This window comes from Carex rostrata, chromosome 34 (genome assembly GCF_964058835.1).
Source record: "Carex rostrata chromosome 34, lpCarRost1.2, whole genome shotgun sequence".
NCBI lineage: Eukaryota > Viridiplantae > Streptophyta > Magnoliopsida > Poales > Cyperaceae > Carex > Carex rostrata.
The window spans coordinates 4907659-5020000 of record NC_135951.1 but is presented as its reverse complement, the minus strand read 5'-3'; the positions used below and the strand labels follow the sequence as shown (position 1 = coordinate 5020000).

Sequence of the window (112342 nt, the reverse complement as noted above, 5' to 3'; positions counted from 1 at the left end):
GAATATTACTCATATATTTAAGGCCCAATTATATAGGCCCATGTAACAAGATTAATTTAATTTGGTTCATGCATATAATTTCAATTTGGTTCGGCCCATGCAGCAATTCATTTATTTTGCTTCAAGCCGTAACTCATATTTTCATGATTAAACAGATGTGTCTAGTTCTCCATTTCAAACTAGAATGGACACCTCCATTTCTTCTATTTGATTTTCAAAAAAATTCACAACTCCTTAACCATTTGGAGTTAGAATCTGAATCTTATATCAAAATTCATGGTTTTAAATGTAGAATATTACCATGAATTTTAATACATCATTTCCCTTTGTCTCGGGAAGGTTTTAAAACATTTGGCATCTTTCCAAGCATTTAAATTATTACCAATATTTAATTGGCAATATTTTAGGGTACAACAGAAGCGATGACCTTCTGAGGAGGGTGGATCAATAGGTCCCACAATGTCGGTGCCCCATGCATCAAAGGGCCAGGATGCAACCGTAGGGTGTAATGGATTTGGGGGTTTATGGATGAAATCCCCATGTATTTGGCATTGATGACAACGCTTTGCATATTCTTGGCAATCAGCGACCATAGAGGGCCAGTAATAGCCTGTCCGTTTAATCTTTAGACACATTCTTGGTCCTGATTGGTGGGCTTCGCATTCTCCAGAATGAATTTCTTTCATAATCTGGAGGGCTTCTTCTTTGGATACGCACCGAAGCCAAAGGTTTTCATATGACCTTCTGTACAAAGTATCATTATCATAGATATACCGCAGAGCCTGCTTCTTGATTTGTTCGCGTGCGGATTTCTCCTCAGGCAGTATCCCGGATTTGAGAAAGTTCACGAACGGTTGTCGCCAATCTTTTTCCTGGGACACCATGGCGACCTCACTTAGAGTGTCATTGCTACCTGAACCTTGAGGAAGCACCTCCTTTTGATCTTGATTTAGTAAACAAGGAGCGAGGGGTCTCTTGTTCTTGATGGATATGTGAATTTCGTCATCTTCAGGTTCACATAATTCTTTTGCTATTCGTGCCAATGCGTCGGCTTTGCCATTTGACGCTCTGGTTATTTTTCCATAGGTGATATCAGGAATCTCTTGCATGAGCTCGATGACCCTATTGTGATATTTCATCAATTCTGGTTTAAGCACTTTGTAGTCCCCAAGGACTTGGTTTATGATCAATTGTGAATCTCCGAAGATTTTTAACTTCTTGATTTTGGTTCCGACTGCAATTTCGAGTTCCGCGATCAGGGCTTCGTACTCGGCTTCATTGTTTGTACATGGCTCGGTTAATGCGAGGGAATGTCGTATTATTCCTCTTGTGGGAGTTACAAATACCAACCCGATTCCAGCTCGTATTCTAGGTATCTGGTTCCCAGGTACAGGTCGTATGGATGATGCTCCATCAAAGTACAACTCCCAGCCGGGGCTATTCTCTTCAATGCTCATGATCTCCTCATCTGGAAATTCACAAGCCAAGGGGGAATCATCTGATATGGGATGTTCCGCCAAGAAATCGGCTAGCGCCTGTCCCTTAATAGCCTTTTGAGGCACATAAGTTATGTCAAATTCGGTAAGGATGATGGCCCATTTTGCCAATCTTCCAGTAAGCATTGGTCTTGTCATCAAATACCGAATGGGGTCTACCCGAGATACGAGGGTGACTTTATGAGACAGCATGTAATGACGTAGCTTTTTAATTGCGAATACCAGCGCCAGACAATGTTTCTCAATGGGGGTATAGTTGCTTTCGGCTCCGACCAACATACGGCTTAAGTAATACAGGGCATTTTCTTTACCCTCTTTATTTTCCTGGGCTAATAAAGCACCCAGCGATCCTTCTAGAGCCGTAGTGTAAAGGATGAGAGGTTTCCCTGGTATTGGTGCTGCCAAGACAGGCGGCCGTAGCAAGTATTGTTTAACGCGCTCGAAAGCTATTTGACATTCTGAATCCCATTTAAACGGGACATTCTTTTTCGTGAGTCGGGTGAATTGTTGTATTTTGCCCGACAAGTTTGCTATGAAGCGTCTTATGTAGGCCAGGCGTCCTTGAAAGGATCGCAATTGTTTGAGGTTTTGAGGAGGAGGAAGATCCATGATGGCTTTGATTTTACCAGGATCGATTTCTATCCCTCGGTGTCTCACTACAAACCCGAGGAATTTACCGGATGAAACCATAAAGGCACATTTGAGCGGGTTAAGTTTCAGAGCATGCAATCTTAGTCTGTCGAAGACTATTCGGAGATTCTCAAGGTGCTCCTCATAGGTCATGGCTTTGACCACTAGATCATCAACATAACACTCGAAGATCTTATGTATGAGATCGTCAAAGATCTTGGTCATGGCACGCTGATATGTGGCGCCCGCATTCTTTAAACTGAACGGCATAACCATGTAACAATAAACACCAATTGGTGTTCGGAAGGCAGTATGCTTTTGATCTGCCTCATCCATCTTGATTTGATTGTATCCCGCATACCCGTCCATGAATGAAAAGACTTCATAGGACGAAGTGTGATCGACAATGATTTCGGTCACTGGTAAGGGAAAGTCATCTTTGGGACAAGCCTTATTGAGGTCCCGAAAATCCACGCATATACGTATCTGAGTTGATCCAAAAATAAATAAATAAAATCCAACCCGCTACGCGAATGGTCGCATGGAATTAGCCTCACCCTTTTCCTTTCCCACCTTTCTTTCCTCTTCTCTCTTACACGTGGGCCACCCTCTTCCTCTCTCTTTAATACTTCTTGGAGAAGCATTTGGCGAAAGCCAAATTGAAAGATTTGTTCGGGTCCGCCTAGCCTAGGCTTCATCCCCGTCTCTGTCCTCTCTGGTTCACGCAAGAGGGGAGAAAACCCTCCCTGACTCTCTTCTCTCGCTGCCGCCCGACCCCACCTGCACTCTCTCTCTCTCCATTTCCTTTCCTTCAAGGAGAAGCGTCAGTTCGTCTATTCTCCCGCCTCTCTCTTGGTTGCAAATTTCGCCCCTGTCATCTCAGTGCTCAGAAATCCCGTCCTTGTGACGACTTTGCAGAGGGAACCGTTTATCTGCCCTGTACGGTATGGATTGTGTTGTCTTTGATTTTGGGCATATATACCCTCTCCTCTCCCACTGGTTTGGCTGTTCTCTTTTTGCCTTGCTCATGTGTTGAGAATCCTCTCCTCTCTCTATTTATTTGCTGCCATTTTCCCTTGTCTGATCGGTTCTGTGAGTACGAAATTGCTGCGAATTTCATTGATTGTTGCCATCTTGACGGCGCCACTGTTGGCTTTCTTTCATTGTTATCTTGGGACGGTCGAGGGGCAAGCGAGGCTTGGAACCGACTGTTTTCTGGTGTAACTTCTGTCGTGTGTGGCCATCTCTCTATCGGGTAACTTCTGAGTTAGCTCAATTTAATTCAGTTGTTGTTGTTGCCTTGTTTGATTTTTAGTAGCTTAATGGCCTTTGCTCGGGTTGTTGATTTTCCCGGCAAAGTCACTGTTTTGTGCCTCGTTGAGGCTGTTCTGATCTGTTGGGGTGCTGCCTTTGTTCTGACTTGATGCCTTGCTTGTTGTTCGGCATGCCTCTGTTCTGGGTTGTCTTTCCTTGTTGCTGACCTGTGTTGGACTTGTGCTTTTGTATGATGTTGCTTGATGTTTGCCTGGTACATTGTCGAATCTGTGGTATGGTGCTAAGTGCCGAAAGTTGGCATTGTGACTGGTCTGGTTTTGCATGTTTACCAGTATTTGACCTGACAGGGACCTTAATGTAAAATAAATTTATTAGGGGTCTGAATTGTAATTTATAAGGCCTTATGTGATTTGTATAAATATAAGGGGCCAAATTGTGAAATGTGAATTGTGAGGCTATGGCCGGCCATGCATGGGAATTATATGTTTTGGGCCATGAATGAATAGGGCTTGTATTTTCATAAGCCTTAGGAATAAATTAATTGGGCTATGATTTTTGTTGGGCCTATCTTCTAATTTATTAATAAATTAGAACAAGGCTTGGGCCTTGATTTTAATGGGCTTGACAGAATTTTAAAAGATATCAAAATTATGGTATTTGAAATATTTCCAAAAGGCGTAATTGTCGGATTTAAAATGTGGCTTTTAAAGTTTAAGTTTTATGAGGAATCGAATAAAAATCGAATGCTTACGTAAACTTGAACTAGATCGGGAGATGATTATACCGTCCAGGGTCTGATGCCTCGATGATGACTCATAACATAATTTGAGCAGATATTATAATAACCCGATTGGACACCTGTATGATCCCGAAACAAACCAAATTAAAACACCCAACACATTAAATTAAAATAAAGGTTTCATAAAAAGTTTTTAAAGTTAAAATAATTCTTTTAAACATTTTTCGAACTTGTACAAAAATTCGTTGCTAATTAATAAAGGACAATTAATTAGCAACGAAAAATATTCGTTATAACCTTAGATTCGAAACGGCTAAGTAAAAACGTAGGGATTAAATTAGTTATAAAAATAACGAATTGCGCGACTTAGAAATAAATTAATTAGAAAACACGTAAACTAATTAAGGGTTTCGTTTTTAATTTTATAAAACGAATTATACAACTAAAATATAAAATAGACCTAATTGTTAGAATAAATAATCTCAAACTTGAAACGGAATCGTGAATTTTATTCTGGCTCGTTTTATTTAATTAATTGTATTTTTAATCGAAACATGTGAAATTAGTTTAAAAGGGTACGTTTCTAAAATTATAATTAAACTAAAGTTTTGAATAACCAAACGCAACCGTATATGATAAAATACGTAACTAATACGAATTTATATAATAACTATTAAATTAACATATTTTATCGTAATATTACAATTAGGAATTTAAATTATAATTTAGGTTTCGAATATCGAATTTGAACGACTGGATTAAATATAGCGAATTAAATTAGATCAAAAAGAGTAGATAGTAGAATATATTAACTAAGTACAACACATTTAAAACTTACCGTAGCTCTCGAACAATTATTTTAATCACGAATAATTGGACAATTGAATTTCTACAAGCAATATATCTTCAAATTAAATTATTAAAAATATAAGTTAATTTAGAATTTAATTAGATTAATTTAGATCAAAGTGACTGATCAATATCTAACGAACTTATAAGAAATTAAGATTTATGCTAAGCTCAAGGACATGAGAATAAATAATTAATATATGCCTAATCGGATCGCCAGACTGACTGAACCGGTAATTTTATAAACCGAAATAATCGAGGATTTGACTTGCACAATAATTGGGATGAGGGTTAGAATAAAATTAGCGTAGATTTTAATTAGTTTAAATTACGTGATCACAGATCAGTCGACTCCGTACGAGTCCGACCCGTGGGCCGACCCGACGGACCCGCCGTTCGGAGCATACGCGGTGCACGCTGATTTTTAGCGACAGAGACTCCTGCCCCCTCAGGTGTGGGATATCTGAATTATTTTCTTTCGTGGGCGTACTCTTACCAGTCGTTCCATCTGACCTGACATCCGCACTTTATTTTAAGTAGTTGCATTAAAACTGTAGAGCATGTTTATCCTTTTCTGCATTATAGGTAGAATTGCATAAGCCCTGAAAAACCTGAATTTACTGTATTGTAGGAGTAGAGTAATTAAATAATACTATATTTATATTATTAGAATATTAGGATACTAGTTTGTCTTCTTCTCGTGGAGACAATATATTATTATTATATTACGTGCATACGCATGCATTGGTGAGAGCTGAGCAGAGCCGAGTGACTTCGTTCCGTCTTGGTGTCACTTGGCATGGGACGGCCCGATAGCCACTGAGCTGAGGGTCACTTGATCCTTGGATGGCTTTAGGATTATATTATATATATAAACTTGATTATATATCATTTTCGATCATTTTATTATTTGACGTGAGCAGTTCCGATCTCGAGTTCTGTGGCACGATACGATTCGGGAATTTATTCCTTCCCTACATTAGGAGCTACTTTGCCTAGAAAGGAAGTTCCCAAGGCCCAATGCGGGTCTTGAGGAATGAAGTGCAAGTGCATAAGGACGGCGAGCCTTGATGCACGGGGTCGAGCTCGAGTCGAGCCCCTGATTCCTATTGGTCTGGCCGGACGGTAGAGTTCTCTCCTGCTCATGAGGGAAGAGATTAACTTTTTACGACATGCATTGTATGATTTCTCCTATTGGATATGTTTGGGTGATGAATCGTTAGGCGAGATGACACATTGGATTTGATATAACCATCGGCTAGTGTGCTACTATCTTGTGGAGCAATGCTCGATGTCACTAGGCAACGTGTATCATTGCACTCTGATCACAGTCCTTGGATTATATTGTTTGGATCTTTTTGATCCTATTGGCACGGCACGGGGTGATTACTTTGTCCATATTATTATTATTATTATTGTATTTGGGCACACAGTGCAAGGAGTACTGGATTCCGACTTGATTTATATCTGATATTACACTTTGATTTTTATTTTGGGTTTATTTCGCATGTTGGCATAATAGAGTAATCGCATCATGACATCATTCAAAAGTATTGTAAATTCTATTAGCTATTAATATAGGTTCACACATGTGCATATTTTTAATTGTATTCATTTTATAAATAAAAGTGCTTTGACCGTAGAGGATCCCTGAGGGGATAATTCTGGGTCACATACTGGGCGATTCGTCGCTCACCCACAAGTTGTTTCGTGGGTTATAGGTACAGGTTCTGGCGGTCCGCAGCAGGAGATGTCAGGAGCTGTCCCCGAGGGCCACACCACTTGACCTAGTTAGGGTTAGGCTTTTGATTAGGTTTACGAGTCCCGTATTTTCTGTGTTATATATACGGGTTCGATAGATCATGTATCCCCTTCTATAGATGGTGTTATTTGGATCCGAGATGGATCGAATTATATGTTATGTATGTGTATGTTTATTTATTTGCTATGTGACTGATGCTTGATATTTATATTGTTTTGCTTCCGCTGCTGTTTGATTTATTATTTATGATTAGCCTTGCGTGCTTAATGATTAATTAAGCACGAGGCGAGGTTGATCACACCTTAATCCAGAATTCCTGGTTTGGGGTGTGACAATACCAAAAGGGTGACACCCATAATGTCTACTACCAGGAGTACTTCAGTGACTCATAAATGGTTGTATAAGAAAACCGAGCATGCGAAAACCTCTACAATGATGATAATGGGCCGACCCGCCAATGAATGAAACTTGTCGTGAGCGAAATGTAAGGTTCCCCAATTAGCCATAAATTCCATCAAGGCCTTTCGCCACAAAAATGGGCTTTGTTGGTTGTGCCCTTAAACAACCCACACCATGGGCCTTGTTGGTTGTGCCCTTAAACAACCCACACTGGCGTGTCTGCCCGTTCAGTATGTAAAATAGACATACAAGCTTTAAACTTTGTGCTTCTAACAAAGTTGGGCTTTGGTATTGTGCCCACTTGAAACAACTACCACCGGTTTGCCTCTTTCCGGTTTTGAAGAATATAGAGGCAAGGTTTCTCCATTGTCCTTTAAACAATAGGGGTGCCTAGTGAAGATATTTCAAATAAAATTAAAAGATATAGAAAGCGGTCGTAAGACTATTTTAAATCTGAAGGCACCAAACCCCTTTAAAACATGTTTTCAAAACAAATCAATTTGGCAATGCATTTTTCGCCGAGCCATTGTCTAATGATTGACACCGCATAGGTTGTCCAAGAAGACATGAGAGGAGTGATGTAAGGTCTCACCCACAAATCATGTCTACAATACAAAAGTCTCACCATTGATATAAGAGTGGAGAAATGAGAGGTTCATGATTAAAGCCTCACGCACAAAATGGGCTTTGTTGAGTTGTGCCCTTTAAACAACTAACACATGGGCTTTGTCAAGCTTGTGCCCTAAGAAAATTGTCACTGGTACACTCGTCTAGCCAGTCACTTAAAAGACAAGCAAGTTTTATATATTTGTGCTGAACAAAATAAGGCTTCGATATTGTGCCTAGGCCATGTGTGCACTAAAACAATTATCTCCGCCCAATGATTCGCACCGCATAGGTTGCTTGAGAGGGCACAAGAGGAGTGAAGTAAGATTCCACCCCACATATATATATGCACACATACACTAAAGTCCCACCATATGGCGAAGAGTGGAGAGATGTAAGGTCCACATATAAAGCCTCAAGCACAAAATGGGTTTTGTCAAACTTGTGCCCTTAAACAATTGTCACTGATACGCTCGTCTAGCCAGTCATTTAAAAGACGAGCAAGTTTTACATATTTGTGCTGGACAAAATGAGGCTTTGATGTTGTGCTTGATGCCAGGAGGGCCTTAAAACAATTATCACAGCCCACCAGTCTATAACCAAAAAGGAACTCATACTCCCCGTACATGACCATAGACCTTAAATTGTTAAACCTTGAATCATGCTCAGACATTAAACCAAGATTAATTCCTCTAAAAGTCCCACCCGTGCCGCTTATGTGAAGATGCCGCATGAGGTTCGTGATAAAAGGCCGCCTAGGTCAATACCTAGAGTCCTGTCAGGGCTACATGCTGAAAACCAATTATATGGGGAAAATGTCTGAAATGATCTCTCAATGCTTACCTGTCGATGGCCCAGCTTTACGCTAACATGCCTACCAATACCCAAAGTCCCACCAGGGCTGTATACTCTGAGATGCCACATGAGGCTCATGATGAACCCAATGCCACAAGAGGCTTATAAACCCATCCCACCGAGAGTGCGACTACGCCAGAAGGTCAAGAGACCCATGATCAAAGTCCCACCGAGGCCATATCCATACCACGATGCCCATAAGAGGCTCATGAAAACCAGTCCCACCGCGGCTGCATCCATACTATAATGCCCATAAGAGACTCATAGAAAAGTCTCGCCGAGGCCGTGACTATAACAGATGATTGAGAAGCTCTTGTCCTGTGGGGATCCATGAAAACCAGTCCCACTAAGACTGCAAATATACCAGATGCTTGGAAAGCCTTGCTCCCATAACAACCCGTGATGAATAGTATTACCAAAACCTATGCCATCAAGAGGCTAATGAAACCAGCTCCACCGAGACTCTATCTCTGCTGCAACACCCAGCAGTGGTTTTTGAATTAAACCCATGACCGAGGTGATCCCTCGAAAGAAACGCCTGGAGTGCTCCTCCGCGGATTCAAACCACATTCGGGGTGCTCCCCCGCAGACTTAAACCACCTCCGAGGTGATCCCTCGTGACTTATGCAATCTCCGAGGTGATCCCTCGTGAACTGAGACAACATTCGGGGTTCTCCCCCGCAGACTTAAACCACCTCCGAGGTGATCCCTCGTGACTTATGCAATCTCCGAGGTGATCCCTCGTGAACTGAGACAACATTCGGGGTGCTCCCCCACAGACTTGAACCATCTCCGAGGTGATCCCTCGTGACTCATGCAATCTTCGAGGTGATCCCTCGTGAACCCAGACAATATTCGGGGTGTTCCCCCGCAGACTTATGCCATTTCCGGGGTGCTCCCCACGGACTTATACCATCTCTGAGGTGATCCCTCGTGACTTATGCTCGGGGTGCTCCCTCGAAAACTTAGACCATATCTCGCTTCATCGGTAAGACCATTAATGCTTTATGAACTGGTCGGTAAGACCATTCTTCGCAAGATCCCTTGATGCCCATAGGCGAATCTGTGCCAAGTGCGTGATGCCAGACTCAGCATGTAACTGAGTCTGAAGGCGAGCTCTCCTCTCCCAAGTGGGGTGTTCGATCTCCGCTTCATCTGTGAGGTCATTAATGCGTTATGAGCTGGTCGGTACCGAGAATGCGATGCCGGATGACATTGGAACTGTATGGCTCATAAGCGTGTTCTCAATGAAATCTGAAGACGAATTCCATAAGCTCAGGGTCGGAAGACGTTCCACATTCTTTGCAAGATCCCTTGATGCCCATAGGCGGATCTATGCCAAGTGCGTGATGCCAGGCTCAGCATGTAACTGAGTCTGAAGACGAGCCCTCCTCTCCCAGGTGGGGTGTTCGATTCCCATTTTCATCTGCGAGACCTTCATGCACAATGGACTGGTCAACGCCGAGAATATGATGCTAAGATAACACTAAACCCTATGGCCTATAAGCGGGTTCCTAGTGAGATCTGATGATGGATTCCTCAAGCTTAGAGCCGGAATATAATGAACCTATGATACATACGTTTGGGTCAGCCAGAGAATATTTTACCACTTAGAACCTGGTAGAAGAGAGCTCAGAAGGCCCGAACCATAGAAAATGATACTCGCGTTTGAGTCAGCCAGAGACTATTCTATTGTTTAGAACCCGGTGGAAGAAAACTCAGAAGGCTCGAACCATAAAAGGTCAGCGCCTACCCATGAACAGTTGCCAGTCACCCCAACCCAGAAGCAAACATAACAATAGCAATTTGGGTATATTCCAAATTATGATAAGGCGTGAGATATTGCCTACCTGAACTCTCAAATATGCATGTTACTAGCATGGTCACTAGAACACTACAAGATTCCCCTGCTCCACTGTAATAGCCCGGCTGGGATACCTCTATGCCCCTTCGGCAGAGGCATGCCTATCCCTATGCCACCGCGACTAGAGCAACCCTTGGATACATGATTGGAGGACAAGTCCCGGGTCCCACATCATAGTGGTACTTGCCCCGGATAAGCCTGAAGACCATCCAACCACCCACCAGACCCCATGCAAAGTACTACCATAGATGAGAATAAGGAAAGCATACATGTATGCCCTGTCATGATTGAAGAAGAATGACCAAGTCAGCTTCCAAGCGATCAATGCGCAACTTGAAGCTCCAATACCTGCAACAAGGCAGATAACATAACTGAGAAGGAGTTTCATGAAGTATATGAGATACACTGGGGGCACCTGGCTGAGCTGTTCAATCCCTGAGGTCTTCACACCCCACCCAGGTGGGGGGCATTTGTTGTACCCTAAAAAGTTGCCAATTAAATAAATAGAAATTGGTAATAATTTAAAATGCTTGAAAAATGCCAAACATGCATAAAGGCTCTCCAAGATGAATGGGTAATGGCATGCTAGAATACATGAAAATATTCTATATGAGAAAACATGAATTTTGATATATTATACACTTCCTAACTCGAAATGGTTGAAGAGTTATGGATTTTTGAAATATATGCTGAAGTGGCAAATTCTGATTGGTGCCACATGGCATGGTGTGCTCATAGCATTTAATCCGAATAGCTGGGTGCACAAAGTTGGGTATCTTTAACATTGGAGTTTCTTTGAAATAAAAAATGATGAAATGGAGGATTCCAATTGGTTTTGAAATGGAGAGAGCTCAAGATAAAAAAAAAATGAATGAAATGGCGTTGTTGCTCAATTAACCCGCCGTTAATTCAACCAATCAGCAAAAGAAAATAAAAAGGATAGTTTAATGGGCTTCATGGGCCGAAATAGGTGCACTTGAATTCCAAATTGCAGCAGCTCAATTAAACTGATCAAGGGGACCCGCATATTCCCAGCCAATCAGCCACCAGCGACTCAATGCCTCGCGCGTGAGAATGAAATTGAAATCTGCAAGCCTTGCTCAAAAGCTTGGTGCATGAAACACCGTACTGGAGCTCATTGCACGGCTCACAGTGCCAGGTCTATGAGACCTAAAAGCATCTTCTCCCAATGGTGAAATAAGCAAACAAACAAATGGAAGGTGTGAGCTGTCTCTGCCGAAGGCTTTGTGTCTCCAATCTGTTTCAAACAAGACCATTGGATGCAAGCAACACTCAAGATGAAGCCAGCACAGAGGCGCCCCAAAAACCCTAGCCTGAGGCTATTTAAAGACCCGAAGCCTTCTTCTCCAAGGAGGAGACACAGGGAGGATATACACAGCCACCTCAATACCGAATTACACACAAGTTTTCACACAGCCATAAAACACAAGTTCTACACAGCCACATCAATACCTATACTATACACACAGAGAGAGAGCATCTGAGCTGATCTGATTTGAGAGACATATAAACACACACATACAAACACCTTGTTAGGATAGCCATAGTTAAGAGCTTGAAGCTTTCCCTTTTACCTCTCTTCTGCCAAATTAGAAGCATAGGTAGATTTCCATCTTGAAACAATGTAAACGCCATGTGTGGCTTGGTTTAATGTATATACTATATGGATGAATGAACTACAAGCTCACTTGGAGCTTGTTTTAATTGAAATGTTTGTTCTTCTTTTCTTCTTTTCTTTCATTTTTCTTCTTTTGATCTGATCTGCGCTTTTGTTCTTTCTTTCTTTATTTCTTTTTGTTTTCTTCCTTTTCTTTGCTATTTTCAGCACCTTGGTTCAGATCCATGAGCTCAAGGTATTGAGTTGTTCAAATAAAAGCTTCTTATAGCAATTCGTGCTATATTGAGGTATAAAATAAAAATGATAAGAAGATGAGGCAATAACAGCTATATAGCTGATTTTAGAAGCCAATGAATCTGAAAATATAAACATTTGCATTTTATTTCCCTTTTCTTCTTTTTTCTGATTTCTTTTCTATCTTTTTTGATCTTCTTTAAAACAACCCCTTTAATTCCTGTTTAAATGATGAAAATTATGATAATGTTTGGGTTAAGCCAGCTGGCTTCTCTTACATTGGATTAATAGGAGCCATTTAAATCAAAGGAATTAAAGGATGAAACATATAAATATATATATATAAATGAAAAGGTTAAGCCAGCTGGCTTCCTCACTGTTCCCTTGATCAAAATAGACCTATGATGTGCATTAATGAACTTAAGCTCTGATGCAAGGCTAAGGACAAGCCATATGCACCATGTTGCATGAAGCAAAAGAGTAGAAAGTAAATTAATGCACATCTAGTGAAGGATGGAGTTCAAAGAGATTAGTAGACATCAGTATATGCTGAATTAAGTCACTCACATTCTTAGTACCATGATATCCTAATGATAATGTCTAAATTTTAATGGGAGATGTTCAAATCTTGGTGAAAAGAATATGTAAATGCAATTTTCTAAAGGGCAGGGACCTATCTGCAAAAGAACAGATGCTGGTAGCTCACATCCATGTTTAAAATGATATTTGTAATGCTTCCTCATTGTTCGGAGCTTTGGATTTGATCTTCTTCTTTGTCTGGTACCAGAACAGTGGTATTAAAAACCTAAAAGTTGTTATAAACCCAAGTTAGAACTTATGAAATTACCACAACACCTTGTACCAGTCACTGGTACCAGATCAAGTATAAATTCAGCAGCTAAACACATGTATGGCCCAACTGGTACAATGCAATGTATCAAAAAAATGGTAAAATAAACTGTTCTGATAAAATCGCCGATTCTGATAAATACAAGGATCAAATTACAAAATGGACTTCACCATTGGATAGAGAATTTAAAAATACATGAAATGCACCTAAAGTTTGCCTCATTCGGACATTTCTATACAAAGTTATGGCCTGTCAAAATTCATCTTTTAAAAAAAAATATAAAATGCTAAATTTCCTGTCAGATTTACCAGCTATGCCCCTCATGCTATACAAGCCTTTAAACTGAGAAATAATGCTCAGGAAATTCTGAAACTTGACACATAAGTCCCTTGTACATATATTCTTGAATCTGTGAAATAAAAATCACCTCTCATGTACTAAATTCATGAGAAATCAGATCAAAAAGTCTGAAAATATGCATATGACCTGTTCTGGCCGTATTCCCCATTTGGAACCCTTAAAAGGACCAAAAATATAAAATAAACTGCACAGATGGATAGATGATCCCAGGGCAATCAAGATGGACATGTTTTATTTCAATTAGTTATGAATTTTGAAAATCCAGCCTTTGAAATGATAAATACCAGCAAATACCAGAACCAGTTCTGAATCTGCCCCCTATGTTCAACTCCCTGTTTGATACAGCTAGGTAGCTCCAAAGTTCATGAAATTTTACCAGAATATAGATGATTCTGTCCTGATAATTTTCATATAAAAAATATAAAATTTGGATCAGCAGAACTCTTGGAATTAAATTCTGAATTTAGCTACCAGCATGGTAACAGCAGCTATTTACCAGCAAAGCTTCCCTGTACAAAAATACATGTTTTATATATCTCTGGATCGATTTTAATGAAACTGTTTTACATGCATATAGTTCATGACTCAAGGAAGATTTCCATATAAATAACATGAAATTTGGTGTAGCCAATTGATGGGAATTGATCTCCAAAGTTCAGCTGTTCAGGAAATACTGCTGTCAGAAAATGGACATTTGACCCCTAACAGTTGTATTACCAGTTTGAGACCCCTAAAAGGGATGAAATGTCAAATAAATCACATATTCAAAAACTAGACTTCAAATCAATCATGATGGACACCAAATTTGTGCCATTCGGACTCATATTCATCTCTGAATTGAAATTCAAAGTTAAATCAAAATTAAATACAAAAAAAATACTGCTGCACCAATCTTAAAGTAAATCCAGAGATCCTGCATACACTCAAAGGCCCAAGAACCCAAATCTTGATACTACAGCACAAATCTCAAAGCCCATTTAATTAAATAATCTCTGCCCACATCTCAAAGCCCAATGATTCAAATCCAATGGCTTGCACACATCTCAAAGCCCAGAAACCCAAATCTTAATGCTCAGCACAAATCTTAAAGTCCACATGTGACCAGAAGATGTCTTTTTTGGATATAAACCCCTCTGTTTATAAAAATTAACAGAAAAATATAAATATTTTACAAACAAGTCCCTCGAAATATAAAATATTTACAAATAGATCCTTTCAAGTCCTTTTCGACCATAACTTTCTCATACTAAGTCCAAATCGACTCAAATCAGTTCCAAATGAACCCAAATTCAATCCTCTATAATTCTAAACAATGTTTGAACATATCCATGTCCCAACTATAATCTGAAATGACCAAAATACCCCTCTCTTGACATATTTTTATAAATAAAAATATAAAAAATGATATTTAAATGCTCCTTCCAAATTGAAAACACATAAATAATATTTCTCATGTACATTCTCATATTTTAAATATGAAATCCATATTTTCATGCACATATCATGATAACTGACCAAAAAGAAATCCAAAGTCAAATGAGAACCAACCACATGACCAAAAGTAAATCATACATGAGCCCCTTTTAGCCTCATTATTCGGTTCAACCCAAATAGGCACAAATCCCGGAATGCATGAGGTGTTCAGTCTGACCCGAAAGGTCTTTCTGATGTAATTAACGGCGGGGGCTTGCGCCCGTCGGGAGTTTAAACGTCTCCACAATCGGAAATAATAAAACCTCCGACAACTGATCATGAACGTAGGTTGTCACAAGGGGTGAACCAGAAGGAATGCAGAAAGAAATACCCAGTGGATGCCTTCCCCTGAGTTCGGTGACCTGCTCATGAACCAGAGCACTGGACCCAGCTGGGAGCATTTTCACTCACCCATACATGAAATCCGCACCGTTAGCTAACCTGACGCCGTGCAACTTTCTGCGCCCTACACCTTCATAAACATCTTGGACTATATCATGGATTAGGTCATGCATAGAGTAATGACCCCATTCGTCAACTTGAAAGAAAGAGCTATAAATTAACTCCAAAATATACCGATTACCAATATCCTTCGTATGTTCATTACTATTCTCGGTTTTAGTGAAGCCCTCTACAATCCATAAATTAACCAAATGGTCATGCTCAAATACATACCCTTTAGGAAACAAGTTGCAGAATTCAAAGCATTGCTGCAATGCGGGAGGGAGGTGCTGATAGCTCAAAAACAAGGATCCCGTGGTATCATTTAACAAGCTTTTATTTATCATAGATAACCAAAATTACGGGTCTAGTGTTCTACGCAATTGAGCTGCAACAATCTTTGCTGCTAATGGTGATCGACGCAATTTTGTTGCAATGTTATTTCCTATGGAAATTAACCTTCCCTTCATGTGATTGTCATAAATTTTTGCGTCACCTATTGCATTACTGATAAATAGTGACATGAATTGTTCATCATCAAGTTCCCGCAACAGGATTGGATTCATAGCGCCCAAAGCTTTCGCTGCCATTTCTATCCTAGTAGTAAACTAGTAAGCAATATTTTGCTACCTCTCTTACCAGTTCTTAATGGAACAAATAACTACTCTAGTTCCTATTCCCTAACACCTTTATCACACCAAACATTATCTAATACCAGAAAGTACCTTTCTCCTTTTAATTTCTCCTGAAGTGCAGATTGTAGCCCTTCAAGACTACCAAAATTGGGGCAATCCTCTTTAAAAGTGGACTCCCAAATATTTCTCAAAATGGTGTCAACACTATACTTTTGAGAAACATGACCCGACATGACATGGTCGAATTATAAGTACTTAACTTCTTTCTCATAGTTACAAACATACTGTGCTAAGGTCGTCTTTCCCAACCCACCCATGCCCCATATTCCAATAACAGAGTAACACTTAGCATTACTAGACGATTACGAGATATCCTCTCAAAACAATTTTACAATGTAATCCCAATCTTTTTCACGACCAATAACTGTGGAACCTGGCGCAGAAATGGTTTTCCTATACTATTCATTAGAGCTCTTAGTAAAAGTATTGCCACTACTACTTGGTAGGTTCAGCAGGGGAACAAATTCCATTCCTTCATCAACAATTTTTTCCAAATTCTTAAGTATTTTAATGAGATATTTCTTCTCAGATGAAAATTTTGGGAGCTTGACTATTAATTTCTTAAAACTACATTTAGAAGTAGAAGGGAAGACTAGGGAATTGACCTCCTTTTCAAGGCGCTTATACTAGATTAAACCGAGCACATGCTTAGCCTCATAGAAAGCAGACTTGAGCTTCTGAAGCCACTTCTCGAGCTTCGGCCGTTGGGTGCTCTATTGTGCAGCATCTGCCAAGATGAGTAGCTTTGGGAGGAGTGTGGTCTCGAGCTTGACCAAATTGTCAAGGAGGATTTGCTGTCGAGACTGGAACTGTGGATCTATGCTGAGTGCATCAAAGCATTTGTTCAAGAAACGGCTTAGAACAGGGGAGATCAGGAATCTCGCTATATATGTTCCATTAGCTGCCTAATTTGGCTATGTTTTATGTTTTTAAATAAAAGAATAGTTTTATTCTTTGATCATCTTTTTTTTCTTTTGCAGGATGTGTATTGATGTCTGTGATGTGTATTGATGGCTGTGATGTGTATTATATAGCTAAGAGAAAAGGTTTCTATCCACCTCCTATTATCCACATTTTTTCCACAACACCTTATCCACTCCTGTTTAACTGTTTTTAACCGTTCACGGTCCCTACTCCGATATTGTCTTAGATCTCTTCGCTCATTCCTTCCGTTTTTTGAATTCGATTTCATATCTCTTCTCCCAATCAATTTTCAGATCTCTTTTAACGATCTCTCCATTAGAGATTCCTCCAATTTATGTATTTTTCATTCTTTGTCTCTACTCCACTAAATATTAATCGTTGTTTTGTCCCTTTCCCTTTCTCTCAAACAGGAGAACACAAAAATGAATTCAGTCCGAACTTCTAATTAAAAAAAGGTTTCAATCCAAACTGCCAATTTTTTTTATCGATCTCCTGGAAAAACAGACTAAAAGCAACCCCAAGAAAGAGGGGCAACCGATAATGGAGACGATGTGCTCAGAAGAAATGATAAAGTACATATGGAGGTGTCATACCATTTTAGATTCAATTTATACGAAACTGATATCACCTCAAACCCTTCTCCCCTCTCATGATACCTCTTTTTCGAAATGCGTGTGTTTATTTGTTGTACTTCTCAAACTTATTTGAGTGTCTTTTCTAACCTATGACAAGACAGCCCAAAGGTAAATTTTACTAGTGTAAACAACTTACAATTATTATTTTGACAATCGAGATTTTAGTTTCTAATTTCCAAAGTATCAAATGTACGTAGGAAATAATAATTTTGGTCATGGAATAAGCATGTTCCAATTATACCTTTTTTTAATTCATTTTATTCTTATGCAGTAACGGATCTATCATTGTTTTGAATTTTTATTTGAACTTTTATTTGAATTTGTTGTTTGATTTGATGCAGTAACAGATGTCATAATTATTTCTTTATTTCTGTTGAATTTTGATATGGAGGAGATATGAGAAGACGATCTGAGAGAGGTGATATGGATGAGAGATGAAAGCGATGCGATATGGAGTATTGATCTTGTCATTTTACAATATTCACCCTGTTAATTTTTACATTATTCATCTTGTGATTTTACAGTATTCATCTTGTGGAAATTTGGAGAAAAGAGATGATAAAGAAACGATAGGGAGTATTGATCTTGTCATTTTAACAGTATTCAACCGTTAATTTTACAATATTCATCTTGTGATTTTACAGTATTTATCTTATGGAAATATGGAGGAAAGAGATGATAGAGAGGCGATATAGAGTATTGATCTAGTTATTTTACAGTATTTACCGTTACTTTTACATTATTCATCTTGTGATTTTACTGTATTCATATTGTGGAAATCTGAAAGAAAGAGATGATAGAGAGGCAATATAGAGTATTCATCTTGTCATTTTACAGTATTTACCATGTTAATTTTACAGTATTCATCTTGTGATTTTACAGTATTCATCTTGTGAATAGTTACTAATGTTTAACAATGTGGTTGTAAATATTTGATGTATTGATGATGTGGTTGTGAATATTTGATGTATTGATGATTTATAGTTTGCATCATTTTCATATGCTTATTTTACATTATTGAAATTTTATAGTTTTTACGTTTTATTTTTCCAGTTTAAATTCACAATTTTACAGTATTGAAAATTTTATATTTTTTAAATTGTATTTAATCGTTTTCATCTGCTAATTTTACATTATTGTAAATTTATAGTTTTAACTTTTTATTTTCACAGTTTAGGTTTATAATTTTACAGTATTGAAAATTGACATTTTTAAATTTTATTTAATCTGCTAATTTTACAATTTTGTAATTTTATAGTAAAAACCTTTTGATTTCATAGTTTAACTTGATATTTTTATAATATTGAAAATTGACATTTTTCAACATTTTATTTTATCGTTTTCATCTGTGAATTTTGCATGTCTGTAATTTTATAGTTTGTACATTTTATTTTTATAGTTAAAGTGGCCAATTTTACAGTATTCATTATTTTGATGATTTATTTGTGTGTTCATTAAATCGGGAAAAAAAGAATACAAAAAATAATCAGAAAAATTTAATTTTGCCTTTTTATCACATTTTTTTGTCAAAATAACTGCTAATAACTAACACTAACTGCCAATAACTTCCTATAACTGCAATTTTCGAAAGTACAGTTTGAAAGTACAATTTTTTTGTCCTGTTGTGCAAGTTGCAATCTGTTTTTAACTATCATGTGACCACTTCAAATAGTTGTTGGATGTTTTGTGATTAACTGATATACTTTATGTGATATATTGTATAATTATACAGCATGTAGAGGTAGTTTTACAGTATTCGCGTAAGTCAAATATGTGGACAAATGGTGGACAAAAGTATGTGGACAATTAGACGCTTCCTATTGCTAATTATCATCTCTCGCTATGTGCAGGATGTGTGTTGATGTGTTTTAAATACAAGAATATAGTTTTATATGTTTTTGCTTGTCTCCATTTGTTTCCTCCCTTATCAGATTAATTATATCAGCTACCTTTGATAATTATGTTCCTGAATTATCTAGGCATGAGTAATGTTATCACAAGATCATCTACTAAAATATTCCATTAAGTTTCTTATTACAAATACAATGTTTGAATCTTTTAACTCCTAACGACAATTTACCTAATGTGAGCAGGTGATCGCCTATATATATACAAGGGCTTGCTCAATTTGAAAAAAAAAAAAAATTACATTTTTTATTTCAATGGTTTTAGTGCGCTTCTTACTTAACTGATGTTGTCCGAAGATCTAATGGAGCATATTTAAAAGACAAGTTGTCGAAGATCTGATGTTTTTTTGTTATAAATAATACTTAAAATAAGTCAAATATAGCTCAATTATTTCTTTGGTACCTGTGATGAACAAAATGGGCTGTATGAGTTGACTATGGCTAAAATTTCTTGCCGATTGAATAAGAAAGAGTGTTTAGATAAGACATTACAGATGAGCATGTGAAACTAGTTCATAAATGGAACTTCACATCGGTGTAGCTCCCTGGAAAACAGAGTATAATGAGTAATTCAATTGTGCAAGAAAAGTGTGCTTGTGCAATAAAGTGGAGCAAGAACTGAAGCGAAGTACACCTATTAGTACCGTTATTAACGAAAATAATACATTGTCATAGATAACAATTGAAGTTCGGATCAGTTTGGTTCGGTCCGGTTCGGTTCGGTTGAATAAAATTATTATAACACTAATAAAGTTAGAGTCGAACCAATATAAACCGGTCAGTTAGGTTTATTCGGTTTTGAGAAGTCTAAATCGAACTGATCCATTTAAACCGAAATGATTCAAAATTTCAACCGAACCGGTACGTTTAAACCGAAATGTTTTGGTTCGGTTAAAAACCGAACAAATTGAATCATTTGAATACCACTAGCACTCCTAGATTTTGAATTTCAGTGCAAAAATACAGTTCGGTATTACTTTGCCCCTCCCTGGAAATTGTTTTGCCCTTCTTTGAAATGAAAAAGTTTGTCAAACTAGTTCGAAAGCACTGAGAAATTTTGTTGTTTCCATGAAAACTTGTTGAGACCTGAAGAGGGTATTTAGTGTATATCGCAGAGGAGGTGAATAAGAAGAAGAATCTGACCAGTGGGACATAAGACATATGGTTGATCAGTTGAAATTAATAGTAACATGGGCTGTATTTTGTTTAGTTTTGGGCTGTAATAAAACTAGTTGGGACTGGATCAGAATGTACAAGTCAGATGAAAAGAAATTGGCGTCAATTCCATGACCATGTCCATAAGTGCCATGATAGGGAAATAAAATAAATGAAGAGATTTGAAAGAATTGAATTGGCACAGGTGGTCAATCATGCTGAAATTATATCTGTTAAAATTAATCTCGCTAAATAGTTGCTTTCCGATCCATATTGCACTACTAGAATCTGCACTTTTTCTAAGGGTAAGTTTAGATTTTTCTAAGGGTAGGAGAGGCCGTCAGAAATAAAATTGTGTTTTCTGACGCACTTCTGACACACTTAAAATTTTCAACGGTAGGCCGACATAAATTGTTAGGCATGGAAAAGCCCTGTTGTCTGCCCTTGGAAATGTCTCATGTCTGCCCTCAGAAATACTTTTTGATGAGCCATGACCCGCCAAACAAATAAAATACTATTTTTTATTGATAGCCCTTGGAAATAGTTGACCCCATGCCCTTGGAAATGTTTTGGAAGTTGTAACACATATTATTTCCATGAGCTACCCTTGGAAATGTTTTGGTTATTATATTTATATTAGGCCCACAGAAATACTTGGCTACTATACCCTTGGAAATGTTTCATTGATACAGTGAATATTATTTTATAGCTATACTAACTATTTCCGTGAGGCTACCGTTGAAAATGTTTAGCTCCTGGAGACAGAAGCATTTTCATTTATTGAGATCTCCCTTTTAATGTTGAACATTCAATTAACACAGAATTTAATCCCAAAATGAGAGGCAGTAATTAATAAAACAAAATAATTTATATAACACATCCTAATTAATAAGGAAAACACTTACTTAGATGACGTACTTTTGTGATATCATCACTATTGTTAACAAAATAATTGTAGCGTTACTTGACAATAAAGAGTTTTAAAGCAAACAGTATACATCACCAAATTAGTACCAAAAACATAAAATATAGGACATAACCTTAACTCATCTAGATTCCAAAAACCAACTTGGTCAACTATATATATAACATTTGCCTAATCCATCTCCACATCCCTAATTAGAAACCTATTCGTGCCTCACTAATTGTCATGTTTTTTTTTTCTTTTGAGGGAAGTATTTGATTCGCTTCCCTCCATTTTTGTTAGTATTTTCCCATATTCTCTTGCTTCTTCTCAAGCGAACCCAAGCCCGGACATCATCAATATCGTAGAAAGGTCCGTAAGGCTCTTCATCCTCAGAATCAGATTCATCATCCGAGGAAGATAAGACAATGACCGGTGGCGGGGCTACATGTCGCCACTCGATTATCTGAGGGTTTGGATTTATGAGTGGATTGAATCGATTAGGCGGTGGTATAATCTGGAGTGGGGTGGGGGGTCTCGACGGATTGACTCTAATTACCGCACGTTTTTTATTTCCTCGGGTGTTTTGATTTTCCATATCAAGTAATCTCATTTATCCCTGTACCTTAGAAAATAACAGATTTGTAAATAAGGTCAATTAAAACCCTTAAATAAGAGAAATTGTTACACAAGACAAGGGGTTGGATAGGCAATTGGGTTTAATCATAGAATACGAAGGGCAGCAATACTGGTCAGTTGTGATTGGGTTGAACGGGCCAGATATTGAGAAGTTGGGATTTTGGTCAAAATACAGGTCAGTCACAATACTGGTCAGTTGTTGCAGCTCAAAAATTGCAATGGCATTTACTTAAGTGATAATTAAAGGCACTGCCTAGCTAGAAGGTAGAAAATGAAATTTACACCTAATATTCTGAAAAGGTACCCTTTTCAGTACCAGTGATATGCTAATTTCATCTTTAACCACAACAATTACCGATAGGGCTAAATTACCAATTTTCAAGTAGAGCTTACCAAGGTGGTGATTGACCGCTGCCACCTCACTTCCAAACAGTTCTTGGCAACACAAAGAGCTTGAGCGGGTGAGAGGCACAACACAGAGGGCTTGAGCGCGTGGGAGACACAACACAGAGGACTTGAGGGAGTGACTGAGCGAAAGTGGGGAGGAGAGACAGTGGCTGATCGAAAGTGGCGAGAAGAGACAGTGGATGAGGGAGAAAGAGAGGAGGCGGAGAAAATGGGAGGGAAGTGAAGAAAAGTTAGGATTTAGTGGGAAGAGATGTGAAAATGAAGGAGTGCGTATCCTCCGAGATATCTCAACTTTTGCGTGACCGACGTGTCCGGTGACTATTTGGAGTGATGTAGGGGGTCACTCTTTTGTGTGCGTTGAGATTCGTGTAGAACGTCTTCAAACAGTTAGGATTTTCCATAACATCACGCAAAGTTTGAGATATCTCAGAGGATACGAATTCAAAATGAAGGCCCACGCAGTTACAATTATTTTATATTATTATTTATATTTTCGTGAGGCTACCATTGGAAATGTTTAGCTCCTGGAGACAGAAGCAATTCTATTTATTATCTCCATTTTAATGTTGAACATTCAATTAACATAAGATATAATCCCAAAATAACATGCAGTAAGTAATCAACAAAATAATTTCTATAACACATCCTAATTAATTTGAAGAGAACTTGATTTAGACAGTGATTTAGTAATATCATAACTATTGCTAATATATTTAATTTAGATACAAAACATTAGATCAAATGGTGCACTACATAAGATTTTCCTTTGTGTAAACACCTGTTACAAGCAAAATAAGTGAAAAATGTTAATAAAAGATATTTGACCAATTATGTGAGCATAATTTTGAAGTAAATTGAAATGCAAAAAAACAATACATATGTGTATTCCTTTACCAATTAATATTCTTCACCGGAATCATCAAAGTCTTCATCAACTTGCTCTTCCTCACCCTCCTCTTCCTCTATGTTGTCTTCGGTCACTACCTCGAACTCGCCTTCTTGTTGGACCACACCCTCCCAATCAAAGTCTTGTCCAATTGTCGGCTCAATTGGATTTTCTGGTCTTTCCTCTTGATAAAATTCGAGGTTTACATCGTCGCCCTCGGCACGAAACATCGACTTCGGGCTTGCTTTCATTGCCACCCACCAAAGTTTTCTTTCGGCCTTTTGCGATGCATAAGGTAGGTAGCATACTTGGGTTGCCGATCCATATTATTGGTTTACCAATTTCAAAAAAGTTGGATTTGTTTTTTTTTTTTTTAATCTATTCTCTTAGTAACTTTTATACATATTATGCATGTGTAGTGAACTTAAAAGCTTTTACGAGTTCAGATCAACTTTGTTATTTTTTAATATATAAAATAATAATATTTTATTATTTCTTATTAAAGAGTATAATATTTTTTTTCATTACATTATTGTTTTTATCTAGTATCCAATTAGTTAATGGATTTAAACTCAATAAGCTTATTCGAATCCGATTCTTGTCCCTCCCTGCGTCCGCCCCTGGCTACCTTGACCTAACATAGGCTCGACTGGCATAAAATAAACTTAATGGAATCGGGTTATTTTGTGGAATCGTTTTGTGTGATAGTCTGTGTTTTAGCCTAAGAGAGGGATGATGTACAAATGTACAAATTTTCATTTTTTAATATAAAACAATGGAAGGAGAAATTAGTCAAAAATTAAAAGTGATAGATATGGATTTGTTGATTTATAACCGAAATGCATTAATATATATAAAATTCAATCACATCAAGTACTTAGATTATTTTTTTAATGAAAATCTGATTCTATATTACTTAAACTTTTCTCAATTAGAATTTATTCTTTAATACTGTATTTGCGGGAAGAAGATATATCCACACTTTTCACAGAGAATAATTTTTTATCATATCTATTAGAGATTAGACAGCTTCGTAGCAATTCAACAAAATTATTATCATATCTATTATTGTTGTGTTGCATTATTTATAAACTAGTGCAACTATTATGAAAATTGAAAAGACGTATTTATAAATCCCTGTATTTGAATAGGTCATTGACTGTACATGCCGAGAGTGGTCTGGTATTCATATTTCTTTCCTTGTTAGGCTTCATGGTGAATCTAAATTAAAGCAGTCAACCCAATATTCAGTTGCAATTTTTCAAATCAAGTTATAAATCGTGAATACAAATGAAGAGAGATGGGACAACATTAACACTTCCAAATCAAGTTCTAAAAGAAACGGGACAGCGTTCTTCCAGTTTTCGGTAAAAATGTCTCCTTTTCAGGGGCAGGTTTTTCTTTATGACAGTGATCATACTAATTTGTAGTTTTGGAAGGAATTTTTCATCGATTGTAGTTTTGAATTAATTTGTTTATGACAGATATACTCCCCAACAGCAAAATTAGGTAGCCCTGGGAGAGTAGCAAGACAGCACTGATCGATGTTACTTTTCATGTTGATTTGAAAATTGTTTTTTTCATGTGACATAGATTAATACTGGCAGCACTATCCCCTCTATTTAAAGCATAGCAGAGGCCTTGCAAATAACACATCAAAATTGCAGACTGAATCTTTTTGGTGCTGCATTTCTAAGAAGACATTGACAAAATAGATACAATTAATATTTGTGACGTGTGGATCCGTTTCACTTGACAATGTTACCACTACTCTGTTTTGGACAAAGCAACATCGCTCTTTGACATAAAAATGCTTGCCTAGACTTCATTACTCTCATCTTCAGTAGACATCAATGTCTAATAGCATGTCATCACCAAAATGCTTGGCTCAAAAATGTTATGACCAGGAATCTAACTTGTTTAATTTCAATATACCTCAAGATAAAACATACAAGGGAAAGAAAAGTCGACCTATATTTCACTTTAAAATATATTATTTTTTAATAACAAAAACAGAGAAAAAACATCAGCCATTCAAAATTTCTTGACAACATGCATGTCTGGTTACCCTGAAATTTTTAACAAGTGATAAAAAAAAATCTTTTCAAGATCCATATTAAAAATAAAAATGAAATGAAATAAAAATCATGGGTTAACTAACACACTCAAGATTCATCTAGTTGTCCAAAACAAAATATAGTTTCACACACTTCAATAAGGTTTATTACACCATGAGTTCGATAACCATTATTACAATAACACAATAAAACCCAACAAAAGTACAATTTAATAAAGGCAGCAACAATTAATAGCAAAGAAAAGTAGTTGGATACAACAAAAGCAAACTTGAATTTTTCCATTGTTTGAAGCATATCAAAGCGAAGGCACATTTGATAAAAGAAAAGAACTGACTGGAAAAGTGTGGACCTTCTTCTTCAATTTGTAGTAGAGTATGACCACATATAATTGAGGACCTACATGAGATAGGGATAGAACATAGAACTATAGAAGCAAATGGTTTAAGAACATTTAATTGGATATCTAAAAAGAAAGAATTTTATTTTATTGCACCTGAATCGTAGCATCATTGAGACCAAGCTCCATTTTGCCTCCAATCAGACCATTTCGAGAAGACTTCTTTGTTTTATGTTGCCAGGATACAAAAACACTAAAAGCAAATCAGGGTTCCAACGGTTCTCCAATCAAACTTCAGGTTTTTTTTAGGACAAAAAACCAAACCAAGCAAAACACTTACATGACTACAAATACACAAGTTGCCATACAACAACAACAACAGTGATTTTCTTTGGCACACAAAAACATCAACCAATATACTTCTACATACAAAACCAAATACTGTTTTTTTATTTTTTTATTTTTTTATTTTAAAAACAAAACAACAAATACAAGGCAGGAGATTGTACACGAGAGGCTACAGAAAATTCATCAATTATCTTTTTTCCTTTCCTTTTATTTCCCAGCACAATTGAGACTTCATCTTGAATCTGCAAGTAGTTGAATATATAAAATGTTGTTTAATATTTGTAGTAGCACCAAAATAACAATCAACCAAATCAAATTAACTTCATATTTTTAATCAACTGAGATTTTCTGCAAAAGTTGTCTTAATTCTGTCATAATTTGATATATAATTTGGAGACATAATTAATTAATGATCCATAAATCACTTTAAATTAAGTTGTGTTCTACATGACTTATTAATTGCTGTCATTTAGAACTTGGCAAGCATAATAAAAATACATTAATAAGATGCACCATATATAATTGTTATGACAGCCTATTTTTTTTTTATCCTTTATAATAAAAGATGGAAAAGTACCTCTATTAAATATATATCCTGTAATTGTTTTCTAAAACATGACTAATTAACATTTGCTCCAATCAAGGATTCAAAATCATGGATTTGGAAACCATTTCGGGTCAGCACCTGTATAATCATTCGTTCCAATTGACTTATTAATGTTTATTGCACGTTTTCCTAGGGTTTTTTTTTCTCTACCTATTTTATTGCTTCTTTATATGAGGTCAATCAATTGAAGTCATATATTTACTTTCTAACGAAATCTAAAAATAAAAAAATAAAAAACACTTCTTTATATGAGGTCAATTGAGCAGATTTTTGTCTCCAGAATATGAAACTAAGATTCGTGGGCGGAAGCATTTGGTAGGATTGTAAATCACATTAATTATACAAAAGCTGCAAAAATAAAATTCTTCCGCTTGTGCAAAAAGAAATTACCTTTTTAATTATCTCCGTATCTCCTTGTCAGGAATGTGGGAAATCTTATGCCAATTTGGATGATTTGGATCCTTGCAACTCCTTGTGAACTCTTCACCGCATATACAAATTTTAATACGCTGGACTGATGGCGGCACATCTGAGAGAGAACTTAGATTAAAACACGACCAGATCTCCATATTTATGAGAGAATATGGTTGTATTATACGTATCTATGGTTAGCTCAAAACTAGATCTTTCTTCTCTTGGATATCTTTAAGGTATGAACTTACATTCAGCCCAAAATTTGCACGCATAAATCCAACAAATTTCCACGCAGGTGTTTCATGTTTGTATAGTAGATGAGTAACTAACTTAACTCTATGATGTGCTTGTTTCGCCTCTTTGCAGTTTTCTCCTTGCTAAGGCAGGAGCTTTCTTTGGTATGTATACGTTATAACTCACCTGTTATAAATAACATCTAATTTCATTAAATTGCGTAAAATAATTTGCCAAAAGGTATTATACATAGTGCGGATTGGTCTGTACTATGGATCAATATCTCTATTTTTAAAGTCCAAACTGTCGATATGTTGAACCAACATGATCTCCATATGAAAATGTACTTGTAGATCAAATTATACATTTTTTAGAATTTTTTTACTATTTTTAGATAAGTAGAAAATCACTTGATCTAAAAATTTTAGACCATTTCAAAAGTAGAGATTTTCCACCCATCTAAAAAAATAGTAAAAGAACTCTAAAAGATGTAAAATCTAATCTGCAAGTACATTTTCATATGAAGATCAGCTTGTACGGTTCAGATCAGCTTGAATGGTTCAGATCCACCCTATTCATAGTACCATAGATAATCACAAAATATGAGAATAACAAGTCAATGCAAACAACAACAAAACTGGATTTATGTTACCAGTAGATAATGCTTGCTGTGTGGTTTTCAATAAGCAGTAAAGCCCCGTAAATTTAACCAGAGAAATCTAGTTAATAAATTAAAAACATGATCTTTGCTATTACCAAAACTTTCACATTTTATGTAAATATCAGATGCATGCAACACTTCTTTACAAGCAATGTGTGTTTTTATTTTTATTAACTTCCTTCCTAAAATAAAATCAGTAATAAGATTCTTTGATCCCATCGGCCTTCTTCAAAAGAAAACCTAACAAAAGAATTTAATCAGGGATAGGGGACGGTCCGATGGGCATTGGACCAAATTCTTTCCATTGTCCGGTCACAGCCATCCGATCAGCATCAAGATTCGTGCGGACTTTTATCTAGGTGAATCTTAAAACTGTACGCACGAATCTTGACGTGGATTGAACGGCTCCTACCCAGCATCAGACCGAATTTGGTCCAATGCCCATCAGACCAAATTTCAATAAATTGCGTGAACTAATGTGCCAAACAAACAATAAAACAAAAGTTCATAAATCCAATAATACTGTATGTTACCAGTAGATAATTACTAACAGAAGCATTTAATCAGGGAGGAGGGGGCCGACCGATGGGCATTGGACAAAATTCGGTCCGATGCCCGGTCAGAGATGTCCGATCTGCATCAAGATTCATGTGAACTTTATCCGCATGAACCATAAAGCTGCATGCACAAATCTTGATGCGAATTGGACGGCTCTGACCGGGAATCAGACTGAATTTGAATAGCCCCTGATTAATTTAATCAGTGCTACAATTGTTATAACATGAACCAGTCAAATCCAGTAGGTACTGGATACATAATTCGAGCCAACAGATAGCACAATTCGTGCTTGATTTGAAAAGATCATCGGAAGAAACAAATAATTTAGCCTAATTCATCGGAAAAAACTAACCTGGACAGTTTCACCATCATGCATTCTAGAGAAGGTCTTCTTTTTATACTGGGCCCCACCTGTATCTACTCCACCACTGGTAGTCTCCTGTTGCTGCACTGCCTCCACATCCTTTCTCAAACCAGACACAACTGATGAACTAGGGTTAGGCTTTGGGTTCAGTTCAGAACCCTTATTCGATTCATCTTTGGTACCATTGGAAACTTCACCGGTATTATACGTATCTATGGTTGTATTATCGTCAGTACCTTCCCTTTCGGATGGGATAACAATGACAGACCTAAGCTTAGGCCTTTTAACCGAAACGGGAACAATTTTGTCTTTTCCCTTCAACTCTATATCAGTAATTACTTCACCGGGTTCATCCAAAATAGACTCTTCTCTTTCCTTATCAGTATCCACTGTACCAGGAACAGAACCAACTTCTTCAATTGATTCATTTGAAACTGGTACACCTCTTTCTTCACCGATACCGCATTTTTTAACTTTGTGAAACTTTATGAAATTTTCTAGCGCCTTTTGCCGCAATATCATCTCTGCATCCACCACCACCCCAGCTTTTTTCATATCATCATTTTGCACCTTTTCTGGTACAACATTCTCTGATGCCTTTTCTGGTACCACTTTCTCTGACACCTTTTCTGGTACAACTTTCTCTAACGCCTTTTCTGGTACAACTTTCTCTGACACCTCAGCTATTGGTTCACTCTCTTTTTCTCCTCTCGGTATGTAGCTCTCTTTATCCTTTGAAGAAACAATGTCACTATCTTCTCGCCTCGATATCTGTGCGATTGGGCAGCTGAAGGTTGAGATTGGGCAAGGAGTTTGAGGTAAAGGACTTGGGGCGACTTAGATACTTTCTCGGCATTGAGGTGGCCCGTGCCCCCGAATGGATCGTTCTGTCTCAAAGGAAGTATGTGCTAGACCTGCTCACTGAGACAGACATGTTGGGGTGCAAGCCTGCAGTTTCTCCAATTGATGTGAAGGCCAAGATAAGTGCAGAGGCAGGAGAACAGGTTGATCGTGAGAGGTACCAGAGATTGGTAGGCAGATTGATCTATTTGACACATACTCGTCCCGATATCTCAAATCCCTAAAGAAACCCTCCGACGAGGTTTCCTTTCTCTCTTTCTCTTTATCTCTCTTGCAATCAATACTTTTGAGTTTAGTTCAATAATCAAGATTTCTCAATTTGAGACTTCTTTAGTCGTTCGCAAGAACTGACTGCAACTGGGTCCCATTGCGTTTTCTCAATTTGAGACTTCTTTGTTACAGTCTTGAGTTGCTCTCCATCAATTTTATTTAATTTCTTGGTTAATTACTTGCGCTAGAAATCATATTATTCTGTTATTGACGAGACAATATATCTTTCATTATAATTCAGGTAAATAATTTAGCAAAGCAGTTTTGACTACATGCACAGCATAGATAATCAGCAGTATTGTTTTGATTATATTGTCCGTGCACTGCATGAAGCCAAAACCACTCTGTTAAAATCTTTACCCCTATCATTTCTCAAGTAATTACTCAAATAGTAAAACCTAATTGAAATATTGAAGTAATTGAATGTCGGTCCCATTGCATTTTCTCAATTTGGGGTTTCTTGTTACCAGAAATGTCTGATTGAGTTTCTTTAAGTGCCTTATTTGTACCAGAAATTATAAAATTCTAAGTAATTACTAGAATAGTAAAGCCTAATTGAAATATTGGGTAGAGATTTTAACAGAGCAGCTTTGTCTTCATGCAGGGCATGAAATATAGATTCAAAACAGCACTTCAAATGGTCCATGAGCTGCATGAAGCTTAAAATGCTTTGTTAAAATCTTTACCAGAAATATTGAACTATTGATTGCATTGTAGAGACAAAATAACTTCTTATATTATAATTTCTTTATGTAATTATGTCTGATTTCATATCTTGAAGTGCCTTATTTGCACCAGAAATTATGATTTTCTAAGTAATTGCTTGAATAGTAAAACCTAATTGAAATATTGAAATTATGATTTTGGACCTAATTGTAAACCCTAAACCCTAAACCCTAAATACATCAGGAAATCAAACCTGAGACGAATATCATTTCCTCATAGTCTAGTAATTTGTGGCATGATTCATGCTTGGTAACTGTTTGGTGGCTGTATTTATACTCTTTTCAGATTATTCTGTTTTTGTAGTGTAATAATGAGTATTGTTTTTGTCTATGTAATGTTTGAGACATTTTCTTTAATTACGCTTTATTTTTTCCTCATTATGGAATGTGAGTATGATTGATTCAAGTACTAATTATTATGGTGAATCAAATTGGAAAGAAACTTAGCAATGACTGATGTTAAGAGAATTTTTAACAGACTTCTTATTTTTATTGTTTCCTTTATCTGGTTCGAATTCGATTTGTTGTTCTCACCCATCTCAATTCTCTTTATTGGTTAAGTTCTAATCTGATATCTTTTAAACATTTTTAAGTTTTTCTAATGACATTTGTAAACTGTCCTTTTATTTATAAGCTGCTGTCTTTTAAACATTTTTAAGTTACTGAGCTGTCTTTCCATGACGCATTTCATATATTTAGCACTGGTACCGGTCACATCCTTCAACCAGCATAATCTGCATTAATTGCAGTTGTTTTAGGGTACAGATCCAACCCTTCTAAGATTCTTTGACCTCCATCTATTTATGATCCTTCACTCACAACGTCTGGTAATATTCTATTCTTTCGGGAAAAAAAATGCTACAAAGATGTTCTTGCAGATAAATAGAGTTCCTTTTGCAAATTAGACCTGGTGTTTAACAACTCTCTGCTTTAGAGCAGATAGTTTGATACTGTAAGCCCCATAAATTATCTTATTTCAATAGCTGACAATTCTGTCCCTAGCGCTAGAAGCCTCTTGAAAAAAAAAAAAAAAAAATCTGATATTCTCGGATTTATTAATTATTATACTCTCCATACTGACAATGGCACTAGTATTTATCAGGTACATTTTTGAGGGGATTTCTTATATTTTTGTCTGTCTTTGCAAGAGCACAATAAAAAAGGAAATAAAAATACTGTTTTTAATTTTATCTTCTCATTTATTTTTTATTTTTTTCTATTGTGCTGAAATTATCCTCTGTCTTTCATCTTCTTTTCATGATTGTAAAATTATAGTACGGAAATTATGCCAGTGTCTTCTTTTATTCAAATTGTATAAAATTTAGATATCAGCTCTAGACGGCTGCGACAATAATCTCTTAAAGTATACTTCCTAATTTTTTTTATGTTTTTTTATTGTCTATTTCCTAACTTTGTCATACTCTTTCATAATTAAAATATTTAGGGCCTGTTCGGCCGACAAATGGGAATGGGTACGGGCACGGGAATTGAACTGAAAAACACTGTTCCCACGTGAATAGTGATTCGGCCGAACAGACCCTTATATAGTTTCGGCAATAGGAAAACATATATTCCTATGTTTATATGCAAATTTCTAAACTCACAAACTGAGTTAGAATTTAACAAAATGAACACCAAAATAATTCATAGATCACACTCATAAATCAATCAATCAATATGAACGAAACATATGGATAGATAAACATTAGTTTACATCAGCAATAAAATAATTTTTGACTAACATAGACAACCAAAACAGTTAACTAAACAAACAATGTTCAATTTGAAAATAAAAGCCAAACGTCCCTTGAAAAGTCTAAACTTAGAATTCAATCAGTTAGGAATTAAAATATTCCCAATAGTTCTTACATGGGCATAGAAATGTTTGACGAGAAGATCAATAGTTTCAGAAGTAATTTCCCTCTTGCAGCAGTTCACAATAGTGACCATCTCAAGGTGCTCCCATGGGGACAATCATCTTTCCGCTCCTCCAGGTCTGAATTCGGAGATGCATTTTCCCAGAGTAGCAGCTTCATAGTACAAAACTCTTGGCAGTCACTTCCGACCGATCAGTGTCCTCAATGCTATACCCAGTCACATAGTTTATGTAAACAATAAGGTAATAACATTATTGGCTGTAGCATTTCAATTTAGATTATGTATTATCAGCATATGATTGATAATGCATAGAGGAAGTACGTACCTTTATCTCAAATTCCACAATAACATGCAGGCTTGTCACATGTGAAAGGGAACCAAGAAAATTAGGCTCCCTACCGATTACTACATCGTCCATATACCATCCAAACTCGATCGTTGCATCAACAAGGGACGGCATGTTTCTCGCTGAAACATTTTTCAGGCCAATGCATTTTTCAATATCTAGATGCAAGAGACTCGGAGTACAAATTTCCAATTTATCAGTTATCTTCCATGCACAATCAACAATGGTCAATTTCTTTAAAATGTTAAAATCAATCCTATCGAAGTACAGTGCACAATCGCGCAGTGTTAGTTCTTCAAGAACGGGACATCCCAAGTAATCAAGAAATCACTGCCTATAGCTAGCCTTAGGAGTTCTAGCTTCTTCAAGCGTGGAAGGTTGATTGAGTTGGGAGCAAAAAAATTCAAATCATAGTCACAGCTTAGATGCACATCTTCTACCGAGTCACAGGTGAAAATTGAATCTACGTCCAAATTCTCACAATTATTCAGAAGAAACTCAACAGATAAACTCAAGGCTTGAACTTCAATGCATGTGGAATCAATTCTGTGACCGATTTGGGAGTACAACATTGATAATTATCAATACATTCAAACCAATGCAACTTAAATTTATCCAATAGCCGTGCTTCCCGATTTAGCATGATACCTTCAACGAACCGCACATACTTGACCTTATATTCTTTAATTTTTTCAATAGGTTCTTTTATGTTCCCGTCAAGTGCCCTACGATCATGACAGAACTTTTCAAAATCAAATTCTAAAATTGGTATAGCAGTCCATATGTATTTCCATGTTTTGGATAAAATACACGTGTGTATTGCTTCTTCAGTCGATGTGAACTAGAATTGAGTATGGCAGATTACCAATCCGGTCGACTCCAATGGTCATTTCGTTTGTATTCATCTTGTTGGCTCCAACAAGCTTTTTGTCAAACACCTAACATGCACAGATGCGATATTATGATAAAAGGAAAGCAAAAGCTGCATGCAGTTGTAAAATTAAAGGTGGAAATCATACGCTCCTTGGTCAATTCTAAGAAGCCATTTCACAATTAACAAACAAATTATCAAATGTAGATAGTCTCAAGAAGAACTATGCAATTGTAATGATGATAATTTATTTTACGATGTAATATTAGTAAAACTAACTTACAAGTTTGTCTTTGAGAAGGCCGCAATAGCAGACTAGAGGCATTGAGAGAGCCCCACACCCCCCAATATAAAGCTTGAGCTCAGATCCAGTGAAGTAACCCAAAGATTGGGTTTTAAATCTGGACCATACGATTCGAATTCGTGATAATCTATCTGAAGTGGAGTGTACACATCTCGAGAGATGAGTTCGAATCGTGAAGTAATCTTGAGCGAGGGATTCGAATCGGACGATCCCGATCCAAAATCCAAAGATTGGGTTACTTTAGGGGATCCGGGCCCATAAAGCTCAACCTCATCGAAAATTTGTATATGTCGCATTTGAGTGATGAACAAATTTAGAAGCGTCAATTTCTATATTCAGATAAACCTTTTACGATATTATTCAAATAGTTGTCACTGGCTGTTTCCCACCATATACGCCAGCATTTCCTGTGTTCAACAAATACCTGCGCAACATCACAAATGAGGTCCTAATTGCAAAATCCCACTCAGTGCCAAGAAGCACAGGTATTCAGATGCATCAGTCAAGGTATAATCAGTACAGAATTGGGGCGGCCGAGACCAGATGTTTTGTGGATGGATCGTGGGGATCAGGATGGAATGGTGAAATTGGAGTTGTCCTTTTTAAGGAGGGGAAATTACTGGCATATTACTCGGCTAGTTATGTCGCATGCTCCCCCCTCCAATCTGAGGCTGCCGCTCTTCTGGAAGCGGTAAGATATGTCACATCTCCGGAATTCTCCACTTGCACTTTCTTGACTGATTGCCAACCGCTGGCCAACGCATGTCAGGGACACCAGCCGCCAATGGGGGTAGACTGGACAGCTTTTCAGGAGATACTGGAGGTGTGGAAATTCTTCAGGGAAGTGCCGACTTTTGGGTGTTTCTACATTCCGCGATGCCAAAATTCTTTGGCAGATCTACTAGCAAGGAAGGGTACAACTGATAACATGAACTACACAGGGTACACATGCCCTATTTTAAGAGAGTGGAGTTGAAATAGAAGGGTAGACAGGGTAGTTGGAATGTAATGCTAGTGTTTCAATTTTTGCATTTCACCAAGCTTGTAACACTGTCTGATTGCAATGAAAGCCTACGGGCGCGTTTTCCTCAAAAACAAAAGAGTTGTCAATGGAGTTCTTTAGTGGACAATTTGATCTTCCGTACTAATTTTTTTAAGTTGAGAAATATTCTCTACTTAATAATATTTTGTTCTCAAATTGATCGATATATAATAATCCATCCTCAAATAAAATTCTCTCTTAATTATGTACAATGAGCAACTTTAACCACTAGACTAAAGACAAACATTTGATATTCTAAGCCCCCTTTGACACTCCTGCAAATGATTTTCTTCAATATTAGACTTTCTTAATTTTGTTATTCACGCTTTATTTGAAAAATATTTTTCTGGGGATTATAATAAATATTATATACCTTCTGTTTTTTAGGTAACATTAATTATATTTTGTAAAGGAATACCAAGTCACTAATATTAGTGCAATGGCTGAACATAGTGAATCTGTCATAATTTAGCTTCACATCTCCATGAACAATTTGACAAAAACAAGAGGAACAAAAAAATCTCCTTGAACAATCCAAAAGAAGAAGAAAAAAAGAATGAACAGGGGACACTCGGAGTTGGTGAGTCTAAAATATTAGAGGCAATTATGGTAATTAATATTAATATTACACAATGATCTGTGTTATAGATTCATACTGTTGTTATAATGTTCATACAGTCAATCTGAACTATTCAACATATGTTAAAATTTACTCACAAACATAAATTTATATTTTTAAAAAACATTACTCCTTTTTTTATATATAGGTGAAAAATTAGTTGATTTAAAAATTATGTATGGATCATCCAAAGTAGTGATTTTCTATCTATCTAAAAAAAATAAAATAAAAATTCTAAAAATCATAAAATTTGGTCTACGAGTTTATTTTATATGGAATTGATATTTAACAGTTCGGATCAAGTATTTAAATCTTGACATAAATATATAGATCCATATATAGCACGTGGGTTGATATGTAATATGCATATTATCATAACCTCACTTAACAGATTACTGTTGGGACAAATCATATCTTCTATTCAAACATAGTTCTAATAATCAGTTTTGTAATGAGAGATTTGGAACGACATCCGAATTCTCTTGTTGCAGATACGTTAATTAATGATATTTTTAACATTTTCAAAATAAAAAAATGTTATTATTTTTGTACCACGTTTTAGATCGTCAGTGATTTAATTATTTTATTTTATTGATTTATTTATTTTCCATTAGAAGCTTAGAGCTTCTGGGTTTGGTTCTTGAGTATTGTTTGAAGATTTTGGAAATGTGCTAACTGTATGATAGAAATACTGACTTTACGGAGAAGCCACAAAAAAATGTATGTTGTGGTGCTCTGTTAGAGATTAATAGAATCTAGAAATTATGTTTTAATGCAAATCATAAGAGGTGAGAAATGATTTCACCTTTTCTTCTACATCTCTGGGAGTTACAAAATTATATTTAGTTTCTGATCATTTTGAAAAAAAGTAACGGATTATGGTCACACCTCAACTCATCTTCTCTTTCTTTCTATCTGCGTACCGCCTTCTGGAGCACATCCTTAATATTTATACCAAGGTGAGCTTGAATTATTGATCGTGTTCTAGCTGGAGTAATTTGAGCAAATTAATGAGATAATGACTAAGATTTAAGACATAGCTTTGCACGTAAGCTTTGATGTGTTAGATCTAAAAATATAAAATTCATAAAATATTTATTAGGTTTATAGATTTGAAATCAGCACATTACAGAGAGTTGTGTAGGAATGTTTACAGATTTGAATGCTTGGATTTATATAATTTGATGTAGCAGCTAGCATTAGATCTAAAAAAAAAAAAAAAAAAAAAAAAAAAAAAAAATAGATTACTTGTTAGGTTTATAGACTTGAAATTAACACTTTGCAGATACATGGAGTAAGTTTTATAGACTTGAAAGCTTGGATTTAAAGAATTAGATACTGCGTTTAACGCTAAGTTTAAGAAAATAAAAAAATTTAATTACTTTTAGATTTACAGACTTGAAATCAGCCTTTTTACAACGAGGTTTACATATTCATAAGTAGGGGTGGCAACGAGCTGTTAAAGAGCGAGCTAGACCACACTCGTACTCAGCTTGTTAGTGTATCAAGCTGAGCGAGCGAGTTTAGATTTTAGGTCCCGAGCTAAAATTATTGCTCAAAACCGACTCGAGGCTTGTCCGAGCGAGCCGTGCTAGCTCGTTATTAGCTTGGCAAATTTATAAATTTGTATATTTTCTTTCCTGCTATATCTTAAATTTTCATAACACGTCTTATCAATTATGACTAAAACAAAATAATATTTATATGACTAATTACTGAGAAATGCTCTTAATTCAATTGTAATTAAGCAAATCAACTACTATAAATTAAGTTTACAACTAAATTCATACATACAAATATATCAAAATCCTAAATTCATACAAATATATTCGCAGAATAAATTCATGCATACCAAATCAAACAAATTCATGCATATGCATCAAAAGCTCTAGTGCGTTTCTCTTCCTCGAAAGCCCACTGGTTTTCACGGCGAATCTCCTCTTCCTCCTCAGGAGAAATGCAATTTTTGAGGTTAAAAAACTTCCGTATCTCCTTTGCTGACTTCCCCTTTATCATGTCTGCCGCAGCCTGACATGTCAGATCCAACAGCCCCGGGATGTGCAGGTAGTTAGCAGCCTACGAAATACAATTACAGAAAAGTATTAGGCTTCTATATATAATCACCTGAAATCCATGCTCCACAGTTCTCATAAATGAAATCTATTTATCAAGTGATTCACATTAGAGAAATGAAAACAAGGGTGTCAACTTAAACAGACAGTGCATTACAAGATATTGTATACAGCATCTTATTGTACAATCTATGACAAAACTTTTCTAAAATTACTTCAAATATGCTTCAATTTAAGGTAATTTGTATTGCCTGCTTAAGTTCATAATTAAGTGAAACACAAGGAACTAATGCACTTACCTTGTCGATATGTAAATATGTGAACTAAACTTATACCAAATCAACAATACAAATAGGAAGACACGGTAGAAACAATCTACAAATTGTAAATCATATTACAGTTTACACACATAATGCTATGATTATGCTGTTAACCACTACTTTGCCTGAACCTGTTCTTTACTTTAAAAAAAAAAGAACAGGCCAAATATCATTATGAGATCAAATAACCTTCTAAACACAAGAAAACGTTCTTTACTTTAACTGAAATATGATGGAAAGGACAAAATATGATGGTTCCTCCCTTAATAAAACAACCTTCTAAACAAGAAAACGTTGTAAACCAATATTTTTTTTCAATTTTCAGAGAGCACTAGATTTCCATTATACATTATCTAAGTTTTTCTACTACTAAAAACTAAGCTTATACACTTAAAAACAGTAAAAAAGAAAAAGATAGACGTAGATGAAAAAAAAACTATACCAATATGAGATTAAATAACGTGCCCTTATCCACCTTCACAAACTCCGCGTCCCAGGTCTTCAGATCCTCATCGCTTGGCTTGGTCACAGACGCAGCGGCGGCGGTACCCTCCTCCGTCGAAGCCTTAGACGCCGCTGCCTCCGCCGCGGCGACGTGCTTCTTACAGTACTCGATCACCTTGGAGAGAATCTTGGAGTTCACGTTCAGAAGCGGGATAGAGTTCTTCGCACAGACGTCTTCTATCACATGGCGGATCGTCTGAGACTCCATCGCCACCACCTCGGGCACCTCGAACTCCTCTCCATCGGAACTCTTCAGAGTAATCTTCTTGCCACCGTTGTCCGCCATAGATTCGTCGGAGAAGGAAAAGTATTAAAAAATTGGAAGAAAGAGGAATTTGGTATTTCGGTTGAAACCCTAGGTTAGAATACCTCTTTCGACTCGGGGAGAGATATTCGTATCCTCTTTCGACACTGGTGGAGGGTATATATGGTACTTCGGTCTGAAAGAAGGAAAGGAGGCGCGTCGCTTCGGGAATTCGTATACTCTGAGATATCTCAAACTTTGCGTGACTTTATGGAAACTCCCAACCGTTCAAATATGTTCTGCACGAATCTCAAAGCACTCATAATATTGACCCTTACATCACCCCCGAATAGGCACCGGACACGTCGGTCACGCAAAAATTTGAGATATCTCAGTGGATACGGACTCTCGGTTCGGAAGGAGAACGGGCCCCATTGTCAGTGAGAGTACCTCACAAGGAGGGCCCGTATGATGTGTGTAAAAATGAACGAGTGCTATTTTTGAGTGTTTAATTTTTAATATTCAGCTTTATTTATTTCCTGAACAAAAGTTCTAGTTTTCGTTAAAAAATATATAGTTTTTAATTTAGTTAGGAAATTGCTATTGTCAGGTTTTAAAATGTTATTCAGTGCAGAGAAGTCTATTATTTTCTATTTTTCATTGAAGCATATATGCTTACACAGTACTCATAAAATAAAGCAAGGAAAAAAATAGGAGCCATGTTATTTTGAGCATCTAATTTTAGAAAAGATTTCTTTACTCTAAATACCGATTCTTCCATTATAAAATACCTTTTGTATCATTGTAGTTAAGTTAGGAAGTGATATTTTCAGATTTTAAAATGCTATATTATGATTCTAATTATTACATTATACTAACTTTATCTTTATTAAATATCTTATATTTTTTTCTATAAAAAAATATCATCTATATTTGTTTGAAACAGTTATGCATACACCGCCCTTGAGAAATGAAAGAATTAGTGCATTTGATAGATTAATTCTCAGGAAATCAGAAATGCAATTTTGTTTTGTGGCACAGTATGATTAAGAATAGACAATGCATCATCAGAAATAATATATTAGTTTTAATCAAGGACACTATATTAAGGCAAAAAGTTATGTGAATCATCTTTTAACATTCTTTTGGGGAAAACAAATTAGAGAACATCTAAACTAAAAATAGATAATGCATCTTAATAACAGCAGATTTATTTCCGTAAGAAAGAAAGTGTAAAAGGGCAAATGGGCATAAAACGACAAAAAAAATATCTCTCATATCTTCATAATCAAAATCTTGCTTTAATTGAATGACAAAAAAAAAAAATTGCTTTAATTTAACACCCCTAAAAATTTGTGCATTTGATTGGCCGGCGTTGATTTTCTCAGGAAATGAGAAATGTGATTTTTTTTTGTGGTTTCATATGTGCAATATGATTACTGTATGAAATCACATGTTTCCTTAATCTTCATAAATAATATTAACATTAAATCAACGACAACATAATGACATATACAAGTCAAAGAGTTATGTGGATTATATATCTTGTAAAATTCTTATGAAAAAATAAAATCAAGAACAGATTATGCATCCCAAAATGAAAATAATGTAACCAAATCCAATACTAATGTAATAATCTATTTTTATAATTTAATTCTATTTTTATAATTTAATTCTACGTACCAAGACTTACATTTAAACCATATTGACAACAGGCTTCAAAATGGATATAAAAATAAAAATAAAAATAAAAATAAAAACTCAGCTATTTATAATATAAATCTTGTTATGAATATAATACCAAATTTGACTGGTACGTTGTTGGTGTCATATGACACTAACTCCAAAAAATAATGAATAGACTTCAAACAAATAATTTATACCGTTCAAGTCGATTTACTTTACGAGTAATATATTTACATGCAAAACAATTTTTTTTTGATAATAAGGCTAATGCCTACTTCATTGAAGCAAAAAAAATAAATATTGAAAATTTAATTGAATGGCCAGTGAGGAAATCGTGGGAAAAGAGGCATCAAGCAAAGTATCGATAATTTCCATCTGGCCAACCAAATATAGCATATCTTATTGGACATTTTGGTTCTCCAATTCAAAGAGGAGGCTAGAGGATTCACATTTCACATTGAGGAGAGAGTGAGAGAGAGACGCATGCCGACGGGCTTCTCCTAAAATAAAAAGAGAATTATTTTGGGTTTCCGTGTCAAAGTTGTCAACATTCCTCATTATTGAGAAAATCGGTATCGTCTAATCAGAATTCGGAGATTAATTTGAAAATCTACAAAACCTTTATAAGCTTAAATTTTAAATTACTTGGACATGGTTGACCAATGGTTTTGGGAGTAACCTCCGTACCTTGGATAGTAGGATGGCCCCTTGATGAATGAGTCTAATGGCGTATACTAATGCTGCCGCAGTTCTTATTTAGTGGTTGTAGGCGTAGTCACAAAATTCGCGAATTAAACTCCGAATTAAACATGAATAATTCGGTTTTTTTGTGATGCCGAACCGAATGTCGAATTATTCGGATGACCGAATTAAACCTGAATAATTCGCGATTTTTTTCCGAATTTTAGAAATTATTCTCGAATTTTTTTCCAAATTTTTCTCAGAACATATATATATATATATATATATATATATGGACTTGGCTACGGTGCTATGGGTAGCTAAGAGGCCTCCCGTGCTACGGCTCAATATTCGACTTTTCAAAATTCTAACGGTCGATCCGAACCGTTCATCTTGTTCTCCATATTAATACGTGCTTGGAGACCAAATTTTACATTTTTTGGAAATTTTTTATTATTTTTTTAGATTTATTGAAAATCGCTGTTTTTCAGACAAATCTGGACCATAAAAAACAGCGATATTCAATAAATCTAAAAAAATAGTAAAAAATTTCCAAAAACTGTAAAATTTGGTCTCCAAGCACGTATTAATATGGAGAACAAGATGAACGGTTCGGATCGACCATTAGGATTTTGAAAAGTTGAATATTGAGCCGTAGCACGGGAGGCCTCTTAGCTACCCATAGCATATTAGCCAAATCCTATATATATATTTTTTTTTTATTTTTTTTTATTTTTGCTCTCCTGTAGGAATGAGATTTCTGATTCGAATAATTTCGAATAATTTTTGAATTATATCCGAATTATTCCTAAATCATGAATTTTTGACATTGCCGAACCAAACCCGAATAATTCATTTGTCACTATGGTCGTAGGCCTTGTAGGCTTGTATATAGTCGACAGTTCTACACTCTACTTATTCCTTCTCAGTGTAAGTAACACTGATGATAACTCCGTATACACCACACAAAATCCAGCCCACACCAAACGGGGTCAAAGAAAAAATAGAACGCTGGGATGCGACCTATGACTAGGGGTGTCAAGGGTACCTTTTTAGCCGTTTACCCGACCCGTATCGTATTCGATAAGGCGGGTATGAGTAAGGTTTTTTTTCGTTAGCTTATTGGGTATGGGTATGGCCGTATGGGTGAGAATTTTTTTTCGTTAAATAAATGGGTAAGGGTATGGGTAATGACTATTTCGTACCCGTTACCCTATAGGGTAATTATAAAATCCAAATATATATTCAATTCAATTTCCAACCCACTTAAATGTATACTCAATTCAATTTTCAACCCACTTAAATGTATATTCGTGTTTTTGAATTTTTATTCTTTATAAAAAATAATTTAGTTGGAATTGATTGCACATTTATTTTATTTTTTATGAGAAATGCAATTATATATGTGTTAAAATGAATGAGTTTTTGATGTTTAATTTGTAAAATATAATAAAACTAATTATTATACTAGTATTATCCGTTATTCACCCGCTACCGTTTTGTTACCCGATAATATTAACGGGTAAGGGTAGGGTAGGGTAAGATCAATTTTTAATGGGTATGGGTAGGGTATGGGTAAGGTCAATTTTAATGGGTATGGGTATGAAAATGTCTCCACCCGACCCGTACCGTACCCATTGACACCCCTACCTATGACTATGAGCGGATAGTAATTATTTATTAAGAAGTGTACTCCATTTGAAAACTACAATTGCAAATTTGCAATCTTCTCTCTTTAATATTCATTCCTCTATTCCCAGCAAATAAAAAAAAAAAAAAAAAATCTCTACTAAGCGCTTCTTCTCTCAGGAAGGAAGCGTATCACAAAATTGAAATACCTTTTGTATCATTGTAGTTAAGTTAGGAAGTGATATTTTCAGATTTTAAAATGCTATATTATGATTCTAATTATTACATTATACTAACTTTATCTTTATTAAATATCTTATATTTTTTTCTATAAAAAAATATCATCTATATTTGTTTGAAACAGTTATGCATACACCGCCCTTGAGAAATGAAAGAATTAGTGCATTTGATAGATTAATTCTCAGGAAATCAGAAATGCAATTTTGTTTTGTGGCACAGTATGATTAAGAATAGACAATGCATCATCAGAAATAATATATTAGTTTTAATCAAGGACACTATATTAAGGCAAAAAGTTATGTGAATCATCTTTTAACATTCTTTTGGGGAAAACAAATTAGAGAACATCTAAACTAAAAATAGATAATGCATCTTAATAACAGCAGATTTATTTCCGTAAGAAAGAAAGTGTAAAAGGGCAAATGGGCATAAAACGACAAAAAAAATATCTCTCATATCTTCATAATCAAAATCTTGCTTTAATTGAATGACAAAAAAAAAAAATTGCTTTAATTTAACACCCCTAAAAATTTGTGCATTTGATTGGCCGGCGTTGATTTTCTCAGGAAATGAGAAATGTGATTTTTTTTTGTGGTTTCATATGTGCAATATGATTACTGTATGAAATCACATGTTTCCTTAATCTTCATAAATAATATTAACATTAAATCAACGACAACATAATGACATATACAAGTCAAAGAGTTATGTGGATTATATATCTTGTAAAATTCTTATGAAAAAATAAAATCAAGAACAGATTATGCATCCCAAAATGAAAATAATGTAACCAAATCCAATACTAATGTAATAATCTATTTTTATAATTTAATTCTATTTTTATAATTTAATTCTACGTACCAAGACTTACATTTAAACCATATTGACAACAGGCTTCAAAATGGATATAAAAATAAAAATAAAAATAAAAATAAAAACTCAGCTATTTATAATATAAATCTTGTTATGAATATAATACCAAATTTGACTGGTACGTTGTTGGTGTCATATGACACTAACTCCAAAAAATAATGAATAGACTTCAAACAAATAATTTATACCGTTCAAGTCGATTTACTTTACGAGTAATATATTTACATGCAAAACAATTTTTTTTTGATAATAAGGCTAATGCCTACTTCATTGAAGCAAAAAAAATAAATATTGAAAATTTAATTGAATGGCCAGTGAGGAAATCGTGGGAAAAGAGGCATCAAGCAAAGTATCGATAATTTCCATCTGGCCAACCAAATATAGCATATCTTATTGGACATTTTGGTTCTCCAATTCAAAGAGGAGGCTAGAGGATTCACATTTCACATTGAGGAGAGAGTGAGAGAGAGACGCATGCCGACGGGCTTCTCCTAAAATAAAAAGAGAATTATTTTGGGTTTCCGTGTCAAAGTTGTCAACATTCCTCATTATTGAGAAAATCGGTATCGTCTAATCAGAATTCGGAGATTAATTTGAAAATCTACAAAACCTTTATAAGCTTAAATTTTAAATTACTTGGACATGGTTGACCAATGGTTTTGGGAGTAACCTCCGTACCTTGGATAGTAGGATGGCCCCTTGATGAATGAGTCTAATGGCGTATACTAATGCTGCCGCAGTTCTTATTTAGTGGTTGTAGGCGTAGTCACAAAATTCGCGAATTAAACTCCGAATTAAACATGAATAATTCGGTTTTTTTGTGATGCCGAACCGAATGTCGAATTATTCGGATGACCGAATTAAACCTGAATAATTCGCGATTTTTTTCCGAATTTTAGAAATTATTCTCGAATTTTTTTCCAAATTTTTCTCAGAACACATATATATATATATATATATGGACTTGGCTACGGTGCTATGGGTAGCTAAGAGGCCTCCCGTGCTACGGCTCAATATTCGACTTTTCAAAATTCTAACGGTCGATCCGAACCGTTCATCTTGTTCTCCATATTAATACGTGCTTTGAGACCAAATTTTACATTTTTTGGAAATTTTTTATTATTTTTTTAGATTTATTGAAAATCGCTGTTTTTCAGACAAATCTGGACCATAAAAAACAGCGATATTCAATAAATCTAAAAAAATAGTAAAAAATTTCCAAAAAATATAAAATTTGGTCTCCAAGCACGTATTAATATGGAGAACAAGATGAACGGTTCGGATCGACCATTAGGATTTTGAAAAGTTGAATATTGAGCCGTAGCACGGGAGGCCTCTTAGCTACCCATAGCATATTAGCCAAAGGGGAGTGCTATACTGAGGGCAACAATTCAAGTTTTGAGAGCTGAGAGAATAATTTGTTTTTAAATGTCAAATTTACCCTTGCTCTCTTAACGGATGGCTTAAGGAATCGCTGAATCAAAATCCAATTAAACCCGCTTTCCTTACTTTCTCAGTTTCTCGTCTCTCTTGTGTTTGTCCATTTCTCTCCCACTCGCTACAGATACACTTTCTCTCTCACCCGATAATAAAGAATGTTCCTTTCCGTTATATTTCTTTCCTTCTCCTCTCTCTCTCTCTCTCTCTCTCTCTCTCACCTGATAAATAATACCCAATTTCTTTCCTTCATACTAACTCAGAGAATCCAATAGGGAGCCAGTGGAAAATCGTTTCAAAAATTCTGTTCGATTCTTATATCTTTTTCTCCTCCAATTTCTTATAATTTGAAATAGTTTTGTACCCAAGAATGGAAATAAATCAGACTGTAGAATCAATTGACGGAATACTTAGTATGACATCAAATTGTGTGACATACGCTGAAATTCTAGACACAAGCAAGCTTAAAGCCTTGTACTTCGAGCAAGAGAAGCTGATTAAAAACAAGCTTCGTTATTACTCACGAATTCTCAAGCAAAAGTTAAAAGGTAATCTATATTATTGTATTTTTTTTTAATTCAACATAATCCAGTTATGAAAAGGAAAAATTTGGCCTTAGGCAATTCTAGCTATGCACTTGTAGTTCATTCTTAATTAACAAGAATTCACTAACAGTATTGGTAATAAGCATAACAATTTCTGTTATTTAATAACAGTACTGGTAATAACCTTACTAGGGATTAAATTGATTAAATTAAGATGCCATTCTAGAATTAATTAGCACTACTGTAAGGTCTAGTATGGATATATATTAGCACAATTGATACAACTTCTAAAAACTGACCAATATGTTGGATCTTGTGCAACAATTTATTTATAATTCTAAAACACTTTGTACTCTGTTGACAGATGAATTTTAACGAGCCGATCAATAATGATGGCATGGAGAATGAAAAGCTCGAGTTAACCATGTTAAGCTTCGAGACATCTGATGACTTGATCAAGGGAACACGTGCTTTTTTCTCACAAAAAGGTTATGGTTTATCAATTCGTAGCTCGAGAAAAGATAAGTATGTGATTTTGTGATGTGACAGAGGTGGTTGTTATCGAGACCAACGTAATATTTCGATAGAACAAAGAAAAAGAACAACCACAAGTCGTTTAACGGATTGTCAATTTAAGATTAAGGGAAAACGACAAGATAATGGGTTATGGATGATTGAAATAAAGAACTACTTACACAATCATGAAGCTTCGATTGATGTAACCGGACATCCGATATGTCGTAGGCTATCGCAAGAAGAAATAAGAAGTGTTGAACATATGAGTCAATCTAACCCCAAGCTTTCTGCAATCTCAAAAACCATTTACAATGCAAAAGCAAAAATTCGCAAAGATAATCTTGCGGGTCGTTCAGTCATTCAAGCTCTCTTGGAAGAACTTTCCCAAGGTGGTTTCACATACGACATTTTAAGTGAAGAAGACCATCTCACTCATCTATTTTTTGCTCATCCAATGTCGGTGAAGTTAACCCAAAACTTTCCTAATATCTTTATTATGGATTGTACCTACAAAACCAATATGTACAAAATGCCATTACTGGATATTATAGGAATTTCAAGTTTCAACACTTCTTTTTATTCGGGGTTTGCTTTTCTGAAAGGAGAGAGGGAGGAGGATTACATATGGGCATTAAAAAGGTTTAGTAGCATTATGGGTGAGAAACAACCTTGTGTTATCATAACTGACAGAGAGTTTGCATTAATAAATGCAATTAAAATTGTTTTTCCAGAGTGCAAACATTTACTCTGTGTGTGGCATATAGAGAAAAACATACTAACGAAGTGTAAAAAATATTTTGAAACTGAAGAGACTTGGGTAGGTTTTCTGAGTTCTTGGAAAAAGATAGTGTATTCTTCTACTGAGCTTGAATATAATGAACAATGGAAAGAATTTGAATCAACCTACGTGGAGAAAAAGAAAGCATTGGCGTATATTGTAGATGTGTGGCTACCATTGAAAGAGAAGTTTGTCAGTGCATGGACTGATGAATACTTGCACTTCGGCAACCGTGCATCTTCACGAGCAGAATCAGCACATGCCAAACTTAAGATGTATTTACAAGTTTCAACTGGCGATCTTTATGAAGTGCGGAGCAAAATATGTCTCGTAATTGAACATGAATTTAATGAAATTAAGGTACTATAAGCACATATCTTTGGTTCTAATCTCAAATTTTTATTTATGTAACTTTAGAATCACTTAGTTTAATTTGTTGTTGTCTTAAATTTTCTTGTAGGGACAGCTTTCAAGTGAAAAGATTAATCTTCTTCACACTTGCAATACTTCATTTTTTAAAAATGTTGTTTACAATGTGTCTCTTTATGCTCTAAAAGAGCTACAGAAGCAATACATGAAAGCAAAGTTTGGTACTTTGAGTGCGGTTTGCAGTGGGCAATTTACAAAAACTATGGGTCTTCCGTGTGCTCACAAAATGGGTAATTGGAGAAATGAACCGCTAATTCTTGACTCGATACACTCACAATGGCAGATTGTTGGAAGGACCTTGAGTGATTATGCGACTACACACAATGATGACAACGATGATGGCTTTAGTGTCATGCTCGAAGAACTTCGCACTAAGTATCAAGAATGGCCGGCTTCTAAAAAGGAAATTGCTCGTGAAAGGATAAAAGAACTCATAAATCAGTATGATGTTCTATTCGAACCTATTACTCGACCTCCTAAAGGCCGTCCACCAAAGTCAAATAATAAGAGAAAGGCAGTAAGTTCTACGCGACGAGATCCTTCTGGTTTTGAGTTTGTTGAAGCATCCCGTCAATGCGGTTCGAGCAAAAGGACTTGATATGAATATGTAATAGTTGAATTTTGTTGGTTTTAATTTTTTATATGAATATGTTTTATTTTAGTTTGCAGATCATGGATTTTGTCACTTGGCTTTAATTTGTAACTAATGTTGTCACTTTTGAAATATTGTTGGTTTTAATTGGTTTCAGTTTAGAGTAGGTTGTTTGCATGCTGGTACAAGCCTATTTTGTTATTTGCTAGTTTCAGATTTGATAGAATTCTAATGTAAGCAACTAGAACTGATGTGCCAGTGCTCTCATTTTCTGACGCTGTGCTATCATAGCACTGATGTGCCAGTGCTATGGGTTTGTGTTTTGTTGTCTTGTGCTCCAGCTTTGTGCTCTATCATATACCCATGTATAAACTATAATAATTTCATTGATTAAAAAGAATTTTTTTTCAAACAAGATAAACATGCCACTACTAAACAACCAAATTATATAATTCATAAGTAAAAATTAGAACTTTTTTTTTTATTTCAAAGCCCTTGGGCAATTACATCAAGTAACCTTACATCATCAAATTCATAATAGATACGTTACAGCATCTCCACATAGCTACTGGTACTACAAACCAATCAGGTCCTAAAGACTGGAAAAATAAAACCTTTACAATTGCAGGTTAGACCTTGATTTAATCTAAAATGCTTCCAGATCTCAAAACATTCGCTATGCACTCTCCAATCAATATCCAGGGGTGGTTGTGCAGCAGTTGCAACCTCTACCAATTGGGAGCAGTCAGAGAGAAAATTACACATAGCCACACCCCCCCTTCCCCCCACACACACAACATTTGAATTTCCAACAGAGCCTCTTTCATTGCTATTGCTTTAGCCTGCAAAGGTGAACAAGTAAAAATTAAAACTAATGGAAGTCTAAATAACTTTATTATTTTTAAATGGATACAGAGGTTTTCCCGGTCCACCGCGTTCCTCAATTTATCATTATTACACTGCCGAGTCAATGTTCCATCCTAGATTTTCCTTTGACACTAATTATGTTCCTGTATAAAAAAAAGGGAAAGAAAACAAAACAAAAATGTAAATACAATTCATTTATAATCTAGTATAAATGAATAGGTATGCTTTAAGGTAATGAGATACTTAAAGTGTATAGTTCTAAAACTATTATTTAGAGACCACTCACTACAGAAGGATGATTCACTGCCCCGAGGTTACCAGTAGGCCCATCACTTGACACTAAATTCATCAGGGAAGGAACACTTTCTTTGATCCTTCTACACAAGCTTACTACGAGTTTTCACGCAGAAAAATTGATAATTGAAGAAGAATATCAAAATATAGCACATCTGAAATAATATAAAATTAGACAAAAATTTGTAAAGAAAAAGATTAAAAAATCAAAGTCAGTACGTACCAAGATTCTAATTGAAATCGGCATAATGTCATAGAGCTTAGACCAACAATATTGGAAAACTCAAATTAATTCGTACAGAGCAACAGAAGAGGGCGTAAGGGTGGTCGTCGGTACAGATGCTATTGCGGCGGTGGCTGCGGTTAGAGAAGTATGGATCAAAACGGGAAGCATGAAGAGAGCGCAACCGGCGAGTTCGACAACGGCGGTGGTATGGATGCCTTCGACCTTCTTCATTGGTTCTGTAGCGAGTGGGAGAGAAATGGACGAAGACAAGAGAGACGAGAAACTGAGAAAGTAAGGAAAGCGGGTTTAATTTGGATTTTGATTCAGCGATTCATTAAGCCATCCGTTAAGAGAGCAAGGGTAAATTTGACATTTAGAAACAAAGCTCTCAAAACTTGAATTGTTGCCCTCAGTATAGCACTCCCCTTAGCCAAATCCTATATATATATATATATATATTTATTTTTTTTTATTTTTGCTCTCTTGTAGGAATGAGATTTCTGATTCGAATAATTTCGAATAATTTTTGAATTATATCCGAATTATTCCTAAATCATGAATTTTTGACATTGCCGAACCAAACCCGAATAATTCATTTGTCACTATGGTCGTAGGCCTTGTAGGCTTGTATATAGTCGACAGTTCTACACTCTACTTATTCCTTCTCAGTGTAAGTAACACTGATGATAACTCCGTATACACCACACAAAATCCGGCCCACACCAAACGGGGTCAAAGAAAAAATAGAACGCTGGGATGCGACCTATGACTAGGGGTGTCAACGGTACCTTTTTAGCCGTTTATCCGACCCGTATCGTATTCGATAAGGCGGGTATGAGTAAGGTTTTTTTTTCGTTAGCTTATTGGGTATGGGTATGGCCGTATGGGTGAGAATTTTTTTTCGTTAAATAAATGGGTAAGGGTATGGGTAATGACTATTTCGTACCCGTTACCCTATAGGGTAATTATAAAATCCAAATATATATTCAATTCAATTTCCAACCCACTTAAATGTATACTCAATTCAATTTTCAACCCACTTAAATGTATATTCGTGTTTTTGAATTTTTATTCTTTATAAAAAATAATTTAGTTGGAATTGATTGCACATTTATTTTATTTTTTATGAGAAATGCAATTATATATGTGTTAAAATGAATGAGTTTTTGATGTTTAATTTGTAAAATATAATAAAACTAATTATTATACTAGTATTATCCGTTATTCACCCGCTACCGTTTTGTTACCCGATAATATTAACGGGTAAGGGTAGGGTAGGGTAAGATCAATTTTTAATGGGTATGGGTAGGGTATGGGTAAGGTCAATTTTAATGGGTATGGGTATGAAAATGTCTCCACCCGACCCGTACCGTACCCATTGACACCCCTACCTATGACTATGAGCGGATAGTAATTATTTATTAAGAAGTGTACTCCATTTGAAAACTACAATTGCAAATTTGCAATCTTCTCTCTTTAATATTCATTCCTCTATTCCCAGCAAATAAAAAAAAAAAAAAAAAATCTCTACTAAGCGCTTCTTCTCTCAGGAAGGAAGCGTATCACAAAATTGAAATACCTTTTGTATCATTGTAGTTAAGTTAGGAAGTGATATTTTCAGATTTTAAAATGCTATATTATGATTCTAATTATTACATTATACTAACTTTATCTTTATTAAATATCTTATATTTTTTTCTATAAAAAAATATCATCTATATTTGTTTGAAACAGTTATGCATACACCGCCCTTGAGAAATGAAAGAATTAGTGCATTTGATAGATTAATTCTCAGGAAATCAGAAATGCAATTTTGTTTTGTGGCACAGTATGATTAAGAATAGACAATGCATCATCAGAAATAATATATTAGTTTTAATCAAGGACACTATATTAAGGCAAAAAGTTATGTGAATCATCTTTTAACATTCTTTTGGGGAAAACAAATTAGAGAACATCTAAACTAAAAATAGATAATGCATCTTAATAACAGCAGATTTATTTCCGTAAGAAAGAAAGTGTAAAAGGGCAAATGGGCATAAAACGACAAAAAAAATATCTCTCATATCTTCATAATCAAAATCTTGCTTTAATTGAATGACAAAAAAAAAAAATTGCTTTAATTTAACACCCCTAAAAATTTGTGCATTTGATTGGCCGGCGTTGATTTTCTCAGGAAATGAGAAATGTGATTTTTTTTTGTGGTTTCATATGTGCAATATGATTACTGTATGAAATCACATGTTTCCTTAATCTTCATAAATAATATTAACATTAAATCAACGACAACATAATGACATATACAAGTCAAAGAGTTATGTGGATTATATATCTTGTAAAATTCTTATGAAAAAATAAAATCAAGAACAGATTATGCATCCCAAAATGAAAATAATGTAACCAAATCCAATACTAATGTAATAATCTATTTTTATAATTTAATTCTATTTTTATAATTTAATTCTACGTACCAAGACTTACATTTAAACCATATTGACAACAGGCTTCAAAATGGATATAAAAATAAAAATAAAAATAAAAATAAAAACTCAGCTATTTATAATATAAATCTTGTTATGAATATAATACCAAATTTGACTGGTACGTTGTTGGTGTCATATGACACTAACTCCAAAAAATAATGAATAGACTTCAAACAAATAATTTATACCGTTCAAGTCGATTTACTTTACGAGTAATATATTTACATGCAAAACAATTTTTTTTTGATAATAAGGCTAATGCCTACTTCATTGAAGCAAAAAAAATAAATATTGAAAATTTAATTGAATGGCCAGTGAGGAAATCGTGGGAAAAGAGGCATCAAGCAAAGTATCGATAATTTCCATCTGGCCAACCAAATATAGCATATCTTATTGGACATTTTGGTTCTCCAATTCAAAGAGGAGGCTAGAGGATTCACATTTCACATTGAGGAGAGAGTGAGAGAGAGACGCATGCCGACGGGCTTCTCCTAAAATAAAAAGAGAATTATTTTGGGTTTCCGTGTCAAAGTTGTCAACATTCCTCATTATTGAGAAAATCGGTATCGTCTAATCAGAATTCGGAGATTAATTTGAAAATCTACAAAACCTTTATAAGCTTAAATTTTAAATTACTTGGACATGGTTGACCAATGGTTTTGGGAGTAACCTCCGTACCTTGGATAGTAGGATGGCCCCTTGATGAATGAGTCTAATGGCGTATACTAATGCTGCCGCAGTTCTTATTTAGTGGTTGTAGGCGTAGTCACAAAATTCGCGAATTAAACTCCGAATTAAACATGAATAATTCGGTTTTTTTGTGATGCCGAACCGAATGTCGAATTATTCGGATGACCGAATTAAACCTGAATAATTCGCGATTTTTTTCCGAATTTTAGAAATTATTCTCGAATTTTTTTCCAAATTTTTCTCAGAACATATATATATATATATATATATATATATGGACTTGGCTACGGTGCTATGGGTAGCTAAGAGGCCTCCCGTGCTACGGCTCAATATTCGACTTTTCAAAATTCTAACGGTCGATCCGAACCGTTCATCTTGTTCTCCATATTAATACGTGCTTGGAGACCAAATTTTACATTTTTTGGAAATTTTTTATTATTTTTTTAGATTTATTGAAAATCGCTGTTTTTCAGACAAATCTGGACCATAAAAAACAGCGATATTCAATAAATCTAAAAAAATAGTAAAAAATTTCCAAAAAAATATAAAATTTGGTCTCCAAGCACGTATTAATATGGAGAACAAGATGAACGGTTCGGATCGACCATTAGGATTTTGAAAAGTTGAATATTGAGCCGTAGCACGGGAGGCCTCTTAGCTACCCATAGCATATTAGCCAAATCCTATATATATATATATATATATTTTTATTTTTTTATTTTTGCTCTCCTGTAGGAATGAGATTTCTGATTCGAATAATTTCGAATAATTTTTGAATTATATCCGAATTATTCCTAAATCATGAATTTTTGACATTGCCGAACCAAACCCGAATAATTCATTTGTCACTATGGTCGTAGGCCTTGTAGGCTTGTATATAGTCGACAGTTCTACACTCTACTTATTCCTTCTCAGTGTAAGTAACACTGATGATAACTCCGTATACACCACACAAAATCCGGCCCACACCAAACGGGGTCAAAGAAAAAATAGAACGCTGGGATGCGACCTATGACTAGGGGTGTCAACGGTACCTTTTTAGCCGTTTATCCGACCCGTATCGTATTCGATAAGGCGGGTATGAGTAAGGTTTTTTTTTCGTTAGCTTATTGGGTATGGGTATGGCCGTATGGGTGAGAATTTTTTTTCGTTAAATAAATGGGTAAGGGTATGGGTAATGACTATTTCGTACCCGTTACCCTATAGGGTAATTATAAAATCCAAATATATATTCAATTCAATTTCCAACCCACTTAAATGTATACTCAATTCAATTTTCAACCCACTTAAATGTATATTCGTGTTTTTGAATTTTTATTCTTTATAAAAAATAATTTAGTTGGAATTGATTGCACATTTATTTTATTTTTTATGAGAAATGCAATTATATATGTGTTAAAATGAATGAGTTTTTGATGTTTAATTTGTAAAATATAATAAAACTAATTATTATACTAGTATTATCCGTTATTCACCCGCTACCGTTTTGTTACCCGATAATATTAACGGGTAAGGGTAGGGTAGGGTAAGATCAATTTTTAATGGGTATGGGTAGGGTATGGGTAAGGTCAATTTTAATGGGTATGGGTATGAAAATGTCTCCACCCGACCCGTACCGTACCCATTGACACCCCTACCTATGACTATGAGCGGATAGTAATTATTTATTAAGAAGTGTACTCCATTTGAAAACTACAATTGCAAATTTGCAATCTTCTCTCTTTAATATTCATTCCTCTATTCCCAGCAAATAAAAAAAAAAAAAAAAAATCTCTACTAAGCGCTTCTTCTCTCAGGAAGGATGCGTATCACAAAATTGAAATGCCTCCGACTCCAAATAAGTACCGTGGTGTAATGCACCCATTGATTTTCTTGTGAATCCTTCCAATCCTGTTGATTCTCTACACTCTCTCCTTGCTCATTGGCCTTGTTGCGATTGCTGGGTAATCTGAGCAAGATTTGTGCGTGTGTAATTTTGTTAATTTCTTCTTCTTTTTTCTTGGGAGAGTTTAGACTGAGATGATTATTAAATGATTTCAGGGGAGCTTTAACATGCTGCTGCTGTGACAACTGTGTCATGAATGGACTATTGTTTGTTGCCGATTCTCTAAAAAAGGTGGATTTGCTACGAATTTCCTCTAGTTTGCGTTGAATCAGACTTCGTCGTGACTCGAATCGCGTAGGCTGCGATTTGGAGTGCCACACACGGATCGGAGGTTGTTTGACAGCCTCAGAAAATAGTTTAGGCCCATGTTTGACCGCCATTAATGGCCGTAGATGGACCTCTGGGCCTTGATTACGAGCGAGTCTGGCAAATTTTGCCGAAAGACGATCCATCTGCCTTTGAGGAATTGACATGATTGCAATTCAATCTTCAAATTCTCGCGATTTTCTGGATTTTTTCGTTTTCTTTGTTGTTTCTTTTTTCTTTTTTGCTTTCTTTTTTCTTTTCTTTTTTTGCGCCTTTTTTTCTTTTCTTTTTTTCCAGTTTTGTCTAGGAGGGCATATCCCATTAGAAAGGCTAAAATAAATATTAAGTCAGACTATCAAAAATGTTAAAAAATAAATACATTAAGATTAACTTAAATATTAAAACTCTCACATTTGACCGCTTCACTTGATATAAATTTAAAAAATTATAAATTCTGCAAGTAAATGCACAACTAATGAAAATAGATCAGTTTGAACGGTTTGAAATCAATTCAATAAGTATTAGTGTTAGTGATATATAGACTAAAATAACACTAATATGGTACTAACCGGTCTCTGTAATATCCTATAACAATACTTCTATGTTCCCATTAGAAAGGGACCTTTATTTAATTTTTTTTCCGTGCCTCTCGTTTTATAATCTAACCTTCTACTGACTTGAATAAAAGAAAACTATTGCTGACTCCTGGCATGACTAGTTAATTAAACTAATGAAGGAATTTCTTAAGAATTGAAAACGCCATGGAGAAAAAGCAACATTGCATTTACTGAATTACATTGACACATTAATCGACTGATTAATTTCACAAAAAATAGAAACTTTCAAGAAAGTAAAAAAAAAAAGGCCTTGTGGAAGAAGCAAAATTGCATTTATTGATTCCCCATCTAGCTCCTTATAGATCAAGTCTTGTGTGGTTAGGTCAGACTGAGAGGTACATAAATCATAAATGAACAAGTCTACTTCAGATTTTGTGAATCTTTTTTGGAATCTCATATCAATTAATATTTTCACTGTTATCATTAAGGTGAGAGTTTATTTACAATAAATTAATTTGATAATTATGACATTTGTAAAAATTAACTTACATTTTTATAATCCAACTATAGATGTAATTTATAGTTTATACATATTACATACATAAAATGATGAAAAGTTTGACCGTCATCAAGGGAAATAAAATTCTTAACGGTCAAAATTTAATTAAAGTTAATGGAATATCAAATGATATTAAAATTTCATGAAAAATTTGATACATGTCTATAATTATTATATTTTAAAAAAATTATGGCTTGATTTTAGAAGGAATTGTCAAAGTAAGTCGTTCCTTACGAGGTCACCAAATTTGAGTAATTATTAAGTTAGCCTTGAATGGAACAAATTAACAATGAAAGAACCCCCCCCCCCCCCCCCCCCAAAAAAAAAAAAAAAAAAAAAAAAAAATTGCGAATGGGTATTCGACTGATCCAACCGATTTAAACAATATGTACTTCAGACTTCGGCTTAATAAAATGATTAAAATCATGATCTAATTAAATAACTCAAGTATTATATACTTTAAACCAGCATAAAATAAGATGAAGGTCAAAATTTTAAAATGGGCAAGAAGCACCATATATTATAGGTAGTAGGCCTAGTGAGACGAAATATTTTAAGGCTTTGTTTGACTGTTGTCCGTTGAAATACCTCTAACTTATTCAAAATGTTATTTTAAGGCTTTGTTAATTATTTTCATAAAAGCTGGGACTTTTATAAAAAAATATTTAAAATGTTTCCAGACCGCTTCTCCGAAAATGGAATCAAATTTTCAAATAAGAGACGAAAGAAAGAGGTCTAGACATGGACATCTGAACATTCAATTTAATCATAACCAGGAAAATAAAAGGTCTCAAGGTGATGGTTGCGACCAAGTAAAATAATATCAAAGAACCAGCAAATAAATACATAAAAGTTATCAAAAAAAAAAAATACACCAAGAAATAAAGAGAATCACAAGTAGTTGACACTAATCTTTACCTCAGTACATATCAATTAATTATATGATATCATATCATACAAAAGGAGAAATAATTAAGGAACAACAGTATATACCCAGCTGAAGTAAAAACACATGATTGAGGTAATTGACTTTACAATAAACTACACCAAAGAATTAATATTCTATAAGATGGAAATTATGATTCCATGTACTGAGAGGGAGGAGGGCTTACTTTTGTTTTCTCCACACCTGTAAAATTTATTATCATCTCAAACGAACAATAATTCCAGAATGAATGATAAATAATTAGTTCAATGTGAAAAGAAATTACCATATGCACTGCGAATCTCAACCTCGCGCCATTCTTGAACGAGAGCGCAACAGCAACACATGAGATGTGATAGAAAATCATCACAAAACCCTCCCTGTAGGTAAAAACCAGAATAGAATTATATAAACATTTTTGGTTCAGACAAAGGGAAATTTTGTGAAGCAAACTCCAAACTTTCAGCATTTTATGCAAAAATACCCAAGAGAGGTTTAGTGAATTAGAGAACAAATTAAAAGCCCAGTTAATCAGCATGTAAGGTACCTTATGCCTTAATTATGTGACAATTTTGACAAAATGACAACAATAATTATAACAATAGCAACTGACCTCTCATTTGTATTCATTGCAATTATTCTTAGTGACATTAACTGAATTGATCGCATGAACGGGCATTAAATGTCATAACAATCAACCAGTGAAAGAGACCTTTCTTTTTAGTTTCTCCAACATTGTACTAAAGCTTTCTTTAAATCCAAGTGGTCCCAGGGATATGTACAAATATTGGGCATAAGAATCATGTATCCTTGATCAAAACATATACTAATTGCGAAAAATCAAACTTGAGAAGAATTCCTACAGTTATGTTGAGCGTCTGCCGAAGCCTTCTTCTGACGCAACATGTGTACCGAAATTTTTATTAATAGAAAATATATTAAAAAAATATTCAGATTAGAGAACATTTTTGATTTTTTTCGAGATATAGGGAAAACGTTTTGATTTATCATGGTCTCTGGCCGTTATGGCTTATCACGGCCAGGATTAACACTAATTACTGCACTTATTAAAAAAAAAAAAAAAGAAAGAGTTCCTGGCCGTGATTGATAATCACGGCCAGAATTCAAATCCAGTGCAATATCTGACCGTGTAGAATGAACAAGTGTAGAATGAGATCTGAGTTTGTCCATTTTAATATGGCATATATGCTGGCCGTGATTATCAATCACGGCCAGGAAATTTTTTTATTTTTTTTATTTTAATAAGTGCGGTAATTAGTGCTAATTTTGGCCGTGAAAGCCATAACGGCCAAAGGCCATGATAAATCAAAACATTTTCTCTATATCTCGAAAAAAATCAAAAGTGTTCTCTAATCTGGATATTTTTTTATTATATTTCCTATTAATAAAAATTTCGGAACATGTGTAACAGCAGCATGACAGTATGAGGGTATAAGCCATCAAATCATTACATGCCTCGGCCGGAGCTAAAAAAAACTTGCAATTTCAGTCTTGCTATATTCCTTGATTTAATATCATTTATAAAAAAGTAAACAATATATTCTAAGAGGAATGCAAACACCTACTAATAGGCCTCTTCTTCGCAACCGATGCTATTTTGGAGAATGTTCCACAAGGAAAGAAGAATGTCTTCAAGCCTGTCAAGATTTTGAAAAAAAAAATGTATATAAGAAGTAGAATTGGTGATTTTATTACTTGAAAAACTTGTTGAGATTTATGTTTATTGCATTATAGAGAAATTACAGGGTCGTTTTAGTAAGAAGTGAATTATAGTGAATTGTAGGGACCCGTTGATAAGATGTAACGCCTATAAGGCGTGAAGGAAACAAGAAATAAAATAACATTTCACTTTTTATTATTCTTTTTGGTATCAAGAGCTAGGTTTAACAGCTGCTCCATTTTTTCCCGTTTTTTCTATTTTTTTCGAATTTACTGTAGCTACAGTGACCGCGAAGCCCAACCAGAGAGGAGCTCCGTCCGGCCCCGCCTAGGCTCCGCCTGGGTCCGCTCGGCCCCTCTCGGCCCCGCCTGGTCTCGCTGTGGCTGTCACAGATCCGAGCCAAATCAGCTCCGATCTCTTCTATGAGCTAGTTCTGCCCTCTCTCTGCTCCGCCTAAGTCTGATCCGAGCACAGTAGCTCCGCCACCTCCTCCTCTTGTCCGAGCACAAAACCACCACATTTGGCTCCGTTTTTTGCTTAGGTCAGATCTGAACTTGCTCTTCTCCTCTTCTTTGGCCGGTTCTCCTTCTTCTAGGTCGAACCAAAGGTACAAAAGGTTGTTCTTTGCTTGATTTGGCCGGCGTGGGGGGCCTACACCCCACGACACCCGAGATGCTGGTTTAGATCGAGTGTTCGATCGGATTTGGGCTCAAATCTTGATGAGATAGATCAAGATCGGGTTAAGAAGAAGAAGAAGAAAGGGGGAGATGATGTGGATCTCGATCTTAACGGTGTAAGATCGGGTCTAAGAGAGTAATAGAAAGGATTTGAACTTGGATTGATACGTGAGGCGTAGATTTGAGTCGGATCAATGTCAGAGGAGGAGACGGGAAATGCGTTTGCGAAGGCTTGCGCAAAGCTGACCTCTGATGAGATGGCTGTCATGGTGCGACGAGCGTTGGCCGTGTACCAAGCTTCTGTTGAGAGCAAGCCGAAGGTGCAGAAGGTTGAGCTGCCACCTATCGACATGAGACTCGAAGGGAAGGATCTTGAGGGGTACTTAACTGAGGAGACCCGGATTACGCTACAGGCTGGGGCAGTAGGACTTCTAGGGTTGAAGTCAGCACTAGCGGCCTCCAACTCAGGTCATACAGGTAACACAAGGTTCAGAGGCGAGCCTCAATGGTGTTACAGATGCGGTGAGATAGGTCACCTGAAGCAGGCATGTCCTAAGCCACCAAAGGAGAGAGATACAGGTGGGAAGGGGCAGCTTGGGAGTCGTGGCCGCGGCCGTGGAGGTCGAAGAGGCGGAAGAGGAGCCAACCGGACACATCTGATGGTTGCAGTGTTAGTTTGTAATAATCTAGAAGTCAATAATACGATAATTTATCATAAAGCTTTGTTCATGAATTGGATGATTAATATCATTTTGTTGCCTTGAGTATTATTGAATTTATGGATCATTTCGAGTTCATGACTGAAATTGTGAAACTCCATAATATAGATAATATATACTCTTAAAAGGTCACTGACCAAGGTAATTAGCAGGAACACTAATTACCGCTATAAGGTTAGTATGTGGATTAAAAGATGGTTAAGTTTTACAAACCACCTGACACGAGATGTCATTTTAATCACATAGATACATGTTCTAGGAACATGGTATTTGACAGACCCCGAATGAAACACTAAATAGAATTGTGTTCGTATCATTTATGTTTTTCATTCAGTGTCAAAGTTCTACAGTATGAGGTATTTATCGTTCCCAGTAAGAAATATATATGAGTGAGTGTTATCTAACGTTGTCCGTAAAAAGCAGCCATAACGGTAGCATTTCCATATATATAACTTAGCTGAGGAAGTGATAGTCTACCAAGAATACTACTTGTCCCTCGTATCTCTATACGAGCTATAACATCACTGGGCCCCTTGATAGAGTTAGATTATCTGCATGCGGTATAATTACAAGAGTAATTATATTTGATAATCTACTCAAGATCAAGAAAATATACAGTTAACAAGGATGACACATATCTACCTTAAAACTGATCTGATAGCTATGAGACAGAAGAACTGACACAAGTAAATTGTTTACTGGATCGTGATATTGTACAGTACAGCATCATCTGTGTAATTGGACGGTCATGATGTGTTGCCAGATGCCACCCATGACTAACAGAAGTTAAAACAGTTTTAACTCTGTTTACCAACATAACACAGATCCTATTGGGTCACACCATATAGGAGCTACTCGGAGAATCTTACTGATTAATTATAAATTGATTATAATTAATATTAAGATGGTTATAATTAATTATACGTGTTATAATTAAATTATAAATGTTATGTAAAAATAAAAAGCAAAAACACTGGTTAATTTATAAACGTGTGTGACACGTTGTATAAAAGTTAACCGGTTAATTTATAAATGTGCAGGACACGTTGTATAAATTACCGAAACAACAAACCGCAAGAAAAATATATATATAATTGTTCAGAATAATTATACGAATATTATTTGTGTTCGGGCCGAGGGCATTCGGGTCTTTTCAGATTCGTCCTTATCCGCAGACATGTCATCGATCCTATCCAGATGGCATGTCATCAATCCTATCCACAAGGGAAAAATGGTCATTTCACACCTATGCCACCTTGCATGTGTAGAAACATGGAGAAGAGTGTGGAAGAGTGTGGAAGGGGCATTTTGGTCATTTGACATATAAAAGGATGAGGTGTCAATGGAATACCTTGTAAATAGACCGAACTTGGAGGGCATTTTGGTCCTTTGGCATCCGACCCTAAACCCTATAAATAGGGGTGGAGGGGTAGAGAGAAATTCACCAATTCACTCGTACCGTTTCGTGCAGAATCGGATCGGTATTTTCTCTCTTTCTCGGTTTCTCTCCCAAATAGTGTTTCGGTTGAGAAAAGAAAGTTATACGTAGTTGACGTATAATCTTGCGGGTTGTTGTGGAGTATATTTACGGGATCGATGAATAGTGTTTTACCGAATTTCGCGGTATGTCAATTTTGCATATTGATGAAACTGAGCAACCGAAAATTCGTGTTTACGGGTTTTCGTCTTTTCCCCGTGAATAGTGTTTTTGCAGAATTCCGCGGTTTACGGTATTTCTGGCAGAAGAAATAAACCGCTCTCCGGTTAGTCCTGGTGGATAACCGATAGAGGCATCAGACGTCTGATGCTCCGTTTCGAGTCGATTCCTTCCCTGGTGAGGCTCTACTCGCTCGGTCTGCATTCCAACTGTGATTTGGAAACAAGGTATAAATATGTTATATTAATCTATTTAATTTGTAAGTAGATTAAAGTTTTAGAAATCAATCATGGAGTAGATCTGTAAAAGGATTAAATTGGGTTTTGATGCCAAAGGAATACTGAAGGTGGACCGCCTTGGAAAGTTTCCTGACATACCCCGTTTAATCCTGAGCTTAAGTTGGCTGTAGAAATTTTTGTTCTACGGTCATTCCGCACCTTAAGCCTAAAGGGGTTTCGGTCAGCACACCGCGTATAAACCCCAACAGTGGTATCAGAGCACAAGGCTCTCCCGCTGATTGATTTTCTAAAAGTTATAACTTATGCAAATTAGGTGCATATACCGCATATCGGTTTAATTCTTACATTTGCAGCTTAAGTCCAAAACCGATTAGAAATGAGATTTTCTTGGATCGGTTCTACCGACTAAGAAAGTTCAATTAGATTTAAGCTTTCTTTATGCTTTCTTATGAAATGTAAACTTTTACATTTCTTGGATCGGTTTTCCGACCGAGAAAGATAAAATAGGATTTTATGCTTTCTTTATGTTTTCGTTTTCAAAACTTTCAACTGCGTTTGAGTATATCTAAGAATGTGATGAAGCAATAAAGTACCCAAGTAAGAACTGCTAATCTCCACCCGTAAATGACAAGGTTAATGACAAGAAAAGTCTCGGCTTTTCGTCTAACCCTCGTTTACGTGTCCTGATAGCTGGCCCAAAGGGGACTTTGTCACGTTACCAAATTACTCTTACGCTTTTGAAATGGCAAAATTTAGTGTAAGTTTTTCGCCTTTTCGAAAACCTTCGGATAAGTAAAGTTCATCGAAGAATGTGATGAAGCAATAAAGTACCTGAGTAAGAGCTGTCATTTCCACACAAGAAAGAGATGGTTCTGTCTAGGAAAGATTGAGTCTAAAGCGGTCCTTGTGACCCCGATCTTTCCTGGGAGCCCCTTTCACGTGTCCTAATGGCTGGCCCAAAAGGAACTTTGTCACATTACCAAATTGCTTTATGGACCGAAAAGAATATCTGATTTTAAAACATATAAATTGTTTATGTGCTTTAAATGGTATAAATAAGAACTGAGCATAGCTGCAAAATAAAGAATTGATAACTGATAGATTATATACCCGACTTGGTCCTGTATATAAGTAAATTAGATTTACTGCTTTAAAATGAAAAATGAGTAAAATTAGATTTACCGTCTTTCTAAGGAACCGTGAAAGAAAACTTTCTTTGAAGAAAAATATGAATGTGTGATCACATTTGACATTGTTTCTTTCTGACTTCCTTTCCACGACTGCTTACTGAAGCATATGAAAGAGATCTTTTAGGAAAATGTAAATGAGATCATATTCACTATTCTTTCTGTCTGACTTCCTTTCCACGACTGCTTACTGAAGCATATGAAAGAGGTCTTTGAGGAAGATAGGAAGTGGATCACAATCGGTATTTTTTCTGACAAGCAACTTTCACGTGTCCGTAATGCTAACCAAGGTCAACATTACAAACTGAAAGAAATATACGTGACTCGGTCACATATATAGGTAAATCAGATTTACTGCTATCATATAAAAACATATAGATTAGATTTATCATTTTTATAAGAAACCATAAAAACTACCTCTACAAGATAGATGGTAGCTAGAGTCAGTTTCAAGAACTGACTGCTTAACCAAGTCAAAGCATATGAAAAAGGTACTGCTAAGAATAGAAAGTAATGGGGATCATATTCGGTATTCTTTCTAGACTTCCTTTCCACGACTGCTTAATGAAGCATATGAAAGAGGTCTCTTTAAATACGAATAGAATCACATTAGTCGTTCTTTCTGGCGAAATGGTACTGCTAAGGATAGAAAGTAATGGGGATCACATTCGGTATTCTTTCTAGACTTCCTTTCCACGACTGCTTAATGAAGCATATGAAAGAGGTCTCTTTAGATATGAATAAAATCACATTAGTCGTTCTTTCTGGCAAACCTCCTTTTAAATATTGCTGACACTGTTAAGCATAAACACCAACCCATTAAATATTAAGTAGTATGCCCTTCCCACTCTATCCTCCTCAAACCATTGTTCATTGGTTGATGATTAACCTGCTCAGTGGGCATCGCCTTTTATCTTTGGTGGTCGAGGGTTATGTGAGATATAACAAAACAAAATAGAGTGAGGTTACTTACCGATGATTTCTAAAAGAGTTTTAGGCTCGGGGCAAAGTCTTCGTTAAATACACGTGATGTTTTAACGAAACTAATAATCACAAAGAGATGTGATTAGCAAGTTTGCTTACCTAAGATAACTGATAGCCATGATATGCATACACTGCCTTGGTTATTGGTGAAAATATGGATCTTGGTCCTACTGCAAACGGGAATAGAACAAATTTGCAGTGGGAGTTTTATTATTGGAATAAAACATTACATGAACAAAGCTAAAATATTTACATTAAACGTTGTAGAAATATGGCTAAAGAAACGTCTTTCTCTTTACGCTCCCTACTCGAAAAGGTAGACATACATGAGAAAAGGGAATATATCCTAAATACATCGGTCCCTGCTGAAATAGTAGAGAGCAGCTCTTTCAGTACTCACACGCTTCGTATGACAAGCGATGATGAGAAACTGGAGAAGCTTAACTGTCCGTGGAGCCACGAGTTGGCCACAGAAGTTATCCTGAACTCATTTCCTCCCAGCTATTCGGAGTTCATTGTGAACTCCCATAAGCAAGAGTTGGATAAGAGCTTGCAGGAGCCCCAAGGGATGCTGAGGATCACTGATAAAGACATCGATAATAGCTATCATGTCCTCATGATCCAAGAAGGTGGGAGAAAGATCAAGAAAGCAAAAGGGAAAAACGACTATTAAGTACAAAGGCAAAGGGAAGTTGGTTTTAGGAACAAACTCTCCCAAGATAAATGTTTCTGCTAACTCTGACTGCTATTTTAGCAATAGCAAAGGTCACTGGAAGAGAAACTGCCCGGAGTATCTTGGAGATATGAAGTTTGAGAATGTCTCAAAAGTCTTAGTCTCAAGTATCAATGTTATTGAAATTAATGTTGCGACCTCTCTTAATGATTGGCTACTGGATACCGGATCATGTGCTCATATTTGCACAAATATGCACGCACTAAGAGGAAGTTACGCAATAAGGAAGTACAACTCCGAGTTGGAAACGGAGCACAAGTTGCAGTCGTTACAGTCGGTAGGATAGAATTGTACTTGCCTAGCGGGTTTATTCTGGAACTAGAAAATGTCTATTTTGTTCCTACCATTTCTAAAATTATCATATCAATCTCGTGTTTAGAGATGAATGATTTCTCGTTTGTTATAAAGAACAATAGATGTTCTATTTATAAAAATGAGACATATTATGGATCATCTTACTTGTTAAATGGTCTTTATATGCTAGAAATGGAAAACCCCGTGTTTAACATCAATAACAAAAGACTCAAAACGTTTCATGAAAGTATTGACTTACATGAGACATAAGTCTGAATCCTTTGACAAGTTCAAGGAATTTAAGACTAAAGTAGAAAATCAATTGAACAAAAGTATTAAGGCATTACGGTAGGACCGTGGAGGTGAATACTTGAGTTATGGTTTTCAAAACGTACTTAAAGGAATGTGAGATAGTCTCACAACTCACACCTCTAGGAACACCGCAATGTTACAGTGTTGCCAAGAAAATGAAACAAACCATGCTGGACATGATTCGTTCCATGATGAGTAACGCCACCATTCCCAAAATCATTTTGGGGACACGCACTAGATACTGCCACACTAACGATAAATATGGTTCCATCTAAGTTAGTTGAAAAGACTCCATACGAGTTATGGTTTGGAAAATTCTAAATATGTCTTATCTTAAAAATGGGGTTGCGAAGTATTTGTTAAACGTCTGACGTCTGACAAACTTGGTCCCAAATCTGATAAGTGCTTTTTCGTAGGGTATCCTAAGGAAACGAAAGGATATTACTTCTATTACCAGTCCGAGAACAAATTAGTTGTTGCTCGTCATGGTATACTTTTGGAGAACGAGTTTCTCGCAAAAGGAAGTAGTGGGAGTAATGTAATACTTGAAGAAATTCAAGATACATCACACAATAATACATCTGAACTAGATCAGATATACCCACCACTTGATACTTCGGCTGATGAGCATCTGGAAGAACCAAATCCACAAGTAGCTGTGGAAGAGGTTCTAGTCCTGAGCTCAAGTACTTCAACGCAAGTTGAAGAAGAACTAAATCCGCACACTATTGTGGATGAAGTTCAACAGCCCGAAGAACAAGTGCTACGTAGGTCAACAATGATAGTCCATGCACCCAAGAGGTACATGAGACTGCACGAGATCTCAGTTTTTGACACTGAAGATCCTCTGACCTATGCGGAAGCAATGGATAGGCCTGACTCTAATAAATGGCTGGAGGCCATGAGATCCAAAATACAATCCATGTATGACAACACGGTCTGGAACCTAGTTGTACCACTTAATGGGGTGAAACCCATAGCTAACAAGTGGGTTTTCAAAAGAAAACAGACATGGATGACAATAGACTATTTACAAAGCACGGCTAGTAGCGAAAATGTTTCAAATAAATTTTGGGAATTGATGAAACTTTTTCACCCGTGGCTATGTTTAAGTCAATTCGGATACTCCTAGCAATTGCCGCATTTCATGATGATGAAATATGGCAAATGGATGTCAAAACCGCATTCTTAAATGAAAATTTAAGAAGATGATGTGTACATGACACAGCCTACGGGTTTTGAAGATCCAGAGAATGCTGGGAAGGTATGCAAGCTTCTTGAATCCATTTATGGATTGAAGCATGCATCACGGAGTTGGAATCTTCGATTTGGCGAAGAAGTCAAAAAGCTTGACTTCGTCAGATGCGAAGAAGAATCTTATGTGTACAGAAAAACTAGTGGGAGTGCCATCACCTTTCTTAATCTTATATGTAGATGACATACTCTTAATAGGAAATGATATTCCTCTATAGCAATTAGCCAAGTCTTCATTAAAAGAAAGTTTTCTCGATGAAGGACTTGGGCGAGGATGTCTATATACTAGGCATAAAAATCTACCGAGGTAGATCAAAGAGACTTATAGGATTAAGTCAAAGCACGTACATTGACAAAGTGCTGAATCGGTTCAGCATGCAGGATTCTAAGAGAGGATTCCTGCCAATGAATCATGGTACACAGCTTAGCAAGACTCAGTGTCTTTCGACAACTGATGAGCAAAGCACTATGAGTAGAGTACCATACGCTTCGGCTATTAGCTCTATCATAAACGCCATGTTGTGCACTCGCCCTGATGTCTCGTATGCTTTGAGTATGACGAGTAGATATCAGGCTAATCCAGGCATAAAGCACTGGAATGCTGTAAAGAATATCCTTAAGTTCTTGAGAAGAACTAAGGATATGTTTCTCGTCTACAACGTTATCACCTAATACTAGAGATCATAAACATAATAAGATGTTTATAAATAATTATAAAAGATATAATTAATATAAAGGTGATGTAAAGATATGTAGAGTTGACACAGTCAGCAACACAGCTGATCCACTTACAAAATCTCTTCCTCAAGCCAAGCACGAGATGCTTAATGCTTCTATGAGTTTGGAATGCATAGAAAATTGGCTGTGTGATTTTCTCAGGATCTACGAGATCTTAGAGAATATAGAATTTTGTATATAAGTAGGGCCTACGATGATTGGCTCCTAACTTAAGTGGGAGATTGTTAGTTTGTAATAATCTAGAAGTCAATAATACGATAATTTATCATAAAGCTTTGTTCATGAATTGGATGATTAATATCATTTTGTTGCCTTGAGTATTATTGAATTTATGGATCATTTCGAGTTCATGACTGAAATTGTGAAACTCCATAATATAGATAATATATACTCTTAAAAGGTCACTGACCAAGGTAATTAGCAGGAACACTAATTACCGCTATAAGGTTAGTATGTGGATTAAAAGATGGTTAAGTTTTACAAACCACCTGACACGAGATGTCATTTTAATCACATAGATACATGTTATAGGAACATGGTATTTGACAGACCCCGAATGAAACATTAAATAGAATTGTGTTCGTGTCATTTATGTTTTTCATTCAGTGTCAAAGTTCTACAGTATGAGGTATTTATCGTTCCCAGTAAGAAATATATATGAGTGAGTGTTATCTAACGCTGTCCGTAAAAAGCAGCCATAACGGTAGCATTTCCATATATATAACTTAGCTGAGGAAGTGATAGTCTACCAAGAATACTACTTGTCCCTCGTATCTCTATACGAGCTATAACAGCACTGGGCCCCTTGATAGAGTTAGATTATCTGCATGCGGTATAATTACAAGAGTAATTATATTTGATAATCTACTCAAGATCAAGAAAATATACAGTTAACAAGGATGACACATATCTACCTTAAAACTGATCTGATAGCTATGAGACAGAAGAACTGACACAAGTAAATTGTTTACTGGATCGTGATATTGTACAGTACAGCATCATCTGTGTAATTGGACGGTCATGATGTGTTGCCAGATGCCACCCATGACTAACAGAAGTTAAAACAGTTTTAACTCTGTTTACCAACATAACACAGATCCTATTGGGTCACACCATATAGGATAAAAGATGGTTAAGTTTTACAAACCACCTGACACGAGATGTCATTTTAATCACATAGATACATGTTATAGGAACATGGTATTTGACAGACCCCGAATGAAACATTAAATAGAATTGTGTTCGTGTCATTTATGTTTTTCATTCAGTGTCAAAGTTCTACAGTATGAGGTATTTATCGTTCCCAGTAAGAAATATATATGAGTGAGTGTTATCTAACGCTGTCCGTAAAAAGCAGCCATAACGGTAGCATTTCCATATATATAACTTAGCTGAGGAAGTGATAGTCTACCAAGAATACTACTTGTCCCTCGTATCTCTATACGAGCTATAACAGCACTGGGCCCCTTGATAGAGTTAGATTATCTGCATGCGGTATAATTACAAGAGTAATTATATTTGATAATCTACTCAAGATCAAGAAAATATACAGTTAACAAGGATGACACATATCTACCTTAAAACTGATCTGATAGCTATGAGACAGAAGAACTGACACAAGTAAATTGTTTACTGGATCGTGATATTGTACAGTACAGCATCATCTGTGTAATTGGACGGTCATGATGTGTTGCCAGATGCCACCCATGACTAACAGAAGTTAAAACAGTTTTAACTCTGTTTACCAACATAACACAGATCCTATTGGGTCACACCATATAGGAGCTACTCGGAGAATCTTACTGATTAATTATAAATTGATTATAATTAATATTAAGATGGTTATAATTAATTATACGTGTTATAATTAAATTATAAATGTTATGTAAAAATAAAAAGCAAAAACACTGGTTAATTTATAAACGTGTGTGACATGTTGTATAAAAGTTAACCGGTTAATTTATAAATGTGCAGGACACGTTGTATAAATTACCGAAACAACAAACCGCAAGAAAAATATATATATAATTGTTCAGAATAATTATACGAATATTATTTGTGTTCGGGCCGAGGGCATTCGGGTCTTTTCAGATTCGTCCTTATCCGCAGACATGTCATCGATCCTATCCAGATGGCATGTCATCAATCCTATCCACAAGGGCAAAATGGTCATTTCACACCTATGCCACCTTGCATGTGTAGAAACATGGAGAAGAGTGTGGAAGAGTGTGGAAGAGGCATTTTGGTCATTTCACATATAAAAGGATGAGGTGTCAATGACATACCTTGTAAATAGACCGAACTTGGAGGGCATTTTGGTCCTTTGGCAACCGACCCTAAACCCTATAAATAGGGGTGGAGGGGTAGAGAGAAATTCACCAATTCACTCGTACCGTTTCGTGCAGAATCGGATCGGTATTTTCTCTCTTTCTCGGTTTCTCTCCCAAATAGTGTTTCGGTTGAGAAAAGAAAGTTATACGTAGTTGACGTATAATCTTGCGGGTTGTTGTGGAGTATATTTACGGGATCGATGAATAGTGTTTTACCGAATTTCGCAGTATGTCAATTTTGCATATTGATGAAACTGAGCAACTGAAAATTCGTGTTTACGGGTTTTCGTCTTTTCCCCGTGAATAGTGTTTTTGCAGAATTCCGCGGTTTACGGTATTTCTGGCAGAAGAAATAAACCGCTCTCCGGTTAGTCCTGGTGGATAACCGATAGAGGCATCAAACGTCTGATGCTCCGTTTCGAGTCGATTCCTTCCCTGGTGAGGCTCTACTCGCTCGGTCTGCATTCCAACTGTGATTTGGAAACAAGGTATAAATATGTTATATTAATCTATTTAATTTGTAAGTAGATTAAAGTTTTAGAAATCAATCATGGAGTAGATCTGTAAAAGGATTAAATTGGGTTTTGATGCCAAAGGAATACTGAAGGTGGACCGCCTTGGAAAGTTTCGTGACATACCCCGTTTAAACCTGAGCTTAAGTTGGCCGTAGAAATTTTTGTTCTACGGTCATTCCGCACCTTAAGCCTAAAGGGGTTTCGGTCAGCACACCGCGTAGAAACCCCAACATGCAGAGGAGGAAGAAGCTGATGGGGATCTTACAGAGGAGGATCAGGCACTCGTGGAGGCCTATTCTCAGGCACTCAGGGACAGGCAGAAGCTGACAGGCGATAGGAAGAGTGTGAGGGATGATGCATCCACCTCATTCTCAGCCAGGGGTAACTTTGCTTCACGTGCCTTCTCAGCCACAAGTAGTTGTGATACACTTGCTCTAGCCTCTATACCCACCAGATCACCAGATTGGATAGTCGACTCTGGTGCATCTCGCCATGTGACTGGTGCTGCTAGTGAGTTTTCTTCCTATACCCGTCTAGCAGTCCCAGAGAGCATTCAAACAGCAGATGGTATAGCCCAGTCCGTGGTTGGTAAGGGCACAGTGAAATGCACAAACACCATGACTCTGTCTAATGTGTTGCATGCTCCTTCTTTCCTAGTGAATCTCTTATCCATAAGTGCCATTATAACACAACTAAAATGTGTAGTTGTGTTTGATATTTCCAAGGTGACATTCCAAGAGAAGGGGACAGACAGGATACTTGGAACAGGTACATGTTACAGCGGCTTGTGGTACATGGATAGGGAGGGTATGGACTCGGCCCTTTCATCTATTGTAGAGGAAGCTAGAGGAGTTGGGGGGAGTGTGGAGAACTTGCTGCTGCTCCATCATAGACGCTTGGGTCATCCTTCCTTTCCGGTGCTGAGTAGGCTATATCCGCAGCTGTTTGAAAAGGTGAACAAGGAACAACTGGTGTGTGATGCGTGTGAGTTAGGCAAGCATACCAGAAGCTCTTATGTTAGTTCTGGTGGTAGGAGTTCTGGTAGCTTTGATTTGATTCATTAAGACGTATGGGGACCTTGTTCTACACCTACTGTTAGTGGTTTTCGATACTTTGTGACTTTCATTGATTGTTGCTCTCGTGTGACTTGGCTTTATTTAATGAAAAACAAAAGTGAGGTTCTTTCGTCTTTTAGGGACTTTCATAAAGCGGTTCAGACTCAATATGGGGCAGTTGTGAAGGTATTGAGATCTGATAATGGGACGGAGTACACCAACAGGGCCTTTGAGGAGTATCTGTTATCCCAGGGAATAAAGCATCAGACCACTTGTCCATACACACCTGAGCAGAATGGGGTAGCAGAACGAAATAATAGACATCTCCTGGAGGTAGCTAGGAGTATGATGATTGCCATGAATGTACCGAAGTACTTGTGGGGGCAAGCGGTCAAGACTGCTGCCCAACTGATCAATAGGATGCCCTCTCGAATATTGGAGTGGAAGTCTCCATTTGAGGTGTGGCAAGATAAGAATGGGGATATTCTTCCTTTGAGAACCTTTGGATGTATCTGTTTTATGCAGGACAGAAGACCCAATGTGGGAAAATTGGACCCAAGGGCGGTCAAATGTGTCTTTGTGGGATACTCAGTCACCCAAAATGGATATATGTGTTGGAGCCCCATTGAGAGGAGGTTGTTTGTGAGTTTGGATGTCACGTTTCAAGAGCTTGAGCCATACTACACATCTGAGGTTAACTCACCCTTTGGGGACTCGCTCTATACAGGAGGTACGAGGTGAGAGGGGGAGAGTAGTAGTAGTGGAGAGCAGCAGATGGTGAGTGTAGGGGCTATCCCTTGTCCAGCTGTGGTGGAGTCGGCTGTTGTGCCGGTTATAGAGCCGGCTATCCCTTGTCCAGTTATGGTGGAGTCGGATGTTATGCCGGTTATAGAGCCGACCGTTGTGCTGGTTGTGGTGGAGTCTGATCCCGATGATGGTGGATCTCAGGCTCAGGGGGAGCTGAGAGTGTACACGAGGAGACGAAAGGAGAATGAGGAAACAGTGCCGCTTATGCCAAGTTCCTTGTTGCCTACCTCGACTCCTGAGACATCTTCCCCATCCACAGCAGACTCAGAATACACAGGTGATATGATTCCTCTCTCTACTCCTCCCACTCCCCTATCGGTAAGGAGGACTTCTCGTGAGAATGCAGGCATTCCTCCTGATCGATATGGTTTCCCACATGACATTGCTAAATTTGTCTCTTACTCACACATATCACCTGTACATGGAGCATTCATTGCATCTTTGGATGCTGTCTCTATTCCTAAGTGTTGGCAAGGTGCTAAGGAAGATCCAAAGTGGGAAGCAGCCATGCTAGAGGAGCTTGGGGCCCTCGCCAAGAATAAAACCTGGGAGCTCGTGTCACTACCACTTGGCAAGAAGGCCGTTGGATGCAAATGGGTCTTCACAGTGAGGCAAAGCCCAGAAGGAAAGGTCGAGCGGTACAAGGCCCGATTGGTGGCAAAGGGGTACAGTCAGACCTATGGTATAGACTATGATGAGACTTTTGCACCCGTGGCGAAGATGAGCACAGTACGAACGCTAGTTTCCTTAGCCACAAATAGGAGGTGGAAGTTACACCAACTCGACGTGAGGAATGCTTTTCTTCATGGTGACTTGTTGGAGGAGGTGTATATGGAGATACCACCAGGTTTTGGCTCTAAAATGATAGTGGGTAAGGTGTGCAGGCTCAAGAAGTCTCTTTATGGGCTGAAGCAATCCCTCGAGCTTGGTTTGACAGGTTCAGGAAGGCTATGGTAGGCATGGGATATCGGCAGACCAATGCAGACCATACAGTGTTTTTTAGGCAACAAGGAGCTCACACCACTATGCTTGCCGTATATGTGGATGACATGATTATCACTGGGGATGATGAGAGTGAGATTGCTCAGCTGAAGGTGAGATTGGGCAAGGAGTTTGAGGTAAAGGACTTGGGGCGACTTAGATACTTTTTCGGCATTGAGGTGGCCCGTGCCCCCGAAGGGATCGTTCTGTCTCAAAGGAAGTATGTGATAGACCTGCTCACTGAGACAGGCATGTTGGGGTGCAAGCCTGCAGTTTCTCCAATTGATGTGAAGGCCAAGATAAGTGCAGAGGCAGGAGAACAGGTTGATCGTGAGAGGTACCAGAGATTGGTAGGTAGATTGATCTATTTGACACATACTCGTCCCGATATCTCATTTGCAGTGAGCGTGGTGAGCCGCTACATGCATGATCCTAGGAAGGGCCATATGGACGCAGTGTATCACATTCTGAGGTACCTGAAGAGTGCACCGGGGAAGGGTTTGGTTTTCAGGCGGAATGAGGGCTATTGTGACTCCGACTGGGCCAGTTGCCAAGATGACAGGAGGTCCACATATGGCTACTGTATGTTCGTAGGGGGCAACTTGGTCTCCTGGAAGAGCAAGAAACAGCCAGTTGTTTCGAGATCGACAGCAGAAGCCGAGTACAGGGCTATGGCATTGGGAGTCGCTGAGATGGTGTGGCTGAAGAGGTTGTTGGAAGAGCTCAAGGTGCATCATGGAGCCCAAATGAAATTGTGGTGCGATAGCAAGTCAGCGATCAGCATTGCCAACAATCATGTGCAGCATGACAGAACCAAGCATGTGGAGATCAATAGGTTCTTCATAAAGGAAAAGCTAGAAAGTAGATTATTGGAGCTGAGTCATGTAGCTACTGGAGATCAAGTAGCTGACTGCCTCACCAAAGGACTTAGCTCAATAGATCTAGATAGATTTTGTGACAAAATGAGCTTGATGGATATCTTTTGCCCATTTTGAGGGGGAGTGTTGAGATTTATGTTTATTGCATTATAGAGAAATTATAGGGTTGTTTTAGTAAGAAGTGAATTATAGTGAATTGTAGGGACCCGTTGGTAAGATGTAACGCCTATAAGGCACGAAGGAAACAAGAAATAAAATAACATTTCACTTTTTATAAAGCTTTGTTATCTGGTTCGCATCCTCTAAGGTAACATAATATTTTAGTTTACAAAATCACTGTCCGACCAGAATCCTAGGTGTCAAAACATATCGGACGGTCTAGATCCAAACTCAAAATTTGAGTTACTTTAAAGAATCTGAATTCGGCGCTGCTATCCCCAATTCAGTATCTTCCGATTTGCACCCTGTAATAACACAAATTCTCTCTCTCTTCTGAATCTCCGTCTATGCTTTCGTCGTAGGTTAACTAAGCAGTAAGCACTAACGAATTTGCTCATGAAGGCGAAATCCCTAAAGAAACCCTCCGACGAGGTTTCCTTTCTCTCTTTCTCTTTATCTCTCTTGCAATCAATACTTTTGAGTTTAGTTCAATAATCAAGATTTCTCAATTTGAGACTTCTTTAGTCGTTCGCAAGAACTGACTGCAACTGGGTCCCATTGCGTTTTCTCAATTTGAGACTTCTTTGTTACAGTCTTGAGTTGCTCTCCATCAATTTTATTTAATTTCTTGGTTAATTACTTGCGCTAGAAATCATATTATTCTGTTATTGACGAGACAATATATCTTTCATTATAATTCAGGTAAATAATTTAGCAAAGCAGTTTTGACTACATGCACAGCATAGATAATCAGCAGTATTGTTTTGATTATATTGTCCGTGCACTGCATGAAGCCAAAACCACTCTGTTAAAATCTTTACCCCTATCATTTCTCAAGTAATTACTCAAATAGTAAAACCTAATTGAAATATTGAAGTAATTGAATGTCGGTCCCATTGCATTTTCTCAATTTGGGGTTTCTTGTTACCAGAAATGTCTGATTGAGTTTCTTTAAGTGCCTTATTTGTACCAGAAATTATAAAATTCTAAGTAATTACTAGAATAGTAAAGCCTAATTGAAATATTGGGTAGAGATTTTAACAGAGCAGCTTTGTCTTCATGCAGGGCATGAAATATAGATTCAAAACAGCACTTCAAATGGTCCATGAGCTGCATGAAGCTTAAAATGCTTTGTTAAAATCTTTACCAGAAATATTGAACTATTGATTGCATTGTAGAGACAAAATAACTTCTTATATTATAATTTCTTTATGTAATTATGTCTGATTTCATATCTTGAAGTGCTTTATTTGCACCAGAAATTATGATTTTCTAAGTAATTGCTTGAATAGTAAAACCTAATTGAAATATTGAAGTATTAATTGCATTTTGGATCTATATTTTAGGAAAAAATCAGATTGAAGAAATCAAAATCTTCAAAAAGGAAGCGCAGTTACTCTTCTGATTCATCTGACAGTGGCAGGAAGAAGCCACGTAAATTGAAAAAATCAAAGAAGAAATCTAGAAAGAGGCCCCGCCAACCCAGCATCTCGCCTACCTCTTCGTCTTACTCACCTCTTCGTCTTACTCAAGCGATTACTCTGTCAGTAGTTGCTCGACTTGTGAAAAACGAAAAGCTGGTATTGGTAAATCAAAAATAAGAAAGGGTAGAGCTATTACTGGTACCAAGTACACAGGAAGAGAGAGAGGTAGAAAGCATAGAAGATCTAGGAGCTGTTCTACTTGTAGTGATAGGAGTAGAAGTCCTAGTAGGAGTAGAAGACATCGAAATGGGAGAGAGCACAGATATCGAGGCGAGAAGATAGTGACATTGTTTCTTCAAAGGATAAAGAGAGCTACATACCGAGAGGAGAAAAAGAGAGTGAACCAATAGCTGAGGTGTCAGAGAAAGTTGTACCAGAAAAGGCGTTAGAGAAAGTTGTACCAGAAAAGGTGTCAGAGAAAGTGGTACCAGAAAAGGCATCAGAGAATGTTGTACCAGAAAAGGTGCAAAATGATGATATGAAAAAAGCTGGGGTGGTGGTGGATGCAGAGATGATATTGCGGCAAAAGGCGCTAGAAAATTTCATAAAGTTTCACAAAGTTAAAAAATGCGGTATCGGTGAAGAAAGAGGTGTACCAGTTTCAAATGAATCAATTGAAGAAGTTGGTTCTGTTCCTGGTACAGTGGATACTGATAAGGAAAGAGAAGAGTCTATTTTGGATGAACCCGGTGAAGTAATTACTGATATAGAGTTGAAGGGAAAAGACAAAATTGTTCCCGTTTCGGTTAAAAGGCCTAAGCTTAGGTCTGTCATTGTTATCCCATCCGAAAGGGAAGGTACTGACGATAATACAACCATAGATACGTATAATACCGGTGAAGTTTCCAATGGTACCAAAGATGAATCGAATAAGGGTTCTGAACTGAACCCAAAGCCTAACCCTAGTTCATCAGTTGTGTCTGGTTTGAGAAAGGATGTGGAGGCAGTGCAGCAACAGGAGACTACCAGTGGTGGAGTAGATACAGGTGGGGCCCAGTATAAAAAGAAGACCTTCTCTAGAATGCATGATGGTGAAACTGTCCAGGTTAGTTTTTTCCGATGAATTAGGCTAAATTATTTGTTTCTTCCGATGATCTTTTCAAATCAAGCACGAATTGTGCTATCTGTTGGCTCGAATTATGTATCCAGTACCTACTGGATTTGACTGGTTCATGTTATAACAATTGTAGCACTGATTAAATTAATCAGGGGCTATTCAAATTCAGTCTGATTCCCGGTCAGAGCCGTCCAATTCGCATCAAGATTTGTGCATGCAGCTTTATGGTTCATGCGGATAAAGTTCACATGAATCTTGATGCAGATCGGACATCTCTGACCGGGCATCGGACCGAATTTTGTCCAATGCCCATCGGTCGGCCCCCTCCTCCCTGATTAAATGCTTCTGTTAGTAATTATCTACTGGTAACATACAGTATTATTGGATTTATGAACTTTTGTTTTATTGTTTGTTTGGCACATTAGTTCACGCAATTTATTGAAATTTGGTCTGATGGGCATTGGACCAAATTCGGTCTGATGCTGGGTAGGAGCCGTTCAATCCACGTCAAGATTCGTGCGTACAGTTTTAAGATTCACCTAGATAAAAGTCCGCACGAATCTTGATGCTGATCGGATGGCTGTGACCGGACAATGGAAAGAATTTGGTCCAATGCCCATCGGACCGTCCCCTATCCCTGATTAAATTCTTTTGTTAGGTTTTCTTTTGAAGAAGGCCGATGGGATCAAAGAATCTTATTACTGATTTTATTTTAGGAAGGAAGTTAATAAAAATAAAAACACACATTGCTTGTAAAGAAGTGTTGCATGCATCTGATATTTACATAAAATGTGAAAGTTTTGGTAATAGCAAAGATCATGTTTTTAATTTATTAACTAGATTTCTCTGGTTAAATTTACGGGGCTTTACTGCTTATTGAAAACCACACAGCAAGCATTATCTACTGGTAACATAAATCCAGTTTTGTTGTTGTTTGCATTGACTTGTTATTCTCATATTTTGTGATTATCTATGGTACTATGAATAGGGTGGATCTGAACCATTCAAGCTGATCTGAACCGTACAAGCTGATCTTCATATGAAAATGTACTTGCAGATTAGATTTTACATCTTTTAGAGTTCTTTTACTATTTTTTTAGATGGGTGGAAAATCTCTACTTTTGAAATGGTCTAAAATTTTTAGATCAAGTGATTTTCTACTTATCTAAAAATAGTAAAAAAATTCTAAAAAATGTATAATTTGATCTACAAGTACATTTTCATATGGAGATCATGTTGGTTCAACATATCGACAGTTTGGACTTTAAAAATAGAGATATTGATCCATAGTACAGACCAATCCGCACTATGTATAATACCTTTTGGCAAATTATTTTACGCAATTTAATGAAATTAGATGTTATTTATAACAGGTGAGTTATAACGTATACATACCAAAGAAAGCTCCTGCCTTAGCAAGGAGAAAACTGCAAAGAGGCGAAACAAGCACATCATAGAGTTAAGTTAGTTACTCATCTACTATACAAACATGAAACACCTGCGTGGAAATTTGTTGGATTTATGCGTGCAAATTTTGGGCTGAATGTAAGTTCATACCTTAAAGATATCCAAGAGAAGAAAGATCTAGTTTTGAGCTAACCATAGATACGTATAATACAACCATATTCTCTCATAAATATGGAGATCTGGTCGTGTTTTAATCTAAGTTCTCTCTCAGATGTGCCGCCATCAGTCCAGCGTATTAAAATTTGTATATGCGGTGAAGAGTTCACAAGGAGTTGCAAGGATCCAAATCATCCAAATTGGCATAAGATTTCCCACATTCCTGACAAGGAGATACGGAGATAATTAAAAAGGTAATTTCTTTTTGCACAAGCGGAAGAATTTTATTTTTGCAGCTTTTGTATAATTAATGTGATTTACAATCCTACCAAATGCTTCCGCCCACGAATCTTAGTTTCATATTCTGGAGACAAAAATCTGCTCAATTGACCTCATATAAAGAAGTGTTTTTTATTTTTTTATTTTTAGATTTCGTTAGAAAGTAAATATATGACTTCAATTGATTGACCTCATATAAAGAAGCAATAAAATAGGTAGAGAAAAAAAAACCCTAGGAAAACGTGCAATAAACATTAATAAGTCAATTGGAACGAATGATTATACAGGTGCTGACCCGAAATGGTTTCCAAATCCATGATTTTGAATCCTTGATTGGAGCAAATGTTAATTAGTCATGTTTTAGAAAACAATTACAGGATATATATTTAATAGAGGTACTTTTCCATCTTTTATTATAAAGGATAAAAAAAAAATAGGCTGTCATAACAATTATATATGGTGCATCTTATTAATGTATTTTTATTATGCTTGCCAAGTTCTAAATGACAGCAATTAATAAGTCATGTAGAACACAACTTAATTTAAAGTGATTTATGGATCATTAATTAATTATGTCTCCAAATTATATATCAAATTATGACAGAATTAAGACAACTTTTGCAGAAAATCTCAGTTGATTAAAAATATGAAGTTAATTTGATTTGGTTGATTGTTATTTTGGTGCTACTACAAATATTAAACAACATTTTATATATTCAACTACTTGCAGATTCAAGATGAAGTCTCAATTGTGCTGGGAAATAAAAGGAAAGGAAAAAAGATAATTGATGAATTTTCTGTAGCCTCTCGTGTACAATCTCCTGCCTTGTATTTGTTGTTTTGTTTTTAAAATAAAAAAATAAAAAAATAAAAAAACAGTATTTGGTTTTGTATGTAGAAGTATATTGGTTGATGTTTTTGTGTGCCAAAGAAAATCACTGTTGTTGTTGTTGTATGGCAACTTGTGTATTTGTAGTCATGTAAGTGTTTTGCTTGGTTTGGTTTTTTGTCCTAAAAAAAACCTGAAGTTTGATTGGAGAACCGTTGGAACCCTGATTTGCTTTTAGTGTTTTTGTATCCTGGCAACATAAAACAAAGAAGTCTTCTCGAAATGGTCTGATTGGAGGCAAAATGGAGCTTGGTCTCAATGATGCTACGATTCAGGTGCAATAAAATAAAATTCTTTCTTTTTAGATATCCAATTAAATGTTCTTAAACCATTTGCTTCTATAGTTCTATGTTCTATCCCTATCTCATGTAGGTCCTCAATTATATGTGGTCATACTCTACTACAAATTGAAGAAGAAGGTCCACACTTTTCCAGTCAGTTCTTTTCTTTTATCAAATGTGCCTTCGCTTTGATATGCTTCAAACAATGGAAAAATTCAAGTTTGCTTTTGTTGTATCCAACTACTTTTCTTTGCTATTAATTGTTGCTGCCTTTATTAAATTGTACTTTTGTTGGGTTTTATTGTGTTATTGTAATAATGGTTATCGAACTCATGGTGTAATAAACCTTATTGAAGTGTGTGAAACTATATTTTGTTTTGGACAACTAGATGAATCTTGAGTGTGTTAGTTAACCCATGATTTTTATTTCATTTCATTTTTATTTTTAATATGGATCTTGAAAAGATTTTTTTTTATCACTTGTTAAAAATTTCAGGGTAACCAGACATGCATGTTGTCAAGAAATTTTGAATGGCTGATGTTTTTTCTCTGTTTTTGTTATTAAAAAATAATATATTTTAAAGTGAAATATAGGTCGACTTTTCTTTCCCTTGTATGTTTTATCTTGAGGTATATTGAAATTAAACAAGTTAGATTCCTGGTCATAACATTTTTGAGCCAAGCATTTTGGTGATGACATGCTATTAGACATTGATGTCTACTGAAGATGAGAGTAATGAAGTCTAGGCAAGCATTTTTATGTCAAAGAGCGATGTTGCTTTGTCCAAAACAGAGTAGTGGTAACATTGTCAAGTGAAACGGATCCACACGTCACAAATATTAATTGTATCTATTTTGTCAATGTCTTCTTAGAAATGCAGCACCAAAAAGATTCAGTCTGCAATTTTGATGTGTTATTTGCAAGGCCTCTGCTATGCTTTAAATAGAGGGGATAGTGCTGCCAGTATTAATCTATGTCACATGAAAAAAACAATTTTCAAATCAACATGAAAAGTAACATCGATCAGTGCTGTCTTGCTACTCTCCCAGGGCTACCTAATTTTGCTGTTGGGGAGTATATCTGTCATAAACAAATTAATTCAAAACTACAATCGATGAAAAATTCCTTCCAAAACTACAAATTAGTATGATCACTGTCATAAAGAAAAACCTGCCCCTGAAAAGGAGACATTTTTACCGAAAACTGGAAGAACGCTGTCCCGTTTCTTTTAGAACTTGATTTGGAAGTGTTAATGTTGTCCCATCTCTCTTCATTTGTATTCACGATTTATAACTTGATTTGAAAAATTGCAACTGAATATTGGGTTGACTGCTTTAATTTAGATTCACCATGAAGCCTAACAAGGAAAGAAATATGAAGGATAATTATAATTTCTCCCACCTATCCATCCCCCATTCCATCCCCAACTAACTTTCTATTTTAACTATAACTATAACTACTATTTATAACAACCTTTATTTCTTTCCTCTTTCTCTCTTTCTCTTTCACCTCCATTTTCCTCTTTCACCTCCATCTTCTTCTCCCACCTCCTTCTCTCATCTCCACCTCCGCCTCCCTCTCCCACCTCCACCTTCCACCTTCCACCTCCCTCTCTCACCTTCGCCTCCCATACCTCATCTCACCTCCGCCTCTACCTCCTTCTGCCACCTCCGCATCCCACCTCCTCCTCCGCCTCTACCTCCCTCTCCCACCTCCCACCCTCTCCCACATCGAAATGGTAAATACAATAAGCTCCCTCCCTCTTACACTTTCGTCTCAGTTTTTTTTCCTCTATGCCTGCTGCTCCCGCTCCAGCGAATGTTCTGCCGGAGATCATCCGTCACTCCATCCCAATCAAGCACGCCTCTGCCAGGAATGAATACTTCAACGTGTATGAATGATTACTTCAGTGTGTATGAATGAATACTAGAGCATGTCTCTACCGGGTCAGATCCGTCACTGTCGATCGTATCAAAATAATTTTGTATATATATATGCAATTAATTCCTTTCATGTTTATGTTCCCCTTCCTCATAGAGTAGTGAGTTTTGCAAAGAACAAAACTTTATTAATGATGAATTAGGCCACTGCGTATCAAATAAATGACATAAAAATAAATTTTGAAAATAATAGAGATATATGAATGAATACTTTATGCTTTAGATATCAATACTTCAATGTGTATAAATGAATACTTGCGTAACAAGATATTAATACTTGTGCAACGGACAACTCGAAAGTATGTTATCATGGATCTCATTTGAAAGATAAAATTGTGTAGAAAATGTCTGTGGTTTTAGATTTGAAAAATTCTTCACAAATCGTCAGAAATATTGGTTATATTGAACGGAGAAAAAAAAACCCACCTCTAAAAACGTGTAAAAGATGGATGAGTGATGTGTCCAGTTTTTATATTTGCACTTACACGACGAGGATTAATACTTTCTTGATAAGAGATGAATACTTGTGCAACAGACAACTTGAAAGTATGTCATCATGGATCTCATTTGAAAAATAAAATTGTGTAGAAAACGTTCATGGTTTTAGATTTGCAAAATTTCTCACCGATCGTCAGAAATATTAATTAGGTTGAACGAAAAAAAAAATTCACCTCTAAAAACGTATAAAAGATGGATGAGTGATCTGTCCACTTTTTATATTTGCACTTGCACGACGAGAATGAATACTTTCTCCATGAGGATGAATACTTGTTCAACGAACAACTCGAAAGTCTGTCATCATGGATCTCATTTGAAAAATAAAATTATGTAGAAAACATTCGTGGTTTTAGATTTACAAAATTTCTCACAGATCGTCAGAAATATTGGTTAGATTGAATGGAGAAAAAAAACCACCTCTAAAAAGGTATTAAAGATGGATGAGTGATGTGTCAAGTTTTTATATTTGCACTTGCATGACGAGGATGAATACTTTCTCGATAAGGATGAATACTTGTATAACGGACAACTCAAAAGTATATCATCATGGATCTCATTTTAAAGATAAAATTATGTCAAAAACATTCGTGGTTTTAGATTTGTAAAATTCCTTACTGATCGTCAGAAATATTAATTAGATTGAACGAAGAAAAAAAATCCCACCTCTAAAAACGTGTCTATTTTTTTTTTTTAAAAATACTTGATATATTAGGTATGAATACTTGATGTGTTATAGATGAATACTTATTGCATTATAGATGAATACGTGCGCGCACCAGTTGTAAAATCTTTTAAATATTATGTGGTCTCCAAATAGTAAGTGGTCCCCTAAGTAGTTAGTAGTTATTGAAATAGTTAATGACTGGAGGATGAAATGGGGGATTGTTACAGGGGGTAGCTAGATGCTCCCAAATATGAATACCAGACCACTCTCGGCATGTACAGTCAATGACCTATTCAAATACAGGGATTTATAAATACGTCTTTTCAATTTTCATAATAGTTGCACTAGTTTATAAATAATGCAACACAACAATAATAGATATGATAATAATTTTGTTGAATTGCTACGAAGCTGTCTAATCTCTATTAGATATGATAAAAAATTGGGAGCATCTAGCTATCCCCCTGTAACAATCCCCCATTTATCCCCCAGATATTAATTACTTGAATAACTACTAACTACCAAGGGGGACCACTTACTATTTGGACACCACATAATATTGAAAGATTTTACAACTGACGCGCGCAAGTATTCATCTATAATGCATCAAGTATTCATATATAACACATCAAGTATTCATATTTAAGATATCAAGTATTTAAAAAAAAAAATCTGGGCACGTTTATAGAAATGGTTTTTTTTTTCTCCGTTCAATCTAATCAATATTTCTGACAATCGGTGAGGAATTTTGAAAATCTATGTTGTACCCTAAAATATTGCCAATTGAACATTGGTAATAATTTTAATGCTTGGAAAGAAGCCAAATGATTTAAAACCTTCCCAAAACAAAGGGAAATGATATATTAAAATTCATGGTAATGTTCTACGTTTAAAACCATGAATTTTGATATAAGGTTCAGATTCTAACTCCAAATGGTCAAGGAGTTATGAATTTTCAAAGTTTATGCTGATTTGGCAGCCTCTGATTGGTGCCACATGGCACAGGGTACCCATAGCAATAAGCATAGCTTCTCTGGGTGCAATCTGGGAGTCCCTAAGTCTAAACCTGACCCCTGGGACCCATTGTCAGCCTCTCAGCATAAAATTCGCTGAAAACTGAAGGTGGCTGGACCCAGCGCATAAGAAATGAGCTATATGCACCGGGTTGACAGTGTATCGGTGCACCATGCGCCCAGATCAGCCAAACCAGGCTAGGGAGCGCTGAGTTTAAACTCAGCGCCCGTGACCCCTTCACTTCACGTGCTCATGGAGCACTGTGAGCCATGTCGCTGCCTGTTGCGCGGACCATGATGCGCCGAGCCCATCCATGCCTTAACGCAAGAAGACATCGGGTCTGAGCCGATGACAAGCGGGTCCCTTTGCTCTGACACCGTCTTCTCCATCCAGCCATGGCCTAAGCTCGATTTTGAGCTTCAAATTCGCTTAAATTAAGAAGGGATTGAAACAAAGCTTATATGAAATCGAAAGAGCTACCTTCCCTTTTCCCTCTGTCCAAACCTCGAGGATTATCTCCTTCTCACAAGCTTTAATTTGAGCCGAGAAGAGAAGAAGAGCAAATTTGTGAACTTAAGCTAGAGATGGAATCTAGCTCTGAAATTCAACAGGAGTGCTCAAGAAGCATAGGCGATGCTTTTTACACTCTTAATTTGAAGTTTAATGGACTCAATAAGTTGAATTGAGTGAAGAGCTTTAGCTCGGTTCCAACCATGGCTGAGAGCATCAAATTGATGGTGCTGGTGATAAATTGAGCCTTGGAACATTATAAGGGAACTAAAACGATGCCATGTGGCAATGCAGCATTGCTTGAAACTCAATAATCAAGAAATGGACCATGTTAAGCTCAAAGGTGCTCGGGTCCAACACAACATGGCTTGTTAGCCACCAACAGCTCACTCTGGTCCCCAGGACACGTGCCTGGGGCACCTGAGGTCAGTCCAAGATAGAGGAATATTCCTCCTGCACCCCAAAGGTCATGCAAATCGAATTGCACCTCAGGTGCCATGCAATCAAAGGCTAAGATGCCATGCAATGCCCTATAGGTCAATCCAAGGGCTCAAATCAATCCAACACACTCAAGTGACATGTCAAAGCACAATTGGGTGATCCCCTACACAAAGCACACATGGAATGAAGCCAATCAAGCACAGACATTTGATCAAACACCTAGGGCCAAGATGAGACCACCTCAGCCCTACCAAATCTGGAGCCATGCTCTCTGCCTATAAAAAGGCACCTCAAATGAAGCTCAACACAAGACACAAGACAGAAAGAAAGAGGCAGCTAGAGGAAGATACACACAATCAAGCTCTAGATACACACAAATACACACTTTACACACACACAGTGGTGCACACACACACCATCAGCTTCCCCTGTGATTAGCAAGCTTAATTCATAGGTAATTAAGTCTTGGTTTTCAATGTAAGGCCCCTAGGGGACCATTTCATGTACAAAATTTCATAAATAAAGTTATTTTCTTTGATTTTGATCTTCTTTTCTTATGCTTCTTTGTTTCTTTTCTGTTCTGATGCATTGATCTTCCTTAAAAGGATTTAATTAATTCATATAAGCATTAAAAATACAAAATGTATCATTTCAATACAAAGCCTTTCATAAAAATCATATTTTTGTATACTTTTCTCTATTTTTCTTTCATTTTCTTCTCCTCTGCCTCCCTTGATCATTTTTGTAAATTAATTAGAGGTAAAGATGAGTGTAGTGAGCCACAGGCATCCTTGCTCATCTGCCCCTTTGATTTCTTTACAAAAATAATCAAAATAAGGGAATAAAGTGACTTTAATCAAAAATATAAATGCACAAGGGTTGTTTAAAGTGAGCCACAGGCATCCTTTGCAACTCTCAACCTAATGACCACTTGAGAAAGGCCTAATTGCAAATAAAATCAAAGAAATAATGAAGTTATGCTATCAAAATGGCTAATTTCACTATTTTAGAGGGTTTATTTGCAATTAGTGAGAAACTGAGGCTCAAATGTGTAAAAAGGCAGCAATTACATTGCTATATGTCATTTACATCATTGAATCTATGAAGTTTTGATGATAATGCCTCTTGAAATCAAGTGAAAAGGTGTAAAAACATGATTTTAAAGTAACCAGGGACCTTCCTGCATGTTTTCAAAGCTTTGACACATCAAAAATATATTTAAAATGATGATTTCAGGACTTTTAAACTCCTTGATCTTCTTTTCTTTATTACTGGTACAAAAACAGTGGCTTTAAGCCCTTGAAAACCTGTTTTGAACTGAACCAGACCTTTAACCTTGTATAAAATGACATATGCCAATCCCTTATAACACATTAAGTCCAGACTCAGCAATATAAAGCAATGGAAGTGCCACTGGTACAATGAAATGCATTGAAATGTGTACAAATGACCTCTGCTGATAGATCAGCCATTTCAGGACAAGTGAGGGACCAAATTGAAAAACAGACTTCACAGTCAGATAGAACACATCAAAACACACAAGTTTGATATAAAGTTTGCATCATTTGGACATTCCCACAGAAAGATATGGATCTCCAAAGTTCATCTTTTAAAAATAGAAATTCTGTAAATTAAAATGGCAAAATTACCATATATACCCCTGGCACTTGATCTGGCCATTTGACTGAGTAAATGAACTCAGAAACTTCCCAAATTTGGAACAAAAATCCTTGACATATCCATCTTTGGATCCATGAAATAAAAACCATACATTTTATACAGGATTTAAAAGAAATTAATTCAAAAGTGTTGAAAAATACATATTCTTTATGATATCTTAATCCATGATTCAATCCAGCACAAACCAAAGCCTCTAGGTTCCTTTAAAACATCTCAAATAATATGAATGGCTCTCATGGATACCCAATTTGACTCAAAACTCATTGTACCACCCATTGGTACCAATCTGGTATTGAAACCGAAACCATAAACTCAAAATCATGCCCAAGACTTGTTTAAAAGTGAAATTGATGCTTCCTAGGCCTTCTATAGCCTTACACGATCTCAAATAACTAATTGATTGAAAGAAATCACAATGAAATCAAGAGAAATCGATCTGGGACCCATTCGGTACCAATCGGTACTGTAGATGGCTGTTCTGCCGCCTCCAGTGGCCGCCGACGGCCGACAATAGCACCAATCGACTCCTGAGAGTCTCACGATCACAACTACGCCCTTGGCCGGCGCTGCCGTGACCTGGATCGGCCGGACTGAGTTCATCGGGGAAGAACCCTAGCCGAGAAACCCCTTTGCACGATCCTCAAAGCAGGAAGCACAAATCTCAAAGCAATCTGTTTGATCAGTGGACTAAATTTAAATCAAATCCAACGGATTCTGACATTTGGACCCCACCTGTCATATGTTCAAATCAATTAAAGAGTCAACCCGAATCTCAAAGTCCAAATGAATGGTATCAGAAGCCTTGCACATTAATTAAAGGCCCAGTGCACATCTCAAAGGCCCAAAAGCCCAAATCTTGATGCTAAAGCCCAAATCTTGAAACCCAATTGACTAAATCCTCACTGTACTAATCTTAAAGCCCAATGATTTCAATCCAATGGCTTGTGCACATCTCAAAGGCCCAAAAGCCCAAATCTCAAAGCTCTGTACTGATCTTAAAGTCCACATATGACCAGAAGATCCTCTTTTGCATATAAACCCCTCTGTTTTATTAAAATATGCAGAGAAGTCCCTGACAATTCACATAAAGACCCCTGCCAGCATAAAATCTCTTCAAACAAGCCCTTAAAGGCCCAACTTACATTCCAGACCCTGTCAAAAACCCAAATTACAGCCTCAGGTCCCTAGAAATTTATAAACAAGTCCCTGGGAGTGTAAAATCTTCACAAATAAGCCCCTTCAAGTCCTTTTTGGCCATAACTTTATCATAATAAGTCCAAATCGACTCAAACCAGTTCCAAATGAACCCAAATTCAATCCTCTTCAACTTTAAATAATATTTGAACACATTTAAGTCCCAGCCATAATTTGAAAATGACCAAAATGCCCCTCTCTTGACATGTTTTGTAAAGTCAAAGTATAAAAGTGACACCAAATATTCCTTTTTATACTAAAAATATACAAATGATATCTCTTATAAATATCCTCACATTTGAAATGTATAAAATCCATGTCTTCATGCATACATCATGACAATTAACCAAAACATGTTTTCTAAATCAAATGAGAACCAAATACATAACCAAAGTAAGCCATACATGAGTCCCCTTTTAGCCTCATTATTCAGTTCAATTCAAATAGGCGTACATCCCGGAATGCATGAGGTATTCAGTCTGACCCGAAAGGTCTTTCTGATGTAATTAACGGCGGGTGCTTGCACCTGTCGGGAGTAAAACGTCCTCACAATCGAAAATAATAAAACCTCCGACAACTGATCATGAACGTAGGTTGTCACAAGGGGTGAACCGGAAGGAACGCAGAAAGAAATCCCGAGTGAATGCCTTCCCCTGAGTTCGGTGACCTGCTCACATTCAAAGCAGCAGAGCACTGAAATCAGCCGGGAGTATTGCCACTCACACCATACATACAAAACCCCGCACCGTTAGCTAACCTGACGCACGTGCAACTTTCTGCCACCTACAATCTAAAATCATAAATATTTTCTACATAATTTTATCTTTTAAATGAGATCCATGAAGACATACTTTCGAGTTATCCGTTGCACAAGTATTCATTATCATCGAGAAAGTATTCATTCTCGTTGTGCAAGTGCAAATATAAAAACTGGACACATCACTCATCCATCTTTTACATGTTTTTAGAGGTGTTTTTTTTTCGTTCAATCTAACTAATATTTCTGACGTTTTGTGAGGAATTTTGCAAATATAAAATCACGAATGTTTTCTACATAATTTTATTTTTCAAATGAGATCCATGATGACATACTTTCGAGTTGTCCGTTGCACAAGTATTTATATCTCGTCACGCAAGTATTCATAACTCATCAATAAAGTATTCATCTGCATCGTGCAAGTGTAAATAAAAAACTGGACACATCGCTCATCCATCTTTTACACGTTTTTAGAGGTGGATTTTTTTCTCCATTCAATCTAACTAATATTTCTGATGATCTGTGAGGAAATTTTGCAAATAAAAAATCACGAACATATTCTACACAATTTTCTCTTTCAAATAATATCTATGATGCATACTTTTGAGTTGTCTGTTGCACAAGTATTCATACCTCATCGAGAAAGTATTCATAATCTTTGTGCAAATATAAATAAAAAAATGGACACATAACTCATTCATCTTTTATATATTTTTAGAGGTAGTTTTTTTTTCTCCGTTCAATCTAACCAATATTTCTGATGATCTGTAAGGAATTTTGCAAATAAAAAACCACGAATATTTTCTACATAATTTTATCTTTTAAATGAGATCCATGAAAACATACTTTCGAGTTGTCCGTTGCACAAGTATTCATTATCATCGAGAAAGTATTCATTCTCGTTGTGCAAGTGCAAATATAAAAACTGAACACATCACTCATCCATCTTTTACATGTTTTTAGAGGTGTTTTTTTTCCGTTCAATTTAACTAATATTTCTGACGATTTGTGAGGAATTTTGCAAATCTAAAACCATAAATATTTTCTACATAATTTTACCTTTCAAATGAGATTCATGATGACCTACTTTTGAGTTGTTTGTTACACAAGTATTCATATATTGTCACGCAAGTATTCATACCTTATCGAGAAAATATTCATCCTCATCATGCAAGTGTAAATAGTTCATGTATCAAGAGTATTACAAGCATATGTGCATACCTCAATTAATTTTACAAGAGCAGACAAATAATATTGAACAATGTTTTTATTGCTTTTAGTTCAATTTTATTTTTTGAAAATAAAAAATAGTTGCCACATGTTTCACCGTTGACAGTGATGGATCTGACCTAGGAGAGGCATGTTTGATTGGGATAAAGTATATCAAGTATTCTTTCATACATGTTGCTAGAAATTTTGCGAATTTAAAACCACGAACGTTTTTTTATGTAATTTTTTTGTTTCAAATAAGATCCATGATGAAGTACTTATCTCTAAATTTCAAATATTTATCTCTAAAATGTCAAGTATTCATCTCTAAAACACAAGCATTCATACATAAGATACTAAATATTTTTTAAAAAATGGATATCAACTCTCTTTCATCTCTCTCATCACACATCTATCTTTTACATATTTTTAGAAGTGTTTTTTTCTTCGTTAAATCTCGCTAATATTTCTGATGATCTGTGAGAAATTTTGCGAATCTAAAACCATGAGCGTCTTCTACATAATTTTCTCTTTCAAAATAGATTCATGATGAAGTACTTTTTGGTTCTTTGTCTTATAAGTATTCATACATCATTGTGAAAATATTCATATCTTATCAAGAAAGTATGTAAGTATGCAAGTCTTTGAACAAATATTTATATATGTAATGCAAGTATGGATGCATACGCACGCAAGTATTAATATATAAAATATCAATTATTTATACCAAAGATATCAAGTATTTCTAAAAAATATAAATATCTAAAATTTTAATTATTCATATTTACGCATTGAAGTGTAAATAATTCTGTTGTAAAGTAACTTAAATTAGTTAATCTATTATATTATATTAATATCTAAAAGTTTTATGACAAGTATTCATCTTTATAAAGCAAGTATTCAAATCTAAGACAAGTATTCACACACCTATCTTTTACAACATAGCCATTGTAAGTAACAAAATTTCTCCTAAAAACCATTGCCATATGCTGATATGCAATACAAAACACACATACCCAGCAGGCAAGCAGGTCAGATAACAAGCAATTTCTTCTCCAAATCTATATACAATTATAAAGTACCAGTCTATCAAATGAAAAATTGATGCTTAGGCAACTTATGATTTATATATTAGCTCTATGGCTGAAAACATATGAAAATTCAAAGAAAATGAAATTAAAAAGTAATAAAGATAATAACACAAAGACCACCTTTTCATATATCTCTAAGACATATTTCACTGATATAACATAATACTACAACACCTGATGTGATGTAATAGGACATTATGTCAAGTATATGATAGTTGACAAATCCAAAAGGCGTATGTCTCCTGCTACTGCTACCTCCTTCACCATATTGCTCATTCCAATTTAATTAGTGTGACAAGTTCGTCAAGTGTTGTTTTGACATCCTCCAGTGCCCCGATGTCATCAAGCTTCACTCCAATTTATAATACTTGTAAGTGTTATAAGAGATCACAATGTATAATAACTATCAAATCTAAAAAAAAGGCAAAAACTAAATAGAGAAGCTACCACTCAATCTAGAGCACAAACATGCAACATTCAGCAAGAAAAACGAGAAGCTTAAAAGTCCAGTGTCTACAGCAAGCCTTAATTAAAAAGTTAACCAAAAGAAATCGTGTCAAAACTATGTTGAACTTGTTTATGTACACCAGTACTGTTCATTCCCCTATCTCTAGGGTTAAATGTCAATAATCACCAAAAATTCCCTCTGATATAGTGAATAACACTCCAATTAAACTATGTTGGCATAGCATGCGTACAAATTGTAATAAAGTCTCTGATTAATCAACTTTTTTCTCTTAGTTAGATTAGTTGCAAGCTTCTTACTAGATTGATCAAACGAATCAATCAACTCTTCTCTTATATCTTTCGTTATTGATTCAATGTCTGACAAGCATGAAGCAAAATTCAAAGGAAATCCCTGACTAATTTCTAATCTGAAAAAACCGTTTCATTAATTCAGATTTACCTCTGATTTCAATAACCAGTACCAAATCTGTGCAAAATAGTGATTTGATACTAGAGAATTTGCAAAATCAACAAGATCGTCTTCTAATCACATAGAATCAGTACCTTGACCTCTACCTTGCTTTCCTCGGAACTTCTCGCTCAAGCCAGAAAGTTCGAAGCTGACCCAGACAGATCGGGTCCGGGTTTTCCACCTTCAGACCGAAGATAGTGGTTGAAGAGGCAGATCGACTCATCGGCACCCGAGCCGGAGACTGAGGTGAGAGGAGTGAGATGCTGAGCCGGAGACGAAGGACGGTGGAGAAGTCAGAGGGCTTCGATGGAGAAAGCGTGAGTAGATCGTCAGCGGCGGAGCTGGCGGTGGAGTAGAGACGGTAGAGCTGTGATTTTGGAGGAAAAGAAGGAATTTGATTTTGAGTGGTAATGAAAGTTTAGTTGCTACGATTGTGAGAGAGGAGATCAGATTTTGGTATTTTTTTTTTCTTTTTTGAGAGAGGGGATCGTACGAGAGAGATTGCTAAGATTTTGAGTTTGACAGTTATGCACGTTGACTAGAGTTGACGGGGGATGGAACGGGGGATGGGAGGACGGGGGAAATTATAATTACTCTAAAAAATTATTCTCTGTGAAAAGTGTGGATATATCTTCTTCCCGCAAATACAGTATTAAAGAATAAATTCTAATTGAGAAAAGTTTAAGTAATATAGAATCAGATTTTCATTAAAAAAATAATCTAAGTACTTGATGTGATTGAATTTTATATATATTAATGCATTTCGGTTATAAATCAACAAATCCATATCTATCACTTTTAATTTTTGACTAATTTCTCCTTCCATTGTTTTATATTAAAAAATGAAAATTTGTACATTTGTACATCATCCCTCTCTTAGGCTAAAACACAGACTATCACACAAAACAATTCCACAAAATAACCCGATTCCATTAAGTTTATTTTATGCCAGTCGAGCCTATGTTAGGTCAAGGTAGCCAGGTGCAGGGGTGGACGCAGGGAGGGACAAGAATCGGATTCGAATAAGCTTATTGAGTTTAAATCCATTAACTAATTGGATACTAGATAAAAACAATAATGTAATGAAAAAAAATATTATACTCTTTAATAAGAAATAATAAAATATTATTATTTTATATATTAAAAAATAACAAAGTTGATCTGAACTCGTAAAAGCTTTTAAGTTCACTACACATGCATAATATGTATAAAAGTTACTAAGAGAATAGATTAAAAAAAAAAAAACAAATCCAACTTTTTTGAAATTGGTAAACCAATAATATGGATCGGCAACCCAAGTATGCTACCTACCTTATGCTGTTGGGGTTTCTGGGCGGTGTGCTGACCGAAAACCCCTTTTATGCTTAAGGTGCGGAATGACCGTAGAACAAAAATTTCTACGGCCAACTTAAGCTTAGGATTAAATGGGGTATGTCAGGAAACTTTCCAAGGCGGTCCACCTTCAGTATTCCTTTGGCATCAAAACCCAATTTAATCCTTTTACAGATCTACTCCATGATTGATTTCTAAAACTTTAATCTACTTACAAATTAAATAGATTAATATAACATATTTATACCTTGTTTCCAAACCACAGTTGGAATGCAGACCGAGCGAGTAGAGCCTCACCAGGGAAGGAATCGACTCGAAACGGAGCATCAGACGTCTCATGCCTCTATCGGTTATCCACCAGGACTAACCGGAGAGCGGTTTATTTCTTCTGCCAGAAATACCGTAAACCGCAGAATTCTGCAAAAACACTATTCACGGGGAAAGGACGAAAACCCGTAAACACGAATTTTCGGTTGCTCAGTTTCATCAATATGCAAAACTGACATACCGCGAAATTCGGTAAAACACTATCTACAACAACCCGCAAGATTATACGTCAATTACGTATAACTTTCTTTTCTCAACCGAAACACTATTTGGGAGAGAAACCGAGAAAGAGAGAAAATACCGATTCGATTCTGCACGAAACGGTACAAGTGAATTGGTGAATTTCTCTCTACCCCTCCACCCCTATTTATAGTGTTTAGGATTGGTTGCAAAAGACCAAAATGCCCTCCAAGTTCGGCCTATTTACAAGGTATGCCATTGACACCTCATCCTTTTATATGTGAAATGACCAAAATACCCCTTCCACACCCTTCCACACTCTTCTCCATGCTTCTACACATGCAAGGTGGCATAGGTGTGAAATGACCATTTTGCCCTTGTGGATAGGATTGATGACATGCCATCTGGATAGGATCGATGACATGTCTGCGGATAAGGACGAATCTGAAAAGACCCGAATGCCCTCGGCCCAAACACAAATAATATTCGTATAATTATTCTGAACAATTATATATATATTTTTCTTGCGGTTTGTTGTTTCGGTAATTTGTACAACGTGTCCTGCACATTTATAAATTAACCGGTTAACTTTTATACAACGTGTCACATACGTTTATAAATTAACCAGTGTTTTTGCTTGTTATTTTTACATAAAATTTATAATTTAATTATAACACGTATAATTAATTATAACCATCTTACTATTGATCATAACCAATTTATAATCAATCACAATAAGATTCTCCGATTAACTCCTATATGGTGTGACCCAATAGGATCTGTGTTATGTTGGTAAATAGAGTTAAAACTGTTTTAACTTCTATAATCATGGGTGGCATCTGGCAACACATCATGACCATCCAATTACACAGATGATGCTGTACTGTACAATATCACGATCCAGTAAACAATTTACTTGTGTCTGTTCTTCTGTCTCATAGCTATCAGATCAGTTTCAAGGTAGATGTGTGCCATCCTTGCTAACTAAATCTTTTCTTGATCTTGAGCAGATTATCAAATATAATTACTCTTGTAATTATACCGCTAGCAGATAATCTTACTCTATCAAGGGGCCCAGTGATGCTATAGCTCGTATAGAGATACGAGGGACAAATAGTATTCTTGGTAAACTATCACTTCCTCAGCTAAGCTATACATATGGAAAAGCTACCCTTATGACTGCTTTTTACGGACAGCGTTAGATAACAATCACACATACAAATTTCTTAGTGGGAACGATAAATACCTCATACTGTAGAACTTGACACTGAATGAAAACATAAATGACACGAACACAATTCTATTTAATGTTTCATTCGGGGTCTGTCAAATACCATGTTCCTAGAACATGTATCTATGTGATTAAAATGACATCTCGTGTCAGGTGGTTTGTAAAACTTAACCATCTTTTAATCCACATACTAACCTTATCGCGGTAATTAGTGTTCCTGCTAATTACCTTGGTCAGTGACCTTTTAAGAGTATATATCATCTATATTATGGAGTTTCACAATTTCATTCATGAACTCGAAATGATCCATAAATTCAATAATACTCAAGGCAACAAAATGATATTAATCATCCAATTCATGAACAAAGCTTTATGATAAATTATCGTATTATTGACTTCTAGATTACTACACTAACATATGCATCGCAAAAGGCCGAAAGAAAACTTTGGTGGGTGGCAATGAAAGCAAGCCCGAAGTCGATGTTTCGTGCCGAGGGCGACGGTGTAAACCTCGAATTTTATCAAGAGGAAAGACCAGAAAATCCAATTGAGCCGACAATTGGACAAGACTTTGATTGGGAGGGTGTGGTCCAACAAGAAGGCGAGTTCGAGGTAGTGACCGAAGACAACATAGAGGAAGAGGAGGGTGAGGAAGAGCAAGTTGATGAAGACTTTGATGATTCCGGTGAATAATATTAATTGGTAAAGGAATACACATATGTATTGTTTTTTTGCATTTCAATTTACTTCAAAATTATGCTCACATAATTGGTCAAATATCTTTTATTAACATTTTTCACTTATTTTGCTTGTAACAGGTGTTTACACAAAGGAAAATCTTATGTAGTACACCGTTTGATCTAATGTTTTGTATCTAAATTAAATATATTAGCAATAGTTATGATATTACTAAATCACCGTCTAAATCAAGTTCTCTTCAAATTAATTAGGATGTGTTATAGAAATTATTTTGTTGATTACTTACTGCATGTTATTTTGGGATTATATCTTATGTTAATTGAATGTTCAACATTAAAATGGAGATAATAAATAGAATTGCTTCTGTGTCCAGGAGCTAAACATTTCCAATGGTAGCCTCACGAAAATATAAATAATAATATAAAATAATTGTAACTGCGTGGGCCTTCATTTTGAATTCGTATCCTCTGAGATATCTCAAACTTTGCGTGATGTTATGGAAAATCCTAACTGTTTGAAGACGTTCTACACGAATCTCAACGCACACAAAAGAGTGACCCCCTACATCACTCCAAATAGTCACCGGACACGTCGGTCACGCAAAAGTTGAGATATCTCGGAGGATACGCACTCCTTCATTTTCACATCTCTTCCCGCTAAACCCTAACTTTTCTTCACTTCCCTCCCATTTTCTCCGCCTCCTCTCTTTCCCCCTCATCCACTGTCTCTTCTCGCCACTTTGGATCAGCCACTGTCTCTCCTCCCCACTTTCGCTCAGTCACTCCCTCAAGTCCTCTGTGTTGTGTCTCCCACGCGCTCAAGCCCTCTGTGTTGTGCCTCTCACCCGCTCAAGCTCTTTGTGTTGCCAAGAACTGTTTGGAAGTGAGGTGGCAGCGGTCAATCACCACCTTGGTAAGCTCTACTTGAAAATTGGTAATTTAGCCCTATCGGTAATTGTTGTGGTTAAAGATGAAATTAGCATATCACTGGTACTGGAAAGGGTACCTTTTCAGAATATTAGGTGTAAATTTCATTTTCTACCTTCTAGCTAGGCAGTGCCTTTAATTATCACTTAAGTAAATGCCATTGCAATTTTTGAGCTGCAACAACTGACCAGTATTGTGATTGACCTGTATTTTGACCAAAATCCCAACTTCTCAATATCTGGCCCGTTCAACCCAATCGCAACTGACCAGTATTGCTGCCCTTCGTATTCTATGATTAAACCCAATTGCCTATCCAACCCCTTGTGTTGTGTAACAATTTCTCTTATTTAAGGGTTTTATTTGACCTTATTTACAAATCTGTTATTTTCTAAGGTACAGGGATAAATGAGATTACTTGATATGGAAAATCAAAACACCCGAGGAAATAAAAAACGTGCGGTAATTAGAGTCAATCCGTCGAGACCCCCCACCCCACTTCAGATTATACCACCGCCTAATCGATTCAATCCACTCATAAATCCAAACCCTCAGATAATCGAGTGGCGACATGTAGCCCCGCCACCGGTCATTGTCTTATCTTCCTCGGATGATGAATCTGATTCTGAGGATGAAGAGCCTTACGGACCTTTCTACGATATTGATGATGTCCGGGCTTGGGTTCGCTTGAGAAGAAGCAAGAGAATATGGGAAAATACTAACAAAAATGGAGGGAAGCGAATCAAATACTTCCCTCAAAAGAAAAAAAAAACATGACAATTAGTGAGGCACGAATAGGTTTCTAATTAGGGATGTGGAGATGGATTAGGCAAATGTTATATATATAGTTGACCAAGTTGGTTTTTGGAATCTAGATGAGTTAAGGTTATGTCCTATATTTTATGTTTTTGGTACTAATTTGGTGATGTATACTGTTTGCTTTAAAACTCTTTATTGTCAAGTAATGCTACAATTATTTTGTTAACAATAGTGATGATATCACAAAAGTACGTCATCTAAGTAAGTGTTTTCCTTATTAATTAGGATGTGTTATATAAATTATTTTGTTTTATTAATTACTGCCTCTCATTTTGGGATTAAATTCTGTGTTAATTGAATGTTCAACATTAAAAGGGAGATCTCAATAAATGAAAATGCTTCTGTCTCCAGGAGCTAAACATTTTCAACGGTAGCCTCACGGAAATAGTTAGTATAGCTATAAAATAATATTCACTGTATCAATGAAACATTTCCAAGGGTATAGTAGCCAAGTATTTCTGTGGGCCTAATATAAATATAATAACCAAAACATTTCCAAGGGTAGCTCATGGAAATAATATGTGTTACAACTTCCAAAACATTTCCAAGGGCATGGGGTCAACTATTTCCAAGGGCTATCAATAAAAAATAGTATTTTATTTGTTTGGCGGGTCATGGCTCATCAAAAAGTATTTCTGAGGGCAGACATGAGACATTTCCAAGGGCAGACAACAGGACTTTTCCATGCCTAACAATTTATGTCGGCCTACCGTTGAAAATTTTAAGTGTGTCAGAAGTGCGTCAGAAAACACAATTTTATTTCTGACGGCCTCTCCTACCCTTAGAAAAATCTAAACTTACCCTTAGAAAAAGTGCAGATTCTAGTAGTGCAATATGGATCGGAAAGCAACTATTTAGCGAGATTAATTTTAACAGATATAATTTCAGCATGATTGACCACCTGTGCCAATTCAATTCTTTCAAATCTCTTCATTTATTTTATTTCCCTATCATGGCACTTATGGACATGGTCATGGAATTGACGCCAATTTCTTTTCATCTGACTTGTACATTCTGATCCAGTCCCAACTAGTTTTATTACAGCCCAAAACTAAACAAAATACAGCCCATGTTACTATTAATTTCAACTGATCAACCATATGTCTTATGTCCCACTGGTCAGATTCTTCTTCTTATTCACCTCCTCTGCGATATACACTAAATACCCTCTTCAGGTCTCAACAAGTTTTCATGGAAACAACAAAATTTCTCAGTGCTTTCGAACTAGTTTGACAAACTTTTTCATTTCAAAGAAGGGCAAAACAATTTCCAGGGAGGGGCAAAGTAATACCGAACTGTATTTTTGCACTGAAATTCAAAATCTAGGAGTGCTAGTGGTATTCAAATGATTCAATTTGTTCGGTTTTTAACCGAACCAAAACATTTCGGTTTAAACGTACCGGTTCGGTTGAAATTTTGAATCATTTCGGTTTAAATGGATCAGTTCGATTTAGACTTCTCAAAACCGAATAAACCTAACTGACCGGTTTATATTGGTTCGACTCTAACTTTATTAGTGTTATAATAATTTTATTCAACCGAACCGAACCGGACCGAACCAAACTGATCCGAACTTCAATTGTTATCTATGACAATGTATTATTTTCGTTAATAACGGTACTAATAGGTGTACTTCGCTTCAGTTCTTGCTCCACTTTATTGCACAAGCACACTTTTCTTGCACAATTGAATTACTCATTATACTCTGTTTTCCAGGGAGCTACACCGATGTGAAGTTCCATTTATGAACTAGTTTCACATGCTCATCTGTAATGTCTTATCTAAACACTCTTTCTTATTCAATCGGCAAGAAATTTTAGCCATAGTCAACTCATACAGCCCATTTTGTTCATCACAGGTACCAAAGAAATAATTGAGCTATATTTGACTTATTTTAAGTATTATTTATAACAAAAAAACATCAGATCTTCGACAACTTGTCTTTTAAATATGCTCCATTAGATCTTCGGACAACATCAGTTAAGTAAGAAGCGCACTAAAACCATTGAAATAAAAAATGTAATTTTTTTTTTTTTTCAAATTGAGCAAGCCCTTGTATATATATAGGCGATCACCTGCTCACATTAGGTAAATTGTCGTTAGGAGTTAAAAGATTCAAACATTGTATTTGTAATAAGAAACTTAATGGAATATTTTAGTAGATGATCTTGTGATAACATTACTCATGCCTAGATAATTCAGGAACATAATTATCAAAGGTAGCTGATATAATTAATCTGATAAGGGAGGAAACAAATGGAGACAAGCAAAAACATATAAAACTATATTCTTGTATTTAAAACACATCAACACACATCCTGCACATAGCGAGAGATGATAATTAGCAATAGGAAGCGTCTAATTGTCCACATACTTTTGTCCACCATTTGTCCACATATTTGACTTACGCGAATACTGTAAAACTACCTCTACATGCTGTATAATTATACAATATATCACATAAAGTATATCAGTTAATCACAAAACATCCAACAACTATTTGAAGTGGTCACATGATAGTTAAAAACAGATTGCAACTTGCACAACAGGACAAAAAAATTGTACTTTCAAACTGTACTTTCGAAAATTGCAGTTATAGGAAGTTATTGGCAGTTAGTGTTAGTTATTAGCAGTTATTTTGACAAAAAAATGTGATAAAAAGGCAAAATTAAATTTTTCTGATTATTTTTTGTATTCTTTTTTTCCCGATTTAATGAACACACAAATAAATCATCAAAATAATGAATACTGTAAAATTGGCCACTTTAACTATAAAAATAAAATGTACAAACTATAAAATTACAGACATGCAAAATTCACAGATGAAAACGATAAAATAAAATGTTGAAAAATGTCAATTTTCAATATTATAAAAATATCAAGTTAAACTATGAAATCAAAAGGTTTTTACTATAAAATTACAAAATTGTAAAATTAGCAGATTAAATAAAATTTAAAAATGTCAATTTTCAATACTGTAAAATTATAAACCTAAACTGTGAAAATAAAAAGTTAAAACTATAAATTTACAATAATGTAAAATTAGCAGATGAAAACGATTAAATACAATTTAAAAAATATAAAATTTTCAATACTGTAAAATTGTGAATTTAAACTGGAAAAATAAAACGTAAAAACTATAAAATTTCAATAATGTAAAATAAGCATATGAAAATGATGCAAACTATAAATCATCAATACATCAAATATTCACAACCACATCATCAATACATCAAATATTTACAACCACATTGTTAAACATTAGTAACTATTCACAAGATGAATACTGTAAAATCACAAGATGAATACTGTAAAATTAACATGGTAAATACTGTAAAATGACAAGATGAATACTCTATATTGCCTCTCTATCATCTCTTTCTTTCAGATTTCCACAATATGAATACAGTAAAATCACAAGATGAATAATGTAAAAGTAACGGTAAATACTGTAAAATAACTAGATCAATACTCTATATCGCCTCTCTATCATCTCTTTCCTCCATATTTCCATAAGATAAATACTGTAAAATCACAAGATGAATATTGTAAAATTAACGGTTGAATACTGTTAAAATGACAAGATCAATACTCCCTATCGTTTCTTTATCATCTCTTTTCTCCAAATTTCCACAAGATGAATACTGTAAAATCACAAGATGAATAATGTAAAAATTAACAGGGTGAATATTGTAAAATGACAAGATCAATACTCCATATCGCATCGCTTTCATCTCTCATCCATATCACCTCTCTCAGATCGTCTTCTCATATCTCCTCCATATCAAAATTCAACAGAAATAAAGAAATAATTATGACATCTGTTACTGCATCAAATCAAACAACAAATTCAAATAAAAGTTCAAATAAAAATTCAAAACAATGATAGATCCGTTACTGCATAAGAATAAAATGAATTAAAAAAAGGTATAATTGGAACATGCTTATTCCATGACCAAAATTATTATTTCCTACGTACATTTGATACTTTGGAAATTAGAAACTAAAATCTCGATTGTCAAAATAATAATTGTAAGTTGTTTACACTAGTAAAATTTACCTTTGGGCTGTCTTGTCATAGGTTAGAAAAGACACTCAAATAAGTTTGAGAAGTACAACAAATAAACACACGCATTTCGAAAAAGAGGTATCATGAGAGGGGAGAAGGGTTTGAGGTGATATCAGTTTCGTATAAATTGAATCTAAAATGGTATGACACCTCCATATGTACTTTATCATTTCTTCTGAGCACATCGTCTCCATTATCGGTTGCCCCTCTTTCTTGGGGTTGCTTTTAGTCTGTTTTTCCAGGAGATCGATAAAAAAAATTGGCAGTTTGGATTGAAACCTTTTTTTAATTAGAAGTTCGGACTGAATTCATTTTTGTGTTCTCCTGTTTGAGAGAAAGGGAAAGGGACAAAACAACGATTAATATTTAGTGGAGTAGAGACAAAGAATGAAAAATACATAAATTGGAGGAATCTCTAATGGAGAGATCGTTAAAAGAGATCTGAAAATTGATTGGGAGAAGAGATATGAAATCGAATTCAAAAAACGGAAGGAATGAGCGAAGAGATCTAAGACAATATCGGAGTAGGGACCGTGAACGGTTAAAAACAGTTAAACAGGAGTGGATAAGGTGTTGTGGAAAAAATGTGGATAATAGGAGGTGGATAGAAACCTTTTCTCTTAGCTATATAATACACATCACAGCCATCAATACACATCACAGACATCAATACACATCCTGCAAAAGAAAAAAAAGATGATCAAAGAATAAAACTATTCTTTTATTTAAAAACATAAAACATAGCCAAATTAGGCAGCTAATGGAACATATATAGCGAGATTCCTGATCTCCCCTGTTCTAAGCCGTTTCTTGAACAAATGCTTTGATGCACTCAGCATAGATCCACAGTTCCAGTCTCGACAGCAAATCCTCCTTGACAATTTGGTCAAGCTCGAGACCACACTCCTCCCAAAGCTACTCATCTTGGCAGATGCTGCACAATAGAGCACCCAACGGCCGAAGCTCGAGAAGTGGCTTCAGAAGCTCAAGTCTGCTTTCTATGAGGCTAAGCATGTGCTCGGTTTAATCTAGTATAAGCGCCTTGAAAAGGAGGTCAATTCCCTAGTCTTCCCTTCTACTTCTAAATGTAGTTTTAAGAAATTAATAGTCAAGCTCCCAAAATTTTCATCTGAGAAGAAATATCTCATTAAAATACTTAAGAATTTGGAAAAAATTGTTGATGAAGGAATGGAATTTGTTCCCCTGCTGAACCTACCAAGTAGTAGTGGCAATACTTTTACTAAGAGCTCTAATGAATAGTATAGGAAAACCATTTCTGCGCCAGGTTCCACAGTTATTGGTCGTGAAAAAGATTGGGATTACATTGTAAAATTGTTTTGAGAGGATATCTCGTAATCGTCTAGTAATGCTAAGTGTTACTCTGTTATTGGAATATGGGGCATGGGTGGGTTGGGAAAGACGACCTTAGCACAGTATGTTTGTAACTATGAGAAAGAAGTTAAGTACTTATAATTCGACCATGTCATGTCGGGTCATGTTTCTCAAAAGTATAGTGTTGACACCATTTTGAGAAATATTTGGGAGTCCACTTTTAAAGAGGATTGCCCCAATTTTGGTAGTCTTGAAGGGCTACAATCTGCACTTCAGGAGAAATTAAAAGGAGAAAGGTACTTTCTGGTATTAGATAATGTTTGGTGTGATAAAGGTGTTAGGGAATAGGAACTAGAGTAGTTATTTGTTCCATTAAGAACTGGTAAGAGAGGTAGCAAAATATTGCTTACTAGTTTACTACTAGGATAGAAATGGCAGCGAAAGCTTTGGGCGCTATGAATCCAATCCTGTTGCGGGAACTTGATGATGAACAATTCATGTCACTATTTATCAGTAATGCAATAGGTGACGCAAAAATTTATGACAATCACATGAAGGGAAGGTTAATTTCCATAGGAAATAACATTGCAACAAAATTGCGTCGATCACCATTAGCAGCAAAGATTGTTGCAGCTCAATTGCGTAGAACACTAGACCCGTAATTTTGGTTATCTATGATAAATAAAAGCTTGTTAAATGATACCACGGGATCCTTGTTTTTGAGCTATCAGCACCTCCCTCCCGCATTGCAGCAATGCTTTGAATTCTGCAACTTGTTTCCTAAAGGGTATGTATTTGAGCATGACCATTTGGTTAATTTATGGATTGTAGAGGGCTTCACTAAAACCGAGAATAGTAATGAACATACGAAGGATATTGGTAATCGGTATATTTTGGAGTTAATTTATAGCTCTTTCTTTCAAGTTGACGAATGGGGTCATTACTCTATGCATGACCTAATCCATGATATAGTCCAAGATGTTTATGAAGGTGTAGGGCGCAGAAAGTTGCACGGCGTCAGGTTAGCTAACGGTGCGGATTTCATGTATGGGTGAGTGAAAATGCTCCCAGCTGGGTCCAGTGCTCTGGTTCATGAGCAGGTCACCGAACTCAGGGGAAGGCATCCACTGGGTATTTCTTTCTGCATTCCTTCTGGTTCACCCCTTGTGACAACCTACGTTCATGATCAGTTGTCGGAGGTTTTATTATTTCCGATTGTGGAGACGTTTAAACTCCCGACGGGCGCAAGCCCCCGCCGTTAATTACATCAGAAAGACCTTTCGGGTCAGACTGAACACCTCATGCATTCCGGGATTTGTGCCTATTTGGGTTGAACCGAATAATGAGGCTAAAAGGGGCTCATGTATGATTTACTTTTGGTCATGTGGTTGGTTCTCATTTGACTTTGGATTTCTTTTTGGTCAGTTATCATGATATGTGCATGAAAATATGGATTTCATATTTAAAATATGAGAATGTACATGAGAAATATTATTTATGTGTTTTCAATTTGGAAGGAGCATTTAAATATCATTTTTTATATTTTTATTTATAAAAATATGTCAAGAGAGGGGTATTTTGGTCATTTCAGATTATAGTTGGGACATGGATATGTTCAAACATTGTTTAGAATTATAGAGGATTGAATTTGGGTTCATTTGGAACTGATTTGAGTCGATTTGGACTTAGTATGAGAAAGTTATGGTCGAAAAGGACTTGAAAGGATCTATTTGTAAATATTTTATATTTCGAGGGACTTGTTTGTAAAATATTTATATTTTTCTGTTAATTTTTATAAACAGAGGGGTTTATATCCAAAAAAGACATCTTCTGGTCACATGTGGACTTTAAGATTTGTGCTGAGCATTAAGATTTGGGTTTCTGGGCTTTGAGATGTGTGCAAGCCATTGGATTTGAATCATTGGGCTTTGAGATGTGGGCAGAGATTATTTAATTAAATGGGCTTTGAGATTTGTGCTGTAGTATCAAGATTTGGGTTCTTGGGCCTTTGAGTGTATGCAGGATCTCTGGATTTACTTTAAGATTGGTGCAGCAGTATTTTTTTTGTATTTAATTTTGATTTAACTTTGAATTTCAATTCAGAGATGAATATGAGTCCGAATGGCACAAATTTGGTGTCCATCATGATTGATTTGAAGTCTAGTTTTTGAATATGTGATTTATTTGACATTTCATCCCTTTTAGGGGTCTCAAACTGGTAATACAACTGTTAGGGGTCAAATGTCCATTTTCTGACAGCAGTATTTCCTGAACAGCTGAACTTTGGAGATCAATTCCCATCAATTGGCTACACCAAATTTCATGTTATTTATATGGAAATCTTCCTTGAGTCATGAACTATATGCATGTAAAACAGTTTCATTAAAATCGATCCAGAGATATATAAAACATGTATTTTTGTACAGGGAAGCTTTGCTGGTAAATAGCTGCTGTTACCATGCTGGTAGCTAAATTCAGAATTTAATTCCAAGAGTTCTGCTGATCCAAATTTTATATTTTTTATATGAAAATTATCAGGACAGAATCATCTATATTCTGGTAAAATTTCATGAACTTTGGAGCTACCTAGCTGTATCAAACAGGGAGTTGAACATAGGGGGCAGATTCAGAACTGGTTCTGGTATTTGCTGGTATTTATCATTTCAAAGGCTGGATTTTCAAAATTCATAACTAATTGAAATAAAACATGTCCATCTTGATTGCCCTGGGATCATCTATCCATCTGTGCAGTTTATTTTATATTTTTGGTCCTTTTAAGGGTTCCAAATGGGGAATACGGCCAGAACAGGTCATATGCATATTTTCAGACTTTTTGATCTGATTTCTCATGAATTTAGTACATGAGAGGTGATTTTTATTTCACAGATTCAAGAATATATGTACAAGGGACTTATGTGTCAAGTTTCAGAATTTCCTGAGCATTATTTCTCAGTTTAAAGGCTTGTATAGCATGAGGGGCATAGCTGGTAAATCTGACAGGAAATTTAGCATTTTATATTTTTTTTTAAAAGATGAATTTTGACAGGCCATAACTTTGTATAGAAATGTCCGAATGAGGCAAACTTTAGGTGCATTTCATGTATTTTTAAATTCTCTATCCAATGGTGAAGTCCATTTTGTAATTTGATCCTTGTATTTATCAGAATCGGCGATTTTATCAGAACAGTTTATTTTACCATTTTTTTGATACATTGCATTGTACCAGTTGGGCCATACATGTGTTTAGCTGCTGAATTTATACTTGATCTGGTACCAGTGACTGGTACAAGGTGTTGTGGTAATTTCATAAGTTCTAACTTGGGTTTATAACAACTTTTAGGTTTTTAATACCACTGTTCTGGTACCAGACAAAGAAGAAGATCAAATCCAAAGCTCCGAACAATGAGGAAGCATTACAAATATCATTTTAAACATGGATGTGAGCTACCAGCATCTGTTCTTTTGCAGATAGGTCCCTGCCCTTTAGAAAATTGCATTTACATATTCTTTTCACCAAGATTTGAACATCTCCCATTAAAATTTAGACATTATCATTAGGATATCATGGTACTAAGAATGTGAGTGACTTAATTCAGCATATACTGATGTCTACTAATCTCTTTGAACTCCATCCTTCACTAGATGTGCATTAATTTACTTTCTACTCTTTTGCTTCATGCAACATGGTGCATATGGCTTGTCCTTAGCCTTGCATCAGAGCTTAAGTTCATTAATGCACATCATAGGTCTATTTTGATCAAGGGAACAGTGAGGAAGCCAGCTGGCTTAACCTTTTCATTTATATATATATATTTATATGTTTCATCCTTTAATTCCTTTGATTTAAATGGCTCCTATTAATCCAATGTAAGAGAAGCCAGCTGGCTTAACCCAAACATTATCATAATTTTCATCATTTAAACAGGAATTAAAGGGGTTGTTTTAAAGAAGATCAAAAAAGATAGAAAAGAAATCAGAAAAAAGAAGAAAAGGGAAATAAAATGCAAATGTTTATATTTTCAGATTCATTGGCTTCTAAAATCAGCTATATAGCTGTTATTGCCTCATCTTCTTATCATTTTTATTTTATACCTCAATATAGCACGAATTGCTATAAGAAGCTTTTATTTGAACAACTCAATACCTTGAGCTCATGGATCTGAACCAAGGTGCTGAAAATAGCAAAGAAAAGGAAGAAAACAAAAAGAAATAAAGAAAGAAAGAACAAAAGCGCAGATCAGATCAAAAGAAGAAAAATGAAAGAAAAGAAGAAAAGAAGAACAAACATTTCAATTAAAACAAGCTCCAAGTGAGCTTGTAGTTCATTCATCCATATAGTATATACATTAAACCAAGCCACACATGGCGTTTACATTGTTTCAAGATGGAAATCTACCTATGCTTCTAATTTGGCAGAAGAGAGGTAAAAGGGAAAGCTTCAAGCTCTTAACTATGGCTATCCTAACAAGGTGTTTGTATGTGTGTGTTTATATGTCTCTCAAATCAGATCAGCTCAGATGCTCTCTCTCTCTGTGTATAGTATAGGTATTGATGTGGCTGTGTAGAACTTGTGTTTTATGGCTGTGTGAAAACTTGTGTGTAATTCGGTATTGAGGTGGCTGTGTATATCCTCCCTGTGTCTCCTCCTTGGAGAAGAAGGCTTCGGGTCTTTAAATAGCCTCAGGCTAGGGTTTTTGGGGCGCCTCTGTGCTGGCTTCATCTTGAGTGTTGCTTGCATCCAATGGTCTTGTTTGAAACAGATTGGAGACACAAAGCCTTCGGCAGAGACAGCTCACACCTTCCATTTGTTTGTTTGCTTATTTCACCATTGGGAGAAGATGCTTTTAGGTCTCATAGACCTGGCACTGTGAGCCGTGCAATGAGCTCCAGTACGGTGTTTCATGCACCAAGCTTTTGAGCAAGGCTTGCAGATTTCAATTTCATTCTCACGCGCGAGGCATTGAGTCGCTGGTGGCTGATTGGCTGGGAATATGCGGGTCCCCTTGATCAGTTTAATTGAGCTGCTGCAATTTGGAATTCAAGTGCACCTATTTCGGCCCATGAAGCCCATTAAACTATCCTTTTTATTTTCTTTTGCTGATTGGTTGAATTAACGGCGGGTTAATTGAGCAACAACGCCATTTCATTCATTTTTTTTTTATCTTGAGCTCTCTCCATTTCAAAACCAATTGGAATCCTCCATTTCATCATTTTTTATTTCAAAGAAACTCCAATGTTAAAGATACCCAACTTTGTGCACCCAGCTATTCGGATTAAATGCTATGAGCACACCATGCCATGTGGCACCAATCAGAATTTGCCACTTCAGCATATATTTCAAAAATCCATAACTCTTCAACCATTTCGAGTTAGGAAGTGTATAATATATCAAAATTCATGTTTTCTCATATAGAATATTTTCATGTATTCTAGCATGCCATTACCCATTCATCTTGGAGAGCCTTTATGCATGTTTGGCATTTTTCAAGCATTTTAAATTATTACCAATTTCTATTTATTTAATTGGCAACTTTTTAGGGTACAACAAATGCCCCCCACCTGGATGGGGTGTGAAGACCTCAGGGATTGAACAGCTCAGCCAGGTGCCCCCAGTGTATCTCATATACTTCATGAAACTCCTTCTCAGTTATGTTATCTGCCTTGTTGCAGGTATTGGAGCTTCAAGTTGCGCATTGATCGCTTGGAAGCTGACTTGGTCATTCTTCTTCAATCATGACAGGGCATACATGTATGCTTTCCTTATTCTCATCTATGGTAGTACTTTGCATGGGGTCTGGTGGGTGGTTGGATGGTCTTCAGGCTTATCCGGGGCAAGTACCACTATGATGTGGGACCCGGGACTTGTCCTCCAATCATGTATCCAAGGGTTGCTCTAGTCGCGGTGGCATAGGGATAGGCATGCCTCTGCCGAAGGGGCATAGAGGTATCCCAGCCGGGCTATTACAGTGGAGCAGGGGAATCTTGTAGTGTTCTAGTGACCATGCTAGTAACATGCATATTTGAGAGTTCAGGTAGGCAATATCTCACGCCTTATCATAATTTGGAATATATTAAGATGGCCAGAAGCCTGCTGACAATATATTAAGATAAGAAAAGTATTTACACACCTCTTAGGGCTCTTTTTACACACTCACTCTTCTACATCTTGAGCGTTATTTATAGCCTAGTTGGATTTTAGAAAATAGCGTTATTTGTCGCCAACATCTTGAGCTTTTTTGGTGTGATGGGTTGGAAACCCTACCCAAAATAAATGAACTATCCAATCTTCTATCTCTTACCATCAGTTCTCTTCCTGGGCTGAAGAGTTGGGTACCTCTTCCCTTGAATCTAACTGAACTGAAAATTATTTATTGCCAAAACCTTGCTTCACTAAGGAGCTTTAAATGAGTTGACCAATCTTGAATGTTTAGAGGTGTTTGGGTGTGATAAGCTCGAATGCTATTCAAATGCTGATAAGCTGCCCCAGTTGAAAGAACTTCACATCGACAGATTTTCACTGCTTGAACAACTTGTCTCAAGAGATGGGTTTCAATCTGCGGTTTCTCTAGAACTTTATCATGCATAGCAAGAATACTTTTTTCAAGAAGAAATCGAGATGTTTTGTTATCTCTCTTCCCTTACAAAAATTACCTTTGAGAATTGTCAAATGAGCTCGTTACCCAATCTAATGTGCCTTCATTCTCTCATACATCTGGAGATCCTTAGGTGTAAAAATCTAAGTTCTCTCCCAGATGTGTCGCCATCAGTCTACCGTATTTACATTGGACGTGGCTGTGATGAAGAGTTCACAAGGAGTTGCAAGGATCCAAATCATCCAAATTGGCATAAGATTTCTCACATTCCTCACAAGGATATATATATGGTAATATTAAAAAGGTAATTTCTATTTGCACAAGCTAAAGAATTTATATTTTACAATCCTATCAAATGCTTCTACCCACAAATCTTAGTTTCGTATTCCGGACACAAAAATCTGTTCAACTTATACTAAATTTTTTATGTTGTGCTAATTAAAGCATAGTGTTTGAGATTTCATTAGAAAGTAAATAACTGACTTCAATAGACCTCATATAAAGAAGCAATAAAATAGCTAGAGATAAAAAGCCTAGGAAAACGTGCAAGAAACATTCATAATTCAACTTCAACTGGGACAATGATTAGATATATATCAGGTACCAATTAAAAATTTCAACTCCTACATAAAGGTGCAGACCAAAAATGGTTTCCAAATCCAGGATTTTGAATCCTTAATTAATTAGTCATATCTAGAAAATAATTACAGGATATATTATACATTCAATAGAAGTAGTTTTCCGTAGTTTTTCATCTTTTTCTATTAAGGATAAAAAAATTTAGGCTGTCATAACAATTATGGTGCGTCTTAATTATTAATGTATTATGTTATGCTTGCCAAGGTGCGTCTTAATTATTAATGTATTTTATTATGCTTACCAAGTTCTAAATGACAGCAATTAAGCCATGTAAAGTGATTTATGCATCACTAATTAATTATGTCTCCAAATTATATATCAACTTATGACATAATTAAGACATTTTTTTCAAAAACCTGACTAGATTACAAATATGAAGTTAGTTTATTGTTCTTTATCTTTTGATTTGATTGTGATTTTGCTGCTACATACTACAAATGTTAATCAACAGTTTATTCAACTACTTGCAGATTCAAGATGAAGATTCAATTGTGCTGAAAATAAAAGGAGAGAAAATAAATACAAGCGGATAGATTGCTGCATTTCTCTTTGACCTATACTTTGATCCTAATCACTATCTCACTGGATCTTAATATATGAGTTTCCTGTAGCCTAAGCTCTTTCTTTGTATTTGCTATTTTGTTAAAAAAAATGAAAAAAAAAAAATGAAAATGAAAAAAATATATATTGTGTATTGTATTTAGAAGCGTATTGGTTGGTTGGAATTTATGTGTTGCGTTGTGTTGTAATTAGTGTTCTCCATATTTTGGTTTTAATCTGAATTAAAAAAAACAACTGGAGCTTGATTGGAGAAAGCCTTGGAAGCCTGATTTGCTTTTGGTGTTCCTATATCTTGCCAACGATGGACTTATTTGGGGCAAGTTATATATATGGAGGTCTTGATGATGCTGCAATTAATTAATTAATTAAGGTACATCACAATAAATTAAATTACATATCCAAATTCTCTTATTATATTTGTTTATAGTTAAGCTTAATTATTCCATTTATGTCTCTGTTTTGAAATTCCATATCTCATGTAGGTTCTTATTTTGATGCGGTAGTCCTTTCCAGTGTGCATGTGCCTTTTGCTTTGGTGTGCTTGAAACAATGGAAAATTAAAGTTTGCTTTCATTGGATCAGCTATTTTAATTTCTTTTCTATTATTTGTTGCTACCTTTGAAATTAACTTGTACTTTTGTTTGGTTTTATTAATTGTGTGGTATTGTAATAAACGGTTATTGAACTCATGGCGTGATAAACCTCGTTGAATTGTGTCAAAATGTTTTTTTTTTTTTTTCTTGGACAACTAGATGAACCTTGAGTGTGTTATTTCGTTCATTTCATTTTCAGTTTTTAATATGGATGTAGAATATGTTTTTTTGTTAGTTGTTCCAAAATGCACAGGAGCTGTCCAATTACCAAATTGGATGGCAGAGAACCATTTGATCTGAAATATTGGTTCATCATAATTTTTTTGTTCTCCATTATATTGGCAAATGATATGCATGAAATTAAGGGGAGAAAACAAATTACTGTGAAGATGCTTAATTAATTATCACCCATCCTGCAGTAAGGAAGTATGAAGTCAGATGTGACCAAACCAAAATGGGTTTGCCAAGAATATTATCAGATGATTCAAATTGAAAAGTTAAGATACATTTTTTTTGTTCTTTACTATTACTATATATTCTTGTCATGTTAAGACATATTTTTATTCACATTCATCAATCTAACAGTATTAACTTGATCCTTATTGAGGGGAGGTCCAGGCCAGTAGCAGCAGCACAAGCGGTCCAAATGAGGATTGATGAGCTAACACGAGAGAGAGAAGGCCCAAGAGGCCCAGCCCGAATTGAATTAAACTGTGTTAGTTCTCTTCAGTTCTTCTCGAGAAGTAGAGCTTAAAAATAATAATTAATTAATTAATTAATAATGGGAAATCCGAATCAGATGTCAATTGAATTATAAATGGTGGACGAAGGTCATCTATAATTTCAACATCAGTCTCTCAGGACATATCTACTTTCATAATCTCACATAAAAT

At 36.0% G+C, this 112342-nt stretch overlaps 6 protein-coding genes, 2 long non-coding RNA genes and 1 pseudogene across 9 annotated transcripts; 4 read left to right on the top strand and 5 right to left on the bottom strand.

Annotated features, from left to right (window-relative positions):
- Positions 1-427: 427 nt before the first annotated feature.
- Positions 428-2495, bottom strand: LOC144548890 (uncharacterized; the record flags this gene model as incomplete). Its single annotated transcript, XM_078297600.1, has 1 exon — positions 428-2495. A coding segment is annotated over exon 1 (2068 nt), but the record flags the coding sequence as incomplete, so codon positions are not given.
- Positions 2496-5342: 2847 nt separating this feature from the next.
- LOC144549227 (uncharacterized) lies at positions 5343-6974 on the top strand. The gene is made up of 2 exons (XR_013509627.1): positions 5343-5441; positions 6711-6974. It is a non-coding gene; the product is annotated as an uncharacterized LOC144549227 (long non-coding RNA).
- Positions 6975-15831: 8857 nt separating this feature from the next.
- LOC144548889 (uncharacterized) lies at positions 15832-16340 on the bottom strand. Its single transcript, XM_078297599.1, has 2 exons — positions 16198-16340; positions 15832-16069 (listed from the first exon to the last, which is right to left on the bottom strand). Exons 1-2 carry the CDS (start codon positions 16338-16340, stop codon positions 15832-15834), a joined length of 381 nt encoding a protein of 126 aa, XP_078153725.1.
- A 9462-nt stretch (positions 16341-25802) lies between these two features.
- Positions 25803-30160, bottom strand: LOC144548888 (uncharacterized). The gene is made up of 5 exons (XM_078297598.1): positions 30141-30160; positions 29215-30052; positions 27386-27829; positions 26197-26630; positions 25803-26099 (listed from the first exon to the last, which is right to left on the bottom strand). The coding sequence occupies exons 1-3, from the start codon at positions 30158-30160 to the stop codon at positions 27746-27748; spliced, it is 942 nt and encodes a 313-aa protein (XP_078153724.1). The 3' UTR covers positions 25803-26099; positions 26197-26630; positions 27386-27745.
- Positions 30161-37879: 7719 nt separating this feature from the next.
- On the bottom strand, positions 37880-39444 carry LOC144549196 (SKP1-like protein 1). The gene is made up of 2 exons (XM_078297931.1): positions 38977-39444; positions 37880-38218 (listed from the first exon to the last, which is right to left on the bottom strand). The coding sequence occupies exons 1-2, from the start codon at positions 39322-39324 to the stop codon at positions 38009-38011; spliced, it is 558 nt and encodes a 185-aa protein (XP_078154057.1). The 5' UTR covers positions 39325-39444; the 3' UTR covers positions 37880-38008.
- Positions 39445-46735: 7291 nt separating this feature from the next.
- On the top strand, positions 46736-48757 carry LOC144549195 (PKS-NRPS hybrid synthetase cheA-like). Its single transcript, XM_078297930.1, has 2 exons — positions 46736-48027; positions 48128-48757. Exons 1-2 carry the CDS (start codon positions 47044-47046, stop codon positions 48692-48694), a joined length of 1551 nt encoding a protein of 516 aa, XP_078154056.1. The 5' UTR covers positions 46736-47043; the 3' UTR covers positions 48695-48757.
- Positions 48758-57299: 8542 nt separating this feature from the next.
- Positions 57300-58391, bottom strand: LOC144549211 (uncharacterized). Its single transcript, XR_013509625.1, has 3 exons — positions 58344-58391; positions 57767-57860; positions 57300-57684 (listed from the first exon to the last, which is right to left on the bottom strand). It is a non-coding gene; the product is annotated as an uncharacterized LOC144549211 (long non-coding RNA).
- A 16578-nt stretch (positions 58392-74969) lies between these two features.
- Positions 74970-80621, top strand: LOC144549214 (uncharacterized). Of its 2 annotated transcripts, none has more exons than XM_078297944.1 (6): positions 74970-75112; positions 76027-77209; positions 78595-78679; positions 78900-79038; positions 79794-80227; positions 80325-80621. In XM_078297944.1, exons 2-3 carry the CDS (start codon positions 76643-76645, stop codon positions 78676-78678), a joined length of 651 nt encoding a protein of 216 aa, XP_078154070.1. In that variant the 5' UTR covers positions 74970-75112; positions 76027-76642; the 3' UTR covers position 78679; positions 78900-79038; positions 79794-80227; positions 80325-80621. The 2 variants fall into 2 exon arrangements, with proteins under 2 accessions (XP_078154070.1, XP_078154069.1); XM_078297943.1 differs by having other exon boundaries at positions 78595-78766.
- A 16630-nt stretch (positions 80622-97251) lies between these two features.
- On the top strand, positions 97252-104118 carry LOC144548887 (putative disease resistance protein RGA3; annotated as a pseudogene).
- The last annotated feature ends 8224 nt before the right edge of the window (positions 104119-112342 follow it).

Bases quoted from the DNA above. Each gene is read 5' to 3' on its own strand.
- LOC144548889 (XM_078297599.1), bottom strand. From the start codon at position 16,340: ATGTCGGGTCATGTTTCTCAAAAGTATAGTGTTGACACCATTTTGAGA. The intron at 16,070-16,197 runs GTACTTTCTGGT...GTTTACTACTAG, and splicing joins GAGAAATTAAAAGGAGAAAG to GATAGAAATGGCAGCGAAAG.
- LOC144548888 (XM_078297598.1), bottom strand. From the start codon at position 30,160: ATGTCTGTCTCAGTGAGCAG. The intron at 30,053-30,140 runs GTCTAGCACATA...AGTCGCCCCAAG, and splicing joins ATGTCTGTCTCAGTGAGCAG to TCCTTTACCTCAAACTCCTT. The intron at 27,830-29,214 runs GTTAGTTTTTTC...TATTTATAACAG, and splicing joins ATGATGGTGAAACTGTCCAG to GTGAGTTATAACGTATACAT.
- LOC144549196 (XM_078297931.1), bottom strand. From the start codon at position 39,324: ATGGCGGACAACGGTGGCAAGAAGATTACTCTGAAGAGTTCCGATGGA. The intron at 38,219-38,976 runs GTATAGTTTTTT...TGTATTTCGTAG, and splicing joins CGTTATTTAATCTCATATTG to GCTGCTAACTACCTGCACAT.
- LOC144549195 (XM_078297930.1), top strand. From the start codon at position 47,044: ATGATTGAAATAAAGAACTACTTACACAATCATGAAGCTTCGATTGAT. The intron at 48,028-48,127 runs GTACTATAAGCA...ATTTTCTTGTAG, and splicing joins ATGAATTTAATGAAATTAAG to GGACAGCTTTCAAGTGAAAA.
- LOC144549214 (XM_078297944.1), top strand. From the start codon at position 76,643: ATGAAAAAAGCTGGGGTGGTGGTGGATGCAGAGATGATATTGCGGCAA. The intron at 77,210-78,594 runs GTTAGTTTTTTC...TATTTATAACAG, and splicing joins ATGATGGTGAAACTGTCCAG to GTGAGTTATAACGTATACAT.